This window comes from Tursiops truncatus, chromosome 10 (assembly GCF_011762595.2).
Source record: "Tursiops truncatus isolate mTurTru1 chromosome 10, mTurTru1.mat.Y, whole genome shotgun sequence".
NCBI lineage: Eukaryota > Metazoa > Chordata > Mammalia > Artiodactyla > Delphinidae > Tursiops > Tursiops truncatus.
The window spans coordinates 5,230,212-5,374,390 of record NC_047043.1 but is presented as its reverse complement, the minus strand read 5'-3'; the positions used below and the strand labels follow the sequence as shown (position 1 = coordinate 5,374,390).

General features: G+C 44.1%; 2 protein-coding genes and 1 non-coding gene across 6 annotated transcripts; all 3 read right to left on the bottom strand.

The window, feature by feature from the left end:
• Nucleotides 1-39,529: 39,529 nt before the first annotated feature.
• On the bottom strand, nucleotides 39,530-56,307 carry SNRNP48 (small nuclear ribonucleoprotein U11/U12 subunit 48). Of its 2 annotated transcripts, XM_019944973.3 has the most exons (10): nucleotides 56,092-56,224; nucleotides 54,909-55,143; nucleotides 53,292-53,405; nucleotides 52,984-53,044; nucleotides 51,545-51,619; nucleotides 46,742-46,930; nucleotides 46,161-46,282; nucleotides 44,233-44,321; nucleotides 43,753-43,917; nucleotides 39,530-40,827 (listed from the first exon to the last, which is right to left on the bottom strand). In XM_019944973.3, exons 3-10 carry the CDS (start codon nucleotides 53,364-53,366, stop codon nucleotides 40,779-40,781), a joined length of 825 nt encoding a protein of 274 aa, XP_019800532.1. In that variant the 5' UTR covers nucleotides 53,367-53,405; nucleotides 54,909-55,143; nucleotides 56,092-56,224; the 3' UTR covers nucleotides 39,530-40,778. The 2 variants fall into 2 exon arrangements, with proteins under 2 accessions (XP_019800532.1, XP_004325554.2); XM_004325506.4 differs by lacking the exon at nucleotides 54,909-55,143 and having other exon boundaries at nucleotides 56,092-56,307.
• Nucleotides 56,308-59,918: 3,611 nt separating this feature from the next.
• Nucleotides 59,919-104,805, bottom strand: DSP (desmoplakin). Of its 3 annotated transcripts, none has more exons than XM_033863815.1 (24): nucleotides 104,720-104,805; nucleotides 89,837-89,936; nucleotides 88,336-88,484; nucleotides 87,456-87,630; nucleotides 84,331-84,459; nucleotides 82,517-82,567; nucleotides 81,457-81,618; nucleotides 80,836-80,940; nucleotides 78,880-78,975; nucleotides 78,426-78,551; nucleotides 77,732-77,884; nucleotides 76,402-76,556; nucleotides 75,475-75,601; nucleotides 74,497-74,698; nucleotides 74,017-74,243; nucleotides 73,183-73,349; nucleotides 72,366-72,504; nucleotides 71,661-71,854; nucleotides 70,431-70,593; nucleotides 69,245-69,328; nucleotides 68,578-68,685; nucleotides 67,903-68,001; nucleotides 64,840-67,134; nucleotides 59,919-63,838 (listed from the first exon to the last, which is right to left on the bottom strand). In XM_033863815.1, the coding sequence occupies exons 1-24, from the start codon at nucleotides 104,788-104,790 to the stop codon at nucleotides 60,614-60,616; spliced, it is 8,502 nt and encodes a 2,833-aa protein (XP_033719706.1). In that variant the 5' UTR covers nucleotides 104,791-104,805; the 3' UTR covers nucleotides 59,919-60,613. The 3 variants fall into 3 exon arrangements, with proteins under 3 accessions (XP_033719706.1, XP_019800529.2, XP_019800530.2); XM_019944970.3 differs by lacking the exon at nucleotides 104,720-104,805 and adding an exon at nucleotides 101,878-102,364; XM_019944971.3 differs by lacking the exon at nucleotides 104,720-104,805 and adding an exon at nucleotides 101,878-102,098 and having other exon boundaries at nucleotides 66,637-67,134.
• Nucleotides 69,089-69,190, bottom strand: LOC117314002 (U6 spliceosomal RNA). The gene has a single exon (XR_004528693.1). It is a non-coding gene; the product is annotated as a U6 spliceosomal RNA (small nuclear RNA).
• Nucleotides 104,806-144,179: the final 39,374 nt, after the last annotated feature.

Genomic DNA, 144,179 nt, shown 5'->3' with positions numbered 1-144,179 from the left:
TGGCTTAGATCCTGCCCTGAAAGGGCTTCCCTAGAGGAGCAAGGGGACCCTAACAGAAAGAGACCAGAATATTACAATTAGAAACAGACCGTGCATAAATGGTGGTGTGTATGTGACAGGTGAAAAATAACCCTATTTTCTCTCTCATCCCCATGACCTGGGCTGGGAGAATCCAGTGAAGGCGGAGCTGCCAGCCCACAGCTCTCACTCCCCGGGCCTCTCCCCCAACCCCTGAGGCTTCCCGCCTGCAGGTCGCCCTTCACCCCCTGCTAAAACTGGCCAACAATCACTGGGTCTCAGACTCAGCTACTCCCACACCAGGTCAGAAGTACCTGCAAGCCCTCAGTGTCTGGTTTCTACATTTAAAAATTATCCAAGTCACAAATATATTCTGCTACAAAATCAACAATTCAAAGATTTATAGAGTAGAAATGAAAAGTCTCCCTACACCTGCACCCCAGTCACATGTCCCTTAGCAGATGCGACCTCTAAGAAGGGTCTGTGCATTTCTTCCAGTTTGTCCTCATCCATGCATTTACATACACACAACATAAACACACACACACATCACACACACACCCCCCACACATACACAACACACACACAGTTTGTATATTTCATAAATGGGATTACACTGCCACCTATTCATTTCATCTTACAATACGTCTTGGCGTTCCTTATAAGGATGTCCTGTGGTTTACTGATTTAATCAGTCCTATTCTGAATGCAGGTTGTAGAGCAAGTGGTATAGAGCACAATCTCGCCAGCCCACCGGGAGTCAGATCACATCACAATTCCGCCTCCTGGTAGCTGTGGGACCTCAAATAAACTGCTTCACCCTGTGTGTCTCGGGCCCTTCATCTGTATAATGGGGATAATAAAAGCACGTACAGGGGTGTCACAGAACATTAAGTGAGTTCATTTATGTAAAGTGCCTAGAAAAGTACCAGCCCACAGAAGGTCTTGTATAAGTATTAGCCATTATTCACAGTAATAGCTATATTTCCAATTTTGCGATGATAATATTTTAGCAAACAACTTGTAAACGTGTGAGTATTTCTATGGGGCAGATTTCTCTTCCTAGAAGTGGAATTGCTATATTAAAAAGCATACACATATTAATTTTGCTCAACCCTACTAAACTGTGTCTCCAAAAGGGAGAAAATATGTGTGATAGTGTGTATTTATCAGCACCTGCACCAGTACTGGGTGTCATCTCTGAGACTTCGGCAACCCATGGGTTGAAGTGGCGTTGTGACGATTTATTTGCACTTTGCTGGTTACCATTAAGGGTGAGAATCCTTTCACAGAGTTGTTTCACACATTCGTCCCACCCCGTCCCCTTTTTCTTCTTCTGTGAATCCACGAGCCATGGTTTTTGCCTGTTTTGTCACTGCATTACTTTTCTTTTTCTTATTGATTTGTAGTTGCTTTCTCTATATCATGGCTATTAGCCATTTGTGATTATATATGTTACAAAGATTTTTCACCCAGTAAGTCATCTGCCTATTATTAGTTTGTCATGCAAAAGTATCAAATTTTTGGCGGTCAATTCTGAAAATCTTTTCCTTTGGCATTTTGTGTCTTGCTTAGGAAGGTTTTTTCCCACCCTAACATCATGGAAAACAGTCCTCATTGCTGGAGGATAATTCGTACCAAGGAAATAATGAAAAAAGGTTTGGGTTGAGATTTTATCTGGAAAAAAAATGAAATTAAATAATTGCTTTTATAGTATATCTAGCAAAATTTCCATTACAATTTCAACTTCAGCTAGTTTTCAAAATGAACTAGAAATAAATCAAGTTTTACAGAGGAGAATAATTTTTCAGATAAAATTCTATTATTGTGCAACATAGTCTCCAGTTTTTACAGAACGGTCATTTTTACAAAAATATTTGCAGGTGTCATCAACTCTCCCAAAGGTTTCTCTGCATCCTTTCATGTCTAAATCATCCCATTTTGAAGAATCTATCCTGATTATCTTGTAAACTTCCCCGTCTTCTTTCCTTAACTGGTTCCATGCTTCCAGAGTCTTGTTTGCTGACAGCTTTGCACGAGATCTGAGCAGTGAGCTGCCAACATGTTCACCAACTTCGTGGAAAATTCTACCTCTTTGGCCAGATTTGCATTGTCATCATGCAGTCTGTTTATTTCGCTCGAAAGTTTTGAGTGTCTCTAACACCAGACTCTAATCAGAGATCTTTGGTATCTGGGACAGATGTTTGAGCAGAGGAAGATTTTACTGTGGCCAATTCATTACTTACGATTTTCAGCATGTGTATAGTTTTGCTTTCTGGGGAACTCTATAACTTCAGGAACTCAGATCATGAGTCCTGGGACAATAAGGACTCCTTTGCCTGCCATGCCATTCAATTCACCCAATACTGAGGGTGTGTGTTGGGCACTATTTTAGACACAGTGAATAAGGTACTGTGTTAGGGTTGTCCAAAGAAACTGAACCAATAAGATACATATAATATTTATATTAAATATAAGTATATTTATTATGAGAAGTTGGTTCATGTGGTTATGGAAGCTGAGAAGTCCCCTGATCTGCTCTATGTAAATTGGAGGCCCAGGAAAGCCAGTGGTGGATTTCCAGTCTGGGTCTGAAGGGTGCACACCCCAGTCGGAGGGAAGGAGAAGACACATGTCCCAGCCCTGCAGTCTGGCAGAAAGAGTGAATTCTCCCTTCCTCCGCCCAAGTGTTCTACTCAGGCCCTCGCAGGTTGGCTGAGGCCCTCTCACATCGGGTGGACCACCGGCTTTACTCAGTCCCCTGATTCCAGTGCTAACCTATCCTGGAAACGCCCTCACAGGCACGCCCAGACATGATGCTTAACCAGCTATCTGGGCATCCCATGGCCCAGTCAGGTTGACACGGAAAATTACCCATCGCAACATCTTTGGCAGTTGTGTTTCCTATAGCTGCAGCATGTATCCCCTTTTCTACTGAAGAACTGGACACACTGAACAACTACCCCCTTAACCTCCCCCCTCCATCCCCTTCACACACACACATACACCAACACCACCTGGCCCACTTCCTCCTAATCGTTCCCATGAGAACCTCAAAAGGTTGTTTCCAGAAACATCAGGGACAGACCAAAATGAACACCTGTGAGAAAGTTAAACCCTGGTCTGGACGAGAGGAAAGTTCAGAAGTGAATGATGTAAGGAACACATGGCCTCATCCTCTCACCTGACAAATGGTGGATGGCAACAAGCTGGGAAGAAGACGGACCCCGCTGCCTTCCAGCTCTAGAACTCCATGACTCAGCATCGGGCTGTCTTGAGCCAGGACTGACTCATGTTAGCCCAAGCTCCCCAATATATTATGTGAAACAACTGTGTCAGAGCCTCTGACAGTACCAGACACGATGGTGAGGGAAGAAGATGAAAAGACCATGGTCCATGCTCTCAATGATATTCCAATACAGTTGCAGAAGAGGTAACATTACAGCAAAGGCCGTGAGGGTCGCTCCTGAGTGTGTGAGGGTGGGGTGGTGGATTCACACTGGGTTCCGTGGGGTCCCAGAGGCTCCAGGAAGGTTTCCACGAGGCCACCACAAGAAGAGCCGGGCTCTGGGCTGCCCCCCCCAACCCGGACTTTGCTGGGGGTAACGACTTTCATCAGGTTTACATTTGGGGTGTGATTAAAGATGTTATTTAAAGAAAAGATTGCTTTTAAAGATTAAAAACCTGTGATCTAGAGCAAGGGTCAGCCTGGGGACCAAGTCTGGCCCATCCTCTATTTTTGTAAATAAAATTAAATCAGAACCCAGCCGTGTTCATGCATCCATCGCCCATGACTGCTTTGTGCTCCAAGAGCTGAGGGGAGTCGTTGAGACAGAAACCATATGGCCCACAAAGCCTAAAATATTTCCCCTCTGGCCTTTGACAGAAAAAGGTTGCCAATCCCCGATTTAGAGGAAAGACATCTGGAGTCGGACCAGCTCAGATAACTGTTCATCCGTGGAGGCAGTGAGTCACGAGGCAGAGGCAGGACAAAGCCCCAGTGGCCAGAGCTCCCTCCCACGATCACCCAACACCACCATTAAGGTTTCATTCCCTCAGCCACCAACTGCAGTGCAAATCCGTCTGCCCTCCCCAGGGACGCTGGGCAAATGGCCCCTGTGCCCTCCTGTCCCACCCGCGCTGTCCTCGAGGTGATTCACTGCGTGGAAATGAAGCATGGCTTCAGGGCCTCTTCTGCAGCCTGGTGCCAGGTTTTGCATTTTTTTCTATTTTTTGTTGTTTTTGTTTTTTTGTTTTTGCGGTATGCGGGCCTCTCACTGTTGTGGCCTCTCCCGTTGTGGAGCACAGGCTCCGGACGCGCAGGCCCAGCAGCCATGGCTCACGGGCCCAGCCGCCCCGCGGCATGTGGGATCTTCCCGGACCGGGGCACGAACCCGTGTCCCCTGCATCGGCAGGCGGACTCTCAACCACTGCGCCACCAGGGAAGCCCTGCATTTTTTTCTTAAAGAGGGCTCCAAAAACATGGAATCTGCTGCCAGTTCTCTTTAATACATTCCAGGTAGTACCTGCCCTGTCCAGCAGAGCCTTTGCCTCTCACCCCTTTAGACCCGTGGAGTTCAAAGGACAGTGAGCTCTCCACCCCCTCTCCCCCATAGGGCAGGCCCCTCCCTGCCAACCAGACCCCTTATTGGGGAAGGAGGATCGTTCCCCCACTGATGACTGAGGCTAGGTGGGCGTGATGATTCATCTTGTGTGTCAGCTTGGCTGGGCTGTGGTACCCAGACATTTGGTCAGACATTATTCTGGATGTTTCTGTGAGGGTGCTTTGTGGGTCAGTCTAACATTTAAATTCATAGAGCTCGAGGAAAGCAGATTGCCCTTCCTAGTGTGGACGGCCCTCACCTCATTAAAGGCCCACATAGAACAAATGCCTTCCTCCCCTGAGCAAGAAGGAATTCTGCCAGCAGATGCCCTTGAACTGCAACCTCATCTCCTCCCTGGGGGTCCTGCCTGCCAGCCCGTCCTGCAGATTCTGGACTTGCCAGCCTCCATGATGGTGTGAGTCAGTGCCTTAAAATACAATACGTCTCTCTACATAGGTATCTCGATGTGTATCTCTCTACACACATCCTATTGGCTCCGTTTCTCTGGAGAACCCTGACTGATCCCATGGGTAAACCAGGCCTGGCCTTCCTGTCCATCCACACAGGGTCAATTCGGGGCAGGAAGTGGGAGGTCCAGAACATTCTCTGACCTGGCATTTCAGGGCCAGGCACTTTGAGGGTCACTGGGTACTTGCTTTGTTACCATTAATAAAATCAGCGCTTAGACCCCATTTGGACCCCTTAAGTCTGTTCTCCATCAAATAGAGAGGGGAATGGGACCAGCAGTTAGCACCCTTAACCTTCAACATTTATCACAGTCAGTTTAAAAGGGATCTGAAATTCATCCAGTCAAAGGTGTAAATGGGGCTTCCCTAGTGGCGCAGAGGTTGAGAGTCCGCCTGCCGATGCAAGGGACATGGGTTGGAGCCCTGGTCCGGGAAGATCCCACATGCCGCAGAGCAACTAAGCCCGTGTGCCACAAATACTGAGCTGGCGCTCTAGAGCCCGCGAGCCACAACTACTGAGCCCGTGCACCTAGAGCCCGTGCTCCACAATGAGAAGCCACCACAATGAGAAGCCCAGGCACCGCAACGAAGAGTAGCTCCTGCTTGCCGCAACTAGAGAAAGCCCACGTGTAGCAATGAAGACCCAACGCAGCCAAAAATAAATACATAAAATAAATAAATAAATAAATATAAACTTACTGGGTTTCACTGCTTCCTGTCCCCCAAATCACTGTCATTTTCTACTTGCGTTTGATATTGAGGTGACCTGCACTGTAAACTCAAGCTGGAGTTCAACCCCCGTTTTTGCAGATTCATTTATTCATTTATTCATGTGCTGATTCACTCAACACATTTTCACTCAGCACCTGTGTGTCCAGGCACCGTAACAGGTGCTGGGCCCCTGGAGTCAACTGGCCTGAGTTCACATCCCAGGTCTGCCCCTAATTAGCTGTGTGACCTCAGCCAAGTTACTTCATCGTAAAACAAGAGAAACACTGGATGAAAAGGGTCAGCAAGTGAAGGGGTTAAGGCAGCCTGAGTGGCTATAAGCTCTCAGTACCAATCAGCTGTTACTATTTCGGATGCTGATAAGGGAACAACTTTGGTGGCAGGAGCTTCTGTTGGCTGGTTTCTGCTTTCAGAGTGAAAGGGGCAATGGTCAGGCGGTCATTTTGAGGGAAGCAAAGAAGATGTGAAGAAAGAGGGAAGTGAACGGGATGGATGGTAGTGATTGGGGTCCATACACCCCTAGCAGCACTGGGCTGGGGTCTTGTGATGTTCTCCAGGGCACAGCGTAGGGGCAGAAGGAAGACCTGGATTAGTCCCAGCCGGGTTTCACCTGGGTGTCATGGAAGGTTGTAGGATCCAGGGACATGGGTGATAACATGGCCATGTGACAGAAGAAGCACACACAGGAGTGCGGTGCCCAGCCTGATGCCATAGAAGACACCAGGCTGTTACATAACTAGAAGGGGCCTCCCCATGGCTCAGGGCACAAGGAGGGCAGCATCAGTTATATTTTTCAAATTGAACCCGCCTCAGGCTCTAACACACCAGATTAGTAGAAAGTTAAATATCCCCGGCTTGCGGTTTCCCACCAACCTCCTATCATTGTCCAAAAGCGCATAGGCTTATTAGTGTCTCCAAGGCCAGTCCCATCCAGTCATGAAGCAAAAGCCAGACAAATGCCCTTGGGGCTGAAGGAAACCACAGTCACCCCCAGAACGCAGCTGTTCCAGAATTAGCTGCCCGGCCAGGCAGCGGGGATCACAAGAGCTACAAGCAAATAACTCATCTTGTCTGATTCAAAGAAATCATTGATGCTACTGTGGGTTTCAAGATGGAGCAATTCTTCAAGCAGAATCCCACTTTCCAAGGATAACTCTACTCCCCAAACCAGCCCAGATCCCCAAGGTCCCACTGCAAACACACACCCTGTAGCTGGCAGTGAGGTGTCCCCACCCAGCACTACTTCAGGACCATCTTCTCGCCATGACACCCTAGATCATCCCACTGAGTCCAGGTCCCCTTCTCCTCGTGGCTGGGGGCTGAGGAAGGCCTTGGAGGGATCTCTCCATTGACCTGACTCAGGAACCTTCTCAATCGGTAAAGATCCAAATTACATTCAACCTCAAAAGAGAAAAGACTAGAGTTTCGTTGCTTTCCGCAAGGGAAGTTCTTTATCTTCTTCTAGTTTGCTGAAGAGAGGGATGGGTGGCCTCAACCAAGTCACCACAAAGGCCTGCCCCACCTCCATAGGGCAGAAAAATAACTGGCAATGGCAGCTTCTCTCCACGGGGAAAAAAAAACCCCACTAAACTAAAAATTGATTAAAACTCAACAATAATAAACACCGCAACTAAAAGATGGGCCAAAGACCTGAACAGACACCTCACCAGAGAAGATATACAGGTGGCAAATAAGCACGTGAAAAGATGCTCCACATTACACTGTTTACTTTGCAGGGAAATGCAAATTAAAACAACAGTGAGATACCACTGCATACCTTTTAGAACAGCCAAAATCCAGAACACTGACGACACCAAATGCTGCTGAGGTTGTGGAGCAACAGGAACGCTCATTCATTGCTGGTGGGAACGCAAAAGAGTACAGCCGCTTTAGAAGTCACTTGGGTAATTTCTTACAAACTCACATAGTCTTAATATACAATCCGGCAATCATGCTCCTTGGTAGTTACCTAAAGGACTTGAAAAACCTGCATATGATGTTTATAGCAGCTTTATTCATATTTGCCAAAACCTGGAAGCAACCAAGATGTCCTTCCATAGGTGAATGGATAAAAAAAACTGTGGTACATCCAGATAATGGAATATCATTCAGGACTAAAAAGAATCGAGCTATCAAGCTGTGAAAAGATATGGAAGAACCTTAAATGCCTATTCCTAAGTGAAAGAAGCCAATCTGAAATGACCACGTATTATACAATTCCAATTATATAACATATCAGAAAAGGCAAAACTATGGAGACAGTAAAAGGATCAGTGGTTGTTAAAGGTTAGAGGGGAGGGATGATTAGGTAGAGCACAGAGGATTTTTAGGGATGTCAAAGTACTGTATATGATAATGATGGATACGTGTCATCATACAGACGGTCCCTGACTTACGATGGTTCGACACGGTTTTTCAACTTTACGATGGCGCAAAAGCAAATACACATTCAGTAGAAACCATACTTCAGATTTTGAATTTTGACTTTTTCTGGGCTAGGGATATGCAGTGCAATCCTCCCTCATGCTGTCAGGCAGCAGCAGCTCCCCATCGGCCATGCGATCACGAGGGTAAACGACCAAACCGGTACATTTAGACCATTCTGAAGCCAACCATTCCGTTTTTCAGTTTCAGTACAGCACCCAATACATGACATGAGAAATTCAATGCTTTGTTATAGTAGAGGCTTTGTGGTAGATTATTTTGCCCAATTGTAGGCTAATGTAAGTGTTCTGAGCACATTTAAGGTAGGTGAGGCTAAGCTGTGGTGTTCAGTAGGTTAGGGGTGTTAAGTGCATTTTCAACTTACAATGGACTTATTGGGACATAACCCCACTGTAAGTCAAGGAACGTCATCTGTCCATTTGTTCAAGGCCTTAGAATGTACAACACCAAGAGGGAACCCTAATGTGACCAATGGCCTTTGGGTGATGATGACGTATCAACAAAGGCTCCTCAGTGTAGGAGACTTACCCCTCTGGTGGGCTACGGGGGAGACGGTGCATGTGTGGGGAAGGGGGTCTAGGGGAAATCTCTGCACCGTCTCAATTTTGCTGTGAACCTAAGATAGCTCTAAAAAAAATAAAATCTTGAAATGTTTTAAATAAATAAATGATTGATTAGTAAAGATACCGTTGCCATTGCTTTATTCAAGCAAAAGTAGATGAGTTAGAGAGAGTATATTTCTTCTTTCAGAATTAGATTTACCTTGGACAATGGTCCTCATTCATTCAACCCACAAGTAGTTATTGCATGCCTACCATGTGGCAGGCACTGCTCTAAGCACTGGGGATGCAGCACCGAGCAAATAAACCAAGACCACCGCGCTTGTGAAACTTACAATCTCATTAGCTATGTGAGGTCGTGAAGCGCAACAGAGGAAAATATCAAGTTGGGGAGGGAGCGAACAGCCCAGTGGTCCATAGGGTGGTCTGGGAAGGGCTCTCTCCTAAGATGACTTTTGAGTAGAGACCTGGAGGATAGAAGGAATGCTTTTCAGGTGGAAGGAGCAGGGAGGGCTGAGGGCAGGACCCCACAGAATGTGCTTAAGGAGGCTGGAGCAGGGTGACGGAGGGCCACAGTGACGGGAGGTGAGATCAGAAGCTTGGGGTGAGCACAGAACGTGCAGGGCCTTGATGTGAGAACTTTGTATTTTACTCTGTGTCATATGGGGAGACACGAGATGGTTTGAGCAGGGAAATGATATGGTCTTGCTTCCATTTTAAAAGGACCATGCTGGCCCCTGGCTCCTACACGGAGAAATAAGCCTTAAGGGGGCAAGTTAGAAATATGGAAACCTTAGTGGGAAGTTTTTTCCAATAGTCTGAGGGTGATGTTGGCTTGGACGAGGCTGATGGTAGTGGTGGTAGTGAGAATTGGTAAAACGCTAGATAAAGTCATTAGGATTTGCCAGTGGGTTGGATGTGAGTACGAGAAAAAGAGTGAAGGATGAGCCTTTGGAAAGATGATGTGGCAATTTACCAAGATGGGGAAAACCAGAGAAGGGCTGGTTGGGATGGGGAGTTGGGAAGAAACCAAAAGTTTGATTTTAACTGTGCTTGATTTGAGATCCCTATTAGACATGCAGGGGTGATGTCGAGTCTGGAATTCAGGGGAAACGGCTGGAGTGGTTTGGAGTGGTCAGCACATGGATGGTACTGAACATGGAGGGACTGATGAGAGGGCCTAGGGAGTGCATGTAGACGGGGAAGAGTGAGCCATGGGCATCCTAGTGCTTAGAGCTCAGAGATAAAAGGAAGAACGGGCAGTGTACACTCGGAAGGGGTGGCCTGTGACATAGAAGGGAGAACCAGTGGAGAGCAGGGTCTTGGAAGTGGGGAACATGTTTCAAGAATGGACTCAGCAACGATGTCAACCACACTTGGTCAAGATGAGGACTGAGACTTGGTCACTGGATTTGGAGAGTGAAAGTCACTTGTGGCCCAGACCCAGCAGTTTAGATGCAGTGTTAGAGGCAAAAACCTGATTGGAAAAAGACCCAAGAGAGAACAAGAAAAAGGAGTGAGGACAGCAAGTATAGAAAACTATTTTTTTTTTTTACATCTTTATTGGAGTATAATTGCTTTACAATGGTGTGTTAGTTTCTGCTGTATAACAAAGTGAATCAGCTATACATATACATATGTTCCCATATCTCTTCCCTCTTGCGTCTCCTTCCCTCCCACCTTCCCTATCCCACCCCTCTAGGTGGTCACAGAGCACCGAGTTGATCTCCCTGTGCTATGCGGCTGCTTCCCACTAGCTATCTACCTTACGTTTGGTAGTGTATATATGTCCATGCCTCTCTCTCGCTTTGTCACAACTTACCCTTCCCCCTCCCCATATCCTCAAGTCCATTCTCTAGTAGGTCTGTGTCTTTATTCCTGTCTTACCCCTAGGTTCTTCATGACATTTTTTTTCTTAGATTCCATATATATGTGTTAGTATACGGTATTTGTCTTTCTCTTTCTGACTTACTTCATTCTGTATGACAGGCTCTAGGTCCATCCACCTCACTACAAATAACTCAATTTCGTTTCTTTTTATGGCTGAGTAATATTCCATTGTATATATGTGCCACATCTTCTTTATCCATTCATCCGATGATGGACACTTAGGTTGTTTCCATCTCCAGGCTACTGTAAATAGAGCTGCAATGAATATTTTGGTACATGACTCTTTTTGAATTATGGTTTTCTCAGGGTATATGCCCAGTAGTGGGATTGCTGGGTCATATGGTAGTTCTATTTACAGTTTTTTAAGGAACCTCCATACTGTTCTCAACAGTGGCTGTACCAATTCACATTCCCACCAGCAGTGCAAGAGTGTTCCCTTTTCTCCACACCCTCTCCAATATTTATTGTTTCTAGATTTTTTGATGATGGCCATTCTGACTGGTGTGAGATGATATCTCATTGTACTTTTGATTTGCATTTCTCTAATGATTAATGATGATGAGCATTCTTTCATATGTTTGTTGGCAGTCTGTATATCTTCTTTGGAGAAATGTCTATTTAGGTCTTCTCCCCATTTTTGGATTGGGTTGTTTGTTTTTTTTGTTATTGAGCTGCATGAGCTGCTTATAAATTTTGGAGATTAATCCTTTGTCAGTTGCTTCATTTGCAAATATTTCCTCCCATTCTGAGGGTTGTCTTTTGGTCTTGTTTATGGTTTCCTTTGCTGTGCAAAAGCTTGGAAGTTTCATTAGGTCCCATTTGTTTATTTTTGGTTTTATTTCCATTTCTCTAGGAGGCGGGTCAAAAAGGATCTTGCTGTGATTTATGTCACAGAGTGTTCTGCCTATGTTTTCCTCTAAGAGTTTGACAGTTTCTGGCCTTACATTTAGGTCTTTAATCCATTTTGAGCTTATTTTTGTGTATGGTGTTAGAGAGTGTTCTAATCTCATACTTTTACATGTACCTGTCCAGTTTTCCCAGCACCACTTATTGAAGAGGCTGTCCTTTCTCCACTGTACATTCCTGCCTCCTTTATCAAAGATAAGGTGACCATATGTGCGTGAGTTTATCTCTGGGCTTTCTATCCTGCTCCATTGATCTATCTTTCTGTTTTTGTGCCAGTACCATACTGTCTTGATTACTGTAGCTTTGTAGTATAGTCTGAAGTCAGGGAGCCTGATTCCTCCAGCTCCGTTTTTCGATCTCAAGATTGATTTGGCTATTCGGGGTCTTTTGTGTTTCCATACAAATTGTGAATTTTTTTGTTCTAGTTCTGCGAAAAATGCCAGTGGTAGTTTGATAGGGATTGCATTGAATCTGTAGATTGCTTTGGGTAGTAGAGTCATTTTCACAATGTTAATTCTTCCAATCCAAGAACATGGTATATCTCTCCATCTATTTGTATCATCTTTAATTTCTTTCATCAGTGTCTTATAATTTTCTGCATACAGGTCTTTTGTCTCCTTAGGTAGGTTTATTCCTAGGTATTTTATTCTTTTTGTTGCAATGGTAAATGGGAGTGTTTTCTTGATTTCACTTTCAGATTTTTCATCATTAGTGTATAGGAATCCCAGAGATTTCTGTGCATTAATTTTGTATCCTGTTACCTTACCAAATTCATTGATTAGCTCTAGTAGTTTTCTGGTAGCATCTTTAGGATTCTCTATGTATAGTATCATGTCATCCACAAACAGTGACAGCTTTACTTCTTCTTTTCCAATTTGGATTCCTTTTATTTCCTTTTCTTCTCTGATTGCTGTGGCTAAAACTTCCAAAACTATGTTGAATAAGAGTGGTGAGAGTGGGCAGCCTTGTCTTGTTCCTGATATTAGTAGAAATGCTTTCAGTTTTTCACCATTGAGTATGATGTTGGCTGTGGGTTTGTGATATATGGCCTTTATTATGTTCAGGAAAGTTCCCTCTATGCCTACTTTCTGCAGGGTTTTTATCATAAATGGGTGTTGAATTTTGTCAAAAGCTTTCTCTGCATCTACTGAGATGACCATATGGTTTTTCTCCTTCAATTTGTTAATATGGTGTATCACATTGATTTGCGTATATTGAAGAATCCTTGCATTCCTAGAATAAACCCCACTTGATCGTGGTGTATGATCCTCTTAATGTGCTGTTGGATTCTGTTTGCTAGTATTTTGTTGAGGATTTTTGCATCTATGTTCATCAGTGATATTGGCCTGTAGTTTTCTTTCTTTGTGACATCCTTGTCTGGCTTTGGTATCAGGGTGATGGTGGCCTCGTAGAATAAGTTTGGGAGTGTTCCTCCCTCTGCTATATTTTGGAAGAGTTTGAGAAGGATAGGTGTTAGCTCTTCTCGAAATGTTTGATAGAATTCGCCTGTGAAGCCAATTGGTCCTGGGCTTTTGTTTGTTGGAAGGTCTTTAATCACAGTTTCAATTTCAGTGCTTGTGATTGGTCTGTTCATATTTTCCATTTCTTCCTGATTCAGTCTTGGCAGGTTGTGCATTTCTAAGAATTTGTCCATTTCTTCCAGGTTGTCCATTTTATTGGCATAGAGTTGCTTGTAGTAATCTCTCATGATCTTTTGTATTTCTGCAGTGTCAGTTGTTACTTCTCCTTTTTCATTTCTAATTCTATTGATTTGAGTCTTCTCCCTTTTTTTCTTGATGAGTCTGGCTAATGGTTTATCAATTTTGTTTATCTTCTCAAAGAACCAGCTTTTAGTTTTATTGATCTTTGCTATCGTTTGCTTCATTTCTTTTTCATTTATTTCTGATCTGATCTTCATGATTTCTTTCCTTCTGCTAACTATGGGGGTTTTTTGTTCTTCTTTCTCTAATTACTTTAGGTGCAAGGTTAGGTTGTTTATTTGAGATGTTTCCTGTTTCTTAAGGTAGGATTGTATTGCTATAAACTTCCCTCTTAGAACTGCTTTTGCTGCATCCCATAGGTTTGGGGTCATCGTGTCTCCATTGTCATTTGTTTCTAGGTATTTTTTGATTTCCTCTTTGATTTCTTCAGTGATCACTTCGTTATTAAGTAGTGTATTGTGTAGCCCACATGTGTTTGCATTTTTTACAGATCTTTTCCTGTAATTGATATCTAGTCTCATAGCGTTGTGGTCGGAAAAGATACTTGATACAATTTCAAGTTCCTTAAATTTACCAAGGCTTCATTTGTGACCCAGGATATGATCTATCCTGGAGAATGTTCCATGAGCACTTGAGAAAAATGTGTATTCTGTTGTTTTTGGATGGAATGTCCTATAAATATCAATTAAGTCCATCTTGTTTAATGTATCATTTAAAGCTTGTGTTTCCTTATTTATTTTCACTTTGGATGATCTGTCCATTGGTGAAAGTGGGGTGTTAAAGTCCCCTACTATGAATGTGTTACTGTCGATTTCCCCTTTTATGGCTGTTAGTGTTTGCCTTACGTATTGAGGTGCTCCTATGTTGGGTGCATAAATATTTACAATTGTTATATCTTCTTCTTGGATCAATCCCTTGATCATTCTGTAGTGTCCTTCTTTGTCACTTCTAATAGTCTTTATTTTAAGGTCTATTTTGTCTGATATGAGAATTGCTACTCCAGCTTTCTTTTGGTTTCCATTTGCATGGAATATCTTTTTCCATCCCTTCACTTTCAGTCTTTATGTGTCTCTAGGTCTGAAGTGGGTCTCTTGCAGACAGCATATATATGGGTCTTGTTTTTGTATCCATTCAGCCAGTTTGTGTCTTTTGGTGGGAGCATTTAATCCATTTACATTTAAGGTAATTATCGATATGTATGTTCCTATTCCCATTTTCTTAATTGTTTTGGGTTTTTTATTGTAGGTCTTTTCCTTCTCTTGTGTTTCTTGCCTAGAGAAGATCCTTTAGCATTTGTTGTAAAGCTGGTTTGGTGGTGCTGAACTCTCTCAGCTTTTGCTTGTCGGTAAAGATTTTAATTTCTCCATCAAATCTGAATGAGATCTTGCTGGGTAGAGTAATCTTGGTTGCAGGTTTTTCTCCTTCATCACTTTAAATATGTCCTGCCACTCCCTTCTGGCTTGCAGAGCTTCTGCTGAAAGTTCAGCTGTTAACCTTATGGGGATTCCCTTGTGTGTTATTTGTTGTTTTTCCTTTGCTGCTTTTAATATGTTTTCTTTGTATTTAATTTTTGACAGTTTGATTAATCTGTGTCTTGGCGTGTTTCTCCTTGGATTGATCCTGTATGGGACTCTCTGTGCTTCCTGGACTTGATTAACTATTTCCTTTCCCATATTAGGGAAGTTTTCACCTATAATCTCTTCAAATATATTCTCAGTTCCTTTCTTTTTCTCTTCTTCTGGAACCCCTATAATTCGAATGTTGGTGCGTTTAATGTTGTCCCAGAGGTCTCTGAGACTGTCCTCAGTTCTTTTCATTCTTTTCTCTTTATTCTGCTCTGCAGTAGTTACTTCCACTATTTTATCTTCCAGGTGACTTATCCGTTCTTCTGCCTCAGTTATTCTGCTATTGATCCCTTCTAGAGTATTTTTAATTTCATTTATTGTGTTGTTCATCGTTGTTTGTTTCCTCTTTAGTTCTTCTAGGTCCTTGTTAAATGTTTCTTGCATTTTGTCTCTTCTATTTCCAAGATTTTGGATCATCTTTACTATCATTATTCTGAATTCTTTTTCAGGTAGACTGCCTATCTCCTCTCCATTTGTTAGGTCGGGTGGGTTTTTATCTTTCTCCTTCGTCTGCTGCGTGTTTTTCTGTCTTCTCATTTTGCTTATCTTACTGTGTTTGGGGTCTCCTTTTTGCAGGCTGCAGGTTCGTAGTTCCCATTGTTTTTGGTGTCTGTCCCCAGTGGCTAGGGTTGGTTCAGTGGATTGTGTAGGCTTCCTGGTGGAGGGTACTAGTGCCTGTGTTCTGGTGGATGAGGCTGGATCTTGTCTTTCTGGTGGGCAGGTCCACGTCTGGTGGTGTGTTTTGGGGTGTCTGTGGCCTTATTATGATTTTAGGCAGCCTCTCTGCTAATGGGTGGGGTTGTGTTCCTGTCTTGCTAGTTGTTTGGCATAGGGTATTCAGCACTGTAGCTTGTTGGTCGTTGAGTGAAGCTGGGTATTGGTGCTGAGATGGAGATCTCTGGGAGATTTTTGCCATTTTATATTATGTGGAGCTGGGAGGTCTCTTGTGGACCAGTGTCCTGAAGTTGGCTCTCCCAGCTCAGAGGCACAGCACTGACTCCTGGCTGCAGCACCAAGAGCCTTTCATCCACACGGCTCAGAATAAAAGGGAGAAAAAGAAGAAAGAAAGAAAGGAAGGAAGGAAGGAAGGAAGGAAGGAAGGAAGAAAGAAGAAAGAAAGAAAAGAAAAGAAAGATAAAATAAAGTTATTAAAATAAAAATAATTATTAAGAAAAAAAATTTTTTAAGTAAAAAAAAAACAGCAAAAAAAACCGGACAGATAGAACCTTAGGACAAATCGTGAAAGCAAAGCTATACAGACAAAATCTCACACAGAAGCATACACATACACACTCACAAAAAGAGGAAAAGGGGAAAATATCATAAATCTTGCTCTCAAAGTCCACCTCCTCAATTTGGGATGACTCGTTGTCTATTCACGTATTCCACAGATGCAGGTACATCAAGTTGATTGTGGAGATTTAATCCGGTGCTCCTGAGGCTGCTGGGAGAGATTTCCCTTTCTCCTCTTTGTTCGCACAGCTCCAAGGGCTCAGCTTTGGATTTGGCCCCGCCTCTGCGTGTAGATCCCGGGAGGGCGTCTGTTTTTTGCTCAGACAGGACGGGGTTAAAGGAGAAGCTGATTCGGGGGCTCTGGCTCACTCAGGCCGGGGGGGGGGGGGGGGGGGGGGAGGGAGGGGCACGGAGTGCGGGGCGGGCCTGCGGCGGCAGAGGCCGGCGTGACGTTGCACCAGCCTGAGGCGCGCCGTGCGTTCTCCCGGGGAAGTTGTCCCTGGATCCCGGGACCCTGGCGGTGGCGGGCTGCACAGGCTCCCGGAAGGGGGGTGTGGAGAGTGACCTGTGCTCGCACACAGGCTTCTTGGTGGCGGCAGCAGCCTTAGCGTCTCCTGCCCGTCTCTGGGGTCCACGCTTTTAGCCGCGGCTCGCGCCCGTCTCTGGAGCTCCTTTAAGCGGCGCTCTGAATCCCCTCTCCTCGCGCACCAGGAAACAAAGAGGGAAGAAAAAGTCTCTTGCCTCTTCGGCAGGTCCAGACTTTACCCCGGACTCCCTCCCGGCTAGCCGTGGCGCATTAACCTAGAAAACTCTTTTGAAGAGGTTCACCACCAAGGAGCGCAAAGAAATGGGGTGGTAACTAGAGAGAGGTCTAGGGTTAATGTAAGGTATTTGGTTTTTCCTTGGTTTTGTTTTGTTTTAAGATGGATGATAAATGACTTAATAGAGAGAGAAGAAATGACAATGCCAGACAGAGGGAACTATTCCCAACACTGTCTCTGGGTGAGTGAGAGAGGAGAGTTTCAGCGCATAGCAAGAGGTAGTGTTCTTATTTTGAGCACAGAATAATTCCTCTCCTGCAACAGCGGAGATGCCTGGGAGTTTTTCAACTTTTTGCCATAAGGTGGCAGTAGACAGCTTCGTATAAACCCAACGAGCCCTACAGAACACCTCTGGGAAAATGGCAGAAGCTGAAGCCAATTTTAAAAAAATGTAAGACTCGCTCTGAAGGAGCACACTGCCCCTCCAGCCTGCCAGCTCCTCCTTGAATAGCATCTTCTCGGTCAGTCCTTCCCTGTCCAGTCTCGCCCTAAGTAGGTCCGCAAGGCTTTCTGGAGGAGGTGATACTCAATCAGACTCAAAGGATGCGTGGTGCTCTCCGGGGAAGAGCACGGGGGAGGGTAAGTGCCAGGCGGTTACTCAGGCAACTACAACTGGGACTGATCTGAGAAGCAGGCTGAGGGCAGAAAGAGTAGGATGGTGGCAGGAATCTAGCCAAGAGATGCTTGCCCACCCTCCCCCCCACCCCTGGGACTAGAGCAGGGTGGTAAATATAGAAAGGACAGGAGGGCTTAACACATACTTAGGAGGTAATAGGAAAGGGACACCTGGAGACTGGCTCTCAGGTCTCTATTGTGGGTGAACGGGAGGACGCTGGCGTGAAAAGGATGCAGACGACCAGAATGGGGGAGGCAGAGCCAATTTAGAGGAAAGGTGACAAGCATGATTTGGGACAGTGGGGTCTGAAATATGTGGAGAGTATTCAGGGAAGATGTGCAATTTTACACATAAACATGGTGCCTGGAAGAGAGGGCTAGGCGGAACTCAGTAATTATTGTGAACATAGTTAAAATACAAGAGAACTGGTTACTGTCAACATAGTTAAAACCTAAGAATAAGTGACATCTGTTGGGCAGAGCCTATGTAATAAGAAGGAACGTCAACACTGAGAACAATCAATATTTAAGGATGAACAGAAGATGAAAATCTCTCCAGAAGGAGAGTGTGGAGTGGGGATCCAGGCCGTAGTGAGTTTCAGAAAGGGAGGCTGTATTCGTCTTGTAGGGCTGCCATAACAAAGTACCACACACTGGGTGGCTGAAACAATAGAAATTTGTTTTCTCATGTTTCTAGAAGCTAGAAGTCCAAAATCAAGGGAGTGGCAGAGTTGGTTTCATCTGCGGCCTCCTTGGCTTGCAGACAGCCGCCTTCTCCCTATGTCTTTACATGGTCTTCCCTCTGTGTTGGCATCCTAATTTCCTTTTCTTATAAAGACACCAGTCAACTTGGGTTAGGGCTCACCTTCATGACCCCCTTTTTTTTAATTTTTAAAAAATTTCTATTGGAGTATAGTTGATTTACAAGGTTGTGTTATTTTCTGGTGTAAAGTGAATCAGTTATACATACACATATATCCACTTTTTTAAACGCCTCTTAAAAGTTCTTGTCTCCAAATAAATAAGTCACCATCTGAAGCACTAAGGGTTAGTACTTCAGTGTATGAATTTGGGGGGACACAATTCAGAGCATCACGGTGGGTATGATAGAGTCAAACACAGCACAGAGACCCAGTAATTTAAAGATGCATAGTGTCCTTTGGGTTTGGTGATGCAGAAATCATGGTTGACCTCAGTGGTGCTTGCTAAAACCAGATGACAGTGGGTTATGGGAAGTTCTTCAATGGAAACCAATACTCTTTGGAGAAAAGTGGATAAAGGCATATCCCTAGAGAGTTTGGAAGAGGAACTATTAATATCTCTGCCCACTTCTTTCATTTGGGAAGCAAGGTATTGATATAAGGGTATTGGGTACCAAATAATTGAAATATGAATACTATGATCTCTAGAGTAGAATAATTTCATTTATTGAGCACTTATTATGTGCTAGAAAAATTCATTTTAATCCTCACAACAAATCTATGAGGTTGTGTTCGTTACCTTCATTAACACGTTGAGGAACTGAGGCTTTGGGAGTTTAAGCAATTTGCCCATGAGGACACCACTTCAGATGGCCTAGCTGGGTCTCAAAGCTGTTTGGAAGCTCCAAAACCCTCGTCCTTACCCACTTTGTTATATTGACTGTATTTACAATAGACGGCAAATTTGAGACAGGTTATTTACTAAAAGTTTGTAAGTCATTTGCTTAGATCTTAGAATACATTTTCCCATGGAAATGTGATTGGTAGTGACTGGGTTCCCACCAGCCCACAAATGTATGTTTAAAGTATAATGTATGAAAAGATGTTTTTTATAAACTACCAACAAAAGAAACATCTATGGCCTTCTGCCATACTAATGATTAAATAAAACAGCAAAACAAGAATATCACTGAGTAAGAAGTTTTTACAAGTTATCTTAAGTGGTAGGACTTGAAAATGTCAATTAGGAAGTAAGGAGGAGAAGATTCTGGAGCGTTTTGTTTTTGAACATTTGGATTTAAAACCCAATTTATCTTTATCGTGTCCAATTTACTTCAAACACGGTTTCCCTCCACTTTCCTGAATTCAAGTCATTCATTCGCCACGATTGGGGAGTTTCTTAACGAATAAATGTAATTTTAAGATGGTTAGAAATTTTTCTTGAAAATTAGTTCATATTTGTCAAATTTAGAATAGTGCCTGGCATAAAGTAATTAGGTTATAAGTGCCGAGTACTCTTCTAGGTTCTTTGAATGTACTATATTAACTCATTTAATCCTTCTTAACAATGCTACTGTTGCCCCTGGCTTATATTGGGGGAAATGGGGCCCCAGAGAGACAAGGAACTTTCCCAAGGTAACACAGGTAGCAAATGGCAGAGCTAGAGTCCAAACCCAGATTTTTAATGCCTTTAAATGGTAGGAAAGAGGCTAATGAAGATGTGTGTACCCATTTGTGAAGGTTAGTTTTACGTGTCAACTTGGCTAGGCTAAGGTATCCATTTGTTTGGCCAAACACCAGTTGAGATGTTGCCATAAAGGGTTTTTTTTTTTTTTAGATGTGACTTACATTTAAATTAGTAGACTTTGGGGAATTCCCTGGCAGTCCAGTGATTAGGACTCAGGCTTTTACTGCAGTGGCCCGGGTTCAATCCCTGGTCAGGGAACTAAAATCCCACAAGCCATGTGGCACAGCCAAAAACAAAAATTTACATCAGTAGACTTAGGATAAAGCAGATTACCCTCCCTAATGTGGGTGGGCCTCTTCTAACCAGTTGAAGGCCTTGAGAGCAAAGACTGAGGTTCCCTAGAAGCTGCCTCTAGACTGCAACAGAGGAATTCTACCTGAGTTTCCAGCCTTCAGACTCAAGACTGCATCCACTCTTGTGCATTTCCAGCCAGCCTGCCCAGCAGCTTTCAGACTTGCTAGCACCAAAAACCTGTAGAAGCCAATGCCTTAAAATAAATAAATCTCTCTCTCTCTCACATTATACCTCCCTCCTAGTGGTCTGTTTCTCTGTTATCTGGCCTGAGCACCCTGATAGCACACAGGTCATAAATATTGCCCAAGGTCAGCAATAAAGCTGTGAGAGTGAGAGGCAGACACGAAAGGGAAAGCTCAGCATGTGCGGCTCCCCTGCCTCAGGGGAGGACTCACGGGGAAGGGCTCCCATTGGCTCATGTTGGACTTGGACCCAGACAGCCTGGCTTCCGCAATGATGGCTTCTCTTGTTGCAGAGCACAGGCTTCAGTAGTGGCATGTGGGCTCAGTAGTTGCAGCACACGGGCTCTAGAGAGCACGCTCGGTAGTTGTGGCACGTGGGCTCAGTAGTTGTGGCTCGTGGGCTCTAAAGCACAGGCTCAGTAGTTGTGGCGCACGGGCTTAGCTGCTCCGCAGCATGTGAGATCTTCCCGGACCAGGGCTCGAACCCGTGTCCTCTGAATTGACATGCGGATTCTTAACCACTGCGCCACCAGGGAAGCCCCTACTTTCATCTTTATTCCTTCCTCCCTCATGATTTTTGTCAGCTTCTTTGAGATATAATTTCTATACAATAAAATTCATCAATTTTAAGTATCCAGTGTGATGAGGTTTGACAGTTGTACAGTCATGGTACCAATCACCACGCTCATGCCACAGCACGTTTCCAGCTCTCCCAAAAGCTCCCTCGTGCCCCTCTGCAGTCAATCCCCACCGCACTCCTGGCAAGCACTCTGCTTTCTGTTACTGTAGTTTGCTTTGTAGAGAATTTCATATAGTGGAATCGTACAGTACGTACTGCTTTCCACCTAAGCTGCTTTCACTTAGCATTATACGTTTGAGCTTCATCCATATGGTCGCTTGTGTCAATACTCCCTTCAGTTTGCTGGGTGCTCTTCCAGTGTCTATAGATGTACTAAATTTGGGTGCCATTTACCAGTGGCACGTTTGGATTGACTCCAATTTTTGTCTATTGCGTAAAGTTACTATGAGCGGTCAAGTACAGGCCTTTGTCTGGACATACGTTTTCAGTCTTCTGGGTCAATACCCTAGAAGTGGGATTGCTGGATCATGTGGTAAGTGTATATTTAACTTCGTAAGAAACCGCCAGACTGTGTTTCCAAAGTGGCTGTATATGATTTTTAACTTACAAGAGGAAGGGGGAAAAGAAGAGATATATCTTGCTGTTGTTTAGGAAAGATCAAGCCCCCATTAAAGGAGGAAAAGCAGTTTGGGATTAACAGTGGGGTCTTCTATGTGCTATTCCTTCCCAGGGATCACAAAATCCAGAGCTGACTGTACCTTGATTTCTGCAAATTAACATAACGCGAGATGGAATGACTCCGCTCAGACCTCAAATTCAAGTACATCAGAGAAAACGGATTCTGAAGTCTTTCTTTAGATCAAATTCATTTTGACTTGGTGCCCACATTCCCTGGGCTGGAGGGGAACTTGACCTCTATCCCTAGTAGGGTGCTCTTCCCGTCTACAGGGAAGTGAAAAGGTGGCAGGTCTTCGCTGGACCAAGGCAATGGGATGGGTCCTGCAGTGCTTGGTCACCAGCACCTCTGGGACAGCGAGTGACCAGTCTTCAGGTCACCTGACTGCACTGGAGAGTCACTAGGCTATTTCTGCTAATCTTAGAGGACTGATGACAGGAAGCCCCTGTTGGTCTAAGCAGATTCCAGATGTCAAGCGCCCTAATGCGCCTATGAAATTCTTGGGGCACGGGGACATTTGACAAGGCTGGGGATACTGTAGCCTGTTCCCCTCTGAGACGTTGCCGTCCCTGAGAGCAGGACACAGTTCCCAAAGAGGTTTGTAAATGAAAAGCAGAAAGAAAATTTCTGGGCGATCAGGTCTCCTTTCCACCCAAGTAACCTCTAGCTACTTGGAGAGGAGAAAGAAAGCCACAAGGAAGGAAAACAAATACTACAAAACATCCTGCCAGAGTATCGTTTGTTAACATGGTTCATAGTAATTCCTGTTTTTAAAAGATGACAAAATGAACACACAAAACTACTAGAAATACTGTTGCCAAATGAAAAAGGATTAACCTTTTTCTCACATTCTGCCTTCGAGACGAAGACACGTTTTAGGAGACGCCCCGCCCCGCCGAGTGGCCTTCAAATCGCTCCCCCAGAATCAGCCAGCTTCCTCAACCAGGCCTGGTGGAAGCCGAGGGGGGAGGCGAAGGCAGGCAGCCCCTCCTCAGAGCGGGGTGGGGTCATGTCCACGGCCACAGCAGACCGGGTGGGGCTACGGGGCTTCTCTCAATAGACTCGTCCTTTTAATCTCAGATGTTCAGCTTTTTCATGCAACAGAGAGTAGAAGCCAGACTCAGATGGAGACGATGAGGAAACTGCAGGTACCAGGATGGTGAGGCTGCGTCGTGCGGTGCAGGAGGCTAACCCGACTCCACGCTCACGGTGATGACTGGACTCATGCGGGTGAGACTATCTCAATGGACAGTCGCTACGTATCTCTGCCAACCATTGTGGATGGACGGCAGTGGGACCTCCCCTGGCCAAAGCACTGGGTGTCATCCGCTGGAGCATCTGACTCCACTCAACCTGCTCGTGGTGAGGGAACCATCACCTCCATTTTGCCACAACCAGTGACAGTGCCCAGAGCGCGCCCCCCAGAATCACCCAGGGACTCACCAGCTCATCCCAGCAGATGCGTCCTTCCTCCTGGCACACCCTCTTCTCCTGGCTTCGTGATATGACCTGGTTTTCTGCCTTGTCTCTGGCCACTCTTCTCCCTTGCTGGCTCCCACCCCTACCAGACCTCTCAGTGGCGGCATCTGTCCAGCTCAGCCCTCCCCCTCCACTGTCCTGACAGCCTCGTGTGTAGGTCACCTGCTGGGGGCACCGTCTTCTCCTGAGCAGCCTCTCTTCTGCCGCTCTACAGTTTGGATATCACCTGTAATGATCTGTCCGGGTCTCACGTGCTCATTCCTCCCAGATACTGTTTCTGGGAGGGCGGAGTTAGGCGTTGCTGGGCAATAGGACAGAGCTGCTCAGCTGTGTCTTGGATACTCATTTCTTACCTCGATTAACAATCAGCTCTTTCCTTTGTTTATTGCAGCTGGGGATTTTTGCAGACTCTTACTATCCTTTGGTTGTTCACACTACTAGGTTTTAGAGGAAGGTTTTAAGATTGATTGAAATCGACAGAGGGAAGTCCGAAGGTCAGAAATCCAATGAACGTTTTTTTTGTTTTGTTTTAAAATCTCATTAGAAGAAGTATATGTTTCTGTTGTATCACAACAAGCCTATCTATAATTTTCCTTTCCAGCCCTTATCACAGCTTATATTTATTATATGTATGTATTTGGGAAGTTATGTTTTAATTTCTTCTCCATCAGAAACTCCATCAAGGACCTACTGTATAGCACAGGGAACTATACTCAGTATTTTGTAATAGCCTATAAGGGAAAAGAATCTGAAAAAGAATATATATGTATATAACTGAATCGCTGTGCTGTACACCGGGAATTAACACGACATTGTATATCAACTATACGTCAATTAAAAAAAAAACAAAAACTCCATGAAGGCAAGTACTATATCTGCCTTGTGGCCTCAGTCATTATCAAACTGCCTGACATATGACAGGAGCGCATGAAGTATCTGCTGGGTGAATGAATTATTTAATCAGCCAATCAGTCAATCAATCTACGACTCGGGCCAGGTTATCCCTTCTCACTCACTCACAGTAACAGTCAGTCACGCCCCCTACTCTGACTCTGGGGAGTCTGTGTCAAGTTAGCCTTGACGGGCCTATTTGAATAATAAGTACTTATGGTAGGCTGGATACCCTGCCACAGGCCAAGGTGAATGGATTTAAAGTTTGAATCCTTCATGTCTTTCTGTCCCCATGCAGCTTACAAACTAAGCGACAGCAGCTAATAAGTGCTAGATTAAAAATACAGGCCGAAATACACTGTAGTACCCACAGGGAACGGGGTACGATTTGGCCTTAGAAAGGAAAGGAATTCCAACAGATGCCACAACACAGACGAACCTTGAGGACGTTACGCTAAATGAGCCAGACGCAAGGGATAAACACTGTATGTTTCCACTTAAGTTGGGGACCCAGAGTAGTCAAATTCAAAGACAGAAAGTAGAATGGTGGTTGGCAGAGGGTGAGGGGAGGGGGGCACGGGGAGTTATTTTTAATGGGTATAGAGTTTCAGTCTTGCAAGATGAAAACAGTGCTGAAGATGGATGGCGGTATGGTTGCCCAGCAACGTGAATACACTTATGCCACTGCACGGTACACTTAAAACTGGTTACAACAGTAACATTTATATTTTACCACAATTAATAAAAAGCATAGCCCAAATGCTGTGGGAGCTCAGAGGAAAGGCTTCCGTGCCTCCCAAGAGGGTTCTGATGCCAGGTGCTAAGCCTAGTAGAGTCTTAACTAAGATCACGTGGGGAAGGGGGGGCTTATGAGATTAATGAAAGATGGCGTAAAACGAGAAGGAAAATGTCTTCAAGTGTTTTTCGTGTGAAAGGACGTTTGGAAGCTCTCCCTGAGCAGGCTTCCAGCTTCTGCACGGCAATCTCAAATCTGCTCTTGTGTCTGGGCCACCACCTCCATTTCAACGGGGATCCCAGGACTCCTCAGTTGTCAAGGGAGTCACCAGGCAGGACAGAGCTGCTCAATTACATGAGCTGCTTCCAAATCATGGGGTGTGGATTTTTCCCCCCATTTTTAAAAAGCAAATTTCATATTACTGCCAACTCCAATCAGCACTTAACCACACAATGATCTCAAATATCCCAACTGTTCCAAAAGGATGGAAACATTGACCCTGTACGGAGTTACGCGGCTCTGAGGCAAATGGGAAACACCGAATAAGGGATGCGTCAAGGGGAGTGATGGAGGCCTTGTGGGTCCCTTTATGAGAGCCAGGCTGTGGTGGGAAGCGTTATTTAGAGTCATCTCCGCGGAGCCTGATAAACGCCGCTCTTACCTATCATCTCTTTTTGGCTTCCTCTCTCCCCCACCCGGCATGGGCCGTGGTTAGTTCCACCAAGATGGTTCTGGGTTTCCACAGCCGCAGGAGCTGGAGTACCCTGGTTAAAGGGGCTGCCCCACTGGCGTGAACCACCAACACAGCTCGGTCACTCTGGACGCTTCTCACAGCGAGGGAGCCGAAAGCCATCAGCGCCGATGGTTGCGTCTGATTCCACAGCACTCCAGTGACGGGATTCCCTTTTAGCTCGTTTTTAGCGTTCAATGCCTCAAAAATACAATAAAAATTTCCTTCTAAGGCGCTCAGTCCTATTAAGAAGCACAAAAGAAGCCACAGATTTACAACCTGATCAATTTCTTTAGATATAAAATCAACGTTATCATCTTTACTGAACTGGAGGTCTCTTTTTTCTCCGTTTTTAATACATCTAGGATAAAATCTGAGCACTTACCACTTTTCGTAACGGAGCAAAGGCTCCCTGTCTGCCTCGCATAAAAGCCAACACTACGGCACCGGCTCTTGAGAAAAGAGCCTTCTTGTAAGCTTGGCCAACAACGCGCTTAAATCCGTCTCCGTGACCCAGCGCCTGGGGCGAAATTTAAGGAGATAGGGGAATTTCAAACTTGGAAGCTGATTGGTTAGTTTTCAATCATTCCATATAAGGTCCTCATGCTGTTGGAAGCCAGGTTTTCCTTATTGAAGGACCTCTTGCTTTGTAAAGGGCTCCAGTGGCAACGCTTCTTTCCTTTGAGTTCCAGGAACTGAAGGTTCTTGGTTCCTGAGTTCCCGTCTTGCACATGTGCAGTGCTGTCTCTAAAATAACTCGAGGTTTGATTAATCAACCTATTTAAGGAGCCAAGAACCGTTTAAGCTGGGCAATGTTTTACATGTTGTTTCACTTTTACATGGGAAAAAGCTTTTTTAGAAAAAATTTATTTTATTGAAGTATAGTTGATTTACAGTGTTGTGTTAATTTCTACTATAAAGCAACGTGATTCAGTGATACATATATATTCATCTTTTATCAAATGAAAAAAAGCTGGAAGGTTTGTTTCCCTCCTGTCTTTCCTTTGCCATTTGTGGCGCAGCAATCTTGGAGGTGCTGGGATCAGGGAGATAAGAAGGCAGCAGGCAGAGAAGAACCAAGCCTTCTAAGACTCTGCTGGTGATTGGCCTGTTTTTAAATAATTAGGAGACAGAGTACTCTTCCCACAAACCATCTCAGTATTGCCGAAAATAGCCAACCATTACCGTTCTTGATTAATGACTATCTCATCCTCCAAATATGGTACAGCACTCTAAGTGGGCGAGCAGCCCGCCATGGTTCATTGAAAATGTGTTTTTAAAATAGGTGATCCCTGTTTCATTTGATGCTGGATCTGTGGATGAGGATTTGAAGTACCACGAGTTACCACACAGCCAAGGGGTACCCCAGAAGTTCGCACAACCTGAGCTGCCCCAAAGACTGTTGTGCTCTACAGCTCCCCAGCCAGCCTGGCAGGATGTCTGGGCATTGGAAGAAATGAGTGTACATTAATTTGTCCAAATCCCATTGTTTTTAACAAATGCTTTTATCTGTGCATATGGGAATTCCGTTGTTCTAATAACCCAGGAACTTCTGAAAGAATACCTGGGTCAGGTGACTGAGCAACTCCAACTCTTGTGAGTTTCAGCTGCTCCTTGGAGATCTTTTCCTTCAAGTATCAATGCCTCCACCACTAGTGTCTGCTGCTCCTAGACCACCCAGATCCTTGCTTACTCTTAGCATAGCTGAGACGGGATGGTAAGAAATTTTTAAAAGATTATAATACAACATAGGGTCAAACAAAAGGGAACGTATAATTAGCAGAAAAACAGTTCAGCTTCAGGTAGAAAAACAGAGAGTGGAGTGAAGGTTACCAAGGGCGACGGGGTGGGGGAAATGGGGGGATATTGGTCAAAGGGTACAAGCTTCCAGTTATAAGATTAACAGGTTCTGGGGATCTAATGTGCAGCCCCGTGATTATAGCTAATAACACTGAAATACACTTGAAATTTGCTAAAAGAGTAAATCTTAAATGCTCTCACTACAGAAACGAAATGGTAATTATTTGAGGGGATGGAGGTATGAGCCAGCGCTATGGTGGTATCCTTTTGCAATACATAAAAGTATCAAATCAACACACTGTACACCTTAAACTTATACAACGTTATATGTCAATTATACCTCAATAGAGCTCGTAAAATATTTTTTTAATTTTTAAATTAAAAAAATTTTAAATGTTGGGTTAACCAAAAAGTTCATTCGGGGGCTTCCCTGGTGGCGCAGTGGTTGAGAGTCCGCCTGCCGATGCAAGGGACGCGCGTTCGTGCCCCGGTCCGGGAAGATCCCAGATGCCGCGGAGCGGCTGGGCCCGTGAGCCATGGCCGCTGAGGCTGCGTGTCTGGAGCCTGTGCTCCGCAGCGGGAGAGGCCACAACAGAGAGAGGCCCGCGTACCGCAAAAAAAAAAAAAAAAAAAAAGTTCATTCGGGTTTTTCCATAACATCTTATAGAGGTAAGGACATTTTATCTCACGTATTAAGAAGTCCAGGTGTGGGGCTCTCCCAGGGTTAGTTTATTCAGTCTCAACAACGTCATCAGGAACCAAAGTTCTCCCCACCCTGCAGTCTTCAGCCTGTTGGCTCCTCTTCTTCTGTGGATTCCACTCGTGATCAGAAATGGTTACCAGAGCCAAGCATCACACTTCACACAGCCATGTGTTGAGGTAAAAAGTGGATTTTTTTCCCCCCAAGATATCTCCCCCCAAGGATATCTATTTTCCCCCCAAGATATCTATTTTAGAAGCAAGGAAAGCCTTTCCCAGGAAGCCCCCAGGGAACTGACTCTCATGTACCGTTGGCCAGAACCTGTGTCACATTTTCAGTCCTAAACCAATCACTGGAAAGAGGGATGAGATCACATGACTAGCTTAGACCAATGAGGATTTACCTCTGAGCTCAGGGCGGCCCTATCCCTGAGCACATGGGCTCTGTAAGCAAGAGAGAAAGGGTAAGGGATGGATTTAGATATGCAACAAATGGTGTCTGCTAAGTGACCTTAATGATCTCTAAGGGTCTTTGCAGCTCCAACACCCAGTCACTATGTGAAAAAGCAACATGAAATCCTGGCTAAGTAGTGCTCCTTATTTCTAATGTAAGATGTCAGAGGATTTCTCTCTTTACACAAGGCTCAGATCTTCCACCAAGAATTTCAAAGTCATCAGATTCATTCAGGAGCCCAGTCCAGGACTGGTACTTAGCTCTATACTAAAAAAGGACACAGAGGCACTAAGTAGGGTAACCGAGGATGGGCTGTGGTAACAAATTAATCCTGAACTATCAGTAACTTAACATAATGAAAATTTAGTTCTTCCTCACGGGGCACGTCCAATGTGGTTCAGTAGAAGGCTCTGCAGTCACTCAGGAACCCAGGCTGACGGAGGCTGTACCATCTTGTGATGCCACCATGTTAACATAGCTTCAGCGTTTAATGGGACATGGAATATTCACACCTGCTCATAAGTGCCTCTGATTGGAAGTGACACTTGTTCCCTCTGCTTACAGCCCATTGGCCAGAACTGGTGAGATGGTGCTAGCGAAACTGTGAGCTATCGGGGAAGTCTTCCCACATGCCCAGGAACTAGAGGAAAATCCTGTGTGATGAGCACAGCCATCATACACACTTTCTATCGTATACACTTTCCTTCTCTAATCATCAGAATCTGGACACTTTACCTGAGCATTTCTAGGTTCTAGTTCTACACCGACAACTGAATTGCCTTTTAGCTTTTTTTTGCCAATCAGCCTTTCAGCTAAGATCAAATGTCTACATTGAGATCTGCCATTGGAATTATCAATGATTTTGTATTTATACCTGATGACTTAATTTTTAAAGCAAAAAAAAAGAAAAGAAACAAGAAAGAATGAAGGAATGAAAGAACTCCTTCAGTTTCATTTGCATGTTGTTTTTTTCAAGTCACGAACATACCATGTGAGTAGATGACCAAAATAAATGAGCAGCAAACTGTGAAGCTGCAGTATCCATGAAGAGTCTAGGACTGTAGTCAAATAATTGTATATTAAATAACTCTAAGTTGACATATTCAAATACAAGTAGTATTCGGCTCCATAGTAATAAGGCATACAGCGTGGGCAGTCCATGTAATTATAACTCATATTAATTCTAGGCAAACGGGGTTCTGAAACCAAGTCTCTGACACCATCTGGGTGTCCTGCAGCACAGTTCTGACGCTGACTACCTGGGGTGAGCATCGTACTCCACAGGCGTCAGGGCTGAGTCCACAATACAACCCTCACTTCAGACTCCAGCCACAAGTGGGGTCCCCAGGCCACCTGCACATCTGATCAACCAGCTATATGCATTTGGGGGGTTCCCACAATCCCCTCAGTCTCAATAATTTGCTAGAATGACTCACAGAGGTCATTTAAAACTTTACTTGTGATTACAGTATATTATAATATAAAGGATAAAATTCAGAAAGAGCCTAATGAAGAGATGCACAGGGCAGGGTCTGTGGGGTCTGGGGGAAAGCAGAGCTTCCATGGCGCCTCCTCGTGGAAGCTGGTCATACCACCCTCCCGGCCACATGAGTGTGTTCACCAACCAGGAAGCGCCACCAAAACCGGTCTCCAAAGCTTTGATCGGAGCCTCATTACTATGCATGATTGATTAAGTCAATGGCCACAGGACTGAACTCCATCTCTACCCCATCCCCACTCCCTGGAGGTCAGGCTGGCCCAAAGTTCCAACCTTCTAACCATGTGGGCTTTCTGGCGACCAGTCGCCATCCTGAAGCTTTCTAGGGGCTCACCTTGAGTCACCTCATTAGCATAACAAAGACACTCTTGTCTCAGGAAATTCCAAGCATTTTTGAGGCTTGGCCAGAAACTGAGGACAAAAACCAGGTATATGCTGTATTACAGCACACAAACAAAACTATATCTTCAATTTTTCTCTTCATGCTCTGTTCATTTTACAGTATTTCTAATCAGTGGTGACAATGACTGTTTTCCTAAGAGCATCAGAGACCCAAGACATATTATTGGGAAGGATCTTAGAAAGTCCCTTTTTTTTAACAGATAAGGAAACTAAGACTCAGAAGTTACATTACTTGCCTAAAGCCACAGCTGGTTGGTGAAAGAGTTGCGATTAAATCTTGAGTCTTCGTTTTTGAAATGTGGGCTTCACAGTCGACCATAACATCGCTCTCTTTTTTTTGGCCGAGCCACGCGGCTTGTGGGACCTTAGTTCGCCGACCTGCGATCAAACCAGGGCCCAAGGCAGTGAAAGGACCAAGCCCTAACCACTGGACCACCAGGGAAGTCCCAACCATAATATCTCTTAATGCCATGTAGCGAACTCACATTTTTTGAGGGGTTCAACTCCTCCAATCCAGAGTTCCCTAGAAACCTACCTCCAGAGCCCAAAGTTAAGCTTCTCTTGGTCACATTTGGTACCAGCCCTCCATCCTCCAGCCCTAACTGGCCTGCAAGCCAAGTAAGGCACTCTCCCCACCCTCAGGCACAGGGTGGGGAAAAGATCCAGGCTCAGCTTCAGGGAGGATAGAAGGTTGGATTCACAGCGGTTTCCTAAAGCTGCGGAATCATGGTGGAGGGAGGGGACCTCCGTGCTCAGGTAGGGCAAGTACCAGGTCCCAGCTGGCTCTGAGAAGAGCTCTTTACTTCCTGATGTTCCAGCCCCCAACTTCCATCCCCGTCTTTTCATGGAGGCAGAGAGATGACTGAGAGAAGAAACCTCAGTCCCTGTTCCAGCCCTAGAATGACAAAGCAGGCTCAGAGCCAGACTAAACAAGGGTAGCATGATTACTGGGATATCAGAAAATCCCCCTCAAAAAAAATAAAAAATAAAACCTTCCCCATCATCTGCATTCTGAGACTTTCAGTTCCTTTAAGGTAAACAAATCCTTTCATTCTATGAGAGATACGTTTCAAAATTTCAAAACCCAGCAGAGGGAATATATTTATGCAAACTCTCATTAGAGTGACTGACTGCTATCTGATTTGGGGTTTTGTCTGCATTTCATTTTAAAGTCAGAGAGCATTAACAACCACAAGGACACTGAGTACATTCAGTGCATCCCCAAATTATACATTGAGCAGATCACAGCAACACTGCATGTGCTTGTATTTCATTGCTAATCCCTTGCTCCTGCTTATGGAGGAGATGTTTAGGAGAGTGAAACGGGCTCTGGGGGGAGAGGCAGGAAATGTATATCAACTGTAAATTGAAAATAAGGTCTTGAATTGCCTAATAATCAAGAATGATTGCCCAACTGCCTAATAATCAAGAATAACCAAGAATCCTCATATATCATTGCCTTCTTCCCTGCAAGACCAATGAATAAAGGAAGATATGAACTTCTAACGTAAGAGTAAAACTCAATATCAAAATTATTCAGAAATGAACTCATCTAAACATGTTTTTAAAAGCAGAAACCTACCATTTTATTCACGTAGGTCTTTCACCAAAAGAAATCCTTTCTGCTCATTATATATCCCTTCCCCTCTAAGAAATAAATGAAATAAAATTTCTTCTAGACAATTCCAGCCTCATGTTCCCCAAACCACTGATCAAACAATTGCCTCAAAGATCAGAATTTCTTAAGACCCTTGAAGGAGGATGAAATGTATTCGACCCTGACTGCGTCAAGCCAATGGATCGGGCGGGAGTTCTCCACGGCTATGAACTAGGACCAGGCCGGCTTCATCAGAATCACCTGGGGGCTCCGTGACAAAGAGACTGGGGGGGCCTAGTATCTACACGTATAAATGTGCTGTGCTCCTGTTTGGGGCACTCCATTTGATCTGTAATATATCAAAATTGTTATTAAAAAACAATTGCCCTTCAAGGGATGCATAGTTTGTCTCAGCAAAACTGACTTTTTAAAAACTTTATGCATTTTTTCCTCAGAATAGTACATTCATCTAACACTTGGCCATCCTTAGATGGAAAGACCATAAAAAGAAACATTCACTAAGTATCTGTAATATGGCTAAACTCTGCACCAAACGGAAAATTCATAACTTTTGACCATGTTAGCCTTTAATTCCGGAACGAATGCCTTGTTTCCTTGCCAAATAGATATTAAAGAATGTTAGTACATCAAAAGAGTGATTATCTTAAAATGCTGATACTGGGAGTGAAAATAAAAGAGCAAAGACAAGTGCCACCTATCTCCCTTTTTATGTGCTAACAACACTCTCTAATGCAGACAAATAGATCCGTATAGTTATTCAATACCACCAGGCTACGGGTCAGAAGAGCAGAGCAGCTACATAATTCACAGGGCCCTGAACAAAATAAAAATGCAGGGCCCCTTATTCAAAACGCAGGAAAACAAAAAAGGCTTTTCCTTTCTTCCATGATCTCTCCTGACCTGTCATGGTGGGTTTTATTTGTTTTTAATGTCACGCTCCGACAGGCATGAGGACGGTCACAGATGGAGTGTCGGACACCCACCGGACACCCCCTCCCCTGGGGTAAATGTGCCCAAGCTCCCCCCGCCGAGCAGGGACGAGGAGTGGGGACTAACGACCATCCCTGGGAGGTGGGAGGTGGGAGGGGGAGACGCTTCACCCCGTCACGTGCTCCATTATCCCATCTGACTGCACTCCCAAGACACAAATTCAAAGACAAATCGTTAAGAATTCCAAGACGGCAAAAGCAGAGCATTGGATCCCAAGCCCAGGCTCCCTTCTGAGCACAGACCTGAGTGGGACATGTGAGAAGCGCCCCATAAGAGCCCCCAGGTTATAGGACTATGCTGCATGGTACTAGGACATCCAAAAATTTGTCAAGATAAAAGCTGCAGGATGCTGTCACTCACCTTAAAATACACACACGATTTATCATTCTTTTAGAAAAGAGAACAAAACCGAGGCTTTCTGATCAGGGGTGGGCAAGTTATTTTACGTAAAGTGGCAGACAGTACACATTTTAGGCTTTGGAGACCACAGCATCTCAGCCGCAACTACTCAGCTCTGCCCTTGTAGCTCCAACCCGGTCACAGACAATATGTAAACAAATGGGCATGACTGTGCTCTAGGAAACATTTTTTATAAGTGCTGAAACTTGGATTTGATATGATCTTCATGTGTCATGAAATAGTATTCTTCTTTTGATTTTGTTGTTTTTTTTTTTTTGCCCAACCATTTAAAAATGTAAAAACCATTCTTAACTCAGCAGCTGAGCAAAAACAGGTGGCCAGCTGGACTTGACCTGTGGACTGTAGCTTGCCAACCCCTGCTTTAGAGGATAGTAGATTCAGTATGGAAAACTAAAGAAGCCTCTAATACTCCCTCAAATCTGTAAGTGTGTCACTTCAATAGCAGGGTCAAGAGAAGCAATATTTATGAGTATTCAGAAAAGGGATTGGGAATAAGAGTTAGGAAGCTTGGATTCTAGACCAGGTTCTGCTATGCACCAGCTAGTGCTATGGATTGAATTGTGTCCTCTCCAAAATGCATATGTTGAAACCCTAGCCCCCAGTGTGACTGTATTTGGAGATAAGGCCTATAAGGAGGTAATTAAGGATAAATGAGGTCATAAGGGTGGGGCTCTGATCTGATAGGATTAGTGTCCTTATAAGAAGAGGCATACATAGAGGTGGTGTTTTAAGGTTTCCATAAAAAGTGAGAGCTGGATTAACCAGGCAAGATTTCCAGGTGGGACTGAAAGGATGAACACGATTTCCTTTAAAGGAAAGAAGAAATTTAAGTCAGGAGGAAATGAATCGAATGTATTGGTGAAAAAGTCAAGAGGCCGGGGCTTCCCTGGTGGCGCAGTGGTTGAGAATCTGCCTGCCAATGCAGGGAACACGGGTTCGATCCCTGGTCCGGGAAGAACCCACATGCCGTGGAGCAACTAAGCCCGTGTGCCACAACTACTGAACGTGCGCTCTAGAGCCCACGAGCCACAGCTACTGAGCCCGTGTGCCACAACTACTGAAGCCCGCGCGCCACAACTACTGAAGCCCGTGCGCCTAGAGCCCGTGCTCTGCAACGAGAAGCCACCGCAATGAGAAGCCCGCGCACCGCAACGAAGAGTAGCCCCCGCTCGCCACAACTAGAGAGAAAGCCCACGTGCAGCAACCAAGACCCAACACAGCCAAAAATAAAAATAAAAAATAAATTAAAAAAAAAAACAAAAAAACCCCACACACGTGCTTTAAACTGCCTTACAGAGTCAAAGAAGAACCCAGAGTCCTTCCAGATGGAAAACAGTGAGACAGGAAAGCCTGCCATGACTTGTTAATAGGAAAGCCTCAGTGTTAAGTTCCTTCCCTGAAGGAAACTGGAATTGCTGTTAATTTTCTTAACAGTGTCTTCTGAGGAGCAAAAGTTTGATTTGATAAAATCCAACCGAGGGATTTTCTCTTTTATGGTTTATGCTTTCTGTGTCCTATTTAAGAAATCTTTGCCTAACCAAAGGTCACAGAGAATTTCTGCTACGTTCTCTCTTAGAAATTTTATACTTTAGTTCTTACATGTAAGTTTACGGTTCACTTCAGACTGTTTGTATATCGCTGAAGGTAGAAGCCAAGGTTCACTGTGCTCCATGTGGATGTCCTGTTGTCCCAGCACCGTTTGCTGGTAGAACTACCCTTTCCTCGTTCAATTACCTCAGTGGCTTGTCGAAAACCAACTGATCACATATCTGTGTATCTGTTTCTAGATTTTTTTTTTCTGTTCTATTCATCGACATGGCTACCCTGGTGCCAGTACCACTCGGTTTTAGTTACTGTAACTTTGTAATAAATCTTTTTTTTTTTTTTTTTAAAGAAGATGTTGGGGGTAGGAGTTTATTAATTAATTTATTTATTTTTGCTGTGTTGGGTCTTCGTTTCTGTGCGAGGGCTTTCTCCAGTTGTGGCAAGCGGGGGCCACTCTTCATCACGTTGCGGGGGCCTCTCACTATCGCGGCCTCTCTTGTTGCGGAGCACAGGCTCCAGACGCGCAGGCTCAGTAGTTGTGGCTCACAGGCGTAGTTGCTCCACGGCATGTGGGATCCTCCCAGACCAGGGCTCGAACCTGTGTCCCCTGCATTAGCAGGCAGATTCTCAACCACTGCGCCACCAGGGAAGCCCTGTAATAAATCTTGAAATCAAGTAGTATAAGTGTTCCAACTTTATTCTTTTTCCTCCCTAAACTGTTCTCTTTCAGATCCACTGCATGTCCATATAAATTTTTAAGTCAATTTCTATCAAAAAAAAAAATCCTGCTGGCATACTACAACATTGGGTGAACTTTGAGGTGAAGCGTGCCAGCTAAAGATTGGTACTTGCCGTCTGCCTCTACGAGGATTCGGTCACAAGCAACTGCAGCCACTGACCTTCAACACGCCCTGAAAGGAGTTCAGGGTGGAGATCAGGAATGAGGCCCTCTGTGCTCCGAGAAAAACTGGCAGAACAGGCCTTCAGATAGATATTTTCAGAAGATTTTATGAGCCCACTTCTTGCATTTCCTCATATTTGGAAAAGCACTGAAGTCATTCATGGTGACATCTGCTCCTCGTGACCAGCAGCCAGCATCTGCCAACATATGTGACTGCACAGAGTCCCCTTCACTGAAATCACATATAACGCTGACCTGTCCCCCTACCTTTTTGGAGCAGTTTCTCAGAGCTATCTGAGATGCTCTCAGGCTATAGTCTTCATTTTGCCCCGAATAAAACTTAACGCACAACTCTCATGAGATTTTTTTGTCGACAAATAAGCCAAACACAAAAGGACAAACATTGCATGGTTCCACTTATGTGAGGTCCCTGGAATAGTCAGATTCATAGCGAGGGAAAGGAGAATGATAGTTGCCAGGGGCTGGGGTGGGGAGGGATGGGGAGGGATGGGGAGTGTTTAATGGAGACAGAGTCTCAGTTTGGGAAGCTGGAAGAGTTCTAGTGATGGACAGAGGCGACGGTTGCACAACAATGTGAATGTACTTACTGTCACTGAACTGTGCACTTAACACTGTTTAAAATGATGTATTTTATGTTATGTATATTTTATCAGTTTTTAAAATGCATTATGCTTTCAAGAAAGAAAAAAAAAAAGCCTGCTGGGAATGTACCGCAATTGCATGGAAACTTGTTCAATCTAGAGAGAACGGGTACCTTAAACATGTTATCTTCTCATCTGTGAGCATGGTGCTGTTACCAAACCAGGTTTGTTTGCCCGACACGCAGCCAGCCAAACGCTGAGATGCTGAGGTCTGCAGTGGAGAAGAGGTTTATTCACGAGGGGCCGGGAGAACAATTCAAATCCACCTCCCCGAAGGCCAGGGCTTGGGATACTTACAGGATAAAGCTGAGGCACGGGGAGCGTGGGAAAGGTGACTGGCAAGAAGAAAAAGGTGAGGTCATCGTGGTTATGCGCAGGCGCCACTAAGCTACAGGCTTCTCCATGGGACTCACTCAGAAAACTGCAGCATCTACACGCTCCAAGGGTGGAGTTTTCAGCTCTTTGACGTCAGAAGGTCACCGATTGGACATTCACCCAAGTCCAGCTGGAGGGTCTCAAAGGTCCCAACCCATCTTAACCAGCTCGAACTTGAATTGGACGCAGCTGACGCCAAGTTCCTGAAAACCAACTCGGGCAGACATCTTACTGCCCAGGCTACTTGATGCTTGGAAGGCAGGGAGTTTTTCTTAAAGTTAAAGCCAGCTTGATCAGTGAAGGCAGTTACAGTTCATTATTTATTAAGCAAGCTACAGTTTAATGGGTCTAACTGATGACTACCCTCAGTTGCAGCACCTCTTCATTTATGTCTTTAATTTCTCTCACGAAGATTTGTGGTTTTCAGCATGCAGGTCTCACACACTTTATTAAATTTCATCCTATGTATTTTATGCTTATTGATGCTATTTCCAATTTTCATTACTAGCATAAAGAAGTTATAATAGATTTTTATGAATTGACCTTGCTAAATTTATGAGTTCCAGTAGGGTTTTTTTTGGGTAAATGTCTACATAGGTGATTATGTCATCTGTGAATTTAGACAATTATTACTTCATCCTTTCCAATCTGTACACATTTTCTTTCTATTGCATTATTGTACCAGTTAGGACCTCAGTACAATGTTGAATAGAAGTGGCAAGAGCAGACATCTTTGCCTTGCACCCAGTCATAGGAAAAATTATTCAATCCTTCACTTTAAAACATCTACAATGTTTTGTAGATGTCCCTTTGCAAGGTGAGGCAGTTCCCTTCCATTTCTAGTTTGCCGAGAGTGTTTTGTGTTTTTTAAGCCCTAAATAGGTCTTGAACTTTATCATGTTTTCTCTGCATCTATGGAGGGTCATAGGGTTTTTCTTTAGCACATCAATATGGTAAATTACATTGACCGAGGTATGTTTCTTCTTGAGTAAACTTAGGTAATTTGTGCATTTCAAGGAATTTACCCATTTCATCTAAATTGTTGAATTTACTGGCATGATATTCCCTTTCTATCATTTTAAAGTCTGTAGAATCTTTAGCAACACCTCCACATTCATTCTTGATACTAATTATTTTTTTCCTCCTGGCCAGAGTCATCTGCCCAGAGGCTTATCAAGTTTATTCACCTTTCTGAAAAACTAGTTTTTGGTTTCTTTCACTCTATTGCTTTCCAGTTTCCTATTTCCCTGATTTATGTTCTTTATTGTTTTCTTCCTTCTGCTTAATGTGGGCTTAATTCAATCTCTTTTTCTATCTAAGTTGACTCAAGAAGAAACAGATACCTTGAAATAGATTCAGTATATTAAATTCATAGATAAAAACCTTCCCACAAAGAACACTCCAGTCCCAGATGGCTTCACTGGTAAATTCTACCAAATACCTTTTAAAAAGGAATAGTATCAATTATTCACAATTCCAGATAAAAAAAGAGGAAGGAAACTTTCCCAGCCATCATTATCTTGATACCAAAACCCAGACAGACATTACAAGTAAACTACAGACCGATATACCTCATGAACGGAGACACCTTAACAAAAATTTGGCAAATTTTTGCAAATAAGTGAATCTAGCAAGGCATTAAAGAAACACTATCCTATTTTTCCCGATCCCACCACCCTATTCCTTTCCCCTTCTCCCTCTCCTACTAAAAGCCCAAGTCCATCTTCTAGTTAGTAAAGTCATTGAAATCACAATGAAAAACAATATTATAAATTGAGTTACACTATATGAAACGGCTGATCATTCCAATGGATTTGACCTACAAAGGCAGCAATGTCACACGGCTCAACATTATGGTAACTCCGAAGTCCTTGTTTTTAAGACTTTTCAATCTGAATTTTATATACTTAGAAATTAAGTACAACGGCACTAATAGGGCTTCATACTGGCAAGCGACCCGCTGATTCTCACCTTATAAATTGGAGAGCTTCTTCCACACCTGAACCTAGCAGCCAATCTGATCTAAAACCAGTCAACCTTTCTGGCGTTGTCAGTTACTTACTCACGTAATCAAGGTTTCCTTTCTATTTGGAACCCACCTTGGAATCCTTAACCTGGGTTTCGCAGATACTGCTCTTCAGACATGAGATGTTTAATATTTAATGCCAAAGTTTCAACTGAACAATCTGGCATACAATAGACTATACTATACTACTAGCAACGAGAAGGAACAGACTACTGACACACACAGCATGGATCAGTCTGTGAAGAGGCAAGTACTGTGTTGTAGCATTCCAATTACATGAATTCTAGAAAAGCTGTATCTAATCAACAGGAACAAAAAGAAGATCTGTGGTTGTTTAGGGCTGGTGGTAGAGAAACTGATTGGGAAAAGGGGTATAAGGGAACTTCTGAGGGAGAAGGAAATGTTCTCTGTCTTGACTGAGATGAAGGATACATGGTGGGGGGGGGTATCAGTTTGTCAAAACTCAATGAAATGTACACTTAAAATGAATGTATTTTACTGTATGTAAACAGTACCTCAATCAACTTTATTTACAAAAAACAAAACGACAGTATATTTTTAATTAACAAGTGAAACACAAATACTCTTATTTTTTAAAAATTAATGCATAATGAATAAAGCTAAAGTTCCCTTTGACCACCCTCCCAATCCTGGTTTCCATCCTTTCTCTCTCCCATTTATACCTCCTCCCTCAAATAATCACTGATGGGAGTTTGGGATGAGTTCTTCTGAACCTTTAGAAATATATTTACATACATATACAGCCAGAGAAGATGTACAATATTGTTTTGTACATAGATATAACTTGTACATATGTTTCTGAAACTTGTTTATTTTCATTTAGCATGTCTCTGAGATCTAGTCATGATAATACAGTTTATTTCTTTAAGTCCAATATAGTAATCTATTGTGACTACACCACATTTTATTTAGCCAGGCCTTAACCCAAATATTCATCAAAAGGGGAAAGGCCTGGCTAAATAAAATGTGGTGTAGTCACGACAGATTACTATATTGGACTTAAAGAAATAAACTGTATTATCAATTTATTAATATTCATCAAATATTCATCAAAAGGGGAGTTTTTCCCTTTTACAGTTCACCCGTGGTTACCCCCTGGGGTGGCCACAGGGATCACAGGTGGTGCTCCAAGCATTCTTTAGCCTTATCTGTAAGGTTTTTCTTTTTCTTTTTTTTTTTTTTTTGCGGTACGCGGGCCTCTCACTGTTGTGGCCTCTCCCGTTGCGGAGCACGGGCTCCGGACGCGCAGGCTCAGCGGCCGTGGCTCACGGGCCCAGCCGCTCTGCGGCATGTGGGATCTTCCCGGACCAGGGCACGAACCCGTGTCCCCTCCACTGGCAGGCGGACTCTCAACCACTGCGCCACCAGGGAAGCCCAAGGTTTAATTTTTTACAGTAAGAATGCATTTATGTATTAGTTATGTAGTTTAAATATTCACTTTAATTAAAGAATTTTCTGATACATAAATTATCAAAAAAGGAATGAAACAAAATCAGTAATAGGAGGCAATCATCCATTAAAATATAAGGAAAACAAATTTCTAGGGCATAATCAATGTACTCATGGTTTGGGATGTAAGTATTGGTTGAAAAATAATGATCTGAGCACTGAACAGTTCATATAAGCACATTCTCCTACTCACAGCAATTATGATAAAAACATCAGCATACTGGTTACCATGGCATAAGCATAATTAATACACGCACAAATACTTCGTTTATATTTTTTGCTTTCTTCTTTTATGACTATGATGTCTTTCCCCATCCCTGAAATGAAAGGGGTGAAAAAAAAATTATAAATGACAGGCACTTTAATATCAAAGCTTTAAAATAATAATTCACAGTAATATACTGACATCAGATATAAACCAGAACAAGTTAAAACATGCCCTTAAAACTGATCAGTGACTTTTTTTCGGAGTAGATATAAAAAATGCATCATTAAAACTACAGGGCAAAATTGAGATGGGGATAAGGAAAACGGATTCTTTACCTGCGCTTTGGAGTTACACTTTAAAATTAACTCTGACTATATGTACCCAGTCGACGACCTGAGAATTCATTGCAAACAGGATGCTGGAGTCATAGGAGGAGTTCAGATGTCTGATCTACTCACCCTGGCCCCCATCTCAGCTCCCACAATTCATTCCCTCTCAAGGGTGGCCCTCAAAGCCTATCCTAGTGAGAAGTGTTTCCTGCTAATACTCAGTTTATCCTCTCTAAAGGAAGATTACTCATGTTTAGATTTTGAGGTTATCTAACATCTGTAAGTCAATAGGGACTGACTGGACATGTCAAAAATTACTTAAGTGGAAGAAGCACTGACAACCAGAAGAAGTAAGACAGCACAATTTCTGATAGCTAATCAAGAGTTAACGTGTGCAGGGGCTTCCCTGGTGGCACAGTGGTCAAGAATCCGCCTGCCAATGCAGGGCACATGGGTTCGAGCCCTGGTCCGGGAAGATCCCACATGCCGCGGAGCAGCTACACCTGTGTGCCACAACTACTGAACCTGTGCTCTAGAGCCCGCGAGCCACAACTACTGAGCCCGCACAACTACTAAAGCCCGTGCGCCTGGAACCCGTGTTCTGCAACAAGCCACCGCAGTGAGAAGCCTGCGCGCTGCAATGAAGAGTAGCCCCCGCTCGCCGCAACTAGAGAAAGCCTGCTCGCAGCAACAAAGACGCAATGCAGCCAAAAATAAATAAATAAAATAAATATATTAAAAAAAAAAAAGTTAACGTGTGCATAATTATCACAGATTATCATGCATTAAATGAATCAAAAGGGTTTACTAAGCAAATATTTCATTTTTATAAGAGGACTAAAATCATAGCTAGCTTTAACTCTATGAACTGAATGATAATAAGATGAGCATAATTATTAAACCAGTAAGTCTTACTAATATCCTGATCGCCACTGGCCCTGGAGAGGTGTCACTTAAAAGCCTACTGCTAGGGCTTCCCTGGTGGCGCAGTGGTTGAGAGTCCGCCTGCCAATGCAGGGGACACGGGTTCGTGCCCTGGTCTGGGAGGATCCCACATGCCGCGGAGCGGCTGGGCCCGTGAGCCATGGCCACTGAGCCTGCGCGTCCAGAACCTGTGCTCCGCAACGGGAGAGGCCACAACAGTGAGAGGCCTGCGTAACGCAAAAAAAAAAAAAAAAAAAAAAAAAAGCCTATTGCTAGACAAGCACTGTGCAAATAATACTAAATAAGACATGGACCTGCTTTCAATGAGCTCAGTCTAGTAGAGAGAGAAATAACTTACGTTCAATAAAAAGTAGGTGCTGGGTAGAGTGGTAACAAAATGAGAAAGATCAGCTCTGTCTGAATGAGTGAAAAAGGCTTCATGGACATGACTAAGCTGGGTCTTAAAGGATGAGTTTACCGAAGGCTTAAAGGACTCCCCAGTGGCGCAGTGGGTAAGACTCCGCACTCCCAATGCAGGGGGGCCCGGGTTCGGTCCCTGGTCAGGGAACTAGATCCCATGTGCATGCCGCCACTAAGAGTTCGCATGGCAGCGAGCTGCAACTAGGGAGCCCACATGCCGAAACTAAGACTCAGTGCTACCAAACAAATACATAAATAAATAGTCAACAACAACAACAACAACAACCACCAGGCAGCGGAACACGAGGTGGAAAGGCACGGACGAGGCCCAGTGCGGGTGGGGAGTTGTGAGGAATCCGGGCTGGCCAGACCAGAAGTTGTGTAGTTCATGGGGCAGGGGCAAATACAAGGTAGGTAGGCAGGCGCCCTGCTCCAGGAGGTCTCGAGAGCTGTTCCGAAGAACGTGAACTCTACCACTGAGGAGTTTTAAGAGGTGCAAGCCCACTCTGGCAGCAGGGCGGGGATGGATCCATGTGGGACAAGCCTACAGAGAGAACAATGAGGAGCACAGCCATCGTTTCCCAGACGACAGCCTTAAGGACAGAGAGAGGAGGCGAGTGTGAGGCATCGTCACACAAAACTGACGACTAGGACCAGATGGTAAGGAGTAAAAGGGAGCTTCTAGCATGAGTCCTCGACTGCTGGCTTAGGTGAACAGATGATGGCCGTCCATTAACCAGGACAGGAGTACTGGCGGAAGAGGAGCAGACCAAGAAAAAGTCAAGTTCAGGCGTAGACCTGACAAATTTGAGATCCACGTAGATGCCCAGTAAGCAGCTGGATACAGGAACAGACCTCGGACGATCTGAATTCACTATTTCAGTATTACTTTATATCTCCGCAGCTTTCAGAATTTTATCAGGAATACCAACAAGGGCAAAACTGACTGCCATTAAAGCTTAGACCTTCTCTCTGACTTCATAACATCCTTTATCTGATGAATTAGCAAGAGAAAGAAAGGATGAGAAAGAGAAACAAGAAAGGGAGGGAGGGACACAGAAAGGACTGAAGAAAGATCTAGGCCAACACCTTTTTAACATGGTTAACTTTCTACCTAGACATTACTTTCCCATCTCCTGGTGAGGAAACAAGTAATTAAAAAAGGGAAACCGTACCAATCAGGCAGGTAGAGCTGTGGATATTTGAACTGAAACAGGATGAATGTTAAGAATCATCAATTGTTTACTCTCCTCACCTTAATTTACTTACAAGCCATGTCCTCAGCATGGCCTATGACAGAAGGGCCTTTTGCTTCTCAAGCATCAACAATTCCACAGCGAATGACGCAGTGCCGGGCTTACCTCTCTTTCCTTCTTCTTGAGTCCCAGTGTTTGTCCTTCTCTTTGTTTCTTTTGCGTTTATGCGGGCTCCTACTCCGATCCCTTCTATGTCGTGAACACTCCGCATCCAGATAGCTTCCCCCAGACTGCCGTGAGTCTACTGAAGCCGACCGCCTTTCTTCATTCCTGAAACAGAAAGAACATTAAACAGTTTTAACTATGGTCTCCAGTACAGACCAGCCTAAAGCTCCATATTCTGTATCAGACCAGTGCCAGACAGAGACTCAATACGTATAACCCCGCACCCCAGATAAGAGGGCGGGCGCAGAAACGCAGCTCTTAATGGCATGTTTCACAACTGTGGTAAAATCAAGAACAGTAAGCGTTCTGATGAATCACAGCATGCTACTAATGGTCTTGGAGGTGCTAAAGTTCAGTTGAACGATTACGGGTGACAGAATAAAAACAGAACTATTTTCACCAGCTGACGCACTGACGTACTTCTCCGCATCATCCTCTGCATTCTCCTGCTCCTCCTGCCACTGGCTGCAGAGTTCCTCCATGTGCACGTTGATCACATCCCGAATCACCTACAGAGAGTTAAGTACCGAATTTCAGATAACAGAGCTACTCAGGGACTTCCCTGGTGGCGCGGTGGTTAAGAATCCGCCTGCCAATGCAGGGGAAACGGGTTCCAGCCCTGGTCCGGGAAAGTCCCACATGCCGCGGAGCAACTAAGCCCGTGCACCACAACTACTGAGCCTGTGCTCTAGAGCTCGCGAGCCACAACTATTGAGCCCACGTGCCACAATTACTGAAGCCCATGCACCTAGAGCCCATGCTCCGCAACAAGAGAAGCCACCGCAGTGAGAAGCCCTGTGCACCGCCACGAAGAGTAGCCCCTGCTCGCCGCAACCAGAGAAAGCCCGTGCGTAGCTACGAAGACCCAACGCAGCCAAAAATTAAATAAATAAATTTATTTAAAAAAAAAAAGTTAACCATAAAATTGTAAAGAGCACTTAGCAACGACACTGATACTGGAGTTCAAGGTTATGAGACCAGAGAAGAAACAAGTGTTGAACCACCAAGGATTTGAGGGACTGTAAGACTCACTAGGGCGATGCCCGAGTAAGGTAAGTCTAAAACATGTACTTTAATTGTAAAAAGCACAGCATAAAACCAAGTGCTAAGCTGTCGGTACAGAGCATGAGTGCAGTAAGCCAGCAGATGGCTCAGAGCCATCAACACCTCATGGAAACAGTGAGTGGGCATCAAGTTTCTAAACAGCAAAACAAAAGGCACCACAGATGAGACTACGTGTATTAGGATACCGAGGTAAGAATAAATACGTGTGGTCAGACACACTTTAACAGACATGCTTGACTAAAACAGAAGAAAACGCTTGGTAAAATGAGGCCAGATTATGGAAGGTCTCTGGAATCATAAAAGGAAGGAAGAAATAACATGGGAACAATTAGAGATTCAATGAGGAAATTATTTACAGTGTTTAGGCAAGGTGATTCGTGTACCAAAAATTCATCAACTCTACCCACTAAATGACATCTGAAAATAAGTCTAGATATACATCAAGAGGTTAATGTACTTAAATTTTATAATATACATAAAATTATTTTATAATATAAATTACAAATAATTTATACCAAGACATTTCTTAAGCCCAAATGTTTAGTAAAGTACATAAACGCACACTAAAATTTCTGCCAAAAAAGATATTCACTGAACAATTTCTTTGTCCATAAGCATTATTTCAATTACTTCTCACAATAACCCTGCAGTCTGTATTACTATAAAATGAAAAACTCTGAATCTTGAAAAGCTCAAATAATTTGCCCAAGTCAAAGAGCCAATGATAAATTGCAGAATCAAAACTCAAGCGCAGGTCTGTCTAAAGCCAAAATCTATGTCCTCGTCGTGATGTAATACCACTTTCTCAAAAGCAGTGTTTTTGTTAGACCGCACAACCTTTTCTTTTCTTTTTTTTTCTTTTTTTTTTTTGGTACACGGGCCTCCTACTGTTGTGGCCTCTCTCGTTGCGGAGCACAGGCTCCGGACGCGCAGGCTCAGCGCCCATGGTTCACGGGCCCAGCCGCTCTGTGGCCTGTGGGATCCTCCCGGACTGGGACACAAACCCTTGTCCCCTGAATCGGCAGGCGGACTCTCAACCACTGTGCCACCAGGGAAGCCCTGCACAACCTCTTTATAGAAGGGCTTTGTACCCTGAAAAGCCTTTGTCTGGTAAAGGGTGGGTCTGAGAGTGATGGAGCAAATACAAAGCAGGTGTGGCCACCGTGGAGCCACGTCCGCTCAGAAAACCTCTAAGGAACTGTGGAGATCCACGGGACAGAGGATTAGTATCTAAGGGAAATCTCTGTGTTCGACAAAGCTCCATAAAATTATGCCAAACATACCTCAGTATATGACTTCTTGGTTATGTGAACATTCTTAGCTCTATAGGACTGGCGTCTTCTTTTATAATCTCTCACTTCTGCCAGGATTTCAAGGTAAGATTTTGGACTTTTTCGACTATTATCTAATAAAAGAACAAAATAAAATTATTACATCCTCAGAAGCTATAAATTCTTCTGAATTAGTGGGAAGGCACACCATAATCATCCGACATCTCAACATGCTTTAATGTACTGTGATAATACAGCACTCAAAAATACTCTGAAAACTCTGTTATGTAAGTGGACTGAGGTTTATATCACTCCTTTTCTCTAACCATTAATTGAACATAACAGTGCTTAGGTACAGAGATTAAAGTAATAGCCCAGCTCAAGGAACATTCTTACAGAAGTAAGGTATGCTTAATGTAACAATCAGAGAGCAAAATTTCAAGTACTAAGTAAACATCTTAATATATATGTGAATGACAGATGATACAAAACCATCCTATTCCAACTCAAAGTGGCCTGACAAGTCATCTTAGTAACACTCAAAGGATGGAATGACAATTAAGAAATAGAAAACTATGATATTCGTCTCAAACCTTGATTGACTTTGGCAGCCAAGTCTACAAAGAGATCGCTGTCATTTTCAATAATTTGAGAATCTGACCGCTTTTTCTTTGTCTCCTCGATTACAAAATCATAGAGGGCAAGACGATCGGCTTGGGTTAGATCACAAACAAACCGTTTGTGATTCAGAGGAACTTCAACAGGCAATGAAGAATACATCCCTAGAGTAAAAATAAAATCACAAGGATAAACAATACATGAAGCTTTGTGGATTTATGATCTACTATACTTATCTTTAAACATGCGCTGTAATAATGCAACATTAAATTAACACAAGCAATCTGTTTTCATAGTAATCCCTAAACATACAAAGCATCAATCTGTGTGATAACGGTCAACATTGACTCTATCCTGAATGCTACATCCACAGAATGTTTGCTGTTGTGGACGTTTGCTATTCTTTCCAACAATGTTAAGACAGATCCCATGAAGGCAGGCAGTAATAACCATGAGACAATTTGCTAAGAAAAAAAACCTTTAAAAGGCTACCCATACTGTAAAGGTAGATATTAACTTTCTTTCTGTCTATATGCTTTTCCCCATAAAAGCTGGGAAAAAAATGTTTTTAATAGGTAATACACATTACAGTCCCTTTGAAGATAAATTATAGAAATATGAAAAATGTGTAAAAAATATCATTTTTTATGAGAGACATCAAGCTAGATGTTCCATAGTCAAAATGCATCCCATTTGTGCAATGACTTAGAGCTAGGGACCAAGAAACAGTTAAGTAGCAGAAATCCCAAGAAAGACCAGAGAAAGACAGACTGAGACTAACCCTGATTTAATTTTCGGAAGCAGCAGCATATTGACTTCACCAAATTAAGTGAAAAACCTTAACAATACCCCCCCCACCAAAGTCATAGAACTTTCTAAAATCTGCTCATTAATGAAAAAAAGTAAATACAATACCTTGATATGATGTATTAAACATTGAAGAAAATTTGTTTTGAGATTCAAATTTTCTCAAAGAAACAAAAAAATTACTGTAACTGTAAATAAAGCAATTTAAAATGATTCTTTCTAGACTTCATTATTCACAAATGCAAACAAAGAACATGAGCTACTAAAGGAATCCTTTTAATGTTTGCTAGTTACCCTAAAGTAATAACTCAGGTTCACAGAACAATGTAAAATCAGTAGCTCTTCTCAACTACTTATATTTGATAAAGTTTAATCTCACTGACTTCCTAGGTAAAGAGGCAAAACAAAAATTCAAATGAGAGCACCCTATGAACTAAGCATTACCACACAAGAAAAGAGATGACTTTACATTTGTCTACAAATTAAGAGGAGAGCTACACTGAATCTGAGTCCGTGGTGTAACAGCTACAGATAAGCATCTGTACTAGCAGAAGGCTTCTGAATTAGTGCGGAAGGAGGGTTCCCTCCTTTTCAATCAATCTTACTCTAATTCTGGTAGACGCTAGGGAAAGCCAGATGTTAAAACATTTAATTTTATAATATAAAAATGAGATGCCTTTGATAAACCGAATTTATCTGAATATAGGTTATATATTCTAGGAGAAAAATACAAAAGATTAGAAAACACTGATGTATTATAAACAAGCTCCACATAAACCTCTCTCTGCTCTTTTTAAACAAAGAAGTATAATTTCCTCCTTAAAATATTTTGGAGTTTTCTTTATTCATCTTAAATTCCTGTATGGTCAAGACTGATAGTTAAATTCTTTGAAATTCAACTAAAATTCCAAATCAAGACTATAATATTGTGACAGTGATTAAGATAAAGTTTAGAAATTTGAGTGATACTTTTAAAAGGATATCATTTGCAAAAAGGATACTGCATATCTTTAAATAAGGAGTACATTCAGGTTCCTAATTCCTCTTTATACTCACCCCAATTACTGAAAAAGAAAAAGTACAGGAAAAGTTAAACAAGCTGCATTCAAATCATTCAGAACATAGATATTTCCGACACACAAAAAAATAAACACACTTAAATAAGCTTACATTTCCACAAAATGTAAAAGTTCAAACGCAAGTTTCTATACAATTCAGAGGTATATCTGAATGAGCTGTAATCATACTAATTCTGTGACCCTCTATCTACCTTTTTTTATAGTAGTTTTTAAAAACTGTGGTAAAATATACACATGAAATTTACCATTTTAACCATTTTCAGGTGTACAGTTCAGTGGCATTTAGTACATTCATACTGTTGTGCAACCATCATGTCTATCCATCTCCAGAACCTTTTCATCATCCCAAACTGAAACTCTAATCTACTTTTTCAATAACTTGAACTCTCATTCTTCTGTGTTAGTCCTTTCTGCCAACACAGGGCATCTCAAACGTGTGAGATACAATATTAAATATTAATATTAAATAATAATATATTTAACAATATTAAACATTAACTCGTGTTAAAGGTACAAACTCAGAATTTTGCGAAGAATTCATACAGAGTCAATTTCCTAACGCTGGAGATGAAGAAATGAGGTCCTTGGAAGTAAAATGATTTGCCAACATCTCACAAGTGGTAGGAACAGATCAGGTCTAGAACCATAATCTCCTGTCTCTTTGGGGTTCTTTATCATAGTACACTGATGTTCAAATCACGGCCACCACCCAAACAGATGCCATGAAACTGAAGTACAGAAACTTGAATTTTTAATATTGAAGGAAAAAGATAAACCACCAACTATATAAAATGACTGTTTATGACTGAAATTAGTATCTTGGTGATAAAATTAACCAAAGTAACTATATCCGAAAATAAATAAGTAGATCTAATGGCTGTTCAAGCTTTGACAAAGATTAACGAATTGAGAACTCTATACCTTGAGTTTAGACCTGATGTGACTGATGAAATGAAAACATAAAATCTGACAATTTAGTATATAACAAACAAAACATTAATGAAATGGAAAATGTAAAACTATTAATGTTAGTTATTCTTCCTTCAAAGTAAACATCAATAAGAAAGTATTAAAGAGATTTTTGTCCTGGGGTAAAAAATTTTAGATGTGTAAGACATAAGTGCACCACAAAAATTAATCTCTATTGAGAAATTGCAGAACTCTACATAGATGGAAAAAAGTTTTAAAAAGAGGGTTACAGATCATATAACATGTTATTCTTAACAATGAAGTCTTAATTTAAGATAATACAAAAATTCAAAATCAAATAGAAGTTCCTTTTAACTATCTATTGAAAGAACTATTCATTCAAAGTAATTATTTGCTTTTGTAAAGAATTAAACTCAATGTGCAAATCTGCAAAATTCAGAACTTGGCTCTCAATCCAGCTTTCCTATATTATAGCAAAGGGGTGTTAATTCACTTCTGTGTGCCTCTATTTCTTCATCTAATATGAAAGAGCAAATACTTGTTCAACCTATCACAAGTTTGTTGTCAAAGGGAAATGAAATGAATAAGAGAGCTTTGAAAAATAAAAAAACTCTCTTCTAAAATATAAAAGCACTGAGAACCTTTAGAACAAGCACCCCAGAACTTTATCATCTCTATCAGACAGGATTTGTTTCCTGATCTGTAAAAAGCAGAAGCTGGATTAGATTATCTCCAAATTCTCTTTCAACTCTAAAATAAATTCAGTAAATCTATCTAACTAGCTAAGGTCAAAAAAGTCCTTTAACTAATAACCCCTCCAAAAAAAAAAAAAAAAACCAAAATCCTTTACTTTTTTAATTGGTTCACTAACTGAACAGGGGTCAAAAAAGGCTTGACTGACTATAGCTCAGTAATCTCTTCAAATAAGATGAGAGTCAAATGTCTCCCTCAAAGAATAAAACCTGCAATTTAGCACAAAAAATACTAAATGGGATCTTCAAAACAGGAAATACAAGCAATATGCTTCTGGCTGTTCCGAGGAACCAATCTAATGCAGACTAAGAAGACTTCTTCCTTCTGCAGCCACAGGGCAACTGAGGGAGAAATGAAGCCCAGATACTGGCTTAGAACAATGGGATTAAGACCCTGAACATCAACACAGGAGAAAAGAAATCCTAACTATGGGCTAGTGAGTATCATTCAGCTAAAAAGAAGAGTGAGGGAGAAAAAGGTAAGATGTCCAGAGAAAGCTACCTTCAGGAGGCTTAAGGAAGTCAACTGAGAATTCTTATCAGAGCCAGTCAGCTTTGGCTGGATGGTCTACCTAGAGTCAGAAATCTGTTAACTGCATTTACTTGTTTTCTTCTATGATTTTGAAGGATTAAGGTTTCTTTCAATTTCCTAGAAGCTCAAACTTAAAAATTCTAACCTAGTCTCTGCTGAAGTTAAGTCCCAGGCAGAAACTCTTAAGCCAGCCTGGGCATGCAGGGATCCACAAACCCTCTGAAATTGTATATAAAACCGCTGTTTGTGCTTCACCGAGGAGTAGCTGTGGGGACAGATTAGCCCGAGCCTTTCCTCTTACGTTGCATTTCGACATTCCTACATTTAACACTGGGTTAATTCTCAAGAGAGAGGGGAAATGTCAGGGTGAGACAGTCTACTCAGTGGGATTTATTTACTAAATAATCATAATTAAAAAAAATTTATCTACGAGGCAATCTCACCTATTAGGTAATTCCAAAGCATGAATCCCTAGCTACAACAGTGTTCTGGTGAGATTGGTGTATCTCAGTGGAATATATCTAACAAATGAAGCTGACACCAAGCACTGAGTCTAATGTCAAATATAAAACTTAGCCTTTCTCATAACTGTTCTCGTAAGATTTCTCTTGAAAATTAGAAACATGTGCTATGGAAGAAAAAGTTTTATTAATTAGTTCAAACTTTGATGCCACTTACTTTGATTATAATAATCACCACCGTTTCCAACTGCATCTCTAGCTTGTTTAATTATCTGGAATTGTGAGTCCTTATCTGTCAAAAAAATCCATAAATGCAATATGAATTGTCAGTGTCCACAATGAAATTAACTGGGTTCCAATCCAAGCTCCCTGGGCACATTGAGAAACCTTCCAGAATCTTAACACCCACAGTGCTGCCAAGGTACTCTGAATGCAGAATTCTTTCAGATCTACCTAGAATCCAGTAAGTAACCAGACTTCAAGCAGTTCAGAAAACACTATAATCAAGCATGCAGCAGTAGCTGCTACAAATTTTATCAACCAATATAATATCTAACATTTCTTGAATTCCAGCTAAGTGTCAGGCAGTATTCTAACCATATTACATATATCATTACATCATTTAATCCTCACAAGGGTGCTATTATCATCATCCGCATTTTATAAAGAAATTTAGGCAACTAACAGGTTAATTACCGTACTGAAAGTCACACAACTATTAGTGACAAAATTACTTGACTCAGGGCATTCTGATTCCAAAGTCCAAGATTTTAACCTCTATGTATGCTGTGAACACTTGGAACACATTTCCATCCTCAGTTCTATCGTCAAATTATGTGTGTGGCCAGATTTTTGTTATAATCAAGAAGGAAGGCATCTGTCCTATTGTACAAAGCTTTGGAAGATTTTCATTGCCTATTATAAGCCTGGTCTCTAAATTTCAGATTGAGCAAACTAGTGTCACTATAGGAAATATCCTTCTTGGGACTTTCCTGGCAGTCCAGTGGTTAAGACTTCGCCTTCCAATACAGGGGGTGCGGGTTCGATTCCTGGTTGGGGAGCTTAAGATCCCATATGCCTCGCAGCCAAAAAACCAAAAGAACATAAAACAGAAGCAATATTGTAACAAATTCAATAAAGACTTTAAAAAACGTTCCACATCAAAAAAAAAAAATCTTAAAAAAAAAAAAAGAAAACCCTTCTTAACCAACCATAAGTATACTTATAAAGTCCATTCTTTTGATAATTCAAAAATGAAACATTAGGACTTCCCTGGTGGCACAGCGTTTAAGAATCCGCATGCCAATGCAGGGCACACGGGTTCGGTCCCTAGACTGGGAAGATCCCACATGACAAGAAGCAACTAAGCCCGTGCGCCACAACTACAGAGCGCTCTAGAGCCCACGAGCCGCAACTACTGAAGCCCAGGCGCGTAGAGCCCGTGCTCCACAACTAGATAAGCCACTGCGACGAGAAGGCCGTGCACCGCAATGAAGAGCAGCCCCCGCTCGCCACAACTAGAGAAGGCCCGCGCAAAGCAACGAAGACCCAATGCAGCCAAAAATAAATAAAAATAAATAAATTTAAAAAAAGAAATATCAATACCTATACAGGTACAGCTACACTAAGATATTTTAAAATTATATTAATACTTACTCAAGGTAACTGAAGGTATCTTCGCATTCTCATAGAAAAACTCAGAATTATACATTTTACCCTAAACAATAAAAAAAACAAAATCTTAGTGTTTTTCAGTATCATGACTATTTTAAGATTTGAGATAAACCAACAATAGATTAATATCATTTAAACATTTCTTGCAATAATTTGAAAAATGAGGCAAGTACCATTGCACCCCTCAAATGACTATTATTTTGTCAGAAAACATCACACTGTACCTTCCAAATACTGTGAATTTTTTAAGGTATGAATTACACAACATACACATAATAGATATATGGTACCTCTTCTTCTTTGGTATAGCCCAGTTTCCTCAATCTACAAGATACCATGTGCTTTGCTAGAGACGACTTAGGCATGCGATGATTGGAATCATAAGGGCATATGGCAACTTCATCCTATAAAGATCAAACAGAAGCAAAGAAAAAAGGTACATAATTTTTAAGGAAATAATTATACCATTAAATGTTTTTATATCCTCTTCCGTAGGCCTCTCCCAACGCCCCTGTGTGAGTGTATGTACACAGAAGGGAAAAAAAAACCCTCCCTCATTCTCTCTCCCCCTTACAGTCTCTGCCCCTCTTCAACCCATCAAAGCCCAACTCTTGAAAGATGTGTTTACACTCACTGCCTGGACAACCTCACCTACCAATCAGCTAGTCTTTTTTCCTCCTAACGAACTCTGAAATCCTTCCACATAATCCATGCCCACTGCCATGTCCCCATGCAGGAGATCATCACCTCCCAGGATCCTGGGTTACAAGGGCCACTGCCTAACTGCTCTCTCCACTTCCGGTCTGGCTGTTCTCCATTCTCCACACTGCAGCTAGCTTGAATCCCAGGTCTGCCACTTACTGACTATATGAACTTAGTCAAGGTACTGAACCTTACTTTGCCTCAGTTTCCTCATCTATAAAAGGGGTGTAACAGCAGGACCTCTTTCACAGAGCTATGAGTTTATACACATAAAGCAATTTGGACTGGACCTGGTAAATAGTAAGTATTCAATAAATACAAGCAATTATTATTTTATTAAAAGGCAAGTATAATCATGATATGCCTTGGCTTCAAATACTTCCATGCGGGGCTTCCGCGGAGCAACTAAGCCCGTGCACCACAACTACTGAGCCTGCGCTCTAAAGCCCACGTGCAGCAACTACTGAGCCCACGAGCCACAACTACTGAAGCCCACGCGCCTAGAGCCTGTGCTCCGCATCAAGAGAAGCCACCGCAATGAGAAGCCCGCGCACAGCAGAGAAGAGTAGCCCCTGCACGCCGCAACTAGAGAAAGCCCATGTGGAGCAACAGAGACCCGACGCAATCAAAAATAAATAAATTAAAGAAAAAAACAAAAACTTCCATGCCTCCCCCACTGTTCTCATTAAGAAAAAAAAAAAAAATCCAGATTCTTTAACACGGCTGACACAAGGATCTTTAAGGTCTGGCCCCTACTGACCATCATTCCCCTCCTTCCCCATAGCCTATGCTCTTAGCTATCCTTAACTACCGGAGGTTTCCTGATCTGCTCACCACACCCTTGTCTCTGGATTTCTACACATGCTGTTGATGCTTTCTCTGTGCTTCACTAGCTAATTCAGCTCACTTTCATTTATCAGCTTAGAATTCACTTTACCCAGGAAGTCCTGGCCATCCCCTCACAGCCTACAATAACCGGCACTACAGCAATTCCAACCCAGCCTTCACAGACTTTATCACATTACAATGTAGCGGCTGATCTCTCTGTATTCCCCCTCATCACCACCACCAGCCGCTGAGCTCTGTGAGGATGGGAACTGTGACGCTGTTCACTCAGCTTCAGTATGAAAACACTCCAGCAGAAAAGTGAAGATTCACTGCCTATCTGGACTGCACCTGGTCTAGGAAGTATGAATGTCACTTACCAGGATGTTTAAGCCAGTTCCTCTCCTGAATATCAGACACTGGTTTTGCAAAGGTCAGATACACACCCACAGACGATTGCCCGAATTTTGGAACTTCAGAGAGGAGTTTTAGAGCGGCAGCATATCAAGTAGGCACAGGGACTCTCAGAGCAGAATGCCTGGGGGTTCAAATCCTGCCACCTCTCAGCAATGTGTCCTGGGACAAAGTATCACCTCTTCTGGTTTGTTTCCTCATCTGTAAAAAGTGGCTAACGGTACCTACCTCATAGGGTAACTATGAATATTAAAGGAGGTAATTATAGTAAGTGACATATACAAAGCTCTATTTAACTGTTAATAAAAGAAATCTAAATTTACTAAATCGCTGGGTAAACAGTGGTGTGGAAAGGCTTGGCAGGCCCCACTCAATGGAATTCGCAGCTTCAAATATACCTCTAAACAAATAATAAAAGTGTTGCTGCTGTTTTCTCCTCTGGCCGGGCAGCACGCCGGATCTTAGTTCCCAGGCCTGGGGTTGAATTGAACCCGGGCCCCCTGCAGCGGAAGCGCGGAATCCTAACCACTGGACCGCCAGGGAATTCCCAAAAGTGTTTTTTCAAAATGGTAAACCCAGAAAGAATAGTCGACCGCATGAATAATGATGCCACACTGGTGCACTTCCCTTCCTCCCATCCCATTAAAAAGAAAAAAAAAAATCAGGATTGTTCACCCCAATACTCCTGCCTACATCTCTTCCTAACGTCCAGGAGAGCTGCTAATACCGACTCTAGGTTGACATCCTTTAATAATCGTGGAATCGGTGCACAGTCTGGAGGCTGAGAAAGATGACCTGCACTCCCAAGCCCTCCCGACACCGAGTCTGGTGGAAGTACGGAATCCACGCGACAGATGACAGGGCAAGCCGCCGCCGCCTCCGCGAGCAGCACCCCGAACCCGCCCGCTTATCTCCCAGTCACACCCCAGCCCGGCTATCCGCTCCGCTCTGCACCCGCCGCGATCCCTCGGCTCCTTGGGGCGAGGTTCCGCAGGGGTGCGCAGCCCGGGGGTGGGTGCGAGCATCCCGGGGGCGTCGGGCGCTGCAGGCCGGATCCCGCGCCGCCCACAGCCCTGCAGACGCGGGGCCGCGGCCGCCGCCCGGGGCTCCGCAGGCTGAGGGCCCCCGGGAGGACCCCGCGCCCCTCACCTCGGCCGCCTCCTCCTCCCCGGGGTCCAGCCGGTCCAGGCTCCAGCCCAGCGACGCCGTCACCTCCTCCAGCGTCCGGCAGCAGCTCTCCACGAACTCGCTCAGCTCCTCCCGCAGCCGCCGCCTCTCCTCCACCGGTGGAGGATCGCCATCCATGGCCGCGGCACGACCACTTACCCGCCTGCCGGCCCGGAAGGAGCGGCCCAACTGCCGGCGGCGCGCGCGGGCCTCTGGGAGCTGTGGGCGGGGCCACGTAGCCACGTGACTGGATCCGCCAACAGGGAAGGGCCCCGGGAAGGGCGGAAGCTGTTCTGAGAAGTCTCTTCCGTCTCTTCCCGACGTCGCTACCTTCGTAAGGCTCGTGGATGCCTTTGCACTTGGCCTTCCCTGAACGGCGTTCCCCGCCCCAATTTAAAAAAAAAAAAAAACACTTATATCTACAGAAAAGTTTAAAGAGTAGTACAATGAGCATTCGCATAGCCGTCCTCCAGTTCATTAACTGCTTAACATTTGGCCTCTCTCCCACCGTCTCCATACACACAGCCCCGCACACTGATTTTTGACGAATTATTTGAAAGTTGCGGATACTTCACCCCCACAGACGTCTGTATGCATCTCCCAAGAATAAGGACATAGCCCGACATAAGCATCATATATGATCAAACCTAGAAAATTAATGATTTCATAGTATCATCTAACATAATTCGTATTCAAATTTCCCGAGCTGCCCCCGAAATTCCTTTGATAGCCGTTTTTATTATTTTTTTCAACCCATGAGCTATAATCGGCTCTTTTACTGCAGAACAGTCTCCTCCACTCTCCTCTGTAACTTGTCACTGAATTTTGTCCCGACTCCCCGCCAGTTGTCTGGTAGAATGTTCCTCCTTCTGGACTTGTTAGATCTTCCCCTTACGACTAGATTCAGTGTTAAGCATTTTTTGCAAGACGTGTGTACCTCTTTATCACACCTCATAGAGGACACATATCTTAGATTCTCCTGCTGTCAGTAATGCTAAATTTGATCACTCGGTAAAGACAGTGACTGCATGGCTCCATTGTAACTGTACATTTTCCTCTTGGTATTTGGTAAGTAATCTGAGGGATGCTACTTTGAGGCCATGTGAACGTCCCGTTCCCAGCAAACTCACACAATCCTTCACTGAATCTGTGATTACATTACTGATTGCATACCCGATGATTCTGTAACTCTGTCATGCTCCCACGTTTATTAGCTGCCATTCATACCACGCCTTCATTTTTTCTATTGTTTGTTTCACTATGGAATCACGGTTTGGTTTTTTGAAAATCGTTATTAAAGGTTTTAAAATTCGTTATTACCTACTCCATTACCATCATAATTCTTGTTTTATAAGCAGAAAATGTGTTTGCAGAAATTATAAAGTGAATACAAAATACTGATATTTTTGAGAAAATTGAATTGGATCAAATCAGTAACAAAAATTTTTCCATGGTTCCATGGACTTCTTCTGAATAGTAAGATCACTGGTATTTGACATAGCCTAAATGATGCTGTCAACACAAAGTGAACAATGCAAGAGGCATTTACTAAAGACTGAGTATTTGTTATATGGATTCAGCCCATTAATAATCAATGTCCATTTCCATCCTGTATCTTGGACTTAATTTTTTTTTTAACCATCATAATTCTTGTTGATGCTCAAATGGTCCCAAGTTTGACCAGTGGAAACCACTATAACCACCTGTGTCTCTTTGACACATCCCTGTTAGTCCTCAAGTACTTCCCTGCTTTGATTAACCCAAGTTTACTCTGTACATTTCCTACCCAAGACCTGGAACCAGCCCTTTTGGTTTCCCCAAATGGTTTTAACTACCAGAATCTAATCCCTCTTATGCTTTTTTTTTTTTCAAGCCTGATGCCAAATCTTTGCTTTCCTTTGCACTTGCTTCCATCAGGCAGTATACCGTGGAGTATACTTTTGTGAACAACTATTCTCAAAGGCAAATAGCACAGTTCTCACACACACACACAAATAAAGGTGATAATATGGAAACAAGCCAGTAGCTACAAGTGGATGTGTGGCGAGAAGCAGTCTATTCATACCCTGCCCACTGCATCCTTACTTTTTGTTTGCCATTACATAGTTTGCCAAGCCTCCTGGAAAATGTGAGTCTATTTTTGGGTGTGAAGTGATGACTGTTGTTGAAAATTTACATATACAGTTCCCTTTTCTGTGGATGTACAGTATACGTGAACCAGATCAAAACTCAGCCCAGGTCAAGTATGCCCTCTCTCGAGGATCCAGCTCTCTCATTTCACAGCTTAATGACAACTCCGGCAGCAGCTTGGAGGGGGTGTACCATATCAACCTGAAGAACTCCTTTCCATTGATTCATGTTAATCTGTCCAATCACCATTTTCCTAAAGAGGTCTCCTGGCCCCCGTTCTAGGTTAGGCCTCCATTCTGGGCTGAATTCTGTCCCCTCCAAAATTCAAAGTTCAAACCCCCAATGTGACTGTATTTGAAGAGGTAATTAAGGTTAAATGAGGTCATAAGGGTGGGGCCCTCATGTGACAGAACTAGTGTCCTTCTAAGTTGAGGAAGAGATGCCAGAGCTCCTTCACTGCCTGTTAGCCCGGAAGAGAGCTCTCACCAGAAACCAACCCTGGTGGCATCTACCTTGACCTTGGACTTCTGACCTCCAGAGCTATAAGAAAATCAATGTTTGTTTAAACCACCGGGTCTGTGCTATCTCGTCACAGCAGCCCGAGCTAATGCAGCCCCCCCAGCTCTGGCCTAAGGATTCTCCTTCATTTCCTTCAACATAGCATTTCCCAGGCACTTTCCTTCCTTTTAAACTACAAGGGCTATTTTTGTACCAGGTACTTCTCCCATTAGATCCACAGCTTCTGGACCATGTGTGGCACACAGAACTCAATATTCAGTGAATGAAATTAATAACAAATCCTCCAAATTGGGAGGGGGCCAAGAGGAAGAAAAAGAGAGGCGAGGTAAGGAAGAAACGAGTGTTTTCACCCTAAGTACCAAAAGCCCCCCCCCACCAATAAGTTAAGGATTATCTAGAGTATGATCGTTTTTGTTCTACACAATTAGCATTTCATTTGTCTTCCTAGTTTCTACTGTACCATCAAATGTGTCTGATTGTATTAATATATGCTTCTGATATATGAAAGTTGTCCCACTCATTGTTTTACATGTGTCTTCTGTACCCATCCAGACTGTACGTGCCTTGAAGTCAGGGTCTTATAAACTCTACTGAATCCTCATTGTACCCAGCCCAATACTAGACATACCAGGCATTGAGTAAAGTATTATTAATTTAATAGCAAATGCCCGAATTTCAAAAGTTTTCTTTGATCCAAAGAATAGGCTTATATTTCGTTGTCCTTCAACAGAGAACCAAGAACTCTTCAGGAATCAGTTTCATAGATTCAAGGTCAATTCCCTTCTCTTTGGGGACTAAAATGCAACCATGTAGTTTAAGGCTACCCAAAATGGAATCTTAGCCACTTCATGTTTTTTAAAGGGTATGACAGTGACTTCTCCCCATGCTATTCACTGTCCAGAATAAGCCAGAAGTGGGTATTGACCTCTTGCCTGGCCTCCTTACACAGGCTTCTTTTAAGGACTCTACCTGGTACATAAATGTTGAAAAAACTACCTTCAGAAGACCAGCTTCTAACAAGAACTCAGAACTAGAACAGTTTTTTAACGGTCTTCCTTAATAGATGTTTAGTAAACAGTTTCAGACACATTTTACAATAAAAAGCTTCTGCTAAATGCCCTTGTGTGTAGGAACATATTATTAAATCAAAACGCAAAAACTTCAAACGTCTAAAACTTTATTGCCAGAATAGCAAACTTCATAAAGACACCTTTGAAAGTACATAGAAAATGACAAGCAAAATGAACAGAAAACTTTGACTAAAGGACAGCAAAGATTGCTACTATCATGCACATACAGTCAAATTAATACCAAACCAAACAGGTACATTTAAGAGTATATGGGTCATGCAATCCGAGGAGACGCATTCCAGAATGCTGGGGTTTGAGGGGGATTCTTTTTGTGTGGGGGAGCGGGGGGATAGGGTAATTTTCTCCTCATACAGAAAATGGAAATATTTAGATGAGACGCAGACTGATGACTACAAGGTCAATTTCATTTTTATCTCCAAGAACAGAAATCTGGGTTATAGGCCATAAGAAGTTCAAGAAGCATCACTCAAAAATCTAAAGACAGAAGAGAAGAAACAGACTCTAGATTCAATTTGTGTTTTCCTTACAACTGATTACTACTTCCTATACGCTACATCCAGTGTATGACATTGGTTCAGGTAAGCTAAGAAGATAAAAAGCCAGAACAGCCTTTACCATTTGATTCCCCCCATGGCTACATTTTCTTAAGCCTAGAAAGTTCTATCACTATCCTACAAGCACAAGGTTTTCTTTCTCTATTATTTAGTAAAGTGAAAATTCATATAAATGAAAGCCAAGGTCTAGCAACCATTTCCAACTGACTACTAGTGCCCAATAGAGCTGGTGCTAATGGAGTAGGAGTAGGTGTGGGAAGAATTCCCCGTCGCATCGAAGCTTCCTCTCCGGGACCCACTGCGGGAACCGGACCGGGAGCCAGAGCGGGAGCCGGAGCGGGAGCCTGGGGCAGAAGACATGTTATAAGGGCTGGGCAGGCCCTTGGAGGAGACCGAGGCGGCCTCCAGAAGGCGCAGGCCGGTGATGTCTTCCACCATGGAGCGATTCATGGCATCCTTATAGGATATCTTCAACTTGGTTTTGGGGCAGGTCAGGATCTTGCCGTAGTTGCTGGGGTCTTGCAGCCTCTGCGCTGCCCGGCCGTCGATGTACCCCTTTCTGATGGCTTCTTCCATGCTCATCCTCCCTTGCACCTCGGGGTCAACCAGGCCCCCCGTGAGGTACTGGAACTCCAGGAAGCGCTGGCCGGCCTCATAGGGGAGCCACTTTTCTTTCACTGCCTCTGCTGCCGACATCTTCTTCTTTCCCTTCACTCCTTCAAAGCCGAGGAAGGCTTTCTGAGCAGGCTTCAGCCTGGTGGCCATATCCTGGTCGAGCAGGCCCTGGGAGACGGCGTCCTGGAGGGGCAGCTTCTGCCCCGTGGTGGGGTGGATGATGCCGCCCGTGCAGGCCTGGGCCTCCAGAAGCCTCTGCCCAGTGATGCTGTCAACGATACCCCGCTCTATCCCTTCCGTGATGGAGATCTTCTCCAGGTTTTCCGTGTCGAAGATGGCTGCAATGGGGCTCGATTCTTCCAGGGTTTCGGACAGAGACCTGCTCTTTATGGTTAAATTCCTGACGCTGGAGACGGTGGAAATCTTGCTTAAGGACTCATGTCGCGAGCTGCTGAAGACATCATCGCTGACGCCACTCCCGGTGCCACCGCTGTTGCCGACACCATTCTTCAAGGAGATCATATCAGCAAACTGAGTGAGGCTGAGGCTGCCGGACTTGTACTGGTCAAAGAACTTCCTGTCAACGAGGCCCCTGTCAATCGCATCTTGAACATCATACTGACTGCCCGTCTTCCTGTCTACCAGGAGCACCCGGGTGGAGCCGTCTGATCCAGTCATGGTTATTTCTTCCCACTCGCACTCCTGCTCACACAGTTCTTTGAAGGTTTCGTAATCTATGAGGCCCTTCTTGTAGGCCTCCTGGACAGACATCTCCTTGTTGGTTTCCGGGTCAACTATGACCACTCTGCGCTTCCTGAGGGTATTCTTTTGGGATGTCTGCACCTGTTTCTTCTTTTCTTTCAGGGGCAGAAGACACAGCCCCGTTTCCTCATCCTTAATGCACCTTTCTTTCAGCTGCAGATACGTAAGGTTTTCTTCAGTGTTTGGGTCAAAGAATCCTTTTGTATCGTCACTTGGATCCGAGAGAATCTCACTGAGCTCCTGATTGAAGTAGCCCCTCTTGTACGCTATGTCAACGGGCAGGCGGTGGCTCTCCTTCGGGTCGATGATCCCACCGGTTGCAATCTGTGCTTCCAACAAGCGAATGCCATGGCCCTTTTCGATGAGTTCCTTGTTCATGGCTTGGAACAAGGAGATGGTGTTTCCTGTTTCAGGGTCATTGTAGCCAGTGACAGCTCGTTCCGCAGACAGGAGCTTCTCCTTGAACTCGATGCCCACCAGACCTCTTTTGTAGGCTTCCTCCACCGGTAACCTCAAGTTGCTAACAGGATCCACGATGAAGCCAGTAGCTGCTTGCGCTTCCAGGAGCTCCAGGGCAGTACCAGGTCGGACCAAGCCAATTTTCATGGCCTCGTAAATGCCAAGCTTCTGTTTTGTGGTCTCACTGTAGATGCCTGCGATGCAGCTTGAACCCTGAAGGAAATCCTTAATTCTCTCACCAACCTCATCATAAGAAATCTGACCTGATTCCAGTTCATTGACAGTGGATGGTCTCAATATACCGGAATCAACCAGCTCGGAGATGGGCACGGGTTGTCTGATTCCCTGGAAGGACATACTTCTCTTCTGTACTGACAGCAGCAGCAGACCGGTGTGCGGTTCGATTCTGCACCTTTCCCTCAGCTGCATGTAACTGACCTTCTTTTTGGTGACCGGATCCATGAAGTTCTTCTGACTATCTCGGGGATCGTTCAGGGACCGATACAGATCTCTGTCAATCAGCCCACGAGCCAAGGCTGTATCTTTCGGCAAAAAGACGCTGTTCACAGGGTCCACCACACCCCCTGAAGCAATCTGGGCTTCCAGCAGACGCATTCCGATTTCCCGATCGATCAAATTTTTCTTGATGGCTTCGGACACAGATACCGTCTTGCCTGAAAATGGGTCATCAAACCCAGTGACGGCTTTCTCTGCTGTGTATATCTGCTGGCGGTCATCGAAGTCGATGAGGTCCCGAGCTATGGCGCTGTCAACAGTCAGCTTCTCGTTCCTGTGGGGATCAATTATACCACCAGTGGCTGCCTGGGCCTCCAGAAGCATGACTGTGGATTCTGGGGTGATCAATTTCTTTCTCTTGGCCTCTACCAAAGAGTATTTCTCCTTAGGGGAAGTGGAAACTCCAGCGATAGCGCCTGCTCCCCGAAGGAAAGGCTGGATCTCAGACGCAACTTCTTCCGCTGACTTTTTCCCCTGCAGCAGTTTGTCCAGGGTTGTTTTGTCGATCAGCTGGCACTCGTACAGCTGCAGCGCCGTCACCTTCTTCCTCAGTCCGTCAAACACCAGCTTCGAGGAGTCAACGGACCACTCGTACTCAGTCTGGGTCTCGCGGTGGGACCCATACGGGCGCTGCCTGAGTTTGTCGATTTCCCTCTGAAGCCGGGAGCGCTCTATCTCCAGCTGGGACTGGGTCTCCCTGCTGGAATCCTCCAGCTTCCGCTGGCACCTGTCCTCGATCCTCTTGATCTCCGCCTGGAGTCTTTCAATCTCACTCCTAAGGCTGTTCTTCTCTCTCTCGCTCTTTTCTCTTTCGGACTCTATCTTCCTAACAGTCTCCTCTTTGCGGGAACACTGCGTTTTCCACTGGTTCAGGTCGTTCTGGATCTGCTGTTTCTCACACTCCAGGCGCTGTTTCACCCTGCTCTCTGCCTCGAGGGCCACTTTGGCCTGATTCAGCTCATCCTCCAGCCTCTGCAGCCTGGCCTTTTCTTGCTCCAGAACTTTGATTTTCACCAGGAGGCTCTCTCTCTCCTGCACCACCTGAGAGCACTGATTATTGGATTCCTGAATCCTATTAGATGCCTAGAATGCAAAAAAAAAGAAAGAAATGGGAAAAAATAATGATGTGATCATATCACAGGGCCATTATCATTTAACTTCTTTTCCTATGTTTTTAAAAAAAGTATATTTACTTATCGGCCCTTTTCTTTTCCTTGAGCACACTGTTAATTTTGTTATCTTACAAGTTCCTGAAAAAAACTCTGTAGATACATGTTGCCAGTTTGATAAACGGCTTCTGTACTTTCTATATTTTTCCACAGAAGGAAAAAGGAGCAGCTGTAGACCTGGCTTACTCTTAATAGTAACTATGGTTTGAACAGATATGGGGAGTTTTATTCCAGGTTATCCCACCTGCTGTACCTACACTTCACCTGTTACAGCTATACTCACATGTTTAATAAAGCAATACAAATCTACAGACGTACGCACACCCCTCACCCAGCCCCACACAAATATTGTCTACAGAAGTCAAACGTATTAGAAGTTCAAGAGGTTGAGTGTTTTAATTAGGGGTTAAAAGAAGAAAAGTCAAACAAAAAGAAACATATTAGGGCCACGATGGAAAGAGCAGAGAATAAGGCATGCAGAAAAATCACAGAAGCAAGCAAGAAAGCGATTTTCAAACTGCACAGAAAACCCATTTAATGTGGCTTTTATTTAGGAAAACTTCAATTACAAATGTTACGTCACAGCTCACAAAGAGCCACCTTCTAGAAGACAGAGTGGAACACTGAGAGGAAGTGAGCTCAGATGTCACACCCCAGCCAAAGTTGGAAGAGCAGAGCCAAGTGCGGGTTACACAGGGATGGGCACTCGCTGTGGGAGTAGAAGAGAAGGGCAAATGGCACTGAAATGACCCTGAAGTAGCGTCTGGATTAGGACAGACAGCAGCACAGCATCAAAAAGAAAAGCGAGACGTATGCAAGCATCCAGCCCAGCAGCAAGAGCACAGCCCAGCTGGGAGGACTGTGGAGGGAGTTAGTTGAGAGGAAGTGAAGCGGCGATCAAATATTTGTGAATACCTCTAATGCCTGCTTTTGGAATTTCTCAATTTCCTGTCTCAAATTTCCCCTCTCTCTCTGTAAATCATTAATCAGGCCCTGCAGCTCCAGGGTCCGGGTGTTGCTGATCTGCAGCTGGCTCCGGAGCTCCAAGATGGTGGCGTTTTTGTCGTGCTCAGCCTCGCTGCGGCCCTGCTGGAGGTCATCGTACTCCAGCCGGAGGTTCCGCAGTTCCCCCTCAAGCAGCAGGTGCTCCTTGGTGAGGTTCTCAGTCAGCGACTGCAGCCTCTCGATTTCAAGCCTGCTCTCGTTCAGGCTCCTGCTCTTGTCCTCAACAGCCTTCTGGAGATGCTCGCTCCGCACATGCGCCTGCCTGGCGTTCTCCCGCTCCTGCAGCAGCTGCTGCTGCAGGGCCTCGACCTGGGAGGCCAGCCTGCGCAGCTCGTCCTGGGTCCTCTGCTTCTCCCGCAGGTGGCCGTCCAGCACGTCCCGCTGCTGCTGCAGCTCGTCCTCGCTCCTCTGTTTGACGATGGACACCTGCTCCAGCTGCTGGGTCAGGCTGGTGACCTGGATCGCCTGCTCCTTCAGGGACGCCCGCAGGGTCTCCAGCTCCTCCTCTAGCTTCTTCCTCCTGCAGGAGTCCTCGGAGGCCGCCCGCTTCAGCCACACCAGCTCCTCCTCTGCCTTCTGCTTCTGCAGCTGCAGCTCCTTCAGGGAGCTCTGGCAGCGGGCGATGTCCTGGTCCCTGACGGCCCTCTCCTGGGACACCCGCTCGTAGTCCGTCCTCAGGCATATCAGCTCCTGTTCCTGCACCTTCAGTTTGCTGACTGTCTCCGTGGCACTGCTGTAGGCCTTCTGCAGCTCACACTGTGCCCTCTGCCACTTGGCCTTCTCATCCTCCAGACACTTCCGCTGCTTTGCTTCCGTCTCTGTCAGCTGCTTTAGCCTCTCTATCTCCTTGTTTTTATCCTGGATCGTCTTGGCGGCATCATCCAGAGACTGCCGGTACCGTGTGCTCTCTTCCATCCGCACCTGCGTGACCTGCTTCAGCTCCACCTCCAGCTGCTGTTTCCGCTGCGACATCTCCAAGCCCGCGGCCTTTTGCTGCTGGACGTTCTCTTCGACCCTCCTGAGGTTCTCCGTGGTCTGGGCTAGAGCGTTCTTCAGCTTTGTTACTTCTTCCGAGAGGCTCCGGTTTTCCCTGGTGAGGTTGTCTATCTGGGCTCGGTAGCCGCTGGTGTCCTCCTCCTTCTTCAGGGTGAGCTGGTGGATGGTCGTCTTGGTGATGTTGATCTCCGTCTCGAACTGGTTCTTTAAGCTGATGATTTCCTCATCGTAATTGCTCCTTACCTTAGCCAGTTCATTCTCATATTCCCGACGGTGCTTGGCCTCCTGCTGAAACTCAGCTTTGAGTCTTTCGATCTCCTTGTTTTTGTCCTGGATGGTCTTGGCAGCCTCCTCCAGGGACTGCTTGTGCCTGGCGCTGTCCTCGGAGCGCTGCTGGATGACCTGCTTCAGCTCCATCTCCAGATGCTGCTTCTTCTGCAGCATCTCGGAGCCACAGGCCTTCTGCTGCAGGGCATCCTCTTCTGCCCGCCTCCGCTGCTCCGTGGTCTGCAGGATGCTGTCGGTGAGCCGGACAATCTCAGCCTTCAGATCTCGATTCTCCTTCATGCATCTATCGAGCTTGTTTTGGAAATTTTTGGAATCATCCTCTTTTTGCATGGATATCTCCTTGATGGTAGTCTTTGTGATGTTAATCTCTGTTTCATACTTGTTCCTTAAATTACTCATCTCCTCATTATAGTGGTTTCTTACCTTTGCCAGCTCATTTTCATATTCTCTCTTCCGGGTACCCTCCTCCTGCAGAAGAACCCTCAGCCTCTCTATCTCGAACTCCTTCTCCTTGATGGCTTTCTCAGACTCTATTTTCTGCCAGCCGAGGCTCTCCCTCTCGCTCTGCCTCGCTTTCTGCAGCTGGTCATATTCGTTCTTCTGTTGATCAAACCTGTCTTCCACGGTTTTCCTGCTTCGCTTTTCATGCTCGATCTCGTAAGTCAGCCGGGTGATCTTCTCATTGAGCTCTTTGATTTGGCTGTAGCACTTGTCTAGATTTTGCTTGGCTGACTTGCCATCCAGCTCAGCCTGTCTCTTCAGCTCCTCCAGGCTCACGAGCTTTGCTTTGAACTGGGAACACTCCGCCTGGTATTTCTGCAGGTTCTGATCCAGGAATTTGTTCTTACTGCAGTTTTCAGAGTTGGCGTCTCGGGCCAGCCTGAGCTCCTCTTCCAAAACTTCGATCTTGGTATTTTTCAGCTGTGGAAGGGAAATCAGAAAGCGTGTTGAAAGAAAGATGCCTCACATCATAAGAAAGAAGTGGTACTTCCTCCCCCCAAGACCAACGTGCTTTCTCATTTCCTGTTACACACCTGCACACACACAGACAAGCACGCACACACGAGCACACATGTAGACACTGATACAAGGCAAAAGCTACTAGACAAAAAATTCAAGACATCTGTATTCTTGTCATAATTCTTCCGTCAACTGCTTGCGTGATCTTAGTAAGGGATCTACCCTCTCTGAGTTTCAGCTTCCTCATCTGTGAATGAGGGAATTTCTTCCAAGACCAAAAGCTTATGATCTCCTAAATTATGTTTCCTTTATTTCCAGGTATCAAGTAAGTTTCCATATAAACTCAATTCGAATATTAGAAATGAGGAGTAAATTAAACAGCCATTCGACATGGAAAATTCAAATCCAGCCAGTCCTGGATGTTCTTCTTAATTTAACACCAAGAGAGAAAGAAAGCAAATTCCTTGACCAAACATTAAATGAAATTACTGGGGGTTACGGCAAGGAAAAATAGCTATAATTTTGAAAATACTACCTGAGTGCATTCCGAGCAGTGTACTGGAGAATAGGACTGACACCTGATTTATGAATAAACTATATCATACTAACTGTTTAGAGGCAATACACTTTTGCCAATGAGTATGTCCAAATTCATGTTATAACGAGGCAGTAATAATTAAGTTCCATTCTATTTTCTTTTTTGATCCTCCAAGGAAATAAGTAAATTACCTTCAGATCTTCCAAACTCTTCAGCATCTCACTTAAGAATCTGTAATAGTCTGCAGACCTTGTAAGAAGTTCTATGTACCGAGCATGCATCTCTGCCGCCTTGGAGAAAAGAAGTGCAAGGAAAAATCAAAGGCACTGCGTTCAAAAGAAGTCCTACGCGAGCTGCCCAACTGTTTTCTAAAACAATCCAATAGTGAAATTATATTTTAAGGAGTGAATTCCCTTCTTTCACCTGTGCTAATTCCGAAACCCAATAAAAGAATAAAGTACAATAAAACAAAGGGCCAAAAACCTTACACTTCATCCTCACCACTCCAGGTGTTCCCCCTAAACCATCTGATGGGTGATGTTCTCTGACACCTTTGAGAAGAAGTTGTCTTTTAGAAATCGACTGGATGTTTTCCACTCTTTAAATGTCCCCCTCACTAAACCCAGAATTTAAGCCCAGTTTCTGCAAAGATTCTAATGTATGAGCAATAGACCCAGACTTCTCACTGATCATTCCCTAAAATGCATTATGCTGATGACTTACACTAGAGAGAGGATAACCTATTAAACCTTTTTGAATGGATACCCTATGGCAAGAGATGAATTCAGGGAGGGTAGGAAAGACAGGGAAAAGAGAAGATGCAGAGGGAGGGGCGAGCTCTAAGAGATGGGTAATGACATATCTACCTCTTGCAGAATCATCCCAGAAGGAGACTGAACGATGGTTCTCTTGATAGGTATGTTCAGTAGAGTTTCCAGTCCTGAGGTGTATGACGCCAGCTGCAGTTCATAATCCTGCAGAATAATAATGTTTCAGAAAAACATACTTAATTGACTTAAAAGGAGTCACTGATGGCTACAGTTCCCAAGCTTTAAATCACCAAGCTGTACTTCTAATGTCCAACCCCAAAGGCCATCACGTGCTGCTAGTGTCCAGCATCATACGACATTATTAAACCAAGCAGCACCACTTTATATGCAAAGTGGAGATCTCTGCACACACCACCAGTCTAAAGGATGAAGACCGGCCCATTCCCGTAGATATGGCCAATGTATAATCAATTCAAGCTAATGGATAACAGCATTTACAGTTTGTTCACGAGAGATTATATAAAAACCATAACCGTTGTCCTCAAGAAGTCTGTAATCTTTAAAGTGAATCAGAAAATAATGTAGTTGATAACATTCTTTTATTAAAAAAAGTATGGAACACTTCATGAATTTGCATGTCATCCCTACACAAGGGCAGGCTGATAATCTCTGTATCATTCGTTTTAATATATGTGCTGCCGAAGCAAACATGGTTAATAATATTCTTGATGAAACACCAACATTCTTTGTGAAACGTACATACCTTAATTGAATTTGCACAAAGTTCGGCAAGTTTTTGTACTTCTTCTGATTTGTCTTGTTTGCTACTTATATCACTGTGCAAGTTCTATACAGAAAAGGAAATATTTATAAATGTTAAAATGTAGACATATTTAAAATAAATGTTTTTTTCATTCTTTAACCACTGTTACTTGTTTTTTTTTTCCCTCAGTTTATGACTACATGTTCAGACCCCATAGTCTCACAGTTAAACCTTAGGAGATGAGCATGTTTTCTATTCAGAAAATAGAAGAAAGATCTTCAAGTTCTTATGATCTAAGAGGTTACTATCTGGCTGGCACTCTCTTCTGGTCCTACCACCTCAATTTATAAAGATACTTTACTATGACGGTCGTTACATTATTTCCATGTTCACAACTGCATTTCTTTGTAAATTTCTCAATTGCTTTTCCTCTGGACACTATTTAAGCATTCATAAAATGGACTAGTAATAGTAATTATTTATCATTTATCATTTATCATTTCATCAAAAGATACATGCATCCCCATGTTCACAGTGGCAGTATTTACAATAGCCAAGAAATGGAAACAACCTAAATGTCCATTGACAGATGAATGGATAAAGAAGATGTGGTATATAGACACAGCTGGAATACTACTCAGCCATAAAAAGGAATGCAATAATGCCATTTGCAGCAACATGGATGGACCTAGAGATGATCATACTAGGGGCAGTAAGTCAGAAAGACAAAGACAAATACCATATAATATCACTTATCTGTGGAATCTAAAATATGACACAAACGAACTTATTTATGAAGCAGAAACAGACTCACAGACAGCAAGAACAGACTTGTGGTAGCCAAGGGTGGCAGGGGGAAAGGATGGACTGGAGGTTTGGGGTTAGCAGACGGAAACTATTATACACAGAATGGACAAACAACAAGGTCCTAGTGTGTAGCACAGGGAACTATATTCAATATCCTGTGATAAACCATAATGGAAAAGAATATGAGAAAGAATGTATATATATGTATAACTGAATCACTGTGCTGTACACCTGAAACTAACACAACACTGTAAATCAACTATATTTCAATAAAGTTTTTTAAAAATTTATCATTTTAAACCTAAGTACTGCTACGAAAACCAGAGGAAAACACAGGTTACACCCAGTGACATCTATGCAATGACAAATTGCCTTATACCTTCTGCTCATTCAAAAATCGCATGACCATGCTGGAATCTCCAAACTTCATGGATTCTAAGTTATCCTGGCAGCGTTTGGCATCACAGAGCCATTTGCAGAAAGTCTGATAGTTATCACGGTAATTCCTCAGTTGCTTGATTTGTTTCTCCAGGTTCCATAATCTGGGGCAAACAGAGATAATAAAATTATTAAATATCGCTATTGCTCTGCAAAAGTATTTAACACAGAGTTACCCCATGACCCGGCAATTCCACCTGGCACATACTCAAGAGAACTGAAAACATACATCCACACAAAAAATTATACATGAATGTTTGTAGCAACACTTTTCACGGTAGCCAAAAACTGGGAGCAGCCCAAATGTCCATCAGTTGATGAAAGAATAAACACAATGTGATACAGTCATACAATGGAATATTATACAGTCATGAAAAGAAATGAAGTACTAACACGTGCTACACCATGGATAAACCTGGAAAACATTATGTTCAGTGAAAAAAAAACATTCACATATTGTATCTTTCTATTCATAGGAAATGTCCAGAATAATTCGCAAATCTATAGAGACAGCAAGTAGAATGGTGGTTTTTTGGGGCTGGAGGGTTGGGAGGAAATGGGGAGGGACTGCCAGTGGATATGAGGTTTTTTTTTAGGGTGATGAAAATGTTCTAACTTAGATCGTGGGGATGGTTACACATTCTGAATATACTAAAAACCAGTGACTTGGACACTTTCGGTGGGTGGGTTATACGGCATGTGAATTATATATCAATAGAGATGTTTTTAAGAAGCACTGCTCGTAAAATAAACGATAAGCAAGATTCAGGAGATGTTTTTAAACCCTCATTTGCAGTAAGGCATTTCTTTTGTGTAAGATTTAATTTTCACAAACTCTTGGAAAATGCTCCCTCAAAGGAGCTACTCCTTCCAACAGTCATAATAGGAGTTTACAGGGCACAAAAGAACTTGATCAATGGCTTTCATTATTTCCCTAAGAACCTGAAGGGCCTCTGACACAGGTTGGTTCAAGCTCAGCCACTGGATGTACTCTCTTCCTGTTGTCAACAAAGCTGCCCACAGCCAGTGCGTGAAGAGAGCTCCCAGGATGCTGAACTTACACACAAAACAAAACCACTGTTTTTTACAGTGATGACTTCAAGTGACATTATCTTGGGAACAACCAAATGTAAGAAAGTATGAAAGAAAGTATGGAAGGAGGTTGGCACACCTGTAGTCTATCTGTTTATCGATTCTTTGCCAGCGATCTGTCAGCTGTGTGACTTTTTCACTGAACTTGCCCAGGTCCAGGTCGTACATTGGATACTGCTGTGAAGTCTGGCAGTAGATCTGCTGGGCTTTCTGCAGTTCTGTCTTCATGGTGGCCAACAAGGACTGCTTCAAGTTCAAGTCGTTTTTAATTTTCTGTCACAGGAGGAAAAAAAAGTACAAATTAACCGCATTCCCGCTTGATGCTACACCACAAGGAAAATATATCTACTGATTGCATCTCCTATATTTGTGCCAGTGACCTAGTTCCTTGTGCCAACTTGGTTAAAAAAAAAAAAAAAAGATTCGATGTGTAAATTAGTTTGAGAAATGCTACATATCACACTCCATTCCGTTCCTGAAAAATTATAAAATCTATTAACCTATTAAAGGTTCTGAGAAGTACTACAGTACCAGCTTAACTGTGGTTAACTCGCGTTCCCCAGACTAATCTCACCACAAACGGACTTTCTCACGTAGGTCCTGCCAACACGCTCTGGACAACAGTGCTCTAGAGATAACGGCTGATGTCAACCACGTGTGGCCAATGAAATCCAGTAATCCTCCAAACCCATGAAGACTTAGTGAGGCTCTACCACCGGGGACTGAGTAGTCCTGTATGCTTTCCCATAAGCCGGGCCGCTCGCTGTTCAACCCTTCTCCTTACCTTCAGTCCGCAGCGGTAAGCTTCCACTTTATCCAGATCTAGGCAAACAGTCTCCTCTTCAGTAAGCTTGGCTTCGTAAACCTTCAGCATGTCTTCCGTCTGAAGGATGGCCTGCAGGAGTGCTCTCACCACGCACAAGCTGTCGAGTGCCAAAGAGGCAAAAATAAAATTGCCGGCGACATAATTAGACTTGGAAACTCTCTCGGGCTCTCGCCACTCTTCGTAAAAGGGAACAATATGAAAGCAGATAAAAATTTACCCTGCTTATTTTATAAGTTACGGAGCAATACATTTTTTCCCTCTTTTTTTTTTTTTCTTTCTTTTTTTTGCGGTACGCGGGCCTCTCACTGTTGTGGCCTCTCCCATTGCAGAGCACAGGCTCCGGACGCACAGGCCCAGCGGCCACGGCTCACGGGCCCAGCCGCTCCACAGCACGCGGGATCCTCCCGGACCGGGGCACGAACCCGCGTCCCCTGCATCGGCAGGCGGACTCTCAACCACTGCGCCACCAGGGAAGCCCTCATTTTTTCCCTCTTTCATGACTCAGAACACCATCTTGCATCAATGGAAGAATTCTAAGTTCTGGCCTTTAGAGGATGCCTTGGCTGGAAGAGACAGTGGAGTTCAGAACAGTGGGATTGGCACCCTAGGCTGGAGGACCCTCTCTCAAAAGCACAGAAGAATGTGAGTGAGGCTCCAATGAAAAGAGAACCCATAAGGCAAGAGCTCCAGCAACCAGCACATAAAGCAAATGAAGTCTCAGAAAACGAAGCTTGAGAAAAGCCAAATATCTGAGGTCAGTGTCAGTCGCGTTTACCTATTTAAGTAGCCGTCTGTGACACCATTGATATTTTCCAGTTTCTGAAACAATCCGAATACCTCATTCTGCAAATAGCAATATTTTTCCGAACCTCTGAAGTTAGCCAGCATGTCCTTCAGCTGGTTGAGAACTTGAGCAATTGCTTGAGAATCATTCTGTAAGCCCTGTCCGAAAAGAAGGGAAGCGCTTCTGATTTAGCTGTATGCTTCTCACCGTCATTCATGTCCTCAAAAGGCCCACGAAATGTGAACGACTCAAGTGAGAGTTGACCTTGCATGTCCTTCATCAGGGAGGCCTTACCAGCACTGGGTAAATGTGACCCTCTTCCTTAGAATATATACCTCGTAGATTCCAGCGCAGTGCCCGGGCCTGGCTGAGCGGAAGAGATCACTGAGCTTGACACTGAAACACCTGGGCTGCAGTCCCAGCTCGGCCGATGCCTTGCAGCTCTTACCCCACCCCCTACTGTCTACAAGTAAGATCATTCTACCTGTCTAGCCCACATCATAGGTTGTTTCAGGCACAAGCCAAATGAATGTTTGTGAAAACTTTCGAAATCTACAAAGCACTACATTGCAGAAAAGGAAAAACACTGCAGCCGGACTGAGTGGCCCACAAACTAACAGCAAAGGTGGTTGAATCCCCAGCCTGGTATCTTTCCACAGATTCGGCAGCATGGGAAAGAAAAAAGGAAATTGTGCCAGAAGCCTCTTTTCTTGAAAATGAAGGTTTCTTGCCTATAAATATTTAAACCAGGAGGTCTTTTTTTTACTACTTCACAGTTAAATATAAATACACCTAGAATCAAGCAAAACATTAATGGATACCTACCTTTAGCTCGCTTATCTTCACTGTGATGTGGTGCGAAGACCGTTGATCTGCCAGAAGGATGTTTTTAAGGGTCATTTTGCTCTCACAGAGCTCCATCTGCCTGCGAATCTTCTGGAGCTCCATCAGCAAGCACATTTCCTGCTTGTCATTTTCTCTGTTGGTTTCAGTTACTTTATTATGGTTGACAGCTTGGCAGGAACCAAGATGAGTGATTTCAGTTGTGGTTACTGTAAAAATGTTAGGACCACAAAAATCAGAGACTTCTTGGCTAGAAGGGCGCAAGGCCTCAAGAAAACATCCATGCTGCATGAAAGTGTCGCTACTTCCTTTGATTTGGTTCTGAAAACCTAGCATCTCAATGACTTTTGATATACGATCTTTCAAAGGAGTGATTCTGCAACTAGCTTTTGGCAAACTACGTACTTTCTTTTGAAAACGGCATGTATGGTGGCTACAAAGAAGGACTGGCTCTAAACCAACCTGTCTGTTGCTGCGGGTAGCCGGGGAGCTGTATGACCAGGGTCTGGTAGTGTTTCTGGGCATCCGTGAACTGGGTCTGTATTTTCCTCTTGTCATCATCTCCAAACATCTCTGAGCCTTGGCTGTCTCTGATGAAGTCTTGGTAGCGTAACTCAAGGTCAGATATTGTCTTCAGGTAATCTTCCTGCCGCATCGTTTTCAGCTGGAAATAAACCAGGCGGGGAGTGTTTCTTGGCCCCAGAGCGTGGCCAAGAAAGCTTCCTGGGAAATGCACGACTCTGGTGGCGCTGGAGGCAACGCCCCTCAAAGACCCATTAAGGCAGAAAAGGTCTTTGATGATTTAGAGCTCGCGCCTAAGAACCAGAGCAGCGGGTTGTCAATTTTCTTCTTCCTATGGAATTTTCTTCCTCAAAGGAAATAGGACTCAGAAGCCCCAAATGTCAAGCAGATCACAGCAAAGCTGCTCTGACTGAAAAGAGTTAAAGGGGTAAAGGGAAGCCCCCAACTTACCCATTCCCTGCCCCTCTCCTCCCTGCTGTCCCTGTCATCCCAAAGGACTCCCTCACCTGGATTCTTGGGCCACTACCTGAAAACCACTGATCTAGGGTAACTAATGCTTCCAAGAATTCAACGCCCACCTTTTACTTCTGTGCTATCCAGTCAATACCTATGCCCTCACTTTCCATTACATCTAAGGAGAGTCGGACCCTGAGTACCACAGGACCTCATGCCTTTCCCACAGGGACTTCTGGCTTGTCCGGTAACTTTAATTAGTACTTCTGTTTGTCTCTTAACCGGCCGGCTGTGAATCCCTCCCATCCTGTGTTGGACGGACTAGAACCTCTAAGGAAGGCTCAGCCGACTCTCGTGTTGACACACAAAAGCATCAGCTGCACAGCTAGGTTTGCCTGGTAGAAACCGCACGTCAGGGAGCAGCTGGGGGGCCCCTCCAGGCAGCGGGTGGTCCTGAGGACGTACCTTGGCGATGGTCATGGTCTTGATCTTCTCGATGTCGATCATGCAGTAGTGCCAGGACACCAGGCTCTTCATGTTGATGTAGAGCTGGTTCCACAGGGCCAGGATGGCTTCGTAGTACTGCTCGATCCTAGGAGGTGCAGAGGGAAAAAGCACGCTAGCCCGGCTCTCCAAGTTCATCCCAAACGGGAAACCTGGCCACGCTCCCCCAAGGGCACAGAAAACTCAAAGGAGAACTAACAGAGCAATGGGTGAATGGAGCATTTGCAAAACATTCAACATTTCAATGGATTTAGACTAATACCCAAAAGTACATTCTCCATGACCGACATGGGTTTCGATACATTGGAATCATTTCGGTCAAAACAGGCAGTACAATTTGTGGTTGTTGGGTTGTTTGTCAACAACTTTTTAATTGACGGAGGTCTGGCGCCGTGCAGGCAACAGTGAGAAATGGGTCTCGGGTCACAGACGCCTGCTGGAGCTTGGACACGGGCTCACGGGGTTCCCTCACCCCACCCTGAGCGGGCTGAAGACTTCCATCATAAAAGGTTTGGAAGAATGTGCCCTAGACAATCTGTCAAATGAATGTGCCACCTACTGATGGCCAAATATTGATGCCAAGTGCATTTTGTATTTGTGGCTACAGGCCAAACTACTGATGGTTTAAAAGGCAGAAGAATTTCAAAACACCGTCTTTAAAGTGCATGGCCAGAATGAGCTCCTTTGCTGTCAGACATTCTTTTCATCTTCCCAAGATAACCACAGTATCTGCAACAGAAAACCTCAAGACAAGGCAAAGGGACCTTCACCGGGTCCCCCTCTGGGGGGAGGTGACAGCAGTAAGAAGCAGTATGTCTCGTATCAGCCTCTGCCCTATTTCTCCCCACCCGCGTTCATGTCACGGCCAGAAGGAAGTTCAAGACGTACTTGCTTGAGAGGTCCACGGCCAGGGTGTTGGGTGGAGGAATGATGAGGCCCACGGAGGGCACGAGCATGTCCACGCCGCCCGGGCCAGTCACGTGCCACTTGCTCCGTTCGTTATTGTCCTTCAGGATACACTCGTCCCCTTTGTGGACGATTTTCTGCAAGGCAAGCAGCACTGTGTTTTGGCTTTATCCACGAGCCCACGTTTTTATCTTTTTGCTCAAGAACAGAAGCAGCAGCAGTGATGATGCGCTGTTTCAGCTTTGCTCTTAGTATTTTTTGCCTCAATTGAAGCTGATCTGGACACAACCCAACACGACTGATGCTTTAAATAAGACAGGTGAGCCTACAAGGTGTGTCTGAAGGGAATTAGGTAGAGTGACTTTCCAGGGGACAGCCAGGGGAGTCCCCCGGTGAAGTGAGCCATCCTCCTGGAAAGCAAAAACTCACCCCCTGGCTTTTCTACTTTTGTGAGTTTGTGTTTTATATCGTAGAGTTCAGTGCGTGGGAGTCACTTGTCTCATTCATTTGCTCTTAAAATTGTTAAATAAAAACAAAAAAATTTTGGTATCAGGTCCCCAGAAAAATAACTTCCTAAATTAACTCCAGCATCTAAATAGCTTCTTTTCTAAATTAACTCTATATAGCTTCTTAAAATGGGTATTTAAAATATGCCAACTATCTTAACTACTAAAATGAAACAAGTTCGACATGGAGGTATCTCCATCTCCCTTTAGATTTCTTACTTCTCTCCACCCAAGTTCTAAAACCATTTCTGCATGGTAGAATAAACTCCATTGTTTTATAATGTCCATCTCACCAACTCATCACATTTTTATTTCTTAAGTCCTCCATAATTTTTATAAGAAAATAGAGGGAATTACATAGATAATGACTAAAACCAAGTCATCTTTCTATATAAATGTTTGTATTTACCACTGAGCCTACAGAACTGATGTCACTCATTTAATGCATAAAATCCGCAATGACATTCCCTTTACGTGCAGCATAATGGCCACGTGTCTCTTTTTTTTTTATATTTCAGAAATTTAAAGAGGGATCACAGATGCTAATTGCATATTGGAAGAAAAGAAGGCTTAAGCCTTAAAACAGAATTAGAATAGTTTAAAAATAACTATTGTCCTACTTATTTGCAACTATCATACAACTCAGAACAAAAATCACTGCATTTTTTCAACAGCTTGCCACTTTGTATACAAAAGAAAGACATTTACTAGGGTGCTCACTGAAACCTAAATTAAATTCTGCCCTGGATAAAAATGCATCCGTAAAGAAAGGGAAAACTTGGGCAGCATTCTAGCCGAGTACACACCTGGTCCTGTTTGTAGTCACAGAGAGCCCTGACAATAATGGGTTTATTGCTTTTGTAGTCCGGGTTCCGAGGTTTCAGCTGCACAATCCTCTTGGACTTGTTTACCAAGTTCTGCACCTGGCGCTTGTTCTCAAGGATTTTCTCCCATTCTTGCTGCAATTGCAAATAAAATCATACTCGAACACAGATAATCTCTGAGAGTGAGATAAGACCTTCAAAGGGCATTACGATAGCTACCATGACATTACAAATTAGATACCACTGTAGCTGCATTAGCTGCAAAAAACCACCCATTCATCTGTCTGCAGGGACCACAGGTACCTTTCAAAAGAAGCCGCTACAGAGGCAACACAGCCATGAATTAGGTGGGCGGGAAAGAACATCACTTTGCAAAAAGGCTATGCCGACAACATGTGAAGTACGCTTTTCCGAAGGGATTGTCATGTTAAGTCATCAGTGCTCTCTCCGGTTTTGTTCTGAGCACCCATAACTACTGAAGCAGAAGTAACGTGCCACAGCAGCTGATCGTGCAAAGAAATGGATTTTGAGAAAAACCACTGAAAATGAAGACAACGCTTGCCTGGGCTTTGGGCGCTCGTGGCTCTATAGAGCAATACAAACGCAGATAATCTGAACTGAGTCGGTGGGCGCATTTGTTTTATTCCCGGGTAAGGGCCTGGGTCTGAGACAGTACCTCTAGCACCTTGATCTGCTCCAGCAGACGCTGCAGGGGCATGTTCTTGTCACACAGGTACTTCTTCCTGACGGAGTCTTGAAGGCCCTTCAGGTAGGCTTCCGTCGACTGGGCCTCTTCAAAAAACTGTTAAGGATGCGGGTGACCCCGTGTCAATTAAAAGCAACTCAATACGCAGCATCACCTACTATTTCAACTTCAAGGATTATCTTCCCTACGAGTCTATCTGATAGGTGGTTAAAGGAAAGAATTTGAGCAGAAAGTATATTAACTTATCTGAGAGCAAGAGGCTACTTGAATGATTGGTGACCAATCTGTGCTCCTCTAAACTAAAAACCAATAAATAGTTTTCACACCATAGTGTGAAGATTGTTTTCAGTGCTTTTTCAAACACATTTGGAAGAGAAGCTGTGAAGACCCAAAAGACAATTAAATGATTACTAGGTATAAAAACCTGAAAGTAGGCAGCATTTTCTTTGAGATGAACATCAATGCATTTGGTGATCTGAAGAATCCAGCTCCACTGTGTCTGGAGAGTATCCATATATGCCTGAAACAAGAAAACAGCAGCTGTCTCTCCACCGTTCGGCCATAGAGAGGCATCCGTTATTTCATAGATAGGTGAGCCTGAATGAAAACCATGAAGCATTTTTTATCTAATTCCAAATCAAGCAAACTTCTTTCTAAAACTTGAAACCAGAATTTCCCAACAGGGCACTCTTGGTATGGTAGAAATTAAATTTTAAAACCAATTTTGGGACTTCCCTGGTGGTCCAGTGGTTAGGACTCAGCACTTTCACTGCCGTGGCCCCGGGTTCAATCCCTGGTCGGGGAACCAAGATCCTGCAAGCTGGGTGGCCAAAAAACCAGAAAAAACCCCAAAAAACAGCTTTAACACATGGATATAATTAGGAGTATTAGTCAAAATATTCATCCAAATGGCATGGCTACTGACCAATCAAAACAGACCAGTCAGAACAGGGATAGCACTGGGGCATCAAGCCCTGTTCCTGTACCGCTGCTAGATCATGCGGAGGTCCAAGGTGAAACAGAGCAGGACACAATGGTCCTTGCCCCCCATGTCCTCAACCTGCCTTCTGTCTGTGAAAAAACTTTAGCCAAAGAATAAGTTTAATCAGAGAAGTGAGAAAATGCAGAAACAAAGGAACAGTCCAACAAGACTAAATAACAATAGTTTATTCATTAAGCTTAGTCAAGGACCTTTAGTTCCTCCTCAAGGGCTATAGATAATATTCTGAACAATATCCTGTGAGTTGTCTGATAGATACTGAAACCCACACCAGGTGGAAGAAGTGAACTACATGATGACCAGACTGTAGCCATGACATAAGCTGCCACAGTTCTAAGAACTGGCCTCAAAGAAATGGGGACAAACCGATCCTGGAACTAAAGACTAACTGCACTTAAAACAATCAAGATGACGCTGATCGGACCACGGCATGACAAATTTTAAGATGACTGTCAGAGCTGACTGTGCTGTTTCGACAGGTAGCCCCCTACCCGCATCGATAAAAGCTCTTGGCCCCTGATTGTTAAGTGGGGGGAGGTGGCCTTTGGACAGGTTGCCGGCATCCAAAATAAAGGACACTTTCCTTTCCACCAACCTTGCCTCTTTCTTAGCTTTTTTTTTTTTTTTTGCGGTACGCAGGCCTCTCACTGTTGTGGCCTCTCCCGTTGTAGAGCACAGGCTCTGGACGCGCAGGCTCAGCGGCCATGGCTCACGGGCCCAGCCGCTCCGTGGCATGTGGGATCTTCCCGGACCGGGGCACGAACCCGTGTCCCCTGCATCGGCAGGCAGACTCTCAACCACTGCGCCACCAGGGAAGCCCCTTTGTTAGCTTTTGAGCAGCAAATAGCTGGACTGCCCCTACTTTCAGTTACAAAGGTACCTGCCATGAAGAGGGCCTGTGGGGGACGAAGGCAGTGATGCTTACCAACTGATACGGAAGTATCTGGATTTTTTTAAACAATCAAAATGGTCATACCAGTGCTACCAGCTAATGTCAGCCTTGAGCACAGCCCAGAGATGGCAGTCTAGGGCAGAGGTCAGCAAACTACAGCCCAAGGGCCACATCCGGGCCACCACCTTCATTTATAAATAAAGTTTCCCTGGCGCACGGCCACAACCGTTCATCTACATGTTGCTATGGCTGCTTTCACACTACAATGGCACAGTTAATTTCAACAGAGACCAAATGGCCTGCCAGTCTAAAATATTTATTATTTGGTCCTTTCCAGAAAAAGCTTGCCAACCCCCGGTCTAGGGTATTGATAAAATCAACTTGTCACGGCTTTGTGCTGGGTCAGAACCACTCATCTGTACAGTCTTATTGTTTGAAAAGGGCCCCCTATTTTCCCCTGATAAGAATATAAATCTCACGAAGCCCACCTCGATTTTGTCTGAAGCTGGATGCTGACTGAGGACAAGTTGGTCACTTTCTTGTTTAAGCTTATTGAGCTCTTTTTCCTTAACTTCCAGCTGACTCATGCGTATCTGCGAATAAAAGAAAAACAAGTCCTGTAGAACAAGTCACCGGCAGCCTTCCATCCCTCCCGCCATTGTTAAAGGAAGTCAAACACAAAACTGCATTTTGGAAATGAACAATGTCAAAGAACTGCATTACGTGTTCCTCAAGAATCTTAGCATTTTTAAGACCAGAAAGGATGTCTGAGATCATCCAGTAAGCAGCTGAGGCCGGACTGGTGACACGGCTTGTCTGAATTCACCCAGGTGAAGGGACAGAGCTACAACACATAGTGAGATTTTCTAATTCTCGGTTCTAAGCCACCACACTCTGCGGTGCACACACTCGAGGATGTCTGACCGAACCAACCTCACCCCGTCTGCTGTCCTCTGAGATGCTAAGCCCTGCACTGCCTCTCTTAGGTCACGGAAAAGCCTTCAGAAAGGAATGGTTTTTCACGACCACCCCACTGAGGCTGCATCACAGGTGGCCGATTAGACGATCACAAGTGCTTTCATCAGCACCGCACGACCCCCGGGGCTTACAGAGAAGGCCTCCTGCTTCTGAGCGATGTCGGTGTTCCTGTCGCTCCAGTCGTACAGCAGTTCCTCCTCTTCACAATCATTGATCCACATGATCTCTTGGGACGTGGCCTGAATGATGTTCTGCAGCTGTCGCAGGTGGTCCATCCTCTCAAAGGATATTTTCTGCACAGGAAGGTCAAAGCAGCGTTAGGACAACAATATGCAAATGAATGATGCTCCCTGCAGATTTCACAGATAAACCCTCGCTGATCCCTTTTACCAACAAAAATCCCAGGAATCGGTCAAATGTTCATCTTTTGCATTCACTGATCAGCTGGTAGGTGAAAAGGACCCACCCAAACTTAGGATGAGTAAGGGGTCAATTTTAGATTCAAAGAAATAGCCTAATCCAGAAGGGTCTTGATTCAGACACTGGTGTTTGGCTTCAATAATTAGTTTTAGATTATATAGAGAAAATAGATTATTAAAAAAGATAAATCAAGCTTTTTCTGCCCTCTCCCACATCCCCAAAAGTCAAGGGGCCATCACCTTGGAAAATAATTGTGTCACCACTGGCCATGTTATTTAAATAGTATCACTGCCAACAAGGAAATACTGGAAAAGGGAAGACAGGGTGACACAAATAGGCAGAAGAATGGACATATCTCTCCTTATGAGTCAAGTAATTGATTCAGTTTGTCATAAAATGGTGATGATGGTCTGATAAACCTCTCTCTAAGGAAAACAAGTCTTACTTTTGCTTATACTTCCTAAAAAGGCTACAGTTCACAAGTGGAAAAGCTTTATGGCTTTAACTGCAAGTACTTAACAAGTGCTAATTATGAGACACTTAAACTTGCAAAAACTAAGTACTGTCTTCAGAAAAAAATTCTTTTCAAATTTCCTTCTAAAGGGAACACAGCAGTAGAAATAAAATCAGCATCTATAAGCCCCTTGGTATACTTCCAAGGCACTTCCTGGGTCCTTAGGGATAACGCCAAGCAGGTGCTTTATCCCCAGGTCCACATTTCTACAACCGAATTGCACTGAACACAGAGCCTTCAGAAATAAGTCGTCTTACCAGCAGGTTTTCATACTCCTCCTCCAACTGGTAGATTGCAGATTTTTCACGCTAGAAGAAGACCAACAGTGAGTAATTATTTAATTCCCCTTGAGGGTTTATATAGAGAGAACAGCCCTTCTAAATCTCCTTCTGTCAAATACGTACTAACTTCAGATTCCCTGGTGGAAAGAAGAATTTGCTCTATGAAATCTTTCACCCACAGGGACCTTTCTCAGTTGATCTGGAGGCAAACCTCACTGGCCTGGTGGTGGCATCTCTAAAAGGAAAGGGCTCATCACTGTCGCTTAAAGAATCACTGTTAAACAAACTTTTAAAAGTTTGAAAATATCATTTAGGACTCCTCAGATCTTAGAGAAAAGAGGGAGAGATCTGATCAGATACTCAGGTAGACAAAAGTAGGCAAAAAAAAAAAAGGTGGAAAAAGTGGGGATGGGCATCTCCGGGCCACGTACAAAAGTCAGTGATTTACTTTTTTTTTTTTTTTTTTTGCTATACGCGGGCCCCCTCACTGCTGCGGCCTCTCCCGTTGCGGAGCACAGGCTCCAGACGCGCAGGCTCAGCGGCCATGGCTCACGGGCCCAGCCGCTCTGTGGCATGCGGGATCCTCCCAGACCGGGGCACGAACCCGCGTCCCCTGCATCGGCAGGCAGACTCTCAACCACCGCGCCACCAGGGAAGCCCCAAAAGTCAGTGATTTAAATGGCACAAATGAACTTATCAACGAAACTGAAACAGACCCACAGACATAGAGAACAGATTTGTGGTTGCCAAGAGGGAGAGGGGTGGGAGAGGGCTGGAGGGGGAGTTTGGGATTAGCAGATGCAAACTAGTATATACAGCATGGATAAACAAGGTCCTACTATAGAGCACAGGGAACTATATTCAACATCTTGTGATAAACCGTAATGGAAAAGAATATGGAGAAGAATGTATATATATATGTGTGTGTAACTGAGTCACTTTGCTGTACAGCAGAAATTAACCCAACATTGTAAATCAACTATACTTCAATTCTTAAAAAGTCAGTGATTTAAAGTGTAGAGATCGGGTGGCCAGGTACTTAAAATCAGATGAATATTTTAGGCTGTAATCTTGGACCCAGCTTCAAGTCAGTCCTTTCAGCAAAGGAAAAATGTCAGGATGAGACACGATTTCCTTATTAGAAATACAGTTTAATTACCACATAGGAAAGGCTTCACCAAGGACTGCACCAAGGATTCGCCAAAATAAAACTAGAGGATTGTCGCATTTTCTCTATTTGAAGAGACGGTCTGCTTTGTGCAGAAGAGAACTACCAGCCCTCAGAACATGCATTTACCAGTGGCATAAACGAGTGTGTGTGTGTGTTTAGTCCTGGAGGGTTAGCGCGATCCCTAGTCGGTCTTTCTGATTCCACATCCCCATTTATGAAATGGGATTTTTAAAAATTTCTAGGGAAGGATAAATGAGCAGTTTGGGATTAACAGATACACATTACTAGATATAAAATAGATAACCAACAAGGACCTACTGTATAGCACAGGGAACTATGCTGAATATTTTGTAACCTATAAGGGAAAAGAATCTGAAAAAGAACAGATATCTATGTATGTATAACTGAATCATTTTGCTGTACACCTGAAACTAAGACAACACTGTAAATCAACTATACTTCAATTAAAAAAAAAATGCCAAGATTAAAAAAAAAGGTTCCAGTCTGTTGGGGAAGAAATCCCAGACTCATGTTTCAGCCCAAACTGCCTGGGATCAACTAACTACAGCATCCTTCAGTACACTCCCAGAAGACTCTACAATGAAATGTTCCGAAGTACCAGGTCGGCTTTAATCTTGTCCAGCTGCCAGCGGTAGTCCCCGATGGCGTTGTGGATGGTCCTGTGGCTGCTGATGTGCTGTTCCACTGAGGCCAGGTCCACGCCCCAGGTTATCATGTCCATCTCCGCCTGCCAAGGGAAAGAGAGCGGGCCCTTCAATGTCTGACCCCCCTCACCTACAGCATCATCAGGGGTCGGGTACATACACAGGGACATACAGAGCTTCCACTGAGATACAACTGAAGCTGTAAACAGTCAATATTTTTGAAATGAAAAAAAATTGTAAAGGCTTGGAATTCCCAAAAAGCTAGGGAGGGCTGCCCAACACAGTAATAAGTTGGAGGTCCCCTCAACTTATGTGTCCCTAGCTCAAGATGGGCTGAGGAGAGATGATTCCAAAATGAGATCCTTAAAACCTAGATCGCGTCCTCTAAAGAAAAAAAATCTACCTGTGCACATGCAGGTGGCCTGTGTGTATATACAGCTGTGGGTGCGCGCCTACGTATGATACAATGTTATAAGAGACTGATAGACGTTTCAATATTCAGTTATTTTTAAATGTGCGTTAATAATGGTTCATTAAGCTCAGTCAGGTACTACTTCCCAAGCTAAACAGTTGACCCAAGAGAAGTTTTCATTGTTTATTTCTTTAAATTGTGTTGAGCAATGTGATTTTTGACTCTTTAAATCCAGAATTTAGCATTGCCTTTCGGGATGCAAAACTCCCTATGACCCATTTCAAAGAGAAGTTACAATATATACCCAATGCCTTCATTTCAATGAATGTTGGCAATATGAAGATGGTGGATTTATGTTAGCTTTATAAAAATGAAATCTAACTTTCTAATTTGAGTCTCCACTACTTCAATTTAAGAATGCCACACAGTAAGAATCAAACATATTATTTCACAAGATTCGTACTGTGGCAAGTCTATTGTCTTCCTTTTGCGTGAGCTCATGTAAATTTCCAAATCACCTGTGTCATCTCTCGGACATGCTGAGGGCAAACATTGCAGACTGGTATTGCAGCAAGAACATTACACACATTGTTCTAAGCCACATCCATGTTCTCATGTACTTGGCGAGCCTTCAGAAAGGGCAGCCACCAGACAACCGTAAGTTACCCAGGACTCTGACCTTTCTCTCCCGTGGCTCACTTCGACTTTAAAGCAGAAACAAGCGAGTACACTGGGAAATTAATGAGATGACCAGGCTCCCGATCCCACCTCTCATTACCAGCCAGGTGTACAGTATCTGCCCCATCCATCAGCAGAAACACAAATCAGGGAAACACAACCCTGGCCCAGGAGCTGTGTGACTGCGTACGGACTGTGCCTCTGGGGACACCTCTCCCTTATCAGCTGGCCCTACAGCTCAGTCCCCTGGGAGTGAGAGGAAGAATGCAGGCTATGCTTAGGAGAAGAAGGGATAAGAGGAACGCCAGAGCAAACAAGCAGCAAGTGATAAAACTGCTTTTAATCCCTTTGAAACCCTGGGGGCTACTTGATCTGAAAAGCAGCGGGCTCATCAGTTGCATCTGTAAGAGGGGTGCACCCCACCCCCTCTCCCCACCACCCGCCATGACAGAAAGCTGAGTCCACGTGCTAATGCCGTTTTCCAAAATTTTAAAATGCTGAGCTACAAAAGATTCTTACAAGGCTACACCCAACATGAATACAGAAAATGACAAATTATGAGCTGTCATGTTCTAGAACCGTCAGAGTGACTAAGAAGAAATGAGGGAATTTGCCATTTCATAAGTAATCTGGTTCAAAGGCTGTTTCACCTAACGTCTGTCACTGGTCACTGACCCTCCCCATGCAGTCCAAGCCCCGTGAGCCTGGCCCAGCCTTCTCTGCTGGCTCCATTCCGCAGGGACGGGAGTGCCAGCCCTCCCCCACTCCCATCTGAGCAGGGCTTTAGCACAGCTCATGCAGAAAAAGTTAGCATTTGGCTGTATGTATCTTGTTTTCTTCGATAATATTCCTTTTCAGGGCTATGGGACATAAGCTTTGAATCTCATTTTCTGGCATGCTGCCAAAACATAGTAAATGTTCCAGAAATGTGTGTTCAAAGATTAGAAGGGACTTGGGAAACATGCAAATAGGTTTGTATTTAGGTTTCTGGGATGACAACTGACTCTCCTCCTCTACAAACCCCACCTTCTTGTAAGTGCTATGAAGTCTTTATAATACGTGGGAGAAAAGGTTAACTGAATGAACGAATGCACACATGCATGTTTAGTTGCATAAGCCTTCACACGTGCCAAAGAACACCTACAAAATCTTTAAGTGGCTGAGAAACTTCAGAAGCACTGCTAAATTGGTCCAACAACGAGTAATGAAACCACTCTCTCCAACAACGACAACCGCATCTCTGCACAACTGATCATTCTAACACGCCCACCTCCTCACGAGAAGGACAGCTCATCAGGATCGCGTTTTCATTACAAAATTCCCATCTACATTCATTACAGCACATAATTACTACATAAAACAACAAACCAATAATTAGCACTGCAACATCCTTTGTAGAAACTCCGGTTCTAGGGAAAGGCTCAGCACCTCTGGTGCCAGCATTTCACTTCTCTCCCACAGAAGTGATGTCATGATTGCACAAGACAGCTGACACTTCAAAAATATAATAAGGTTAGGCAACCAACGAGACCAAACCAGAAGGTCCAGTTTTCCTGCGTGTCCAGCTCCTCCAATTTGTTAATATTTTAAATGAACCTCCACAATGTTCGCTTTTTTTCTCTTAAGCACCTCTCAGTAACACCTGAAGAGCTCAGCGATGAAGTTTTTTGGCGCATGAACTCCCATAACAGATCTTCCAGCTGTGAACGGTGAGAACTAGATTTTCACCATCTAGCAATTCAGTGATACGTGTTAAATATTACCTACGTGATAAAGTACGACTATAAAGCAATGAGGCTGGTTCCCTAAGCCACACGGGGAAGAAAAAAATCCCTGAATTTTCACTTATTTCAAAGTAAAAGAATATGAGGAAATGCCGAAAACAGCACTTGGTTGCTGCCAGCTGACGTCCCGACCCCCATCCCGCCAGGTCTGCACACCTGGCCAGGATCTCTGAGAACCAACCTCCTCCCACCGGAAGCTGCTTACCCTCTGCTGCCGCATCCACCCCAGACATTCGCTGGTGAGGCGCTTGGTGACTTCATCCCACCCGGAGCCACTCTGGCAGGTGTACCCTCCACCTCCCTTGGAGCTGGCCCTTCGGCCTCGAGGGACACTGATGGCTTTGTAAAGGGCTCGCATTTGCTCCTGGAGCTGCAGCAGTCTGAAAGGAAAGGAAAACAATCACACCACTGCCGGAAAACAGCCCATGAAACATGTCCTGGCCAAACGGCCCCCTCAGTGTCAGTATAGAGATCACAAATGTTTTACTCATAGATTTTTTTTTTTCTTGATCACATGCAAAGCCTTAAATATTCTGATGCTCCAAGCCTGAAGCACCACAGCAAGTGTAACTGCCTTTGCCCAACCTGGCAGCATCCTGTACCTTCTCACAAGTTCCACCCTGGGAATTTCCTAGGACCATGCGCCCTGGGTAGTGTGATCTCAAAATCAGACTACACACCTCTGCTTTAAATGGCATTTTCAACTCTGTGAGTCTCATTTCTGTATGCATTAAACTGAGCTGGACTTAATTTTAGACTCTTCAAAGTCAATCGCTGTGCCAAAGGTCTTTGCTGCCCCCTAAGTGGAAGCACAGTGAACGTCTCAGAGCAAACTCAACTCTTCAAAAGAAGCACGCCCTCTTGGGCAGGTCTGTTTAGTTCTTCGCATGGCAGCTTTGTGATTCCACGACAGATGAAGGTAGTGGGTTTAGTCAATTTGTATTAGAGACACATTAAGCTCTAATACCAAGCAAGGGAGCCCTTTCTGGGGAATATCTGTGCTTTCTTCAGGGAAGACCTGGGTCAGGGGATTGAGTGCAACTCCACGAGGCCTGCGGGCACCACGCTCGCTCTGTGGGCAATACCTTTTCTGATAAACGTCACAGGGCTGGCCCATCTGCCGCATCTCTCTAATCAAGCTATCGGTAATTTCCATCTGATCGTTGGCCTGGGCAAAACACTCGTCCAGTTCTCTGCTCTGCGCCAGCTGTATCCCATCTCCGTACTTCAGTTCCTACAAGAAAGAAGTCACATGAAGGAAACACATAATACTGGAGAGAAAAGCTTTACGCGTATTACTAGAAGCAAAAGCTTCCGCTATAAACTTAAATATTATAAGTCCCCTGCCCCGTTCCACGGAAGTGCAAAAAGTCTCTAACTGAAAGTTGTCTTATTAGTTTGAAATAGGGAGGTAAATTAGGGAGATTCTTGAAGCAAAATTTGTAGCCTATATTTTAAATTTTCAGACCCCTTTAAAAGCATATTCACAGAGTGCTGACCTTTCTCTTACTTCAGTGTTAAATGCCTATCTTTCTTATTTTCACAGGACACTCATCTAACTGTAATTTCACTGTGATAAGAACACTGTACCAGATGAGGTCTTTTTTTTTTTTTTCTGGTACGCAGGCCTCTCACCTCTGTGGCCTCTCCCGCTGCGGAGCACAGGCTCTGGAAGCGCAGGCCCTGGAAGCGCAGGCCCAGCGGCCATGGCTCACGGGCCCAGCCGCTCTGCGGCATGTGGGATCCTCCCGGATTGGGGCACGAACCCACGTCCCCCGCATCGGCAGGCAGACCCTCCACCTCTGCGCCACCAGGGAAGCCCCCAGATGAGGTCTTTTTTACACACAAACTGAGCTCTTCCTGCAACTTGTGGGAGATAACTTTTTGGTTCTTAAAAAGAAAGCTGTCTAGTTAATTGTATTGAGCCAATCAATTTCCTGGTTTTGATGATGGGTGATACTTAGTGAGATGGCCACCTTTGTGGGGAGCTGGGTGACGGATACTCGGAAAATATCATGGGTCTCGTGCCTTCTAAGCCTGTTTCAATAAGATCCTAAGTTATCTCTGTAACATCAAGAAATACTGTGAGCTTTCACGAATGTTACCATTTCCCCTCAATTTTCAGTTGCTTATTTATCCATATTTTGTAATGTTTCTCATGTAGAAGTGTTCTCACAAGATGGTAAATTTTCCTGAAAAAAGACATTCAATTGATGGTGTACATCACAACCCATGACAATCCAGTGACATAAACACGTCAGGTTGCACCTCTAGGAAAAGAAAGCATTACAAAATCAGAGAAATGACAACAGGTTGTTGCAATTCCAAAAGGGTGTTAATCCGTAGTGTAAATATTTGTTGGGAAAAAAACTATGTGAAAACTGGTTCCCATTGTTAAGCCAACATTGCAAGTAAGTTAGGAAGACAGACATCCCGCTCTCGTCTGTTTTGAGAAAAAGCATCTCTAAACACTAGGAGGGCGGGGAGAGAATGCACAGGTCAGGGCTCTGAGTCTAAGTTAACCAGGAGCAAAACCAGGTACAAAACCAGGTGTGGACAGTACTTTAGGAGAAAAAGAAAGCTTACCGGCTGCACGATCAGCTCGGCCCGCATCAAACAATCCGAGCAGTTCTGCAGAAGCTCCTGGATGGTGTTCTGGTTCTGCCTGGACATCGTTCCGGTTTGACTGATGAGCAAACACAAAGAAAGAAAATATGAAAATTTTTTTTCAATTTTGAACTCATTTTAAACTTTCAAAACAGCTGCAAAAACAAGACAAAAACACTTCAGTAGGCCCTTCACCCAGACTGCCCAATTGTTCACATTGGCCATGTCTCTTTGTTCCCCTCCCCCCTGTATGTGTGTATATCTATGTATAGTATATATACATGTTTCTGAGCCATTTGAGAACAATCACGCTTCTTTATCCCAAAATATTCCGGCATGTATTTCCTAAGAACAAAGCCATTCCATTATATAACCACAGTACAATTACCAAAAGCAAGACATTTAAAAATGATGGAATACTATTTTCTAATCTACAGAACTTTTTCAAATTGTACTAACCTTCACACCAAGTTTTTTTTTTTTTTTTTTTTTCTGGTATAAAATCTAATCCAGAAATATCCTTTTGAGTTGTGAAAACACATTTCCAGCATCTTCTCTGTCACCCCTCTCCCTTCATCCCACATCAATGCCATCACCAGTCCTGGGAAAGGTGGCATCAGACCCAGAGCTGCAGGGTTTCTTTGACCAGTCTGGCTGAGGACAATTGTAGGAGACGAAAGAAAAGCTTATTCTGCAAAAATATTTTCTGCAACCAGAAAAAGCTGATAATGGTAAAGGAAGGATGGGGTAAAGAAAGTGATGGGAAATTTAAATATCTTTAATGCAAAAAGAAGCCACTTTTCCTTTCAGGATGACCCCAGAATATTATCCTGTACAATGATGCTCACCCACATGTGTATGTCAAATGTAGCGCTATTCTGGAAGACAGGTAGCAGAAACCTTAAAACGACCGTGGTATTTAAGAAGAATGTTGTAGATATTCTACATTTTAAAGAAGGAGATTACAGAAATTCAGTTTGCTCCAGATACAAGTAGAAAGAGTAATCTATCATAAAACAAGTCTTAACTTTTTAATTTGCCAGGATACATTATGCTACAGCACAGCCCGCTACGGCTTAGTTTAAGAGAGATTTAAAGCACATTAAATTATTAACGTTCAGGAAAGGTCTTATGAATGTCCTACAAGAAAGCTGAGTTCCTCCAGGGCTTCTGAGCTACCAGCCAGGCCGGCTTGAGCTTTCAGATAAAACAGACGCCTGTTCAATGTACTGCACTTTCTTTTATGTGTGTCTGTGTCGGGAAGGGTGTCTGTGTGCGTTTTAAAGAAAGAATTTCCGGACTTCCCTGGTGGCGCAGTGGTTAAGAATCCGCCTGCCAATGCAGGACACACGGGTCCTGGGGGCCTCCGAGCCCTGGTCCAGGAAGATCCCACATGCGGCGGAGCAACTAAACCCGTGCACCACAACTACCGAGCCTGTGCTCTAGAGCCCGCGAGCCGCAACTACCGAGCCCGTGCTCCGCAACTAGAGAAAGCCCACGCGCAGCAACGAAGACCCAAAGCAGCCAAAAATAAATAAATTAATAAATAAATTTTTTTTTCTAATTTTTATTTTATTTATTTATTTGCGCCAGGTCTTAGTTGCAGCATGCTTGTGGGATCTAGTTGCCTGACCAGGGATCGAACCCAGGTCCCCTGCATTGGGAGCTCAGAGTCTTAAGCCCTGTGCCACCAGGGAAGTCCCAATAAATAAACTTTTTAAATAAATAAATAATGAAGAAAGAATTTCACTGTTTAAAAAAAACGTTTGAAAAGCACAGGCTGTACTAGGCAGAGATAGGGTAAAGTCACAAGAATGTGGGAAACTTCTCCCACTGCCCCTTGATTCCGCCTCATTTCACATCGGACAGGCGCTTTCTCTCTCTGCCGGCCAGGCTTCCCTGCAAGCCAGCCCTGGCTGAAAGTATGAGGGTGAGAAACCAGCTCTCCTGGGAACCAGTGCCAGGTGAGGCCGCAGCTCCTCCAGGCAGGCCCTGGCACTGCCCACCCATCAACACCAGGGCACCGCACACACACACACACCCCCCCCGCATGAATGCTGCCCTTCTCTGCCTGCCACTCAGAATCAGACAGGAAACCTGGCACACTTCTCGGATTGCTGAGATGTTAACAGGACTCCATCCGTTGTCAAAACTTGTGCAAAATTCCACTTGACTTAGAACACTTTCCAAAATGCACCCATTATAATAGGGAGGAAAGAAATTCAAGAGACAAAGGGAAAAAAAGAAAAAAGAGAGACAAAGGGAGAAATACAGAAACATCACTGAGAAGTCTAGGATGGGTAAGTAATTAGGGAGGTCCTGTGTAATTAGATTTGTTTTCTTTAATGAAGGGGCATGAGAGGCCCTTTCTTCTGAAACATTTAGTAATTCTGGTCAGCAGTTGGGTTCAGAGGGTGATTCCCACAGAGAATGCCAGTCCCTTGCATACAAAGGAAAGGGCTCTCTCTTAGCACAGTGGAAAGTCAAGAGTTTCTGAAATGATTTAATAACGTGTGCTACTGTAAAAACTAACACAGTGAGTGCTAAGACAGAGGGAGATGGGGAAACTGGGTGAGGTGTAGGAGAACTCCCTCTATCTCTGCAGCTTTTCTATAATCCTAAAATTATTCCAGGATAAAAATGTACAAAAAATAAAAAAGAAGCAGAGAGGCCAAACTCACTTGTGAATGAAAGTTCCAAAGTGTATACACAAGTCTTTCAAAAATGAATTTATGACACTAAATTCATTTGCCAACAAAATATGAAACTCTTCGGCTCTTTTTACCCAACTACTAGAGTAGTTAGTTACATGACACTTAGAAATGAACTAAGGAAAAAGAGGTGAGGCAATTAAACGCTGGCTTAAAATATTGGTGGACTTGCACTTAAAAAACAAAAAGGTAAAAAAAAACAAAAACAAAAAAACACCAAAACGGTAACTTCATATGCTGTTAATGATACTGGAAAGAATTATTCATGCTTCACCAACAGGCCTATGTTCACCATACATGCCCTTGATAGCCACTAAAACCGTATGTGTTTGCCTCGGCATTTTAGGAATAGATGAACAACCGTCCTCACAACAATCTAATCTTTCTAAAAGTAAAAAGAAAGAAAAGCTAAAGTGTTAGAACAATGTAATGAAGAATCTTTGGTATTGTGATTTGTCTGTAGGAAAGTATGATCTAATTAACCAAATTTCCTTAGGCACAACTTTTCAAGACTGTGTCTGGTCCTTAAAGTAAGATCTACATGTCCCGTTTGTCATCTGTAAGCATCTCACTTCCGTCTGAACATCCTTGGGAAACAGACCATCAAATCGAGCAGGTGGAAGGACAACTCAGGCCCCTGAGGTTTATTGATGAGAAAAGAGAATCCACCTTCACATTTCAGCTTGCTTGTCCCCGCCCAGTGAAGGATCCACACAGAAATGACTGTACTTAAATCAAGAAGGAAGTGTCCGTGGAGAGGATTTCGACTCACTAGACACTCACTCAGATGCTGTGCAGGGCTGGACCCTTCAGCAGGAGAGCCAGGAGAGCATGCTTCAGGGAACACGGGCATGTTGTGTGTCATTCAGAACTTTTTAAGTCAAAAATCATATTTTTTCACATAATTTTAGGTCTTTTGTCGTTTACCTCAGAAATATTCTAGATCTCAGTTTTCTCATTTTTTGGGCTAGGTGCTAGCTAAGATTTCCTTAGCTCCTTTGATCTGTAACTTTATTTTATGAGACCACTAAACTCACTCCTCCTACTGAAAATAATCTAGAAGTCTATGTTCTGTGTAAAGGTAATGAAGTTTCCTCTTCACACAGTGCAATTTGGGAAAATGCAAAATTCCATCATAGCGGAAGAAATCATTTTAAAATAAATACTTATTTAACAAGCATATAAGGACTTTAAAAATCCCTAGCCTCAAAGAAATTTTCAACACTGGTACATATTGGTATTAGGGGTGCAGAGATTTTAAGCCATGTTAGGAATTGAACTAACGAGGTCAGAGTTCAATTTTTAAGTCCCATTTCCGTGTCATGGAAGATGAAAGAAGTCATGCAAAAAAAAAAAGAAAGAAAGAAAAGAAAGTTCATTTGGGTCAAATCAATCAAAAAATATTGACTTCTAAACTAAAATTAATAGCTGGCCTTGAAAATATAACATTTGTCCTTAAAAGTCTTTAACCTTTCTGAAATCTTCTCTTATTTTCAAACTTACAAAGACAAATTATTCATACAACAAAGAACCTGCCTACACTTTTTTTGAAAATTCATTCTAAAACTTGTTTAAACAAGTAAGGGTTCCAACAGTTTACATAAAGATCCCTTCATCAGAGGCTAAAAGGAAAACATGGTCTGGGCCACATGAACGTGTGAACAGTATTAAAGAGCTTCCGATGTTTTATTTTACTACCTCCAAATAACAGTCTTTTCTTAAAAAAATAAGACCCCAAAATTAACTGTGAAGCCACTAGTTTCACACTTTTCCCAAGAATATTATAGACAAAAATACAAGACAAATACTTTGAAGAGAGTCTTGAAGCATTACAAGATATTTATTAATAGTTACTCTCCTTGCTTTATGAAAGTCATTTTACAATCATCTATTCTGTTCATTAGACACTTGGCCGGTGCCACGTAACTCTGGATTTATTTTTGTATATACACTGGGTTGGCCAAACAGTTCGTAAGAGTCTATGGAAAAACCAGAAGGAACTTTTTGGCCAACCCAATACTTTCTCTCCCATTGGGTTCCTTCTTTCCTTCCTTCCTCTTTCCTTTGCCCCTTCTCTCTCTCTCTCCCCCACTCTCTCTCTCTTCTTTTGGTTCATTCCATCAACATAAGGTCCTGGATGTGTGCCGGAAATTATGTCTCACGTGTATTCGGATTCATGGAATAATGACCTTGGAAAAAGTCAATGAAGACTTGATGGAAATGATGATAATTATGTAATGCATTAATACTGATCTTAAAACTTATTTGCATTCATATTGATCTAAAACCGATCTGCTGAGCTCCTTACAATGTTTCAAACATGTTCCATACGTTATTTTGAGTTTCTTTAAAAGATCTTAAGTAAAAAGAAAAACATCCATGGAGTTTGTAAAAAAAAAAAATTTACGTCTTCATTTAAGGACAATACCCTACCTCCAAGACTCACTAAACACATCAGTGGAAATGTCACGTATCAGAAGTTACACACCAAGTGCTTCCGCCTCCACAGAGTTTTCCTGGCACATCTTTGCCCTCCTTCTGAACGAATTATTTACACACCTGTCTGCCCACACCTGGAGAGCAAAGTCTCACACCTTAGTCACTTTCGGCTCCTATGTGCACCTAACAGCACAGAGTTCCTCACCCAGAAGGTCCTTAACGTATGTTTGTTTGGTTTAGGAAAGTAGAAGAAAAACAAAGGCAAATCGAAGACTGATATGAAGATATTACTACTCATTACCCTGATTTCCAAAGCTCAATCAGGTAGCGCATCTACTGCACCCCAATTCCCCACCAATAGTGGGAAAAAAAAGGGGGGGCTTCCCTGGTGGCGCAGTGGTTGAGAGTCCGCCAGCCGATGCAGGGGACACGGTTCGTACCCCGGTCTGGGAAGATCCCACATGCCGCGGAGCGGCTGGGCCCGTGAGCCATGGCCACCAAGCCTGCGCGTCCGGAGCCTGTGCTCCGCAATGGGAGAGGCCACAGCAGTGAGAGGCCCGCGTACCTCCAAAAAAAAAAAAAAGGTTTTCTCTTATCAATTTTAGGAAGAAGGCCTCCTCTGGACCTTCATCTTGTCCTCACCCAGGAGCTTTGGAAGCGGTACTCTAATAAAAGTTCCACTGCCTTTCCATGTTTGCTATTTTCACAGTTTCTGGTGGCTTGGGTGGGGGCCGGGGAGGGCAACCTGATCACAGATCATTAACTTCATAAAGAGTTTGGGGTCCACCCCGTTCTCAGCCACTTCTGGCTGGACAGCCTGTGACTCGGAGCAAGTTAGTAGACTCGCGGGGCCTAGGGTTTCTGCAGGAACCCAGTCACCTCTCGGGGCTGGCCTGATGTTGAGAGAAGCAGCCAGTGAGGTCTGTAAAGCCCGGCAGAAACTAAATCCTCGCTGCGAGATCGTTCGTACAGGGGAAGCTGCTGTTGTGATATGATTCTTAGATTTTGCTTTTATTTTTCATTTTGTGTTTTTCGCCCCAGTGCATGATTGTGCAGTTCACCCAGTTCACAATGTTAAGGATATCCTGCAAGCACACTGGAGGTGGGGTGAGAAGTGAAAAAAAGGAAAGAAGAAGAAATGATGATTGGGTATTAAGTGTGAGACTTTCTCAGGTAATTTTTAATTCCTAAAATTATCTACCAGACCTAAAAAAAAGTTTGAGACAATTCAAAGACAGAGATACATTTTAACTGCGTGAAAGACATCTTTTTGAAGGGATCAGAAAATTCAGAAAAAGATGCTTTCCTTTCCTTTATTAAATGGGGATGAATATTTGACCCTTACAAATTCAAGGCCAAAACAGGGATTTCTGTTTTGAATTCCTTCCCTATGTGAGAACTTACATTCATTCTGATGCCTAAAAAAAATCGTTTACAAGTTATCTGGTTATCCACCAAGAGGCCAACTCCTTTTTAATTTTTTTCAGGTACCTTACGAAGCAAGGGATATTACGTTTGCATGTCACACATTTGAATTCCAGGCAAAAAACTCACACCTACGGCCTGCAGCCTCTCACTCTGGTGTCCTCATTTTCATGAAATGTAGACTTCACATTCCTGAGGTCTCTGAAGGTCCTGGACCCTCCCAGCCCAAGGTGCTGGTGGTAAGGTGCACGTGATGGGGCTGCCCTGGCATTTTATGGCATGCTGAGGCTTGGGGTCCGTGGGGCAGTGGCTTCAACATCAGAACCACCCCTGCCCATTTTCCCAGGAGGGCCAGAGGGAGCCGGAGAAAAAGCAAAGGGCGGGGCGGCAGGGCCCCAGGCACCAAGGCCTCGGGACTGAGGCGCTTCTTCCAGAACCTTTGAAAAGTCTGGAAAGACTGGCTGGCTGAGGGCTGAGTTAACACTCCCGGAGACACACCCAAGCCCTCCTCAGCTCCACCCGAAGATGTCAGCGTGGAGGCATCAGCACTTTTTTGTCTTTCCCAAGACATTTCAGGCGCCCGGACGACAATGGAATTACGCCCATGTTTACAGAAAAGATTAACTACTTGCTGGAAGCTGGTGCCTGACATTCAGCAGGCTTAACGCAGCATCCCACTGTCCTTCATTCCTCAGCAGATGGAAACTCTACAGGAGTGTGAATGCAGGAACACAATGGCTATGAAATATTTCCCAGGAATGCAACAATTTAAAAAGAAGTAAAAACCCCTATTGGATAGAAGAGTTTACAAGAAGAGGTGAATTCTAATAACTGAAGTTAGGTCTTTTCTTGCACCATCGTGGTATACTGGATTCAAATGCAGCTCAATTACTAGCTTAGCTGCTTGACCTAAGCCAAGTCATCTAACTCTTTTAACCTCAGTTTCCCACCTGTGAAATGGGAAGTTTGTCGTGAGGCTTGAGATAACAATATACTTGGCACATGGTGGGTGTTGGCCAGGCAATGGTAACTATTATTAACCACTGATCTGATGTTTGTATAAAATATATAACCTACTCAAACTTAGTCACTATGTAAGTGTTACTACTCCCATATATTAAGCTACCCTGAAGCTTACTTTGCCATCGTTTCCCAGAAAAATATTTAGAATAACCATTCTGAGTCAGCCAACTCTAAGCCTGTTTTCTCCCTCTCCCTTGCCTCTCTGATCCAGTTCTGAGCTGAAGCTGTCACTCCATCACATCTACCTCCTGTCCCACTGCCACCAACCTCGACCAGACTTTCACCTCCCTCCTTCACTGGTATAACTGCTTCCTTAAGGCAACCCCTCCCACACACTGCTGGCCACAGCAACAATCCTATGGCTTCCTGCGTCGGTCTTATCTCTCTGCTCCTTCAAAGGAGACCTTCACTGGCTCGGATGAGACCTGCAAGGGTTCCCCTGTGCCTAACCCTAGCCCACCACCGTGATTCGTGGCCCCAGCCCGTCCTCCCTCCTTCCGTCTCACTGTTTCCCCACTTAAGCGAATGCTCCAAAAGGAGACCACTCTCTAGGCCTTGAAGTTGCGCCTGCTTTTCCACTTCTCACACTTTTCTCATGCTCTTCTCTCCTCCAGGTGCACTCTCTGCCCACTCTCTTTACCAACTGAAATTCTCCAAAGTCCAAGTCAACACCACTTCCTTTATAATAAAATCTTACTAGTGCCGCCACTACAGATGTTATCTTGTCCCCTTACGAAGCCTCTGAGTCATGGGTACCGCTCCTGTGCATTATCCGTTTGTATTATAGTACTCATGTACTTATCTTCCTCTAAAGAGCATCTGCTCCCTTCCAGAAGTCTTTGTATTTTCACCTTTGAATCTCCCCGACATCTAACGCACAGCAGATGCTCAGGAAATACTGGCTGAATGAATGAATGAATACATGGACTTGAGGTACTTTCATCCTGTAAGTACAGGGCTGTCCAGTCTCATACACCAGTACATGGTCTAAACGCACAGGATGCCAGAGGGCAGAGGGAGGAGCCCCTGATTCTCATGCCAGCTCGGCCATGGTGGACTCCGGGATTTGGGGCAAGTCTTAATTTGTCTCTAAAGTGGAAAAGTGAGGTTTCTGTCCTCCTCAGGACCCCCTTCCACTCTAAAATTAAATGTAAATGCGCCTGTTTAACTTCATGCTGAGAAACAGGCTTCTTTTAAAAGGTAGTTTAAAGCAAACTTTAAAATAGGTATCAGATAGTGATCACACATATTCCGCTTTGGAAATCAAGAGTTCTGGAGAAATGTAAGCATTACCATTTTATGCACATATTTCTGAAGCTTAGTGACTGTATTTGGTTTGTAAGCCTCCTACAAATTCCACACTTTGATCGGCGGAAGATCTAACTGGGGGACTCTGTCACTTGGCCACCAAATTTCACTACAGATTTGTAATTTCTTTTAACTACAGGAAGAAGACCAGTGTAATTCTGCCATCATTGAAAACAATATAGCATCTCATACGAGAAAAATCCAAAGTTTAAATTTTTCAAAAATAAACATCTTAAATGATCAAGCATGAAACATGTACCAAACTTTAAAATATCAAGAAAAGCAGCGGAAGAAGGTAAATAAAGTCGTTGCAGATCCCATGCAGGGTAAAACAAAGACACAAAAGACAGGTGGGGGAACGAGGGATAATCAGAGTGAGAAATATCCGGTCCTAAACAGTGACAAGTGTTACTAAATAAAGGACAAAGGCAAGAGGCTGTAAAGTCACTTTCAAAGGAAAAATAAGATTTGGGCTCTGGACACACTCAAATTAGCTTATTTAGGGAAGGGCTAAATGCACACATTGATCATTAAAAAAATCACCAATCTGATTCAGCCAATAAAGTGGGAGTTTTAGAAATAAAGGAGTTTAGATGCAACCAGTCGTTTTCATACTGGTTTTTTAGGGGTTTTTTGGTTTTGTCGCTTTAAAAACAAAACACCTCTATTTAGAAAAACTTTCGGTCAGAAAAGTGCTTTTAAAATCCTTCATCATCATTCACTTAGCAGAGGGCAGTCGAGTCAGAGCTGCCATCCTGCTTCTGCCAAGTGCGTGCCAGGGCCAAACAAATCCTTCCGCACAAGACGCTAAAAACCCTAGGAAAACAGGTGCGGTGCGGACCCCGACCCTCTCCAGTCAGTCGTCCTTATTTTAAAATGCAGACCTCAGCGTTTGCGGGCTACTGTGTATTGTGACAACGCTTCGTTTCTAAGGGCAAGTAGCACAAGCGCAGGCCGGGACAGGCCTGGGGAAACTCCAGTACCTGGATCCAGAAAGAACGCCGGCCACATGCTGACTCAAGCCCCCAGCCTGCCGCCCCGCGGCCCTTGGCAGCTCGACAGCAACGCGCAGAAAAACAACCTCCCTCCGAGTTAGGTCACTTTTCACTAGAGTCTCTTTCCCCTTCCCGGGGAGATGTTAAAACTTGACAGGTTTATCAACAGCCTTTAGGTTGGAAAAACCGAACACAAGAAATGATGCTATACTAGGAGAAAACATCAAGCCTCGCCCAAATTTAACGTTCGGTGAAGCATCCTTATAAACCGGGTATCTTTATGCAGGTCATTAACCCAGATATTAATTACAAATTTACTTCTACAAGAAGTCAAGGGAGTGAAATATTCCATTAACAGCCATGTTTATTGTCAACTTAAAACATAGGGACGCTAAGATAACAGAATCATATTCAAAAAAAAAAAAGGAACAAAAAAACCAAAAAACCACCTGGTTCATAAATGCAGGAAAGAAGCAACCTTGCAAATTCTGACTTGGATTTAAATGTGTGGATTCAAAAGCATGTGCTTTCCAAATACTGCAAGACTGGGAGGGAAAAGTAAAGTTTCAGATTTAAATGGTTGGCCAACTTTTCAAACAAACTTAAAAACCAAAGTGTAAACGAGCAAAAATTTCTCCCCAGTCTCCCTAATGGTTTGGCGTATTTTTTCCTGGAAACCCCCAGGTGCATTTTGTTCATTAAAGAAAGAGCTCCAAGATTGAGACAATTCTTTGCTAGCTCAAAAAGAGAAAATAAATTTTCAAGGTGCTCCGGGAAGATAAAGAAATGAATAAATCGAAGCAGAAAGCAGGTTGCAAGTCGAGTAGTCCGTCCCGGCCCCCAAAACTGCTGGCAAAACAAAAAACCCCTGGAGTGTATTCAGTTTGCTCCTCCCCAGCCTAAGGCCACAAGGCTAGGTCGACAAAGTTCTGGAACTCAGGCCTCTTCCCCCGAAGCCCTACAAGGGAAGGACTTGCAGGGGGCGGGAAAGGGGGGTGAGAGCCGCAAAATTCTCACGGCTCACGTGGGAGAGTCCGGCTCCGGGGACCGGGTAAATGTACGTTCATTATCTTTCTCCACCCGCACCCGATTGACCTCCCTCTCCCCAACCTGGGTTTCCCGGATGATTCGGAGAGGCAGACCCCGCCCTCTTCCCAGGGCGCCCCCAGCATCGCGGGCCGGCCGGGATGGTACGCGGAGCCTCCCCGCCACGGGCCCCTGCCCGCGCTATCCCGCTCAGAGCGCAAGACCCTGCGCCCGCGCTCTGCCACCGAGACACTGAGGCTGTTCCTCGGATGCTTTTTAAAAACCGGGAAACAAAGGGCGCAGGCGCGGGGCCACAGGTGTGCTCGCTGGCGGGGGCTGCCGCGCGGCTGATCCGGGCTGGGGGGACAGGCAGCCGCTCCCGCCGGGAAACTTGGTTTGGGTAGCAGGCGAGGCCGAGGCGGGGCCTTCTCGACCCGCAACCCCGAGCTACCGGGACGCGCAGCCTCTGCACAAAAGCCCCCGGGTGGCCGGGCAGCCCAGGCGCCGCTGCGGACGTGGTCTCGGGGTGACCACGAGCTTGCGATGAGCCACTAGCCAAAGCCGAGAGCCACGTCCACGCTGGCTACCCGACAGGCCGGAGGCCCCGCTCCCCTCGCTGTTTTACTTTTGGTTACAGTTCGAGAGATTGGGTTTAGTGGTCGCAGCCACGCCCGCCTGACCTCCCACCTGCGGCCCGGGACAAAGGCGAGGCCTCGCTGGGGACAGTCCCGGATACAGCCGGGACCCCCGCCGTCCGCCGCGCCCTGCCTGCACTCTCGCTGGCTGGCCTTGGGCCCCGGCACGCAGGAAGCGAGAAGGGGGGCCCGAGTCCCCGCCGGCAGCGAAGGAGACGCTCCTCTGCGGGTTGGCGCACATGCCCACCCGGTCTGCGCGGTGCGCCGGGACACTCGGTCTTGCCCCAGCGCGAACAGGAAATGCGTGCATGACCTCGGACAAAGAGACTGTCCCCTTTCTGGACCTGAGCTTCCTCGTCGGTCAGAGGTCGACGGTCCGTCCCGGTCCCAGGGTGCTAGGGGAGTGTAGAGACCCCGGCCCACGCACACCGCGCGCTCCGGGTCGGCCCGGTACCCACCAGTAGCCGTCCGAGTTCTGGTCGGTGACCGTGCAGCGCCGGGAGTAGTACATCCTGCTGGTGCCCCCACCACCGCTGCTGCCGCCCCCGCCCCCGCCGCCGGTCATCTCGTAGCGCAGGTCGGGGCCGGACTCGGCGCGGGTCATGTGGCCCAGCGTGTTGATCCGCGGGCTGGAGCCTCCGTTGCAGCTCATGTTGGCTGGCACTCGGAGCGCCGCTCAGCGCCGAGGCGGACGCGAGGGCGGGCCGGCTCGGAGAGAGCGAGGGGCTCCCAGGAGAGGCCCAAACCGGGGACTGGGCTGGGGGCGCAGAAGGATCGCGAGGACGCGCCTCTCCACCGCGGCCGTTCTGGACACTGCGAGCGCGGCACGGCGGGCGGGCGTCGGGCGTCTGGCGCCGGGGACAGCGACGGGCCGGGAGTGGAAGCGGGAGCGAGGGCTGCGGCTCTCAGGGCGGCGAGGACGCAGAGGAGCAGGGCCGTGGCGGGGTGGTGGTGTTGGTCGGCTGGGGCTCGAGTCTCCTCCCCGCTGGCACCCGACGCTGCCGAAGCCACACCTGGCCGGTTTCTTCCCAGGGCGGGGTGCGGCCGCCGCGCCTCCCCGCCCCATCGGGTGTCACCGACTCGCACCGGCCGCCCCTCCCCACCTGCGCCACCGGCCCGCGGCTCCGCCCTCCGCGCCGGGGCCTGAGTAACATGCAAGGGGCGGAGGCCCGGCACCCGCGCGCTCCCAGCGCGCGGCCGGCCGAGGGGTGGACATGCGCTGGCCGGGGCGTGCGCTCCGCGCGTCGCCGCCGTAGCCAGGAAAGCAGGGCCCCAGCTTTTGAGGATTTCTACGGCCCCCGGGTGGAAATAGGCTAAAAAATAAGTCATTCGATTGGACAGTTACTTATTAAACTTTTACTTCTGCTTATCCCTGAAAACGGTGCCAGCCAAGCTTTGGCTACAAACAGTTGAGGAGAGAATGCTTAGATGATGAGGTTTTGTTCGGAGACTCTTTTTGAATTTTCTTTTATTCCAGTAATTCAGAAGATTGCCTCAGAAGCATGTTTTCCGACGTGTAAAACGATTTTTACCCAGAACCACCGCTTTCTGGAGAAGTCTTCACCGTAAATAACTAATTTCTTTAGCATGAAGATAAAGAGGAATCCACTACAGTCAGTTCCCATAGGGTACCATGAAACTATAAATCGCAGTGTCTTTTATTTTGCCTGGTGATGGTCAGTCATTTTAAACGAGAAATGGCAAAGACTTCCACCCCAGACCGCTTCCAAATTTTATTTAAAAACCTTGGGGGCTTCCCTGGTGGCGCAGTGGTTGGGAGTCCGGCTGCCGATGCGGGCGACGCGGGTTCGTGCCCCGGTCCGGGAGGATCCCGCGTGTCGCGGAGCGGCTGGGCCCGCGCGTCCGGAGCCTGTGCTCCGCGGCGGGAGGGGCCGCGGCGGTGAGAGGCCCGCGTACCAAAAAAAACAAAAACAACAAAAAAACCTTGGGACCACTCCTCTCTTGCGTGCCCCTGAGCAGCTTCTCCCCCGACCCATCCCTTTTGAAACAGCTTTTCCCACAAGTCAGTGGTGGTGGCCTTCCTGGGACTTCAGTCTACCTGAGAGCAGCAGAGAACCCTGAACAGAGATCATCCACTGGGTACAGTTGAGTAACTCAGAGCCAGAACATTCCAGCCACCTGATCGAGGGCCCCTCCCAATTAGTGGCTGCCTGCGAACAACACCGCAGTCTCTGTGACTCGGGTTTAGATCCAGACCCAGTCACAACATCCATAAAAAGCTGTTTCTATAATTTGGAAAAACTGTTCAATTACTCTTTAATAAACACCATTTAAAGATCTTTATAATAAACATTTGTCATCTCCCTAAACAATGACAGTTAACTCACTTTCTTATAAAGTATATTTCTGAAATGTTTATAAACTGAAAAGAACAAAAATCAAACTATATTTGCATGTTGTAAAGGGAGGGGAGGGAGTTCTCTAAAAGGTCCCAGATTATAGCACCCCAAGTTACACCTCAAATTTTAGGCAGAAATCTTTAACAAAATGTCTTTTTCTCTACAATGGTCCACAGAGTTGACCAGCCTAAATCCAAGGAGTCAAAGATACCATGAGATGAAAGTTTGCCACTGTTAGCACTCAATAATTCCCATCATTTTCTCAGTTTCCTCTTCTGGTAAAGGCTAATGTGATAAAGTGTTCAAATGATTTCACAAACACTGATGTATAGACAAGAGTGGTGTTTCTTCTGAAATTGAATCAATGGCTGGAAGTCAGCATCTGCACAAATGGCCCAGATATTCACGGGTTGGTGGAGGGGAAGCCTTTTGGGGTGTCAGTCCATAATATACAAAATACTTCTATGCACCTCCTTTGTTCAGCAAGTAGTTATAACCTCCTATACAGAAGGACCAATGCTAGACTTTGGAATATACACAGAATGTCCTTGAAAACATAGTAAAACTTCAATTTTAAAAATTCAGGAATTCCTTCAGTCCAATAATGTGTAAATAGAAGGTCATACAATTGCACAGTAGAATCCTCCTTAAACACAGCACACATCTATGAGCCACCTCCCAGTGGTGGCGAAAGCTGTGCTCGGCCAATGGGTCCCTCTGAGAGCTCGCACTGGGTAGTCAGGAGCCCAGGCACTCACAGACCTAAACATCACCCAGACCCGCAGAGCTGTTTACAAAACGGGTAGAGGTGAAGAGCACAGCCCACCGTTGCTTCCTGGCCTACCTTACTGCTTCCTGTTCTTAAGATGTTCCCAAGAAGGCGACCGACTTCCAGCTAGCCAAACATGCCGGGTCTGGGAAGACAACAACTTTCATTTACCTTTCTCTAAGGAAGACGGAAGGATGAAATAAAAGATCGACATGACAGATGGGATCCAGACATACACGCATGCGTTGTCTAAATTGACTGTCTCACACGAGGCCCCCCAGTGAAGGCTGGGGATCAGAAGACCATCCTCTGACATGAGTGCTGCAGTTTACTTGGGAAGAGCTCCATCTCCTCAGGCGCTAGATGGAAATGATACTTGTCCTGCCAACTTTGCAGACCTACAGTGAGGATCAAGTGAGATAAAATATATGAACATTCCTGGAAGCATATAAAGCAATGGCGCCACTCATTAAACCGAAAGCTCTTTGCTGGGTGTGAAATGTTTAGCTCTAGTGCTTCTCTTTACCCCACCTGTGACTCGGCATAACTCCCCCTTGGAGACATTTAACATTCATTCAAGCAGTTATTAAGCATCTACTGTGTCACACAGCAGGCTCACTGCCGGTCACTCTCTGTAGGATATCTGTGGGAAAACAAATAATTGCAATACAATGTTAGGTCTGCTGTTATAAAGGTAGGTCTTCAGAGTTGCGGGGCACAGCAGAGGGGCTGAAAAGTAGCTTTTTTCTTACAACGAGGTTTATACAGTGTAGAGTCCACGGTCTGGCAAAGTCCTCGCTAGCTGCCCTAAGGTCAGCTATTTTTTCCCTACCACTTTTAGATACCTACCCTTGTCCTTTTAGAGACACATCACTGACAAGTCACTTTCTCTCTGGCTGAACTTAAAAATGACCTTGCAGTGAGGAAAGAGGCATCAGTTGTATCCTGAACATAGTTTTTAAATGAAACAGAGCACCTTGATTTCAGTGAGATTAAGAAGAATCATTTACTTGCTCAGAATCCTATGGGAAATCTCTCCTATCTCTTTGTTGGTAAATGATAGTGCTTTACCATAGAAAAGATGTACAGCCCGTGAGCTAAAATACCTGTTCTGCCGGCCAGGGAAGCAGTATTTTTTTTCTTTTACCTTTTTATCTTTGGCTTCACCGTGCAGCTTGCGGGATCTTAGTTCCCCAACTAAGGGATCGAACACAGGCCCCAGCAGTGAAAGCGCCGAGTTCTAACCACTGGACTGCCAGGGAATTTCCAGGGAAGTAGTATTTTAACAAATTAGAACTACAGACACTAGGATTGGAATTGTAAAAATAAATAAATATATATATTTTTTACTTCCTTATTTTTCCGTTTGTATGAATAAATTAGAATCTTCCAGAAATCATAAAATCTGTGTTCTCAATATTATAAAAATACGATTGATCTCTCCTAAAGTTGTTGAAACTATTCAAAGCTTTGAATGAAGAAAGCAGTTTCATAAACCACAGAAATTCCATTTCAGAAATGGGACCGTGTTTGTGAAATATATACATTAGCCCAGAACTCTCTTTATTTTCCTTGGTTCAAGCGTCCTTCAGGGACAGAAGAATTTCTGTCTGTAGTAGTTTTTCGTTTTTGCCAGAGAAGGGTGAGTAACTTTTCAGAAATTGAATAGCTGAAAGAAACATCTCAAATACATTTTCTGTTTCTGTACTGATGAGTTGTCCCATTGTTTTGGCACAGATAATATCCGATAAATCATGCTATCCTTTGTGGGGTTTTTTAAAATTTTTTTAAATCTGGGGTGGTTAGTTGTTTGGGGTTTTTTTTCTTTTTTTAAATAAATTTATTTATTTATTTTTGGCTGTGTTGGGTGTTCGCTGCTGTGCACGGGCTTTCTCTACTTGCGGCGAGTGGGGGCTACTCTTCGTTGCAGTGCACAGTCTTCTCATTGCGGTGGCTTCTCATTGCAGAGCACGCGCGGGCTCTAGGTGCGTGGGCTTCAGTAGTTGCGGCACGTGGGCTCAGTACTTGTGGCTCGCGGGCTCTAGAGCACAGGCTCAGCAGTTGTGGCGCACGGGCTTAGTTGCTCCGCGGCATGTGGGATCTTCCCGGACCAGGGCTCGAACCCGTGTCCCCTGCATTGGCAGGTGGATCCTCAACCACTGCGCCACCAGGGAAGCCCTGTGGTGTTTTGTTTTTTTTTTTTAATAGACTTTAAAAATTTTTTTTAATTTATTTTTGGCTGCGTTGGGTCTTCGTTGCTGCGTGCAGGCTTTCTCTAGTTGCCGCGAGCAGGGACTGCCGTTGGTTGAGGTGTGCTGGCTTCTCATTGTGGTGGCTTCTCTTTGTTGCAGAGCACGGGCTGTAGACCATGGGCTTCAGTAGCTGCAGTGCGTGGGCTCAGTAGTTGTGGCGCACGGGCTTAGTTGCTCCATGGCATGTGGGATCTTCCCAGACCAGGGCTCGAACATGTGCACTGGCAGGCAGATTCTTAACTACTGCACTACCAGGGAAGTCCATCCTTTGTGTTTCGAGTATGTTTTTTTGACTACATTTAATTGGATAGCACAGATATTAGAGATTCATCTATACTTTCCTGCCAGATCTTCTTTTTCATTAAGAGCCCAAGTTTGCAAGATAGGGAGGCTGGAAGTTAAGGGCGTGGATGATGGCATGCACAGGTATGGGCTACACAGAAGACACCTACACCCTTAGCCAAGTGACTTCTAACCCACCAAGCTAAACAATAACTCACCTTAATTTTGTTGGGCAAGCACACAGTCACTGAATAGCCAAATAAGCTAGCCTTTAAAATATACTCTCAAAGGAGTTTTTTAAGCTTATGCTTGTGAGGGACTGTCACTGTGAGTAGATTGTCCTTCTACCACGCTGGGATTGGAACACGTACTCAGGGTTTACATTACTGCTGGTAAACCCTGTTATCAGCCAATGCCACATGGATGTATACTGTGCTAAGAGCTCCGTGAAGAGAATTATGACTTGCTATTCAGCCTTTACCGAAAGAATTAAAAATATGTATTCCATAAAGGATTTCAGAAACGAAAGCTGCCTTCAAGAACTTTTATACGAATTGTTTTCAAAACATTGAGAGTCTTGGAACTCCTTCTACCAATGAAACCCAGTAGCTAAAACAGATCATGGTGGGGGGCAGGGGGCAGACTGGTTGTACCCTGCTGGGAGCCCAGGACCCACCCACTGCACCTGGGCTCTGGAGCATTTCCCTGACGGAAGAGCCGTATAAACCAAAAGCCACATTTTAATAAAAGAAAATAGCGAGTCCCAGAAAGGTTAAGAAACTTCCCTGAGTTAATGATTGGTATTAATTTGAAACCAAGAAACTACCTGATCAATTGTTATTTTCCTACACTAGACACATAGGATGTCTGGAAACACAGTGACTATAAAGTAATCAGCATGCTTTGCAGAAGGTACATCAAAAAAAACTACTCTTATTATTATTTGTTTGTTGTTTGTTTGTTTGTTTTTGCGGTACGCGGGCCTCTCACTGTTGTGGCCTCTCCCGTTGCGGAGCACAGGATCCGGACGCGCAAGCTCAGCGGCCATGGCTCACGGGCGCAGCCTCTCCGCGGCATGTGGGATCTTCCCGGACCAGGGCACAAACCCGTGTACCCTGCATCGGCAGGCGGACTCTCAACCACGGCGCCACCAGGGAAGCCCTGTTTGTTTTTTTAAAAAGGCTTTTTGAAAGTAGCAAGGGGCAGATGCTGGAGGTTTCCATACAAGCGATCCACCCCTCTTCTAGATTTTTCACATTAATGGCAAACAGCAGCCCCTGTGGATGGGTAACAAGTGGGCGAGGGCGAGGCAGGGCTGGAGGGGGGAGCAATCCTTCATGGAGGGCAGCTACAACCATCACCAAACGGTGTTTAGGAAAACAGTCCTGCCCCAAAGGGTGCAGGCAAGTCCTTGTAGGGTCTTCCCAGCGATCCTTCCTTAGCCCTAGCTTCCCTTTAGCAAGAGCTGGGTTCAAGAAAGTCATGCAAAATCAAGAGGAGAGTATAGAGGATTGTTTCCTCTGCTGTAAATCAATGCCCTTGACAACAAATCTAACTTGATTTGATATGTGTGTGTGTGTGTGTGTGTGTTTTTAATGATTTGTAGTATTTAAACTGAAACATTTAAACCTTGCTGACATCAGCCAGAAACGTTTCACATTCAGGAAAAAGTTATAGCACAGTTCCGAAGCAGTTTCAGCAAACCTTGAAGCCGTTCTGTCTTGCAGAGGTGGGTGTGGAGAGCTACACTTTATTCTCTATTCTCGTTAAACCTGCCTGACGGCCCCTGGGAGTTGTGACTGCTTAGCAGTTTGGCTCCAGGCAGAATCTAGGAAAGCATCTGTAGTCTTTTCCCACCCAGGCACTCAGAAGAGATGTCAGCTATCATCTCTAAACAAGCTTTTATTTTTCTTTACTGAATAAGGAAAAAAAAATTTAAGGATTTAAAACTGGAATTACTGTGTTCTTAAAACAAAAATCAGCATTCCTATTTAATGTACCCCTGAGAAAAAATGGAATACACAAAAGGAGGGTTTTTAAACCTCTTTTTTAACTACAGAGGGACTTGGCTTATAAGAGGGACTTAATATTAAATACATATTACCATAAAAGGGGAAATGGACAGTAACACAATAATAGTAGGGGACTTTAACACCCCACTTTCACCAGTGGACAGATCATCCAAAATGAAAATAAATAAGGAAACACAAGCTTTAAATGACACATGAAACAAGATGGACTTAATTGCTATTTATAGGATACTCCATCCAAAAACAACAGAATACATATTTTTCTCAAGTGCTCATGGAACATTCTCCAGGATAGATCATACCTTGGGTCACAAATCAAGCCTTGGTAAACTTAAGAAAATTGAAATTGTATTGAGTACATTTTCCAACCACAATGCTATGAGACTAGGTATCAATTACAGGAAAAAAACTGTAAAAAATACAAACGCATGGAGGCTAAACAATACACTACTAAATAACCAAGAGATCACTGAAGAAGTCAAAGAGGAAATCAAAAAATACCTAGAAACAAATGACAATGAAAACACGACGACCCAAAACCTACGGGATGCAGCAAAAGCAGTTCTAAGAAGGAAGTTTATAGCAATACAATCCTACCTCAAGAAACAAGAAACATCTCAAATAAACAATCTAAACTTACACCTAAAGCAATTAGAGAAAGAAGAACAAAAAAAACCCAAAGTCAGCAGAAGGAAAGAAATCATAAAGATCGAATCAGAAATAAATGAAACAGAAATGAAGGAAACAATAGCAAAGATCAATAAAACTAAGAGCTGGTTCTTTGAGAAGATAAACAAAATTGATAAACCACTAGCCAGACTCATCAAGAAAAAAAGGGAAAAGACTAAAATCAAATAGAATTAGAAATGAAAAAGGAGAAGTAACAACTGACACTACAGAAATACAAAGGATCATGAGAGATTACTATAAGCAACTATATGCCAATAAAATGGACAACCTGGAAGAAATGGACAAATTCTTAGAAAAGCACAACCTTCCAAGACTGACCCAGGAAGAAATAGAAAATATAAACAGACCAATCACAAGTACTGAAATTGAAACTGTGATTAAAAATCTTCCAACAGGGCTTCCCTGGTGGCACAGTGGTTGAGAGTCCATCTGCCGATGCAGGGGACACGGGTTCGTGCCCCAGTCCGGGAAGATCCCACATGCCGCGGAGCGGCTGGGCCTGTGAGCCATGGCCGCTGGACCTGCGCATCCGGAGCCTGTGCTCTGCAACAGGAGAGGCCACAGCAGTGAGAGGCCCGTGTACCGCAAAAAAAAAAAAAAAAAATCTTCCAACAAACAAAAGCCCAGGACCACATGGCTTCACAGGCGAATTCTATCAAACATTTCGAGAAGAGCTAACACCTATCCTTCTCAAACTCTTCCAAAATATAGCAGAGGGAGGAACACTCCCAAACACATTCTACAAGGCCTCCATCACCGTGATACCAAAACCAGAAAAGGATGTCACAAAGAAAGAAAACTACAGGCCAATATCACTGATGAACATAGATGCAAAAATCCTCAACAAAATACTAGCACACAGAATCCAGCAGCACATTAAAAGGATAATACACTATGACCAAGTGGGGTGTAACCCAGGAATGCAAGGATGCTTCGATATATGCAAATCAGGCTTCCCTGGTGGCGCAATGGTTGAGAGTCCATCTGCCGATGCAGGGGACACGGGTTCGTGCCCCGGTCCAGGAATATCCCACATGCCGTGGAGCGGCTGGGCCCGTGAGCCATGGCTGCTGAGCCTACGCGTCCAGAGCCTGTGCTCTGCCATGGGAGAGGCCCGCGTACCGCTAAAAAAAATATATATATATATATATGCAAATCAATCAATGTGATAAACCATATTAGCAAACTGAAGGATAAAAACCATATGATCATCTCAATAGATGCAGAAAAAGCTTTTGACAAAATTCAACACCCATTTATGATAAAAAAACATGCTCTCCAGAAAGTAGGCATAGAGGGAACTTACCTCAACATAATGAAGGCCATATATCACAAACCCACAGCCAACATCATACTCAATGGTGAAAAACTGAAACCGTTTCCTCTAAGATCAGGAACAAGAGAAGGTTTCTTACTCTCACCACTATTATTCAACATAGTTTTGGCAGTTTTAGCCACAGCAATCAGAGAAGAAAAATAAATTAAAGGAATCCAAATCAGAAAAGAAGAAGTAAAACTGTCACTGTTTGCAGATGACATGATACTATACATAGAGAATCCTAAAGATGCTACCAGAAAAATACTAGAGCTAATCGATGAATTTGGTAAAGTAGCAGTATACAAAATTAATGCACAGAAATCTCTTGCATTCCTATACACTAATGATGAAAAATCTGAAAGAGAAATTAAGGAAACACTCGCATTTACCATTGCAACAAAAAGAATAAAATAGGGCTTCCCTGGTGGCGCAGTGGTTGAGAGTCCGCCTGCCGTTGCAGGGGACCCGGGTTCGTGCCCCGGTCCAGGAAGATCCCACATGCCGCGGAGTGGCTGGGCCCGTGAGCCATGGCCGCTGAGCCTGCGCGTCCGGAGCCTGTGCTCCACAACAGGAGAGGCCACAGCAGTGAGAGGCCCGCGTATGCAAAAAATAAATAAATAAAATAAAATAAAATAAAATACCTAGGAATAAACCTACCTAAGGAGACAAAAGACCTGTATGCAGAAAATTATAAGATGCTGATGAAAGAAATTAAAGATGATACAAACAGATGGAGAGATATACCATGTTCTTGGATTGGAAGAATCAACATTGTGAAAATGACTCTACTACCCAAAGCAATCTACAGATTCAATGCAATTCCTATCAAACTACCAATGGAATTTTTCGCAGAACTAAAACAAAAAATTTCACAATTTGTATGGAAACACAAAAGACCCCAAATAGCCAAAGCAATCTTAAGAAAGAAAAACAGAGCTGGAGGAATCAGGCTCCCTGACTTTAGACCATACTACAAAGCTACAGTAATCAAGACAGTGTGGTAGTGGCACAAAAACAGACATATAGATCAATGGAACAGGATAGAAAGCCCAGAGATAAACCCACGCACATATGGTCACCTTATCTTTGATAAAGGAGGGAAGAATATACAATGGAGAAAAGACAGCCTCTTCAATAAGTGGTGCTGGGAAAATTGGACAGCTACATGTAAAAGAATGAAATTAGAACACTCGCTAACACCATACACAAAAATAAACTCAAAATGGATTAAAGACCTAAATGTAAGGCCAGACACTATCAAACTCTTAGAGGAAAACATAGGCAGAACACTCGATGACATAAATCACAGCAAGATCCTTTTTGACCCACCTCCTAGAGAAATGGAAATAAAAACAAAAATAAGCAAATGGGACCTAATGAAACTTAAAAGCTTTTACACAGCCAAGGAAACCATAAACAAGACGAAAAGACAACCCTCAGAATGGGAGAAAATATTTGCAAATGAAGCAACTGACAAAGGATTAATCTCCAAAATATACAAGCAACTCTTGCAGCTCAATATCAAAAAAACAAACAACCCAATCCAAAAACGGGCAGAAGCCCTAAACAGACATTTCTCCAAAGAAGATATACAAATTGCCAACAAACACATGAAAGGATGCTCAACATCATTAATCATTAGAGAAATGCAAATCAAAACTACAATGAGAGGGGCTTCCCTGGTGGCACAGTAGTTGAGAGTCTGCCTGCCGATGCAGGGGACATGGGTTCGTACCCTGGTCCGGGAAGATCCCACATGCTGCGGAGCGGCTGGGCCCGTGAGCCATGGCCGCTGAGCCTGTGCATCAGGAGCCTGTGTTCTGCAACGGGAGAGGCCACAACAGTGAGAGGCCCACGTACCGCAAAAAAAAAAAAAGAAAAACAAAGTACAATGAGGTATCACCTCACACCAGTCTGAATGGCCATCATCAAAAAATCTACAAACAGTAAACGCTAGAGAGGGTGTGAAGAAAAGGGAACCCTCTTGCACTGTTGGTGGGAATGCAAATTGATACAGCCACTATGGAGAACAGTACGGAGGTTCCTTAAAAAACTAAAAATAGAACTAATATATGACCCAGCAATGCCACTACTGGGTGTACACCCTGAGAAAACCATAATTCAAAAAGAGTCATGTACCCCAATGTTCATTGCAGCACTATTTACAATAGCCAGGACATGGAAGCAACCTAAGTGTCCATAGACAGATGAATGGATAAAGAAGATGTGGCACATATATAAAATGGAATATTACTCAGCCATAAAAAGAAACAAAACTGACTTATTTGTACTGAGGTGGATGGACCTAGAGTCTGTCATACAGAGTGAAGTAAGTCGGAAAGAGGAAAACAAATACCGTATGCTAACACATATATATGGAATCTAAAAAAAAATAAAAGGTTCTGAAGAATCTCGGGGCAGGACACAGACATAGAGAATGAACTTGAGGACACGGGGAGGGGGAAGTGTAACCTGGGATGAAGTGAGAGAGTGGCATGGACATATATACACTACCAAATGTAAAATAGATAGCTAGTTGGAAGCAGCCGCATAGCACAGGGAGATCAGCTCCGTGCTTTGTGACCACCTAGAGGGGTGGGATAGGGAGTGTGGGAGGGAGACGCAAGAGGGAGGGGATATGGGGATATATGTATATGTATAGCTGATTCACTTTGTTATACAGCAGAAACTAACACCATTGTAAAGCAATTATACTCCAATAAAGATGTTTAAATAAATAAGACAAAAAAATACATCTTGATCTCAGAGTTATCATTAAAGATAAATGTTGGGGCTTCCCTGGTGGCGCAGTGGTTGAGAGTCCACCTGCCGATGCAGGGGACACGGGTCTGTGCCCCGGTCCGGGAGGATCCCGTATGCCGCGGAGCGGCTGGGCCCGTGAGCCATGGCCGCTGAGCCTGCGCGTCCGGAGCCTGTGCTCCGCAACGGGAGAGGCCACAACAGTGAGAGGCCCGCGTACCGCAAAAAAAAAAAAAAAAAGATAAATGTTAAAAACATGGCTGTGTAAATCTAAAATTTTTAGACATTTAAAGAAAATGGGTGTGTTTACATAGACAGAAGGCAAAATGAAAAGTTAAAAAAGGCAATTTTTAAGCCATATATATATATATATATATATATATATATATAGTAGGTCAGTTGTTTTATATTAAAAGTTATGTGTTATAAGAGACATACTATCTAAGGCATAGATGTTATCAATGAAGACCTATTTTTTAGCATATACATTTCTAATAATACTTCTTTTAAATAGAGCTATGCAATTCTTAAAGAAAAGGATAGCTTTTGTACCTAGTTTTGAAAATGAGATCCCTAACACCTGAATGTTAAAAATCTGATATTTATCAGTATGAGAAAGATAATTATAATCCAGTTCATTTGTACAGGAACTGACAAGGTTTTTCCTTTTAATTGTGAAAAAATACACATAACGTAAAATTGACTCTTTAAGCTGTTTTTAAGTGTGCGGTTCAGTGGCATTAAGTACATTCACGAAGTTGTGCAACTCTCACCACCACCCATCTCCAGAGCTTTTCCATCATCTCAAACAGAGACTGTACCCATTAAAGACTAACAAATCTCTCCCCCTACCCACCCTCAGCCCCTGGGAACTTCTACTATCTGTCTCTATAAATGTGACTATTCTAGGTACCATATATAAGTGGAATCACACAGTATTTGTTATTTTGTATTTGGCTTGTTTCACTGAGCATAATGTCTTTAAGGTTCATCCATGTTGTAGCATGTGACAGAATTTCATTCTTTTTTTAAGGCTGAATAATATTCCACAGTATATCCACTGCACATTTTGTTCATCCACTCATCAGTTGATGATGGACATTTGGGTTGCTTCCACCTTTTGGACATGGTGAATAATGCTGCTGTGTTGTGTTTTTTAAGTAGTAAAATTATTATAGACTTTTCCTTTAGAACTTCCGCTCCCCCCAGAGTTAATAACTGTCTTTTTTTTTTTTGCTTTTGCTTAGTTGTTGGTAATTATCATTAATTCATTCCCAAACTCTTCCTGAGTTGAGTAAATCTCTTCACAACACGCACATTCGTATCAGGTATTCTATAAGTTTCATCTGCTTGAAGAAATCCCTCCTGGTCGGGGGATGAGGGTGGGTGAAATGGGTGAAGGGGGTTACAAGATATAATCTTCTAGTTATAAAATAAATAAGTCATGGTGGTGGAATGCACAGCTTGGTGACTATAGTTAGTAATCCTGTATTATATATTTGAATGTTGCTAACAAAAACAGACATAATAGATCAATGGAACAGAATAGAGAGCCCAGAAGTAAACCCACACATTTACAGGCAACTAATCTTCGACAAAGCAGGCAAGAATATATGACGGAGAAAAGACAGTCTCTTCAGCAAGTGGTATTAGAAAAGCTGGACAGCCTTCTGTAAATCAGTGAAGTTAGAACACACCCTCACACCATGCACAAAAATAAACTCAAAGTGGTTTAAAGAATTAAATATAAGACATGACACCATAAAACTCCTAGAAGAGTTTCTAGGAGGCAAAACATTCTCTGTCGTAAATCATAGCAATATTTTCTTAGAGCAGTCTCCCAAGGCAAAAGAAATAAAAGCAAAAATAAACAAATGGGACCCAATCAAACTTAAAAGCTTTTGCACAGCAAAGGAAACCACAAACAGAACAAAAAGACAATCTACAGAATGGCAGAAAATATTTCCAAATGATGTGACTGACAAGGGGTTAATTTCCAAAGTATACAAACAGCTTATACAACTCAATATCAAAAAACCCAAGCAACCTATTCAAAAAATGGGCAGAAGACATACATATGGCCAACAGGCACATTAAAAGATGCTAAGCATCACTAGTTATTAGAGAAATGCAAATCAAAACTACAATGAGGTATCACCTCACACCAGTCAGAACGGCCAAAAATTTACAAACAATAAATGTTGCTGGAGAGGGTGTGGAGAAAATGGAGCCCTCCTGCACTGTTGGTGGGAATGTAAATTGGTGCAACCACTATGGAAAGCAGTATGGCGGTTCCTTAAAAAACTAAAAATAGAGTTATCTCATTATCCAGCAATCCCACTCCTGGGCATATATCCAGAAAAGAAAAACATATAATTCGAAAAGAGACATGCATGAGCCCCAGTGTTTAGCAGCGCTATTTAAAATAGCCAAGACATGGAAGCAAACTAAATGTCCATCAACAGATGAGTGGATAAAGAAGATGTGGTACATACATACAATGGAATATTGTTCAGCCATAAAAAAGAATGAAATACTGCCATTTGCAGCAACTTGGATGGACCTAGAGATTATCATACTGATTAAAGTAAGTCAGAGAAAGATAAATATCATATGATATCACTTATATGTGGAATCTAAAAAATAATACAGGGACTTCCCTGGTGGCGCAGTGGTTAAGAATCCGCCTGCCAATGCAGGGGACACGGGTTCGATCTCTGGTCTGAGAAGATCCCACATGCCGCAGAGCAACTAAGCCCGTGCGCGACAACTACTGAGCCCGTGCTCTAGAGCCTGCAAGCCACAACTACTTAGCCCATGCACTTAGAGCCTGTGCTCCTCAACAAGAGAAGCCATTGCAATGAGAAGCCCGTGCACCGCAACAAAGAGTAGCCCCCGCTCGCCGCAACTAGAGAAAGCCTGCGGGTAGGAAAGAAAACCCAGCGCAGCCAAAAATCAATAAATAAATGAATTAATTAATTAAAAAGAGAGAACCACAAAAAATTTTTTTTTAAATACAAATGAATTTATTTACAAAACTGAAACAGACTCACAGACATAGAAAAAAACTTATGGTTACCAAAGGGGAAGGAGGGGAATAAATTAGGAGTATGGGATTAACAGATACAGACTACTATATATAAAATAAACAACAGGATTTACTATATAGCACAGGGAGCTATATTCATTATCTTATAATAACCTATAATCAAAAAGAATCTGAAAAACACACACATATATATAAAACTGAATCATATTGCTCTACACCTGAAACTAACACAGTATTGTAAATCAACTATACTTCAATTAGAAAAAAAAGGTGCTAAAAGTAAATCAAAATTCTTCACCACAAGAAGAAACATTTTTTTTTTTTTTTTTTTTTGCGGTACGTGGGCCTTTCACTGCTGCGGCCTCTCCCGTTGCGGAGCACAGGCTCCGGACGCGCAGGCTCAGCGGCCATGGCTCACGGGCCCAGCCGCTCCGCGGCACGTGGGATCTTCCCGGACCGGGGCATGAACCCGTGTCCCCTGCATCAGCAGGCGGACTCTCAACCGCTGCGCCACCAGGGAAGCCCAAGAAGAAAAATTTTTAACTAGGCACAACCACCTATTGTGATCATTTCACAGTATATGCAAATATCGAATCATTATGTTGTATGCCTGAAAATAATATAAAGTTATATGTCAATTTTACCTCAAAAATATATTAATTTTTTAAAAAAAGATATTGCAGCCTCAAAAAGAGAGAAAGAAAGAAAGAAAGAAAGAGAAAGAGAGAGAGAGGGAGGGAGGGAGGAAGGAAGGAAGGAAGGAAAAAAGGGGGAAAGGGAGAAAGAAATCCTCCCTAGAATCTTCTGACTTGCTCTAATCTGAGCCCATTGCTCTCCAGACCTGTTTCTCCACTGTTGATGTGGAAGTTTCCTCCATCTTCCCACTAAGGGTTCCTGTTGCCTGTTGAGTGTTGGTTGGACATTGTCTTCTGTTTGTGGAGTTGCCATTGAGAGGTCAAAAGCCACTCTGGTTCTTTGTACATTTTATGAAACCTTCAGTAATCAGGATGTTCTATCATTTCTAGAACATAAAACTTGTGGGGGAGAGGGTTCAACCTAAACACCCTTCTTGCTTGGTCCCCAGTGCAGGAGAAAACAAGTATATTAGGGGTGGCAGAGAGTTCCTGTGGTAGATCAGCAGTCAGTAAACATGGCTGTTATGGGAAGAAAAGGAAAGTGGGTTGTTTTTTTTTAATTGAATAAATATGGTAAATGAATGAATGAATTGCCCTTAAGAATAGGAGAAAGGAAGTCCCCTTTCTTCCCTCCCTCCCTCCCTCCTTCCTTCCTTCCTTCCTTCTTTCTTTCTCTCTCTCTCTCTCTCTCCCTCTCCCTCTCTCTCTCTCCCTCCCTCCCTCCCTCTCTCCCTTCCTCCCTCCCTCCCTCCCTCCCTCTCTCTCTCTCTCTCTCCCTCTCCCTCTCCCTCCCTCCCTCCCTCTCTCCCTCTCCCTCTCCCTCCCTCCCTCCCTCCCTCTCCCTCCCTCCCTCCCTCCCTCCCTCCCTCTCTCTCTCTCTCTCTCTCTCTCTCTCTCTCTCCCTCTCCCTCTCTCTCTCTCTCATCTGTAGCCCTTTCCACAAATGGTTCCTTCATCTGGAAGAATAATTTCCCCCACAGACAGTCAGACCTCTTTCCTGAAAATGAAACACACGCAGGCAGCCTGCTCTGGCCGCACCTCCCAGGCTCCACCTGCTTCCTCCTAGTCAAGTGAAAGCGGAGTGACAAGGGGAGGTCCACCAGGCCAGCCCAGGTGACAGAGGAGGAGTGGCCACATCTGGCTCCATCCCACCAGGCTTCAACTGTGCTCTCCACTGCTGGGGGAACCGTCCAGCTCCTTCCTCCATCTCTCTCAGTCTGTCGGCCCTGTGTCCCACCCCCAATGGGCTCCCACGGCACCTCATCCAATTCACCTTTCTCCTTGCAACTTCAGCAATTTAGCTGCTCAGTTCAGTTTCACATTTCTTGGATTAATCCATTTCTGCTACCCACCCTAATCTAACCACTATTTATCTTGCCAAGTCGCCAAGAGAAAAAAACCCAGCCTAGACCTCAAATCACCTTTACTCCTTGTCTCCATTGATGCCACATGCTCCACACTCCTTGGGGATCCAACCCTCCAACTTCAGCATGTCTCCTCTCCAGCTAAACATTCACCTGCCATGATTTTTTTTTAATTAACTAATTAATTAAGTTTTGGCTGCGTTGGGTCTTCATTGCTGCGCGCGGGCTTTCTCTAGTTGCGGCGAGCCGGGGCTACTCTTCATTGGGATGCACGGGCTTCTCATTGCAGTGGCTTCTCTTGTTATGGAGCACAGGCTCAGTAGTCGTGGCACGTGGGCTCAGGAGTTGTGGCACACAGGTGTAGCTGCTCCGTGGCATGTGGGATCTTCCCGGAGCAGGGCTCGAACCCGTGTCTCCTTCATTGGCAGGTGGATTCTTAACCACTGCGCCACCAGGGAAGTCCATGCCATGACTTTTAAAATGTCATCTTGTATATTTCAAAATCGTCAGTATGCGTGGTGGTAAATGGTTTACATGACCACATTAAGAATTCATAGAGAATAGAGAAGACACTGCGACAGCTATGCCCTCCTTAATCATTCCTTTATCTCTCTTTATTTCCTTGGTTGTTATACTCGTCAGGGACTTGACCATGTCCTGCTTAGAATGAATTGTCCCGTCCCTTTCTCAGCTCCACACCACACGCCAGCACCAGACTAACCTTTGGAAAGGTTCTCTCCTCATATCATTCACCATCTCAAAATCTCACTGACTCCCCACTGGCAGCTCCCCAGCCTGGCATCCAAAGCCCTCCACAACTGTGTCCCAATCTACCCTCTACTCACACTAGGCTTTCCTGCCTCTGTACTTTTGATCCATGCCCCTCCCCCCAATGCAACACTCTCCCACCTTCTCCGTATATCTGCTAGATTCACCTTAAGCCTTGCTTCTCCGTGAGACCCTCCCAGGTCACCAAAGCCCATGGTTCATTTCTTAAATTCATCCAACCATCTATCCATCCTTCCTTCCATCTTTTCATTCAGCAAATATTTTTTTTTTTTAGTACCTATTATGAGTCAGGCATTGCGCTGAGTTCTGGGGAAGCATAAATAAATGTCATGCTTTCCGTGCTGATGGGATTGACAGTCCACCATTTAGTTTGCACATACCTTGTACCAGATGTAGTACAAGGCATTTAAAACACGTTGTTATAAATTATCTTCACAGTAACACTGTGAGGGAGGCATTAAATTACTGATTTTATTGACAGTAGAACAGAGGCTCAGTGGGGTCAGGTTATCTGTCCATGGTTACTCCGACGGTAATTAGCAGCGTCTGTAACAGCCTGCCCTGATGCCCGGGCTCCTGGGTGACACTCCTTCTCACCTCTTCCCCCACCTCTTTCTCTTTCCCCTCTTCCCACTCTTTCCTCTGAGTTCAAAGCATTTGGTAATTGATCAAATACTGTATGTTTTCTCTTTGCATTTTCTTAACTTTAATTTTTTGTGTGCTTATATTTCCCCAATTAGATTTGTAAATGTCGAGAGACAGAGTAAGTTGGAAAAGGATGCTGTTAAGAATATTGCGACTTTTACAGAAAAGGATTCATATATTCCAGTTGTAACAGCTTTGTAATGTCAACACCTCAATATTTTATGCAGCTAGAAGGAAGTCATTCATGAGTTAAACATAGATCACTAACACTTTCAAACAGTGACCTCCAAACTTTTAAATTATGAGGACCACTTTATTATTAAAAATTGCAAATCTGCTCATAAACAAAGTTATGCTTCTTTTAGCAACCGATGGAGGAAAGAACGTAGTGACAAACACTGCCGTGCATTTAACGATACTTTGAAACAAATTTGTACTTTATGAACCACAAGCACATATTCCTGCTTTTGAAAAATAGTAGATGTAGGTGTAAAACATGATGTATGTGGTTATAGATGATGCAAAACCATGACGAAACTCTTCACCTCCTCAGGCATGCACGTCCCAGAGACTAGAAACCACTGATCTACGAGTTTGCTGACCCTGAGCTGAGAGTGGGCAGGATGGGTGGCACCTTGTAAAGGGGCATTCGTCCCTTCTGAGTCCGGAATTCTCTTTGGGGCGGAATGTTAATGTAGGGCAGAGCTCTGACATTTCTCTCTCTTCCACACTCAACAAGAATACAAAGTGGGGGCTTGCGGGGCTGGGGGCCGGTGTCTCACCTCACAGATTACACAATATAATTACTACAGGTGTTAATGGCATTTACAGTAGTGGGTTCAGTGCGATGAATTTAAATACAATTGAGTGAGTTCATTTTGCCTGCCTCTTTCCTCTCCGCAGTCCAAGCCTCAGAGGAATCTGAGCTGACAGATACGAGTTCAGTCAAAGTTGGAAGTGAGCCAACGGTCAAGGTCAACCGCTAAGAGGATGTTTGCCACGGGAAGAAGAGAATCACCCTCCACCCCTGTGCCCTTGGGCGAATCTTATATTGTCACTCTTCTTTGTGACATGGCCATGAGCTTGCAGGAAATCATTTGAAGCAAAAAACTGACAACTTATTGCACAGCTCGAAAAGGCTATTCATTGTAAAGTAATTACCCTCCAATAAAGATGTAAAAAAAAAAAAAAAAAGAAAGAAAAGGCTATTCAATATGTTTTTCATACATCTATCAAATACTTCCTTGAAGAAGCCTAGAGATCCTTCTGACATGAGACTTTAAACCTCACAGCAATGCACAGACGTCGGTGGTGACTCTCACTCTTGGCAGTAGAGCTAAAAGGACAGGGGCAGCCTAAATGTCAGTCAGCTGTTACTCCCAGGAAGAGAAGCCCCCCACCATGAAGGACTGCAATGCATTGCTGTTAATTAACTGGCAAAGAGATTGGGTTTAGTTTAAAAAGTGATAATGATTTGGATTCATGACAATCTAACCAATCCAGAGTTTGTCGTGATTTATTCTAGAGAAACATGCACAATACTATTATCTTTATCCCAAAATGCATTTAGAGTTCTTATTATGTACATGGCATAATTAAAAGCAGTAATATTTTATTTTAGGAAATTAGGTGTTTCTTGAACTCTGAAGGTGACATCTATAAATACTCTTTTTGGGCTCCCAAGTCTCCCCGGGTGTGAAGAACAGACCTCCCCCTTGGAAAATTCAGCCCCTAACACAATGCCTGGCCCATAAAAGGGCTCAGGAAATAAAATAATGAATGAGTTAATAAACAAGACGCCTGTGGCTTCAGCAAACAAATGTATAAACACAGACACCCTCATTCAAGGAAAACTCAGGCTCGACCCTCAGGCTGATCATCAAAAAGCCACACAGGTTAATAGCTGGTTTTACTATCGTTTTCCCCTTCCAGGTCTGGATTCCTTAGTCTTTACATCAAAAGCACAAGTAGAAAAGGAATCCTCCAAGGTTGTACATCCCTTTTGTGTGATAAATAGTAAAATCAATTCAGGACTTCTCTGGTGGTGCAGTGGTTAAGAATCTGCCTGCCAATGCAGGGGACACAGGTTCAATCCCTGGTCGGGGAAGATCCCACATGCCGCGGAGCAACTCAGCCCGTGCACCACAACTACTGAGCCTGCACTCTAGAGCCTGCGAGCCACAACTACTGAGCCTACAAGCCACAACTACTGAAGCCCGTGCACCTAGAGCCCATGCTCCGCAACAAGAGAAGCCACCACAATGAGAAGCCCGTGCACCGCAACAAACTAGAGAAAGCCCAGGCACAGCAACAAAGACCCAACGCAGCCAAAAATAAATAAATAAATTTATTTTTAAAAACTGGGGCTACGCTTACTGCAGAGCCCAAACCAATCGGCCAGATAAAAAAAAGTCTAGGCTCTGCAGGTCATACGGTCATCTAGCCTGTATTTTCCTAAATGTTTTCTTCTCTGGTATCATTAAAGACCTTATTCACCTGCTGGTAAACAATGAATACAGATCAGTGGTCATTAATCAAGGTCTTGGGTCACTTAATAGGATGGCTCAGTGGGTGTTTTCTATTGGGCTGAGCGCCTGATGGGTCATCAGGGTGACCAGGTCGAGCACAGCTGCATTCTAACCACGTTCTGTCTCAGAAGGATATGCCCCTCTCGTTCTCTACCCGCACTTATGGCTGAAGAAAGCAAAACACGTGGGAACACAGGGGCCATATCCGTGCCTATTAGGCCTTCAGATTTGCCTGCTGCCCTCCCCCGCCCCATGAGGCCTGCCATCCAGCACCCCTCTTTCACTGGCATCGGTGTCAGGACTGTAAGAGCCATTAGCTCCCAAAGCCTTCACTGCCAGCATCCACCCTTTACCTTGTTCTCCCCAATCCCGAGAATCGGCGGAAGAGACAAGTAATCCCCATTTACGGAAAAAAAAACTCTAAGAGGCTTTTTATTATTTTTCATACTCCCAAGTAAAAGTCTTTGCAGCACTGCATGAAAAAGCAGTGAGATTTTCAAGTTAAATGTATCTGCATTCCACAAGAGCACCCCCAGCTCACAGAGACAGTCCCACCTCTATCCCTAATACGTGTCGGATTCTGCGCAAGATTTCATGAATAAAAAGGAGTTCTGCTGCTTTTACAAGTTTGACAACAGGAGTCCCAGCAGCTCGGGAGTGGCAAGAGTGGCAATGTCCAGCCACTCAGCTCTGCGAAGGCTCTCGCTGTGCTGTCCCCACAAACACCCTGGTGCACTCCACCCCAGCCTCTGCCAAGATACCCAGGAGAGACAGCAGTTCAGCTCAAAAGGCAGTAGAGGGCTTCCCTGGTGGCGCAGTGGTTGAGAGTCCGCCTGCAGATGCAGGGGACGCGGGTTCGTGCCCCGGTCCGGGAGGATCCCACGTGCCGCGGAGCGGCTGGGCCCGTGGGCCATGGCCGCTGAGCCTGCGCGTCCGGAGCCTGTGCTCTGCAGCGGGGGAGGCCACAGCGGTGAGGGGCCCGCGTACCGCAAAAAAAAAAAAAAAAAGGCAGTAGAGCTGGCCCTCTGTATCCGTGGTTCCACATCTGCAGATTCAACCAACCGCAGATCAAAAATAAAATTATTCTTTTAATTCAAGAAAGTTCCCCAGAACAAAACTTGAATTTGCCATCCAACAACTATTTACAAAACATTTGCTTTGTATTTACAGCTATTTACATAACATTTACATTGTATTAGGTATTAAAAGTCATCTAGTAGTTAAAAAAAAAGTCATCTAGAAACGATTTAAAGTACACAGGGGGATATGCGTAGGTTATATGCAAATACTACACCACTTCACATAAGGGACTTGAGCATCTGTGGGTTTTGGCATCTCCAGCGGTCCTGGAATGAATCTCCCTGATACCGAGCCCAAGGAGAGACCCACCAAATGTCATCCAAATCTGATCCTGCAAACAGTGATGTGAAAAAAATATATATATATGCAGAAAAAAGGAAAAGGGGATGCGAAAGGAAAACGAGCCAAAGTGACCAACCAAGAAATGAAAGAAGACGCACCTGCAGAAATACAGCTGCTAAGGAAAGGCCAGCCTCTGTGGAGCAGGGGAGAAAGAAGCCGAATCTGACCAACGTAAAGGGAGTCTCACCAGCTGTCCTGGTGCCCCCCTTCTTGTACAGTCCAGAGGAATTGTTCTATCAACTATTTTGTAAATGCAAGATTTTAATTGTTCTAGAAATACACTGTTAAGAAGCAGGATACCCACTCTATGCCTTAAAAATTTTTTTATAAGTATAAATACATTTTTTAAGAAGTGAGTTCATCGGCTGGTTGGTTGTTTTCAGTACCACCAAAAATTAATGAAATATCAGTTTAAAGGAGGCTTTGATCATAGGCTGGGGCTGGCAGTTTTTAATGTAACAAGAAGCATAGCCAGATGGCAACTGGAAGTCATAACCATGCATTTAACTTGTAAACATTTCCTATGACTTACTTTATCTCCTTGTTGTCTTTTGGTAGAATTATGTATAAAACTGTTCCCTGACCCTTGCTCTTCCTAATAGAATTGGGCGCTCTCTGTGACAACTTTGTTCTCAGCCCAGCTTTTCCTAATAATGCTGTTAAAGTGCTGTGAAAAATTGGAAAATTTTGAGCATGTAGTGTATATGATATTAAATGATGACCTAGTAGAATTTTAGTTAACAAGTTATCAATGTTTTAAAATCATGGTCTATATTTTTCCAGCTGTATTGAGATATAACTGAGAATAACACTGTGTGAGTTTAAGGTGTACAATGTGGTGATTTGATACATGCATATGTATCAAAATGATTATCACAGTAGGGTTAGTTAACACCTCTATCACCTCGTATAATTGTGTGTGTGTGTGTGTGTGTGTGTGTGTGTGTGTGTGTGGTAAGAATATTGAAGATCTAGTCTCTTAATAACTTTCAAGTAGATAATACAGTACTGTTAACTATAGTCACTATGCTGTACATTACATCCCCAGAACTTATTCATCTTATAACTGGAGTTTGTACTCTTTGACTAACATCTCCCCATTACCCCCACTCCTTAGCTACTGGTAATCACCTCTCTGCTCTGTTTCTATGTCTGTTTTTTTAAGATTCCACAGATAAGTGAGATGATGCAATATTTGTCTGTCTGACTTATTGCACTTAGCAGAATGCCCTCAAAGTCCTTGCAGAACCTCTTTTTAAGAACAATTTGTCTCCAAATTTTAAGCTGGAAAGTCAATAGAATAACTGGAAAAAAATTATATAGCTTTTAAATTTTTCAATGCTTGCATTAAGAACTATATAGAAATTGATCATCATGCGTATATACTGATCACCAAATGAAAACCAGTAAAACATCAATTAAAGAGGAAGAAAGTCTGAAAACACAAGGCCTGGTAGAAATCATAGGTAGAGAGACAGGGGCTCCCGACCCAGAGAGGTTCTGTAACTTGTCTGACATCACAGAGCAAGACATGAGTCATGCCTTCAGGGTCCGACCCGCCCAGCCCAGGGTTGTGTCCATTACCCCACGTGGCTTCCTTGACGCAACTCATCATCGTACAGTCATGCATGGCTCGCAAAGCCAAAGAGCCAAAAATGGGTTCAAATCTAGATTTTCTCATTTGCTAGGTTGCCGATGGCAGTGATTCCCAATCCACACTGTGTATCAGGTCATCTGAAGGAGCTAGGAAAAAAATACAGTTTCTCGGACTCCTTTTCCAGAGAGTCCGACTCATTCGTTCTCGGGTGGGGCCCAGGCATTTTAATTTTTAGAGAAACATCCTCAGGTGCAGCTGATTAGATGAAAATCAGTGCTCCATGGCTCTGGTTCTCCCCCCTGGGCACCCGCTGGAGTCACTCGGGGGAGCTTTAAAAGCGACATGCCTGAGTCCCATCTTCAGAGAGGCTGATTCACCTAGTCTGAGGCTCAGCCTCAGCACAAGAGCAGGTGACTCCATCGTGTAGCCAGGGACGAGAACCAGTGCTCATGGGCTCCTCGAACCAGGAAGCTCTAGTCTAAGTTATCTCCCAAGGAAGTTTCAGGGACCTGATCATTGCCATTCCTAAAATTCCAGAGCTGTCAAAGCGCAATAAAGGCTTGCTGATAGACTTGTCTAAGGAGGCTCGATGTTAATGGACAGGTGAGAAGGAAAGGGCAAGCTTAAGAAATAACGAGCGTTTAGTATGAAAAGGTCCCGAGGGTAGATTATGCAGTCAGTCAAGCAAACATTACAACGTTATTTTACAAACGCACAGGTGGCACTTTTGGGGGCAGTAGAGGCTACTCTCCAAAGCCTGGCATCTCCTTATTTCCGAGGATATTTCGAGAGTGGAAATGAGCAAATTCTACCCACCTTAACTAATTCCTATCACAGGCAGAATCACTCTTGACCGAGTCTCATGGCAATCCTGCCACAAGGCTCTGGAGAACAGGATAATTCATTTACCAGATGCTGTGCCCCGTAGGTGAGCAACAAAGGATGCTACAATGAAGGCTATGACCCACCAATGGGAATTCATACCATAGAAGAGCTATTTTCCTGAATGACTAAGAAAACTGATTTCCCCATTAAACGTTATTTAGCAAGAATGATAAGTGAACAAGTAGGCTAGCAAAGCTGTCTAGGCTGCATAAGCCACATCTGGAATAAACATGGTGGGGAAGACATTTATCAGCCTATTAACAGGGCCTATTTTGGCATGGAGGGACTATGGTGATTTTTATTGTCTCCTTTATATTTTTCTATCTTTCCTAAATGTTTTATCAAGTATTACTCTTTTTAAAAAATTATTTATTTTTGGCTGCATCAGGTCTTAGTTGCAGCACGCGCGATCTTTCGTTGTGGCATGCGGGCTTCTCTCTAGTGTGGCACGGTGGCTCTCTAGTTGTGGCGCATGGGCTTAGTTGCCCCATGGCATGTGGGATCCTAGTTGCCTGACCAGGGATTGAACCCGCGTCCCCTGCATTGGAAGGCGGATTCTCAACCACTGCACCACCAGGGAAGTCCCCTAGAGTAGGTTCTTATACATTTGTTGAACAAGTGAACTTCCTCTCAAAGAAGAATGGTAGCACTTTATAACGATAACATATGTTTATTTACGTGGAGCCATTTTCAAAGCATGTGAGACTTGCAGCTCCAAATGGGATCCCCAGAACGGCAGAACTGACAGCTCCTGGGAATTTCTTAGAAATTCAGTATCTTAGCCTCCTGCTTCCTCCCTCTGTTCCCTCCCCCTACACACACCCCACTGAATCAGTTTTAATAAAATCCCCAGGCAACTCTCATGCCGTTCAACTTTGAGAAGAATTGGTCTAGAGCATCGTCCCTCAACCTTGGCTGCACTTTAGGAATCAATGGGGACTCCAACATACAGATGCCTGGGTTCCAGCCCCCAAGAGTCTGATTTAATCAGTCTGAGAACCAGAATTCTTAAAAATGCCCCCAGTGTGCAGCCAGGGAGAAGAACCATTTGCTCAGCATCCTAGCTTGAGAGCTTCAAAACTCCTGCAGTATTTTGTAAGCCAGTGTCTCACCTTCACAGTGATTTCTCTCCTCTTTACTACTCAACCTTCCCTTATCGTATTACTTTTCCTCTTCCAAAAAATACCTCCTAGTTTCCTTTGTCAAAAAATTTTGCAGTTTACAGAGGACAAAACCTCACGCTGGTCAAGTAATTTGACCATGCTCATATTTCCGGCAAACCATGAAACAGGGATTCAGACCCATAGGTCTGTCCCCAAGGTGTGTGTGTGTGTGTGAGTGTGTGTGTGAATAGATTAATTATGGTAAAACACAGATATCATAAAATCGTCCACTTTCACCATTCTTAAGTGTCCAGTTCAGCGGCATTAAGCACATTCCCATTGTTGTACAGCCAGCACCACCATCCATCTCCAGACTTTTTCATCTTCCCAAACTGAAGCTCTGTCCCCATTAAACACTAACTCCCCCCTCCCTCCCCCAGCCCTTCTTCTTTCTGTCTCTGTGAATCTGACCACTCTGGGCACTTCATACAAATGGGATCACGCAGTATTTATCTTTTTGTGGCTGGCTTACTTCACTTAGAAGAATGTTGTCAAGGCCCATCTATGTTGTGGCATGTGTTAGAATCTCCTTCCTTCTCAAGGCCAAATAATATTCCATAGTACGTACAGACCACATTTCATTTATCCATTCACCTAGTGATGGCCGCTTGGGATACATCCACCTTTTGGCTATTGTGAATAATGCTGCTGTGAGCATGGGAGTACAAATATCTCTTTGAAATCCTGCTTTCTTTGGGGTATATATCCAGCAATGGGATTGTTGGGTCATACGGTAATTCCATGTTTAATTTTTTGAGGAACCGCCATCCTGTTTTCCACAGGGGCTGAACCATTTTACACTCCCACTAACAGGGCGCCGGGATTCCAATTATCCACATGTCTGCCAATACTTGTTTTGGGGTTTGGGATTTTTTTGATAGCAGCCCTCCTGATGGATGTGAGATGTGTCCCTGAAACCCATACCAAGTCTTTCCCTTCTAGAATTTTTCTTCTTAACTCAGTAGCAGTAGCACACACACAACGGAAAGACCTTGATCACAGTGCAGGAATGCGCGAGGATCCACGCCCATTCCATCCCTCTGCCCTCAGCTTGGTGTCTTTAGGTTGGCAGCGTGGAATCATACAAAGCCTCCGCCTCGCTCTAGCCCCCGACCTCCTTGATGTCAAAGTATGCTTCCCCCTCTTTTCTCTTTTCTACACTCTCAGGATTCTCTGTAAACACTCCGGAAACATTTAGAAAAGAAAACAAATCATGTTTCGGGAGAGATCAGCCTATTTTAACTCCATTCATTTTAATGGGCATGCTCTTTCAGGAAACCTGCTCGGACTTGATCACGGGAGCTTGGTGTAGGCAAATTCTCCGCCCGCCCTTCAGAACCTGGGCAGAGGGTGTGGCTCCCAGGCGGGCGGGAGGGTGACTCACAGCGGCTCACCTCTCAGCGGCGGGGGCTCCACCCTGGGCGTGCCGTGCTGTCCTCCTCCCTGTCTTCCCTCCGTGGGCTTCAGCCTCCCAGGCCTTCCTTGCTTCCAGGCTCCCTGGGAAGCTGGGGCTGGAAAAACATGGTGATGAATCACAGCCCCTCTGACCCCTCCAGGGAAGGCAGCAGCAGCTCCAGAATGACTCGTGGAGAATCAGGACCCAAGCTCCCAGCTCAGAAGCCGTGACAGTTTCAGAGCAAATTATTGTTCAAAGGTCTCCTGACCAGAAGGAGGTCTCGCTCCAGAAGGAGGACCAAAGGTCTCCAAAGGTCTCGCTCCAGAAGGAGGACCACTGCCAACCTGGACCAGAGCAAGCCAGCTGTAATCAGGACGCCGATGGACTTAATGTGCCCAGCAAGTGCAGTCAATTAGGCTTGGGTGCATGCCGACAAGCTAAAAAGCACCCACAGCTAGTTGTTGGGAACGAAATTGGTGCAGCCGCTGTGGAGAACAGCATGCAGCTTCCTTAAAAAACTAAAAATAGAGTTACCATATGTTCCAGCAATCCTACCCCTGGGCATATATCTGGACAAAATTCAAATTTGAAAAGATACATGCACCCCTATGTTCACAGCAGCACTATTTACAATAGCCAAGACATGGAAGCAACCTAAAAGTCCATCGACAGATGAATGGATAAAGAAGATGTGGCACATGTATACAATGGAATATTACTCAGCCCTAAAAAGGATGAAATAATGCCATTTGAAGCAACATGGATGGACCTAGAGATTATCACACTAAGTGAAGTAACTCAAAGACAAATATCATATATCACTTATATGTCAAATCTAAAAAAGTGATACAAATGAACTTATTTACAAAACAGAAACAGATGCACAGACATAGAAAACAGATTTATGGTTACCGAAGGGGAAAGGCGGAGGGGGGGATAAATTAGGAGTTTGGGATTAACAGATACACACCACTATATAAAATAGGTAAACATTGGGGCTTCCCTGGTGGCGCAGTGGTTGAGAGTCCGCCTGCCAATGCAGGGGACGGGTTCGTGCCCCGGTCCGAGAGGATCCCACATGCCGCGGAGCGGCTGGGCCCGTGAGCCATGGCCGCTGAGCCTGCGCGTCCAGAGCCTGTGCTCCGCAACGGGAGAGGCCACAACAGTGAGAGGCCCGCGTACCGCAAAAAAAAAAAAAAAAAAAAAAAAAAAAAAAAAAGATAAACAAGAACTTACTGTGTAGTACAGTATCTTGTAGTAACCTATAATGGAAAAGAATCTGAAAAGAATATATATATATGTAAAACTAAATCACTTTGCTGGACACCTGAAACTAACACAACATTGTAAATCAATTACTTCAATAGAAAAAATTAAAAAATAAAAAATAATCACCCAGTGTTGGAATCATAGACTTGCAGCATTTTAGGGCTGAAGGGGATTTTTCAATCTATAACATCAAGGAATTTCAGGATAAAAATAATGTGCAGTATTGATCTTACCCAGAGTCGCGACGGAACTGGCTTACACTGTCTCGTCAGAACCAACTGTTAAATTTTCAGGAAATGTGTGAACCAGTTAATTTCAAGTTGGTAGCTTGAAACGGGCCTTTGGTGGGATCCTCACACCACAGAAATTGACAAACACTCCAAATCAGGGCTTCCCTCTCTCCCCCTCCTCCACCAAGAACTGGGTGTTTAGAAATTTACTAGAACATCATTGATCTTACACAAGCCTTTTATTTATAGATAAGAAAACTGAGCCCCAGAGAGAGGAAATGACTCATCTAGGGTCACACTATAAATTAGTGTCAGAATTCAGAATCCAAATCCTTTCTGTCCTGGTCCAGTGAATGGCTACCTAAAGCACAGCCCTGTTACCCACAGCCCAGAGTCCTGCCAAAAAATAAAGCCATGTTAGAGGGTGTAATTGCAGGAAAAACAGGGAGGGAGAGGTGAATAGCTATCTTGAAAACAGGTTCTCAGGGGAAGAGGTTGCTCACTATGAGGCCCACCCTGGAATTTGCTCTAGTAGTTTAAGCTGAGGGATGAGCACTGTTTTTGTCATATTTGTGTGGAATGCAACAGGAAGACTTGGACACAACGGTGTATTTGTGATACCGTCAACAAGAAGAGGCTTGGTTGCCCTTGAAAAAAAAAGAGGAGGGAATTCCCTGGCGGTCCAGTGGTTAGGACTCTGTGCTTTCACTGCCGAGGGCCTGGGTTCAATCCCATGTCAGGATACTAAGATCCCGCAAGCTGCTCAGTGCGGCCAAAAAAAAAAAAAATTAAGTTAAATTTTAAAAAAAGAAAAAAAAAAAAGGTGGCATGTTTGGAAAACTTGGGATAAACAGATTGACCACAAGTAAGAAGAAACTAAGATTCGTAGCCTGAAAATCCATCATTTTGGCTGCATTACCAGACTTGCTCTACTGTTTCCTGTGACGCACGTGGCTCCCAAACAAAAGCAAACGGACTTTGATGCTCACAACTTTATCCACAGTGTGACTTTCCTCTCCTTTCACAGCTGAACTCAGAGCCCTGGTTTAGGACTTTTATGGGCAAAAGGAGAGAACACATGCCATAAGCCAGAAGAGCTGGCAGGGGAAGGACAGATGCAGGAGGTGTAAACCCAGACTGGGGGGAATATTCCAATTGGGTCTCAAGAGCTGGGCTCAGAAAGGTGCTCAGAAAGGCCCAGCACCCCCCGCTGCAGAGGGCAGGGAGCCTGGGAGAAACAGAGAGGCCTCTGCTTTTTCCTGGTTTAATCACCCACCAGTGACAGCAGAGCAGGGACTGGGCAGCCCCACTGCACAGGATGAGGAAAAGAGGAAACAGTATACTTCCAAAGCAGGAGGGAAGAGGCGAACATCTCTAAGGGGCTGTGGATTCCTTTCCCTCCACGCTCCCTCTGTAACCCCTTGTGGTTGCTCTGGTCAACCCAGCCTCACTACTGATATGCTCTTCCAAAAATCACTGCTGCTGCCTCATCATTTTCCAGAGGCTCCTCCGTCCCGGCTCCCGGGGCCACCCTCGTGCTCACTCCCTCTGACTCTGACAGCAATGCCCTCCACTCTCACACCCCCCCCCCACCCCACCCTTCATCGCTCTGCCTACGTGAGGCTGCACAGCTGTCACCTCTTTAACCTATGATTGTCCTCTCAGCCCTGAGGATAGCCACAGTCTCACCTGAAGAGTGACATGACTCCTGGTGTCACTGGTGGCAGGACAAGAGGTCCCTCACAATGGGCAAAGGAAAAGAGAACTCAGGTCCTGGGTGGGCAGCCCTCCTGCCCAGACTCCAGATGCCGGCTGTAGAGTCAGGGATGCCTGTGTGAGGGGTGCAGACGGGAGCCAGTCACGTGGAAATATCCAGTCCTTGGAAGGAGGATGCCCGGCAAGGACCCCCTTTGAGGCTGGGCTGTGGAGAACCCTGCTCTCTGGGATGAAACCCAGGAAGCTGGCTGTGCTGGACTAGAACCATATACCTTGCAAATCTGATATTCACTGTATCGTTTCTGTTCTCTGTTTAGTACTTGGAAAAGTCTTTTTTTAATTTAAGTTTCAGTATGTCACAGCAGTAGTAAGAAGAAAAAGGGAAAGGGTTGTATCTACTCTTTGGCCAAAATATGACAGAAGTGGCAGCGTGCTACATCATCGAGGCTCTGGGTGTTGAAGCAATTTTTTATTTCTGTCACCTCCTCTTTGAAATGCCTCTTCCAGACTTCCGAGCCTCTCACCCGCCCTAATTCTCCTGCACCTGCCTTTGGGGTCACCTTTCCCCCTTCTCCTCCTCCCCTAAGGGGGCTCTTTCCCAAAGGGATGCTCTGTGCCCTTCTGCCTGCCTCTTCACTCTGCCCTCACAAGGTCATCTGCTGTCAAGACTTCAGCTGCGACCTCCATGAGGATGATCCCAAACGTTTATCTCTAGCCTTGACCTTTCTCCAGACCAATTTCAACCTTCTCCTGGGCCACACTGCCTGGACAGGTGATTGCTGTCATAAACCAACATTTCCAAAACGGAATTTCTTTCTTTCAACCCAAGCCCCCAAATTTCAGAATGACCTTGGACAACCTGTCCATTCTTCAGCCTCATATCTAGTTACCAAAGCCTATCAACTCCGTGTCCACTGATCTCTCTACCACGCCCGCCCTCTTCTTTCCAGCACCCGTGTCCCCACCCAACCCAGGCTGCATCACCTCTTCCCTGCACTGCTGCAAAGCCCCCTGACCTGGACTCCCCACTTCCAGGCTCTATAACCACTTGAAATCAACCAGGTCAACCTTGACAGCTTTCCCTTCATCAAGCCCAGGCGAGGATGTCTTCTCCTCTGCCTGAAACACCTTGCTCTGCTTGCGTTCAAGGACACAGATGGTGCCCCTTCCCCAAAGTCTACCACTGCCTCTCCCCAAACACTACCTGCAGTCCTGTTTCTTCTCCCTAGAAAGCTTTTCCTTGCAATGTCACCTGCCCAAAGCTCTTTTCTCCTAATCCAAAATCTGCTTCAAATGACACGGCCCGCTTGGATTCTTCTCTGATACCCTCACCCAGGTTGCCTCACTGTCTTGCCCCAGAGTGCGGCAGGGTTCCGCGTGGTACCCACCACTTTGCCCTGTATCACAGCATCGCCTGTGCTCCCTCTTCCTTTCCCCACCTTAGCGATGCCTCCACCTCTCACTGTCCGAGCCAGAAACTTGGAAATGACTCCACATTCCTCCTTCTCCCTCATTCGACACTCAAGTCCTCTCAAATCTGCGTCTGAAATCTCTCTCAACCTTCCTCGCAGGTGGTAGCTCAGGCCATCCTCATCCCGGGAGCAGGGGCGGGGTTTCCCAAGCAGCAGTGCGATAGGCAGCCCCAGTCTCCACCCTGCTCGCTACCTGTGTGACCTCGGGGAGGTTACTCAGCTTTTAGCTTTTCTGAGCCTCAGTTTCCTCATCTGCAAAAGGGGTTCAAAAAAAAAAACTCTCCAAAATTTTATACACAAACACACACCGAGAGAAACTAGCAAAAGCCAGACACAAAAGGCCACATGTTGTGTGATTTCATTTACACGAAATATTGATTACAATCAGAACTCTACCCAGTCAATGCGGGTCCTCGGTTTTCTCATCTATAAGATGAGGTTAGATCAACTGACCTCTAAAGTCATATTGAGTTCTGTTTTTTGATTCCTTATTTATAAAAATGACTGTTAGATAGGCTGATGGAAGAGAACCCATATAGCAATCCCCGGGGAGGGTGTGGTGGTCCCTCCATTTCAGCGGCACTGAGATAGAGTGGGGATGACCCTGGAGGTTTGGATTCTTCTGCTGGTTTGAGCATTTACCTTGGGAATGATTTTAGGGTTCATTAAATCCTCCAGGCCTTTGTTTTTATTTATTTATTTATTTACTTATTTATTTGGTTGCACCAGGTCTTCTTAGTTGCAGTAGGTCAGCTCCTTAGTTGCAGCTCGCGGGCTCTTTTAGTTGTGCCTTACCAGCTCCTTAGTTGCAGCACGTGGGCTCCTTAGTTGCGGCAGGTGGACTCCTTAGTTGCGGCTCACCAACAACTTAGTTGTGGCATGTGATCTCTTAGTTGCAGCATGCATGTGGGACCTAGTTCCCTGACCAGGGATCAAACCCAGCCCCCCTGCATTGGGAGCGTGGAGTCTTATCCACTGCGCCACTAGGGAAGTCCCCAGGCCTTTGTTTTTGCATCTCTAAAATCTGGGAGTTCCAGGAGGTGGCTTCTGTGGTCCTTCCCATAGAAAGTGTGAGTTCCAACCCATCTTCACTTTCTGAAGGCAACCTATATTCACTCACGTTATAGATTCTAGGAGTTTTAATAAAATTAATGTCATTAATGTTTTTCTGTTAAAAAGACCGAGGGAAGGGCTTCCCTGGTGGCGCAGTGGTTGAGAGTCCGCCTGCTGATGCAGGGGACACGGGTTCGTGCCCCAGTCTGGGAAGATCCCACATGCCGCGGAGCAGCTGGGCCCGTGAGCCATGGCCCGGAGCCTGCGCGTCCGGAGCCTGTGCTCCACAATGGGAGAGGCCACAACAGTGAGAGGCCCGCGTACCGCAAAAAAAAAAAAAAAAAAAAGACTGAGGGAAGTACATGGAATAATAATACACTGTATGTGTTAAAAAGAATGCAGTAGATTTATAAATACTGATGTGGAAGATGTCCCATGAGTACTGCTAAGTTAAATAAACTGAGTTTCAAAACCATTTGTATAGTACAATATCATTTTTTACAAGCAAACAATGTGTGCGCATGCCTGTACATACCCAGATCTTCTCTCAGTCTTTCCCATCTCACTGTGCACCACAGTCCACTCAGCTGCTCAAGGCAAAAGACACAAGGATCAGTCATCCTGGTTCCTTCTTTTCCTTCACACCTTACCTCCCTCTCTTCACAGGACACAGGGGAGAAGCCACATGGATATCGCTCTTGAAAAGTCTTATGGGGCTTCCCTGGTGGCGCAGTGGTTAAGAATCTGCCTGTCAATGCAGGGAACATGGGTTCAAGCCCTGGTGGGGGAGGATCCCACATGCCGCGGAGCAACTAGGCCCGTGTGCCACAACTACTGAGCCTGTGCTCTAGAGCCCACGAGCCACAACTACTGAGTCCGTGAGCCACAACTACTGAAGCCCACGTGCCTAGAGCCTGTGCTCTACAACAAGAGAAGCCACTGCAATGAGAAGCCTGCGCACCGCATCAAAGAGCAGCCCCCCGCTCGCCACAACTAAAGAAAGCCCGTGCGCAGCAAGGAAGACCCAAAGCAGCCAAAGATACATAAATAAAATAAATAAATTTATTTTTTAAAAAAGTCTTATGATCTGGGGAAACAAGACGATGCACAAAAGCAGATTACTGAATAATTGGCCTAGACGTCATAATTGGAAGAGAGAGAATCCTGATGGCTGGATGGTCAGAGAAGAGGCACGAAAGGCTGAGTGGGTCAGGCTGGAGGAGCAGACGCATGAGGGAATCGGGGGGAGTGAGCGTGTGAGGGGAGGTGGCTGCCATTGACCGAGGCCTGGCACAGGTGCCTGTGTTAGTCTACGGGGGCTGCCGTAACAAAGTACCTCAGACTTGGTGGCTTTAACAATAGGAAAGTATTTTCTCACAGTTCCGGGGGCTGGAAGTCCAAGATCAAGGTGTGAGCAGGGCTGGTTTCCCCTGAGGCTTCTTCCCTCTGTGTGTGTCTGTGTCCTGACCTCACTTCCTCTTCTTCTACAGACACCAGTCTTATTGGATTAGAGTCTCTCCTACTGACCTCGTTTTAACTTACTTACCTCTCTAAAGACCCTAATTCCAAATACAGTCACATTCTGAGGTCCTGGGGGTTAAGACTTCACTATATGAATTTTGAAGGGATACAGTTCAGCCCACCACGCTGCCTACACCTGAAGCATAATAAATGGTGAGAAAATGGTTGAAAAACTGAATGAGCGAAGCAAATTGTGTTTGCTTTGTTTGTGGAAACGGTGGGAAGTTAGTGGGACACTTACAGTAGGAAAGATCATGGAGGGCCTTGAGCACTGGAGCGAGAAGTCCAGCTCAAGCTCTAAGACACTGGAGCAAAGGAATGCCTGGTGGTTGATACTGTTGCGGGCACATTAGAAGGCGCTGGTTTGCCTTGTGGGTTGGAGCAGAGGTGAGGCTGGAGGCAGGGAGGTCAGATGAGAGGCTAATTCAGTCATTCCACGTGTGGGGTCACAAGGGCCTTGACCAAGGTGGTGGCCACAGAATAAAAGCTGGAGACGGATGGGTGTGCCTGGTGGTTGTTCCAAGCACCTGCACCAGCTGATGCAACTGTGAGGACCACATTCCACCTTCACCTTGAGAACAATGAGTCCTCTAGAAACTGGAAGGACAGCGGTTACCAAAGCCATGTAAGGTGAGCTCATAAGTCTGGAGACACCAATGATTCCAGATAATTCCTTTTGATTCAAGGCTCACTCAATTTGTTTGGCCCCACCCTGGCTCTGCAGCTGGGTGCTCTCTCCTCTACAGGATGGGTGGGTTACACTAGAACAGATTCTTCTTGATTCACAGAGGCATTAAACTCACTTCCACTGTGTCTTGGATTTTGTTGTCATCTCCCTGCATCACATCACTTACACCTACCAGGCTGTCCTCTCTCCTCTTCCCTATTTCTGAAAATCCTCTCCATCTTTGAAGTCCCAGTTTATACACAGCCTTGTCCACACAGCCCTTCATGATTATTACTGTTCAGGTGGCACTCTCCCTTGGCTGAATCCTAATCACACATACTTGTACCATAAAATCCACCAGGATATTAAATAATGTATTATGACAATGCTCAAGATGTTTGGAACATTCATGCAAACTCCCCCAGGAGATTCTAAACTCCTTGAGGTTGCAAACTGGGGACTTCTTACGTATTTATTACCTGCCAGATCCAGTACATACTAGGTGCTCAAGAAATTAATGCTGAGACAGTAGCCAACACCCCAGAAGTCCATGGAGGTTTTTCCCTTGGCCCAGGAAGTGGGGTTAGTAACAAAAGTAGTAGAGATAAAATTTAAGCATATTATTTCAATCCACAGAAATAGCCTTTAAGTCACAACTGCACCAGCTCTCCCCTTACTTCCTTAATACAGCTCAAAAAAGCATCAGCCCCAAGGCAGAGGAGTCCTTATACCTCCAAAAGGAGCTTCGTGGGTCGAAACACAAAGCTGACTTATCCTCATGTGCATAATGTTGATAAAAGGGTTGAGCGACTGACTCTTGGCAGTCTGCATCCAAGGAGATGATTAACCTGTCCTTGGAGGCAGGTAGGACCAACGCCTGTGATAAGGATCATACAGAGGGCCTGAGGGGAGCTGGTGCCAGGGCAAACTTTGGGGTGGAACACTGCTGTTTGAATACTACTTATAAGAAGAGGACAAAGGGGAGTTGGCAGGTATTTTTGCAGAAAGGTAAAAGCCGATCCTCAAATGCACATGGAATTGCAAGGGGCCCCAAGTACCCAAAAGAATCTTGAGAAAGAAGAACAAAGTTGGAAGACTCATAATTCCCAATTTCAAAACTTACCACAAAGCTACAGTAATCAAAACAGTGTGGTACTGGCATAAAAATAGACATATAGCCCAATGGGATAGGATAAGAGACTTGAGATAAATTCATGTGTCTGTGGTCAAATAATTTTCAACAAGGGTGCCAAGTCCATTCAATGGGTGAAGTCTTTTTAACAAATGATGCTGGGAAAACTGGATATCCACATGCAAAAGAGTGAAGTCAGTCCCCTATTTTACACCATATACAAAAGTCAAGTCAAATGGATCAATGACCTAAATATCAAATCTAAAACCATAAAACCCTTAGAAGAAAACACAGGGGTAAGTCTTCATGACCTTGGATTTGGCAATGAATTCTTAGATATGACACCAAAAGCACAAGCAACAAAAGAAAAAAAAAAGATAAATCAGACTTCAAAATTAAAAACTTTCATGCACCAAAAGACATTATCAAGAAAGTGAAAAGATAACCTGTAGAATGGAAGAAAATATTTGCAGGTCAAATACCTGATAAAGGTTTAATATCCAAAATATATAAAGAACTTCTAACGCCCAACAGCAAGACGACAAATGACAAAACTTAAGAAATGGCCAAAGGATTTAAATAGACATTTCTCCAAAGAAGATATGCAAAGAGCCATCAAGCATATTAAAAAATGTATAATATCATTAGTAATTAAGGAAATGCAAGTCAAAAGCACATTGAGATACCATTTCACACTGATTAGGTGGGCCATTATCAAAAACAAACAAACAAAACCCAGAAAATAATGTGTTGACAAAGATGTGGAGAAACTGGAATGCTAATACATTGCTGGTGAAAATGTAAAATGGTGCAGCCACTTTGGAAAACAGTTTGCTATTTCCTCAAAAAGCTAAACGTAGAATAACCATATCATTCAGCAATTCCACTCCTAGGTATATCCCAAAAGAATTAAAAACAGGTGTTCAAACAGATACTTGTCCACCAACGTTTATTGCAGCATTATTTGCAATAGCCAAAAGGTAGAAACAACCCGTGTCCATCAGCAGATGAATGGATAAACAAAATGTGTTATATATATACTATGAAATATTATTCACCCATAAAAAAGGAATGAAGTTCTGATACAACACGGGTGAACCTTGAAAACATTATGCTAAATGAAATAAGCCAGACACAAAGAGCCGAATACTGTATGATTCCACTTTTATGAAACATCTAAAATAGGCAAATCCATAGACACAGGAAGTGTAATAGAGGTTACTAGGAGCTGGAGGAGGGGTCAATGGAGAGTTTTGTTTTTTTTTTTTTTTTTTGCGGTACGCGGGCCTCTCACTGTTGTGGCCTCTCCCGTTGCGGAGCACAGGCTCCGGATGCGCAGGCTCAGCGGCCATGGCTCACGGGCCCAGCTGCTCCACGGCATGTGGGATCTTCCCAGACCGGGGCACGAACCCGTGTCCCCTGCATAGGCAGACGGACTCGCAACCACTGCGCCACCAGGGAAGCCCAAGAGAGTTATTTCTTAATGCTTACAAAGTTTCTGCTTGGGGTGGTGAAAAAGTCTTGAAAATAGATAGTGATCCTTGTACAACATTGTGAATGTACTTTATGTCACTGACCTGTACACTTAAAATGGTTAAAATGGCAAATTTTCTGTTAAATATATTTTACCGCAATAAATTTTTTTTTATAAAATAAAAGAAGAGTTGGCAGATGTGAGGAGCAGAAGCAAGGTGCGATGTGTACCCGGCACTCTCTGGAATGGGTAGATATTGGGAGAGTATGTGGTAATGGCCAGGCTTTTATTTCAAAGACATTTTGTGTTAGATGCCAAAATCTGCCTAAATACACAAAAATCATAGGCAGAGAAGATTTGTTCCAACAAATTGGGAGAAGCAAGATTCACCCTTGGAGTCAGCAGACTGATCCACAGGCTTTTGGGGCCACCCCAAGATGCTGAGAAAATGATCTCTTAAGTTCACTTTCTATGCCCAAGCTTTATTATTCTGGCGGCACTTACTTCCTTTGCCATGTTAAATTAAAAAAAAAAAAAAACTCAGATGACAGATGCTCAAAAGCTTGCTTAGTTAGAAAATGTTTAATCTTCCAGCATCTCTTATGTCAAAAAAAAAATAGGCACTATGGCTTCCATAGCCTTTTAATTTACTTTTCAGGATAAGATATGTCAGTTTCCTATTCAGCAGAATGTTGAATTCTGTTACCTTAAGAGAAAGCCACTTAGAGTCACGTTCCGTCCTCCCCTGACCCCGCAGGACACTGGCTCTGGGGCACTGCATGTTCTGATCCATCTCTAGAAAAGCATGAGCATTGAGATAATGTGCGTGGCAGTGCTTGGCACACAGAAGATGCTCAAAATACGTTTGTGATATATAGAGAATCCCAGCTCCCTATGAGATGGAGAAAGAAGTACAAAGAGGTGATTGTTAGGAGAAAAGACAAGGACATCCCTGGGATACTAAAGAAGTTTAAGTTCAGCTTTTAAAGAGGGACATGTTTAAAAGAGAGCACATAGGGTCCTTATGTACTTCAAGCCTCTTTGAATATCTCTGCAACTTCATGTGGATGATTCTAAACCTTCAGTTGGATCAGGAAACTGATTTTCTGGGCTCTCCACTTTTGAATTTAAGAGTGAGCTGCCTGCAAATCAGACATGTCCTCAAATATTTAAACCTCCTCAGTGAAAAGGTCCTCCTGAAAAGCACAGGTAAAGAAATGTGACTGTAACAACATTTCTGCTTAAAAATGAAAAGTGAGCCTTTAAAATAGATACATACTTCTGTATAAGTGACATTTGGTTAGATTTGATAGGATGGCTAGTTTGCTCGATTTTCCTTTATTTTGGGTTCTCTGTTCTGCTCAAATTATACTATGCAGATACACCACACAGCTGCCCTAAAGACTAATTGCTAAGAGACAGCTCTTTCAGGGAAGTAGATTCAATTATCATCAAATCTTTAATTACACAGTATATTATATACTTCACATGTATAATTATTTATTTTATGGCATCATGCCATCCTGTAGATAAACAAAGACTGAGAACATCTACTAGCTTTTCTGGGAGGGTCCCTAAAAGTGATTTACTGGGACTTCCCTGGTAGCACCGTGGTTAAGAATGTGCCTGCCAAAGCAGGGGACATGGGTTCGAGCCCTGGTCCGGGAAGATCCCACATGCCGCAGAGCAACTAAGCCCATGCGCCACAACTACTGAAGCCTGCATGACTAGAACCTGCACTCTGCAACAAAGAGAAGCCACTGCAATGAGAAGCCTGCGCACCACAATGAAGAGTAGAGAAACGCCGCAACTAGAGAAAGCCCGTGGGCAGCAATGAAGACCCAATGCAGCCAAAAAAATAAAAATAAAAATAAAATAAAGTGATTTACCACAAAGATACCTACAATAACATGACTAAGTACAAATAAGAATAAAACAATAGGATCGTGGGTAACTTAAACATGACTAGTTAAAATAAAATAAAAGCTAATAACAGAAGAGGCAAAGTAAAATCATAAATATGTAGGCTATAAGGAATTATAGAGTTGCCATAATTAAGCCTCAATTTTTACTTTTTGTTTACTACCAGCCAAACTGAAAAGGAAAATATGGTCAGTTACATAGTCCTTATTCTTAGGAAAAGAAACTTCCTCAAGGGAAGCTTAGCTCTTTGAAAAATTTGGTTCTAAATTATATACCTCATACACAATTTCATATTAGCTTCCACCTGCCCCACTCATGACAGAGTAGAAACTATATCATACATTCTTAGAGCAAAAGCAGTAAAGTAAAACTCTGTAGTAAAGGTTAATAAAGAGGTTCTCAAGCTGGGATATAGAGTTTGTATCAGTTATCTGTTGCTGTGTAACAAATCTTCCCAAAGCTTAAAACAGCCACCATTTTATTTGCTCATGATCCTGAGGGTCAGCAAACTGGGCTGAGCTCAGCTGGGCACTTCTACCAACACTCAGGCCTCACACTGCAGAGGTTCTGATAATGGGATGAGGCCCATTTATCAGCAGCAGATTAAAAAGCTCCTCAGGTGATTCTTATATATTGCCAAGCTTCAGAGTCACCAGCCTCATGCACAACACTAAATCACAACTGAGTGAAGGCTCTTCTTCCCAGGTGAGGTAAAGTCAAAAAGGACTTGGAGAAGCCTGAGACCTAGATTAGCCAAAACAATACTGAAAAAGAACAAAGTTGGAGAACTCATACTTGATTTCAAAATTTACTATAAAGTTACAGTAATCAAGACAGTGTGGCATGGCATAAAGAAGATGTATATATCAAGGGATCAGAATAGAGAGTCCAGGAATAAACCCTCACATCTATAATCAACTGATTTTCAACAAGGGTGCAAAGATCATTCAATGGGGAAAGAAGGGTCTTTTCAACAATATGCAAAGGAACGATTTTGGACCCCCTTTTTCCATCATCTAAAAGAAGTTACTCAAAATAGGTCATAGACCTAAATGTAAGAGCTAGAACTATGTAACTCTTAAAAAAAAAAAAAAAAGGATAGGATTATACACCATGACCAAGTGGGATTTACCCTAGGAATGTAAGGTTGTTTTAAAACCCAAAATTCAATTAATGTAATTCACTATAGTAATAGAAAAAAAGGACAAACACCACATGGTCATCTCAATAGCTTCAGAAAAGTCATTTCTCAAAATCCAATTTACATTCATGATACAATTGCTCAATAAACTAAGGATAAAAGGAAGCTTCCACAATTTAACATTATACTTAACAGTAAAAGACTGAATGTGTGGGCTTCCCTGGTGGCGCAGTGGTTGCGAGTCTGCCTGCCGATGCAGGGGACACGGGTTCGTGCCCCGGTCTGGGAAGATCCCACATGCCGCAGAGCCGCTGGGCCCGTGAGCCACAGCCGCTGAGCCTGCGCGTCCAGAGCCTGTGCTCCGCAGCGGGAGAGGCCACAGCAGTGAGAAGCCCGCGTATTGCAAAAAAAAATGACTGACTGTGTGAAGGAATATGATTCAGGCTTAAAAAGGAAGGAAATTCTGACACAGGCTACACCATGCATGAACCTAGAAGTCATTATGCTAAGTGAAATAAGCCAGTTACAAAAAAGATAAATACTGTATGATTCCACTTATATAAAGTACCTAGAATAGTCTAATTCATAGGGACAGAAAGTAGAATGGTTGGTGCCAGAGTCCGAGAAGACAGAGGAACAGGGAGTTACTGTTTAAAGGTACAGAGTTTCAGTTTGGGACGATGAAAAGAGTTCCACGGATGATGGCGGTGAGGGTTGCACAACAGTGCGAATGTACTAAATGACAATGAACTGTACCCTTAAAAATGGTAAAAATGGTAAATTTTACGTTATGTAATTTTATATTTCACCACAATTTTTTTTTTTTTGTGGCTGCGTTGGGTCTTTGTTGCTGCGTGCGGGCTTTCTCTAGTTGCGGCGAGCGGGGGCTACTCTTGATTACAGTGTGCGGGCTTCTCATTGTCGTGGCTTCTCTTGTTGTGGAGCACGGTATCTAGGCTCACAGGCTTCAGCAGTTGTGGCAAATGGACTCAGCAGTTGTGGCTTGCGGGCTCTAGAGTGCAGGCTCAGTAGTTGTGGTGCATGGGCCTAGTTGCTCCACGGCACGTGGGATCTTCCCGGACCAGGGCTCGAACCCGTGTCCTCTGCATTGGCAAGCAGATTCTTAACCACTGCACCACCAGGGAAGTGCCTCACCACAATTTTTAAAATAAAAATAAGTAAATACAACAGTGAAAGAATGAATGCTTTCCTAAGACCTAGAACAAGG

Excerpts from the sequence above, each read along its gene's own strand:
- SNRNP48 (XM_004325506.4), bottom strand. The coding sequence starts at position 56,247 with ATGGATGGCGATCCTCCACCGGTGGAGGAGAGGCGGCGGCTGCGGGAG. Across the intron at positions 46,283-46,741 it reads GGCTGCCAAAGTCAATCAAG|ATAATAGTCGAAAAAGTCCA; the intron begins GTTTGAGACGAA and ends TTCTTTTATTAG. Across the intron at positions 44,322-46,160 it reads CCAAGAAGTCATATACTGAG|GTGATTCGGGATGTGATCAA; the intron begins GTATGTTTGGCA and ends AACTCTCTGTAG.
- DSP (XM_019944970.3), bottom strand. The coding sequence starts at position 102,071 with ATGAGCTGCAACGGAGGCTCCAGCCCGCGGATCAACACGCTGGGCCAC. Across the intron at positions 74,244-74,496 it reads CTACCCGCAGCAACAGACAG|TAACCACAACTGAAATCACT; the intron begins GTTGGTTTAGAG and ends ACATTTTTACAG. Across the intron at positions 72,505-73,182 it reads ACAGACGGCTACTTAAATAG|CTTGTGCGTGGTGAGAGCAC; the intron begins GTAAACGCGACT and ends GGCACTCGACAG.